Source organism: Daucus carota, chromosome 2, assembly GCF_001625215.2.
Source record: "Daucus carota subsp. sativus chromosome 2, DH1 v3.0, whole genome shotgun sequence".
In the NCBI taxonomy this organism is placed as follows: domain Eukaryota; kingdom Viridiplantae; phylum Streptophyta; class Magnoliopsida; order Apiales; family Apiaceae; genus Daucus; species Daucus carota.
This window is the reverse complement of record NC_030382.2, coordinates 48,031,543-48,175,135: the sequence shown is the minus strand read 5'-3', so window position 1 is coordinate 48,175,135 and position 143,593 is coordinate 48,031,543. Positions and strand designations below refer to the sequence as shown.

The 143,593-nt window shown below is 32.7% G+C and overlaps 16 protein-coding genes, 1 long non-coding RNA gene and 1 pseudogene across 23 annotated transcripts; 8 read left to right on the top strand and 10 right to left on the bottom strand.

Annotated features, from left to right (window-relative positions):
- Positions 1–6,002: 6,002 nt before the first annotated feature.
- LOC108208281 (acyl-acyl carrier protein thioesterase ATL3, chloroplastic) lies at positions 6,003–8,440 on the top strand. Its single transcript, XM_017378798.2, has 5 exons — positions 6,003–6,337; positions 7,162–7,262; positions 7,761–7,873; positions 7,946–8,044; positions 8,143–8,440. Exons 1-5 carry the CDS (start codon positions 6,111–6,113, stop codon positions 8,269–8,271), a joined length of 669 nt encoding a protein of 222 aa, XP_017234287.1. The 5' UTR covers positions 6,003–6,110; the 3' UTR covers positions 8,272–8,440.
- Positions 8,441–9,145: 705 nt separating this feature from the next.
- Positions 9,146–11,439, bottom strand: LOC108206722 (pentatricopeptide repeat-containing protein At1g08070, chloroplastic). The gene has a single exon (XM_017377110.2). It carries the CDS (start codon positions 11,140–11,142, stop codon positions 9,496–9,498), a length of 1,647 nt encoding a protein of 548 aa, XP_017232599.1. The 5' UTR covers positions 11,143–11,439; the 3' UTR covers positions 9,146–9,495.
- Positions 11,440–12,017: 578 nt separating this feature from the next.
- Positions 12,018–12,962, bottom strand: LOC135150547 (uncharacterized). The gene is made up of 2 exons (XM_064086913.1): positions 12,949–12,962; positions 12,018–12,846 (listed from the first exon to the last, which is right to left on the bottom strand). Exons 1-2 carry the CDS (start codon positions 12,960–12,962, stop codon positions 12,018–12,020), a joined length of 843 nt encoding a protein of 280 aa, XP_063942983.1.
- Positions 12,963–26,650: 13,688 nt separating this feature from the next.
- On the bottom strand, positions 26,651–28,938 carry LOC108207680 (zinc finger protein JAGGED). 2 transcript variants are annotated; one of them, XM_064086352.1, is made up of 5 exons: positions 28,618–28,938; positions 28,426–28,484; positions 27,886–28,020; positions 27,464–27,551; positions 26,651–27,323 (listed from the first exon to the last, which is right to left on the bottom strand). In XM_064086352.1, coding segments are annotated over exons 1-5 (735 nt in total). In that variant the 5' UTR covers positions 28,620–28,938; the 3' UTR covers positions 26,651–26,872. The 2 variants fall into 2 exon arrangements, with proteins under 2 accessions (XP_063942422.1, XP_063942423.1); XM_064086353.1 differs by having other exon boundaries at positions 26,651–27,320.
- Positions 28,939–37,576: 8,638 nt separating this feature from the next.
- Positions 37,577–40,524, top strand: LOC108206145 (uncharacterized). The gene is made up of 4 exons (XM_017376344.2): positions 37,577–37,852; positions 38,597–38,811; positions 38,894–38,957; positions 39,782–40,524. The coding sequence occupies exons 2-4, from the start codon at positions 38,633–38,635 to the stop codon at positions 40,085–40,087; spliced, it is 549 nt and encodes a 182-aa protein (XP_017231833.1). The 5' UTR covers positions 37,577–37,852; positions 38,597–38,632; the 3' UTR covers positions 40,088–40,524.
- Positions 40,525–42,954: 2,430 nt separating this feature from the next.
- LOC108208992 (ribulose bisphosphate carboxylase small subunit 1B, chloroplastic-like) lies at positions 42,955–44,790 on the bottom strand. The gene is made up of 3 exons (XM_017379665.2): positions 44,469–44,790; positions 43,577–43,711; positions 42,955–43,485 (listed from the first exon to the last, which is right to left on the bottom strand). Exons 1-3 carry the CDS (start codon positions 44,643–44,645, stop codon positions 43,258–43,260), a joined length of 540 nt encoding a protein of 179 aa, XP_017235154.1. The 5' UTR covers positions 44,646–44,790; the 3' UTR covers positions 42,955–43,257.
- A 4,341-nt stretch (positions 44,791–49,131) lies between these two features.
- On the bottom strand, positions 49,132–50,837 carry LOC108208531 (ribulose bisphosphate carboxylase small subunit 1B, chloroplastic-like). The gene is made up of 3 exons (XM_017379063.2): positions 50,475–50,837; positions 49,638–49,772; positions 49,132–49,546 (listed from the first exon to the last, which is right to left on the bottom strand). Exons 1-3 carry the CDS (start codon positions 50,649–50,651, stop codon positions 49,319–49,321), a joined length of 540 nt encoding a protein of 179 aa, XP_017234552.1. The 5' UTR covers positions 50,652–50,837; the 3' UTR covers positions 49,132–49,318.
- A 6,509-nt stretch (positions 50,838–57,346) lies between these two features.
- Positions 57,347–58,753, bottom strand: LOC108208530 (ribulose bisphosphate carboxylase small subunit 1B, chloroplastic-like). Of its 2 annotated transcripts, none has more exons than XM_017379062.2 (3): positions 58,446–58,753; positions 57,853–57,987; positions 57,347–57,761 (listed from the first exon to the last, which is right to left on the bottom strand). In XM_017379062.2, the coding sequence occupies exons 1-3, from the start codon at positions 58,620–58,622 to the stop codon at positions 57,534–57,536; spliced, it is 540 nt and encodes a 179-aa protein (XP_017234551.1). In that variant the 5' UTR covers positions 58,623–58,753; the 3' UTR covers positions 57,347–57,533. The 2 variants fall into 2 exon arrangements, with proteins under 2 accessions (XP_017234551.1, XP_063943957.1); XM_064087887.1 differs by having other exon boundaries at positions 57,860–57,987; positions 58,446–58,677.
- Positions 58,754–63,127: 4,374 nt separating this feature from the next.
- On the top strand, positions 63,128–66,217 carry LOC108206010 (uncharacterized). The gene is made up of 3 exons (XM_017376164.2): positions 63,128–63,319; positions 65,018–65,223; positions 65,761–66,217. Exons 1-3 carry the CDS (start codon positions 63,218–63,220, stop codon positions 66,023–66,025), a joined length of 573 nt encoding a protein of 190 aa, XP_017231653.1. The 5' UTR covers positions 63,128–63,217; the 3' UTR covers positions 66,026–66,217.
- A 3,686-nt stretch (positions 66,218–69,903) lies between these two features.
- On the bottom strand, positions 69,904–75,389 carry LOC108208193 (3-ketoacyl-CoA synthase 6). The gene has a single exon (XM_017378696.2). It carries the CDS (start codon positions 71,781–71,783, stop codon positions 70,188–70,190), a length of 1,596 nt encoding a protein of 531 aa, XP_017234185.1. The 5' UTR covers positions 71,784–75,389; the 3' UTR covers positions 69,904–70,187.
- Positions 75,390–75,660: 271 nt separating this feature from the next.
- On the top strand, positions 75,661–79,638 carry LOC108205750 (tetraketide alpha-pyrone reductase 2). Of its 2 annotated transcripts, none has more exons than XM_017375804.2 (7): positions 75,661–75,861; positions 76,029–76,729; positions 77,362–77,534; positions 78,020–78,208; positions 78,308–78,470; positions 78,932–79,121; positions 79,217–79,638. In XM_017375804.2, the coding sequence occupies exons 2-7, from the start codon at positions 76,624–76,626 to the stop codon at positions 79,356–79,358; spliced, it is 963 nt and encodes a 320-aa protein (XP_017231293.1). In that variant the 5' UTR covers positions 75,661–75,861; positions 76,029–76,623; the 3' UTR covers positions 79,359–79,638. The 2 variants fall into 2 exon arrangements, with proteins under 2 accessions (XP_017231293.1, XP_017231294.1); XM_017375805.2 differs by having other exon boundaries at positions 75,703–75,861; positions 76,646–76,729.
- Positions 79,639–80,949: 1,311 nt separating this feature from the next.
- On the top strand, positions 80,950–83,062 carry LOC108207679 (cell division cycle 20.1, cofactor of APC complex-like; annotated as a pseudogene).
- A 5,203-nt stretch (positions 83,063–88,265) lies between these two features.
- On the bottom strand, positions 88,266–90,761 carry LOC108209692 (ethylene-responsive transcription factor ERF118). 2 transcript variants are annotated; one of them, XM_017380738.2, is made up of 3 exons: positions 90,633–90,761; positions 90,107–90,298; positions 88,266–89,993 (listed from the first exon to the last, which is right to left on the bottom strand). In XM_017380738.2, exon 3 carries the CDS (start codon positions 89,781–89,783, stop codon positions 88,587–88,589), a length of 1,197 nt encoding a protein of 398 aa, XP_017236227.1. In that variant the 5' UTR covers positions 89,784–89,993; positions 90,107–90,298; positions 90,633–90,761; the 3' UTR covers positions 88,266–88,586. The 2 variants fall into 2 exon arrangements, with proteins under 2 accessions (XP_017236227.1, XP_017236228.1); XM_017380739.2 differs by having other exon boundaries at positions 90,107–90,295; positions 90,633–90,744.
- Positions 90,762–98,325: 7,564 nt separating this feature from the next.
- LOC108209777 (alpha-xylosidase 1) lies at positions 98,326–104,326 on the bottom strand. Its single transcript, XM_017380874.2, has 3 exons — positions 103,921–104,326; positions 102,508–103,193; positions 98,326–100,390 (listed from the first exon to the last, which is right to left on the bottom strand). The coding sequence occupies exons 1-3, from the start codon at positions 104,166–104,168 to the stop codon at positions 98,505–98,507; spliced, it is 2,820 nt and encodes a 939-aa protein (XP_017236363.1). The 5' UTR covers positions 104,169–104,326; the 3' UTR covers positions 98,326–98,504.
- A 7,038-nt stretch (positions 104,327–111,364) lies between these two features.
- Positions 111,365–116,424, top strand: LOC108206820 (ACD11 homolog protein). Its single transcript, XM_017377237.2, has 5 exons — positions 111,365–111,592; positions 111,741–111,978; positions 113,175–113,347; positions 115,663–115,808; positions 115,942–116,424. Exons 1-5 carry the CDS (start codon positions 111,543–111,545, stop codon positions 116,046–116,048), a joined length of 714 nt encoding a protein of 237 aa, XP_017232726.1. The 5' UTR covers positions 111,365–111,542; the 3' UTR covers positions 116,049–116,424.
- A 1,366-nt stretch (positions 116,425–117,790) lies between these two features.
- Positions 117,791–121,977, top strand: LOC108206029 (uncharacterized). 3 transcript variants are annotated; one of them, XM_064087885.1, is made up of 7 exons: positions 117,791–118,182; positions 119,080–119,171; positions 119,253–119,395; positions 119,498–119,623; positions 119,728–120,337; positions 120,438–120,654; positions 121,164–121,977. In XM_064087885.1, exons 1-7 carry the CDS (start codon positions 117,915–117,917, stop codon positions 121,697–121,699), a joined length of 1,992 nt encoding a protein of 663 aa, XP_063943955.1. In that variant the 5' UTR covers positions 117,791–117,914; the 3' UTR covers positions 121,700–121,977. The 3 variants fall into 3 exon arrangements, with proteins under 3 accessions (XP_063943955.1, XP_017231680.1, XP_063943956.1); XM_017376191.2 differs by having other exon boundaries at positions 117,792–118,182; positions 119,273–119,395; positions 119,498–120,337; XM_064087886.1 differs by lacking the exon at positions 117,791–118,182 and adding an exon at positions 118,393–118,619 and having other exon boundaries at positions 119,273–119,395; positions 119,498–120,337.
- Positions 121,978–122,850: 873 nt separating this feature from the next.
- On the top strand, positions 122,851–124,647 carry LOC108208377 (uncharacterized). Its single transcript, XM_017378908.2, has 3 exons — positions 122,851–123,367; positions 123,469–123,550; positions 124,362–124,647. The coding sequence occupies exons 1-3, from the start codon at positions 123,248–123,250 to the stop codon at positions 124,523–124,525; spliced, it is 366 nt and encodes a 121-aa protein (XP_017234397.1). The 5' UTR covers positions 122,851–123,247; the 3' UTR covers positions 124,526–124,647.
- Positions 124,648–129,055: 4,408 nt separating this feature from the next.
- Positions 129,056–130,932, bottom strand: LOC108208520 (uncharacterized). The gene is made up of 2 exons (XR_010288488.1): positions 130,154–130,932; positions 129,056–130,075 (listed from the first exon to the last, which is right to left on the bottom strand). It is a non-coding gene; the product is annotated as an uncharacterized LOC108208520 (long non-coding RNA).
- Positions 130,933–143,593: the final 12,661 nt, after the last annotated feature.

The following is a 143,593-nucleotide window of genomic DNA, read 5'->3' as shown; positions in this document are numbered from 1 at the left end:
AAATGCATTTATATCTCTTTCTGTTCTTTGGAACTTAATCAGCCTCTTGGCTTTCCTAGATAGTCATAAGGTTGAAAACCAACAATCTTTATCCCAGACTATAAAACCAAATTCAGAACACATCCCAACTTTCCTCCTGGTGTTATAAGGAACTTTTCAAACAAAAAGTCAATGAGGGAGAAACTGTACTTGTTGCAGCAAATAAGGATGTGAGGGATAGTGTACCCACAGCTCTACCTCTCAAGGAGAAAAGGTGTTTTCAAACATGAGGTAACTGTTGCTCATCTGTATTCTCTCAAAAGAATATAGAGCTGAAAAGGCAATAAAACAGTCTCTGGAATCATTCTCTCAACAGGATGAGTCCATTGAAATTCGCTCGTCAGCCAGAGCATCTTGTATTGAGTCAAGCACATCATCAGTAATCACTCTGATGAAGAGCCTAAACAAAAATCTTATGGACACAATACAAGAGAGTGCACAGTAAAGTTAAAGGTTTTGTTCCAGAAGCAACTTCTTCATTTACCATTTTACGGTAGATAAGATGGTTGATGCCTTTACAGGTGTAAGGAGGAAACGAGGATCTCAATTGCCAAATCTTCAGGATTCTCGTCTCCCTCCCCAGATAAGAACAGATCTGGATCCAATCGGAATGGATTTCCTATTTATAGGAGATGGGCAACTCTCTGACTATGAGTCAAATTATTGATGAGTCAGTTGAGGATCGGGGATTTACGAAACCCCATTGCACCGCCAGTGACCTCTCTTGAAGGGGCTATGGTGATTTTCTCATGCAGGTACAGAAGACCATACTTTGAGTGCTGAGAGAAGCACTGTGAGCCAAACACTGAGAGTTAAACACTTGGTGAGATTCTGAGAAGGACCAGTGAGATATCAGAATGAGAAATATGTGAGCATGAGTGAGTGCAAACACATAGGATTTTGAGAAGAGTGAAACACTTGTGAGGTACATATAATAATAATTGGTATTGAAAGCTCACAAGTTGTTGAAAGAATTGACGGAAGCAACTACGGTTCATTCCATTTCACGTTGTGAACTTATGGTTGATGATTCTTTTGAATCAAGTGTCTTCACAGACATTGAGGAGGACTTAGGCCTTTGCCATAATTAAGCCTTTGTCTAACCTCCCAGAGCAAACAACTCTGGATCCTTAATTGGATAAGCCACTTAGTGGTTGGCAACTTGTGGACCATGATTCGGATTTATCTGATGAGTCTGCAGGGACTGGGAATTACGAACTCCCATTGCACCACCGGTGACCCCCTTTAAGGGTGGCTAAGGTGATTTTCTTGCAGGTACTTAGCATTTTGGAAGCTCAGTATTTGTGTGGAGGGATACACTTACAGAACTCGTGAGTGACACCCTTACCCAAAAACCGAGAGAAAATTGAGTGTTGAGTGATACACCTGCAGAACATTTTAGTGAGACACCCACTAATTACCAAATTTATACCTACAGACATAGTGGATGTTGTTACTGGAATGTCAGTTTTTATTCCTTACTTTTCCGTTTGGAACCTATTCTTTCAGCATAGGCACCAACCCAATCAAAGTAAACCCTTCTTCTGAACTCTTTCTTCGACCCCAGCTTTAGCGTTGTTTAGTTCTCTACGGGGATATTATCTTTTGGTACAGGATGTATTGGACACGTTCCTTGACCATATTTGATACCACATATCCTCGGAGGATTCCACAACTAAGGGGGAGAATATATTTAGGGGGAGAATATATGAAAGGGGGAAGAAAAAGTAAGTTAGCTTTCTTCTGTTGTCTACAACTAAGGGGGAGTAAACTACTCTTTAGCTGTGTACTACTGAGGGGGAGATTCTTCTTTCAACTAAGGAGGAGGATTGATCTTTCATCTAAGGGGAGACAACTACTTATCACTAAGGGGAACCTGATCAAGGTAACGGGAGGAGAAGTATAAGGTGATACATCTATTCTTCAGTAAGTGGTAGACATGAACTTATTCATTACCACTGAAGAATTCAATGAAGCTGCTGATTGTTCTTTGCATAATAGAATGTTTTGAATTTTCTTCAAGACAGACTATGAGGATAATCTGGCAGGTAAGCAAGAGCCAGAGAAATAAAGGTGATATGCACATCTGTTATTTCTATTCATGAAATCTGGAAATGTATTATATGATCCAGAAACTTTGTAGCATTATTTACTAGTCCGGGACTTTACTTTTTCTAGTGTTAGTTGAGTTATCCTCCAAAGGATTTGCTTGTTATGATTAACAAACAAATAGGGGGAGATTGTAAGTCTAAATGTAAAGACAACCCTATCTGTTACATAGGGATGATAACTCAACAATAGAACAGGACAAGTAAATAACACTACGCCTGCACCGGAATCGGAAGATACGAAGACAAAGGTTGAAGAAGCCATCTACAGTCTTGAAGGAATAAGTTCACTGGAAGAAGTTCATTAATATGTTCATGCCTCAGTGAAGAATAAAGATTGAAGTATTCAAGATTGTGGAAGCAATGAAGATGTTGTCCAAGTACTCGAAAGATTTCAGTGCAACCCCTGAAGCAAGATATTTCTATATATCTTGGTTGGTTATTTATAATCAACAAACTGAAGCATAAACTAACCCGGAACCGACTGATCAATGTTTGTTGACAAAGAAGGTACAATGTTTAACTTCAGTGTTAGTCGCTTGTGAACCAGACCAGTGCACTAAGCGTCAGCACGTACGGAGCTTTGCAAAGTATTTATCGATCGAAGAATTGATCCAGTCATATCAAGTCATTTGTTCCAAAGTCAAGCCAAGCAAAGCCAAATGCCTAGCCTCTGCAAGCTATGCCAAAGTGACCTATCTTTTATATGTGTGCACTTATATATTTGTATATGTACAAATATATTTATATATATGTATATATGTATATTTAATTAAATATAATATATATAATATATATGTATATATGTTTTTAAACATATGTATATGTATATTTATATGTATGTATATTTAAATAAATATATATGTATATAATATATGTATTTATATTTTACATAAGCATTTATATAATTAAGTGTATATATATATTATATTATGTGCATAAATATATGTATATTTAGAGAGAGTTATATATATCTTTATATATATATTTATATTTATATTTACACATAGTTATATGTATATTATATATATTTAAATATATGAGAATATATTTAAATATATGTGTATATATATGTTACTATATGTTTATATAAATATTATATATATGTATATATTTATATATACTTTTCTTTATATATATTTATGTTTATATTTATATTTATAAATAACTATATATATATCTCTATATATATTTATATATATATATTTACATTTACATATAATTATATATTATATATATTTAAATATATGAGAATATATTTAAATATATGTACATATATTATTATATGTTCATATAAATAATATATATATGTGTGTATATATTTATATATACTTTTATTTATTAATATAATAACAACATAATATATTATATTATATATATTATGCATGCATGTGATGATGTCAGGTGTCAAGGGCACCCTAGGGTTTGCATGTGTCCATGGAGCTAGGGTTTCACTCTCTTTAAGCTCCTGCGTACACTGAAGCCATGCAACGTCCCTGAAGGAGAGACAACAGGGGAATTGATCACTGTATAGCGCAAGTTCAACATGATGGATTTGTTTCTAAGTGGTTACACTCTGAGAGGACCAACTGTATGTGGCGCAAGGTTTGACTGGCGCCATGTTTGACCCTCCTAGGTCATGGCGCAAGTTGCTTGGATTTTTCTAAGTCCCTTACTCATCCACTGTGGAAGAACAACAATGAAGAAGCGCAACATTTGACCCGGTCAAATGTTGCGCCTCTACTCATCTCCCTTGGGCCAACCATTACAACTTGGAATTCTTCCAAGAACACCTCACAGGGACACACTGTACTGGCGCCAACTTTGACCATGGCGCCAAGTTTGACCACAGTAGCATATGTATACATTTGGGGCGCAACTTTCATATATATATATATATATATATGTATATGAAAGTGGCGCCACCTCTTTGTACATTCTAGAGTTAGATTTATTTTGTTAAATCAAATCCGTCCAGGACGAACTCAAGTCGTCCAGGACGAACTCGTTAACCATGGTTAGTTTATGAAAGCCTATAAATATGTGATTGTGGTTCTCACAATTAACATCATCCTTCGGGATGGATGGCCAAGTGCTATGCACAAACTCTCTTAAATATATACACACCCTAGACTAGTTTTGTACCATAAATATTTGTAGTGGATAGGGCTTGTAATATTTAGAGGAGTGGTCATTGTAGCCAACCTTCGGGTTTGGATTTATAGCACCTTCGAGGTTTTTATCAATATACAGATATACCTTGGAAAATATTGTGTGTTGGTTTAATATTTTCATATCCTCATAAACCGACCCAATAAATATCCGGAACACGAAACCCATTACAGGACTGCAATTTATTTATCCGCAAGATTCGAAAGAATTTTAAATTGTAGTGAGTATCGTATTCAACCCCCCCTTCTACGATACTTTGGACCTAACAATACATCACTCAACTTGGGGTAAGTTTCAGTATAAAATTTGGGTGTCATGATAACTACCATAATGAATCTTAATTTTCTTTTATTCTCAGAGGGGAGAAGCTAATGAAAGTTACTTCTTTCATGTAAAAATTGAATATTAAGGAGTTATCATAAAATATGAAATGTTGTTGTGTTTAAATTTATTTCTTTGAAACTAGATCTAACTTTCTCTCTAACATGATTATACTTTATCAACTATATATATATATATATATATATATATATATATATAATATACTTATATACAGTATTACATATATCACTATAACAATAATTATGAATATGTATTTTATAATATTTTCTAAAAATATAATATTTAAATATTTGTTTCTCATCTTAATTAATTTTTGGTTTACTATAAATTCAAGAAATATTAATATATAACTTTTATTATCTAGTTAGTTATATGTTTATATTGAAATGTTTGCAAATATAGATATGTATTTGAATGTTTAATTTAATTAATAATAATATATTAAATATCGATTAAAACTGTATAGGAATAGGCCAATAAGCCCATATGTAATGTTTGGTTTTTGAAAATAATTTTAATTAATTTTTATGATATTAGTGAAAATATCTCTTATAATTAATATCAAAAGTATAATATTATTATATATCGTATCATACCTACTTTTTATCGAGATAAACTAAACGTATATAACATAGACTAATGTCGAGAACTCTCATTTTTCAAAAATAAATATAAATTTATATATTATTTAGAAAAAAATTAAATCATTTATAATTTTAAATAAGAAAATATATACATCCTTAGATCATCATAGTCTGCTTGATCATATATTTTATTATTTGTTTTACTTTTCCGAAATCAACTTGTTATTCAAAATATATTTGTTATGTTATTATTTTATAATTCGTATATTACTTTCAAAATTTATTATCCAACTTTTTATGTAATAAAAAAATTGTTTGACATATATCTAACATTCTGAAAATTAACAATTAATATGATTTCCAATTTTAATATGTTGAACTCAATTTTATCAATAGATTCTAATTTTAAAGGAATAATACCTTGATGTTATTTTATCATTTTTATTTTAAAATTATCATGATGCACGTGCAAGGACCTGTTCGAAGGGACTTCAACTGAAATCAAAATTTTTGCAAGTCGGATACCTAACTTTTTCAGGAAAATCCTGTGAAAGATTATTATATTACCTAGCTTCTGTTCAATTTTTGTTTGAAACAAACAAAGATGCATGCAATTCGAAAAGAGTGTGTTAAAGTGAAACTGTGTAGCGATAGAAGCTCCGCGAGAACATATACAGACAAAAATAAGAATGAGGATTGAGTAGTTACATTTACATAAGCAGTACTGCTGGCATGCACACAAATGTGCATTAATATGAGCATAACCGTGACGCCCCAACTATCTATTTAAGCACTGCACTGCAATTTCCTTCTGTTCACAAAGGGAAAAAACAAACAAAAAACATAAGCAGTAGCTAGAAGAACAATGTCACAAGTCCAAGCTCTGATCTCTGCATCGCCTGTAAGAATCACTAGTGGTATTTCTTCCTGTTCATATTCGAAAATTTCGATGATTCGTCCTCTCTGGCGACCGGCTATACGACTACAGGCGGTGACGCAGCCAAGGCCACTCCGTTGTCAGCCACAGCATGTGGACGGTGTTGCTGTGGCCGTGGCTGCACTCGATCGTGTTAAAGATCAGGACAATAGCGGGTACGATATTATATTATTGGTTTATTTGTTTTGATTTTGTAATCGAATTTGATATGTATGTTTTGCTCACCCCCAATTTTTACTTGATTGCTCCATATATTTCGGTTACATTTTCTGTTGGAGTGTTGCTCCGGTTGTGCCAACTAATTTTGTACTCGCATGCTTCAACACAATTTAATACGCCATGGGACCCCTACTATATATTGTACTATTGGTAAAGCATTAAAATCAAATTTATATTTATAATGGGATCATCATAAATTATGTTTAAATTTTTTGTGAAAAATACTTAATGCACAAAATTTCATATAAAATCTTTGACATGTGTTAAGTTTTGATTGGAATGATCTCTTGTATTTACATAAATAGCATCAATTAAACCATTCTACCTCAATTGTTGTATATGCAAAATTTTGTATTCAATTTTGTGCATGTAGCACTCCTCATATTTTATACCGCTTGCGAGTCTCTATGATGTTGGGGGTACTGAGAAACAATTTTCCAGAATAGACAGCTTGTTTATGGAATAAAAGAAGCTGAAAGTAAAACCAAGCAGATAACAAAGATGATTGCTTACAATTTGCAACCATATGATACTAATTGCAAATTTTTTTAACATAATACAAATTTAATTGCCACCGGTTACCACTTGATTAACTCCAAGGTGTTCTGAATTCCTTGGCATTATAAGAATAATGTATAATTATGTTATACAGAACATGTGTTTCTCACGGATTATGTTCTGTTTTGAACCTCAGCCTGTACAACATATCTTATATGTGATTTACAATAAGGGAATTAATGAATTTTGACGGGATTGGCAGAATGAGTTGGTTCTATGAGATTAAAATGAAGGTTCGGGACTATGAGCTGGACCAGTATGGAGTTGTGCACCATTCCATTTATGCTTGTTATTGCCAGCACGGTGAGTATCTTGGTACTCACTTTCCTGGTAAAATATTAGCAAAGAAAGGATCTACATTCCCTATTATCTGCACAATTTATGTGTAGAACTCTTATTTCATGTTATGTGACACGTTTTATTACTTCATATTTTGTGAAATATCTGTAACTCACCAAGTAACTTCTGGTTTTTGTCTATGTTAGCTCACAAGTATCCATAATTTTGTAACAAGAGATTGAGGTTAAAACTCAATACTGCTAGTGTTGTAATATATGCAATTGATGATTTTCGATATATACAAGTCTCACTACTAATTGTGCTACATAAAATTGTGTAATGTGCACCACGATTCTAAACTTATACTGCCACTATCTGTTTATCTATGGACTATTGTTGCAACATCATATACCAGTATATCTTTGAAGGAGCTTGCTAGTTTTTATGTTCTCAACTTCTTGATGCCTTCTCTGTTATTATTATAGCAACCATGTTTTTTTTTTGGATAAATTGGAAATGCAGCTCGTCATGAGCTTCTGGAGGCGATGGGAGTGAATGCTGATGAGGTTGCTAGAAGTGGTCTCGGATCATGCACACTGTCTGAAGTTTCTTTGAAATTTCTGGCACCCTTGCGAGTATGTTTTCGAGCTCTTTCACATCTTTAATTACCGTATTCTAGTATAAGTAACTTGTGTTTGTAAAAACAGAGTGGAGACAGATATGTAGTGAAGGTTAGGGTGTCCAAGTATACAGCTGTTCGAGTCTTCTTTGAGCACTTTGTGTACAAGATAACTGATCAAGGAGAGGTTGGTTTCTTTTTTTCATTGTTCCATTCCAATTGTATGCTAGAAAAACAAGTTAAATATAGAAAGTATGCGATCTTGATTCATATATGATTGTGCAGCTGCAACCAATTGCTGAGCAAATGACAACTGGGGTTTGGCTCGACACCAAAAACCGCCCAATCCGCATTCCTGCTGAGGCAAAGTCCAAATTCGTTCGCTTCATTAGTGAGGGACCAAGGGGAAATTAACCCAAATGTAGTTCATTTCTTTGATTTATCATCTGCTCATGAACAGAGATTCTTAAATTTTAAGGATATTGTAATCTAAATTATATGGATCATGACTTGGTCAAGGTTTTTTTTTCAAGGTAGGATACAAACTAGTTATTACAATGCAACACAATTATCTTGCTGAAGTTGTCTAGTTTGTTTCTAGTTCTAATCAATCCTCTTTTAACCATAACCTTTTAGCATTTTATGAATTCATGAGCTAGTCAGATTCAACACATAACGAACACATCAGTCCACTATAATGCTGTTCCTGACCGACCCACTGTTTACAGAGCAGCCCCTTTAAATTGAAATAGCTAGACTAAATGCCTCAGAAATTGACCAGAATTTGAGTAGGTCACTCATCTTTCACTGTTTTGCTACACTTTCTGTAAAATTTGAGAGTTATAGGCTTATAGCAACTGTATTCCTGTAATCTTATGTCAGTACAAAGATTATCACTGTTTTCTCTATACTAGTATTTGCCTACCCTCATAGCTGAAGATAGTCAGCTTTAATTATCTTCAGAGAGTTGACACGTTGTTAATTAACTGACCATCATTGTCAACATAATTATCTCTGTTAAATAATGACAAGGTGTTAAAACATGAGGTAAACTAGAGATTGTTTTATTATTTATAGGGCCAGGAGGAATCGCCATCATACACTCTTTTTATCAGGAACAACAATAGATTAACGAAAGAACATCTTTTCCCTGTCATAACCCCAATACTAATCGTGCTAAGTGTAAGTGGCATTTATGCGTTAAAGATCACCAAAATAACAACACCATAAGTAATTTGCATAAGAAGACAGAAAGCTATAGATTGCAAAACCTTAATGCACGTATGGATCTTGTAACGACAATATCACGATGTTAATCATTGAATTTCCAAGGTTCTAAGTAATATGAAAATCTGACTCTACAATCTTGATGCATTTCCTAGAAGATCAGAAAACAGTCAAAAGATAGAATATGATCTATTCGTGCAACACTAACGCCATCTACAGAGCACTTGAAAAGAGCCATTTGAAAGATGATAATAAAATAACCCAATTCACAAAATCTAAACAAGGAAGCTTAATTTGCTGAAACTATATCACATGTCTTTCTCTCTCTATATCATCCCTTCTTTACTTCAATTAAGCAGGCATCTCCATCTGTATCTAAACAACAGAAAATCCTGGTATTAATTGTTCATGTTAATGAGAGGCTAGGAGCATCATTCCTTCATTGGGTTCTTCCCAAAGTGTATTGTCTTTTGGAACATAACCACAAGACTTTAGCTGTTTCATTAATCCTCTCAGGGCTTCGTATAGTTCTTCAGTCTTTGGATGCCTCTCGTCATAGGAATAGAACTCAACCACTTCTTGATCAAGCTCTATCAAGCTGCATCCTGGCACTTTTTTGTGCTTGGTATTTCTCATTGCAATTTTTGACCTTGCCACATCTTCCCATCTCCGCGCATCACTATATACATTAGCGAGCATTACATAGTTTGATGGGTTTTCTGGTTCAATCTCAATTAATTGTTCAAGTGCCAATTCAGCCAATTCGACGTTTTTGTAAATCCGACAAGCCCCAAGTAAGGCGGTCCAGACAACACTATCTGCTTGAAGTGGCATATTAATTATAAAATTCACAGCCTGCTCTAGAAGACCAGCTCGGCCTAAAAGATCAACCATACAACCACAATGCTCAATCTGAGGTAAAACCGAGTATCTATTGATCATCAAATGGTAATAATGAAGCCCAATTTCAACTTCACCCAAATGAGAACAAGCACACAAAATGCCTACGAAAGTGATTCCATCAGGCCTTACTCCCGCATTCTCCATCTCATCAAAATATCCCAAGGCATCTGCCCCATGACCGTGCACTGCTAATCCATTAATCAAGGTATTGTAAGAGACCAAATCTTTTGTACTCATTTTACGAAACACATTAACTGCACTCTCTATCATTCCACATTTTGCATACATGTCAATGAGACCATTTCCAACATAAACATTCTCCTTATACTCACTGCTTTCCACATATGCATGCACCCATTTACCCATATCAAGAGCTCCTAATCTCGAACAAGCAGACAACACAATCACAAGAGTCGCGTCATTAGGACTCACATGGGACTCTCTCAGCATCCTTTTAAAGGCACCAAGAACTTCAGTTAAACGTCCATTATGAGCATAACTACCAATCAATCCATTCCAAGAGAAAACATTTTTCTCAGGCATCTCCTCAAATAATTTTTCAGTTCCCTGAACGTCTGCATTGTTTGCATAGCCATTCAACAAGGTATTCCAAGACATCAGGTCCTTATTAGGCATCAAATCGAAAAGCTCCCTAGCCGCTACCATGTCGCCACATTTAATATACCCCGAAACCATAGTGTTCCACAAAACAATATCCCTATCAGGCGCCAAATCAAATAGACGCCTCGCTGAAACTATATCACCATACAAAAGAAATGCATTAACCATAGAAGTCCAAGCAACAACATTCCTCCCAACCATTTCACTAAATGCTTTATAAGCTAAACCAATTTCACCCCCACTCGAATACATATCAACCAATGTCGTCCCCACGTATGAATTCATTCCAAACCCAATCTTCAATACAAAACAATGCACTTGCCTGCCTTCGCGCAATGCTAACAACTTAGCACAAGATTTCAGAACCATAGGAAATGTAAAACAAGTGTGCTTTGCATTCACCCTATTCATTTGATTAAAGAAACCCAAAACCTCTCCATACATATCATTCTGAACATAACCTTTAAACATTGTGTTCCAAAGTGCTGAACTTGGGGCAGGCATCTGATCAAACAGTTGGCGTGCATAGGACATGGTTCCCAGTTCAGAGCATTTTCCGATGAATTTTGGTACAATGTAGTCATTGAATTGGATGCCCCTGATGACCAATTGGACCTGGACCCGTCTGAGCTGATTAAGGTTCTTACATGACTGTAAGAGTGAGAAAAACTTGTCTTCAAGAAGTCGGAGAGCTGGCTTCGGAAATATATCTAGAAAAATAATTTTGACAATGTTGATTACTAGCTGAAAAATAAACAGTGTGCTTTGATTTTAAGCGGCTTTACGGTTTATGCAGTGGTGTAAAATGTAAATGGATCAGATATTCGATCCCAATTCGATCCGTGGTTAAATAAATGGATGTGAATATTTATTAAAAATTTCTGATAGGCTAATAATCCGATTTGATAATAATACCGTCCGATAAATAAAGGATATAGATATGTTCAAATCCGATCTGATCCACACTTAGTTATATTATATATTATATTATAATGTATTATATTATACTAATATATTACATACAAAATAAAAATTTCTAAAAATATAAGACAAAATTGTAAATCATCTTTTCTTATAAACGATTAGTCGCACCTATGTTTATAAGTTGCATTTTTGTTAATAAATAATAACATGAAATTGCTGATTTTACTTCACTGCTTTTATAATTTATTTTTGTGCTTGTTTAGTTAAAGTTCATGAATTAATTTAATACATTGTCCAATGGTGCAACAATATATTTTTAGTGGATCGGATCTCCGATCAGATTATCCATGATCCGAATGGAACGGATATGGATTGATTTCTAAAATATCCGAATCTCGATCTGATCCGATCTTAATCCGATAAAATTAAATAGATTAGAATTTTTTTTTTTTTTTTTTTTTTGCCAACAGAGGAAAGAACATTCATTAAATCAAATCATTTTTGAGAACATGAATAATTTCTGGGTAGGCTTCATTTGCCTTCCAGACGCGGTCAGCCACAGAATAACTACAGCTAGCTAGAGTGTGAGCTAAGTTATTCGCAGATCGCTTAACAAACCTAAGGATTACACCTTTGTCTTTCGCATACCTCAACAACTCTCTGCATTCCTGAACTAAAGAACCAAAGTATGAGATCATTGCGGCTTCACTTCGAATTGCTTGGACTGCAACTAAACAGTCTGTTTCAACCACTACATTTTCCATCTCTTTAGCTTTGATCCAACTCAAAGCTTCGCGGATGCCCATAATCTCAGCACAATCTGGAGAGATAGTACCCTCATTACACTTCGACCGAGCTTCCAATAACTCCCCCTTATAATTTCTTGCAGCAAACGCATAGCTATAACGATTAAAAGAAACAAACACTGCAGCATCAGTATTTACCTTAGTCTGATTTTCTGTTGGCAAGGTCCATCGCTCATCCCCATCGTTCTGGTTTAACATGCTCCAAGAACGATCGAAAAATTTATCTTGAGCTTCCATCCATTGACTAAGGGCCACTCTAGCTGAATTTGCAGCTTCTTGCGCTTTTAAACATTTCTGATTCCATATTAAGTCGTTCCTGCATTTCCAAATGGTCCAGCAAAGCATAGCTCCTCTTTGTCTTTTATCTGCATCCCACCCATTGAATACATTTAAGACCCATTCCTGAAACGAGGTATAAACAGCCTCGTCGAGGCCAACTCCTGCTACCTGCCAGCATGATTTAGCAAAAGAGCACTCCAGGAAAATGTGGCTTGTAGTCTCTATTTCGCTGTTGCACAACGAGCAGATCACGTTAATGCTGACCTTCTTTAAATAGATTAGAATATAAATTTAGCTGGATCCGATCCAAATCAACTCCGTTTACATAAACCTAGGTTGTTTCATGGTCGCAAACAATGAGTTTGAAAAAAAATTATTTTATTTTGAATTTTGAATTTCAAATAATATTATTTTAAAATTTTATTTTATATTAGTATTTGAATGCTAGATTCAAATGATTTCTATTTCAAATTCTCACTTTTAATGTACTAGATTTCAAGTGAAATTCAATTTTAATTTTTTTTCTGAATCTAAATATGTCATTTGATCAAATCTAGCCAAATGAAATCTTACTTTTCAAATAAGGGAGTTTCAATTTTGAATTGGAGATTTTTCCAGTTTATAGATATAACGATATTTGAAAATTATTTCAAATTTAAATACTGACTGATCAATATTATAATATTTATTTTTTTTAGAATTATAATATAACTCTGATCCATCAATTTAAATGATAATATTAATTTTTATTATATTAAATTATTAAAATTAAATAATTTATTTAGAAAGGAAACTTGTACAAAATTCTGATTTTGATTTGTTCTGTTAAATTGTAAGTTAAATTTGTTATCTAAACGAGTATTATTTAACTTTAAAAAATTGATTTCGATTTGTTTTGTTAAATTGTAAGTTAATTTGTTATCTAAACAAGTATTATTTAACTTTAAAAAATTAAAAACTGACTTGAGCTCGTTTACTTTTACTAATACTTAGGGGCTGTTTGGCAACACCTTTTAAGCCAGCTTCTGGGTTTATAAGTTAGAAGCACTTATTTCATACCGTTTGTATAAAAAATCAAGAAGCACTTATAAAAAGCTAGGAATGCTAGCTTTTGTCTCAGGGCTTCTACTTATTTACCAAACACTTTAATCACTTATAAGTCTTAACTTGCTTCTAACTTCTACTCCACTTATTTATTTTAAGCAAGAAGCACTTATTTTAAGCCCACCCAAACGGCCCCTTAGACAAACAGGCTCTGCACCTGTATACAGTTAAACCGTTAAACATGCTTAAATATCAATTACTGTGATGTTTTAGACATGTTGCAAATACAAAGAACGTATCATGCATGTATGGGCCGGAAAAATGGCAAAGGCCATCAGATATATGTAACCCAGACAAGTGAGCAAAGTACGTGAATATACATGACATTCTGGTGATTCTGCAATTACTGATTTGAATTTGAATACTTCTGCATTTGCCCTACCGTTTTCCCTTCATTACTACTAATCCATGTTCTAGATTACTTTACTGAGCTATAACCTAGCTACTGTTGAAGACATTGTTCCTTAGCTCCAACTATAGATTACAAGTTTACAACTCATGTTCTTGGTAATCTGTTGGGGGGACGCAAGTAAATAACTCTAGGAAATTCAGCTTCTCAGGCTCTACTAAATTTGACTCTTTAGATTGATTTACACGTAGTAAATTGACATTCACACTCAAACCTTAAGGCTTCAGCAGTACTCAATACACCCTTCCAACTTCTGCAATCTGCGAAAAACTTCTACCTTCAAAGGCTTTGTAAAATTGACTACAACCTCATCCTCAGACTTTCAAAACTCAATTGCAATTTATATGTCAGCCACCTAATTAAATAACTCAAGACACTTGAGCAAAAACTACACGCTGGAGTCCGAATTCCAGTACTATAGTTGTTGACATTGACGACCCAAGGGCAAGTCCAATGTTAATGTTCAAATAGATTAGTTTGGTTGCCAGTTACGGGGGTACTCTTCCTCGATGAAAATATAACAGAAACTGAAATTACCTAGCTGGAAATTTTTGCAGCCAATGGTTTTAGTTTATATATGTTTGCAAACATGATTGTTGAGCTAGACAATAGGCAAGCCAATGGTTTGTGATTTCCTTTTATCCTATTGCCCATGTTTTAATTAACCTGTTTTTCAGCTAAATGATAATATTACCAATTGGTAATAATAATTATTAATAAATAATAACACTGAAGACGACGATACTTTAGATAGAAATGAAGCATCGATCCTTGCTCATATTGTCCCCTCCCAGATCCCACCAACAAGTCGCATCCTAGCTGCGGTAGTATATTTTCATGCCACAAAATACGGGATAAGACACAGGCATATATATAACATAATTAAGTAGAAGGGGTTATAGAATTTAAAATCAAAAATGTATATATACAATTAAATAATTATTATGCTAATTGTTGTAACTATAACCTAGAAGAAGGTAGACCCCAAATAAACAGTTTTAAGAAAAGGCCGATAACCGGAGCACATATATATAACTAATAACCAAACGTTTATATACAAGAAAGAGTTATTAAGAAGAGTTACACTAACCTAGAATAACACAAACAGATAAATAATAAAATTGTACTGATACAACAAACAGATATAGTGAAATATTCCATGTACGGTACACAATTAATAGATTAGCTTGTAAAATTGTGTAACATCTACTGTATGACCTATTTATAAGATGAACATGGGGCTTTAAGCAACTGATAAAAGAGTATTGGTACTTCTGGGCATTAATTACTTACTCCGTTTCAAATTATATGTCCATTTTCAAAAAATCACATATTTAAAAAAAATAATTTTTAGAAGAAAAAGTTATATTAAATCATTATTATATTATTATTATATATATACATATATATGTGTGTCATATTCCAATACAAACTAAAAATTAAAATTATAAAAGTTCTAAATCACATCAAAATATAGTATGTTATGTACATTGACCGTGTGTATGAGTGTAGATGTACATATATTCTTTAATATCTTATGATTTATCTTATATATTTTTGTAAATTAGAACTAATGATATACAGGAACTTAAACTTTCAATTTTAAAGACATCAAATGTTAAAATTTATTATACAATCTTAGGGCTGTGAACAACTTAGAGTGAGAGATACGACCAACAATTTTTGTACAAAAAAAGTTGTTTGGTTTTAATAATATTAATGTTAAAAAATATATAGTATATTGATTTTTCTTTAAAAATTTTATTACTAAAACAATATATTTATGAGGGTTTTTGTTTTCCGTACTAAATTTGGTCCAAAATTTCTATGGTAATTTTTACCTCGTAAATGGGTTTTTTCGTACGTTGAAGTGGCATACGAGTTGTGAGATGAAGCTGATGTTGCTGTTAGTCTCCATATCTTGACATTGTTTTTGCTAAATATAATTTTGTAATCTAGACATTGCCTTTGCAGGGAGATGCATTTAAACTTTAATTTAAAATGCACGATATATGAAGATGTGATGATTTATCCTAAATCACAAAAGATTAATATCAAATTAATAATTAATACAACAGTTCATGAAGATCACAGGTAAAGCTTTTGTAAACTCAATTGATTTATCATGAAACCACACTAATAGAAAAGCGGGCATTTCTGACCAAAATTTTCGACCGACCAAAGTGGTCGGAAAAAAAAGCGGGCATTTGTGACCGACTTACCGACCAAACGAGATCGGTCGGAAATGCCGCTTTTCTTGTTGTGTCTTTTGCTTCACAAAATGATTTACCATATTCTTCCAAACCTCTTGAAATTTATATTAAAAAAATCTAAAGGATATATGGGTGAAATCCGATCGTCTCTCCCAACCCTAACTTGGAGTGAGACATCTTTGATCGTGTTACAAACATAATAACATGTTAATTACTTGGCATAGCTAGGTTACAATTTTGTGAAATAATTTTAGAGAAAAGGGGTTGTGTGACAAGTGGTAGGAAGTAGCACAATAATTAGCTAGAGAAGAAGTAATATGAGGTACTGCAAAAGATCATATCAACGTTACACAGTTAAAGTGCATACAATGGAAAATACATGTGACAATAACGTGACGAGTACATGTAATGTGCAGTATGCATCTGATACTGATTGACCAAGTAAAATCAATTATTTCCCAGATTTATATATCATCCGGCTTCCTATGAATAGTAAAATGCAGCTAATACATTTTATCTAAATTTACATCAAGCATCAATCGAATCGTTTGACGATAATAATAAAACGGAATTTCTAGTGTGCCCATCAATTGATGACATACACTGGCAATCATTTTACTGTGTGGTGAATTCTTATTGGCTCCTATTCCATTAATAATGGTAGCTCTACATGCACAAAAATCTTTACCAATCAAAATTTTTAATCTTGTATCTAAGTAAAAATCATTATTAGCATGTGTTCATGAGCATACACTGGGAAAACTCATAATAAAAGCAAATCTAACATATAAAAGTCGATCAATCTGCAGTTGGTTGCAAAACTTGTGGTTAAAATGTACACGTAGAGTGCTGACACTGACTGTTTGTATTAAATTGAAGTTTCCTGCAGTAATCAGAACATGAGTAAACTTCCTCCGATCCCGTCCGTTTGAAAGTACGGTTCTGGGTGCAAAAATTAATTTGACTCAACACAACTGTTTTTCTCTTTATGTCGTGCAACTGCGGCAAGCAAAGTTTAGCTAATCACAGTAACAGTTTTCCCCTATATATCGCACATTAATATCATTTTCAAAGTACTACTAATGCCTCTACCCAGACCATGTACTTGCTATTATTGCTTGTATAGTTGTATGGTCTTGATAATCCTTGTATCAGACCCTCCCCAGCCAGCCCTTGATATAAAACATTGTTTGTAACTGAAGAGTACTGGTTGGATCCACTTCACTTAGTTAAGCTTCGAATGTAAAAACACTGTTCCTGGAATTTAATCAATTAAATTCTTAATTGTTTTTTTATATGTCCTAGCTCCTTCCTTTCTGTTTTCAACAGTATACACTGTGAAAAATAGTGGATTACTTGGTACCCCAAGTATTCGACTGTGTCAGGCATGCATCTTGCTTTGTTTGTGTGTGTCACAGGTTTATACTAGCTAAGATCGGTCTATATGACTCATGATTGATTGAGAACAACTTTAGTCCTGAGTCGGATAAAACTTATCTCTGGAGTCCTCAATGTTTAAGGACCCCAAATGTTTTAAATTTATTTTATATAAATATATGAAATATATACTAGCTTAAGATTCATGATTGATTGACAACGGTCTTAACATATTACAATGGATAATAGTTGTCTTTAAGAGTTAAAACTCTATATTTAAACACCCAAAAACTCAAAATGTTTATATATAAATACATGAATATATGAAGAGTATACATCCTCAAAAATCTTGACCAGGGTATCTCAACTCTGATCTGGCCGGACTTGAAGAGCTTCAGTCAGATTGTTAATTAGATTGGTGTGTTGTAATCAACGCAGTTTTGATCTGCATTTTAAATAATTCGAGCTACATATACTGATTATTATTGCATTAATCAGCAAAGGAAGTTACCCTGACATAAAAGAAACATCGTAATTTTATTGAGAAATCGATTTGAATTCACTCGCGGATTAATTAAATAATTTATTATTTGCACAACATATTTCTTATACATTTGCACAACATATAATGTTAGTTATTCATCCATTTACATCACAACTTGCACCCAGCTTGTACGGATGCCTTTAATATTGATAGTATTGAACTACGTAATACCCCAAATTACATCGTACTCCGTATTAGAATGTGTAACAGTATAAAATTCATTTTTTTTTCTCTCGCCAAGTGTAAGCTAGCCTCGGAATAGTTAAAAAGTGTAATTTCGTTCATCGAATACAGGTTCCAATGTTATGCGCCATTGGACTTGTGACTTCTTCGACTAATAAGCCGACTTGCTTCTACGAGTCGTTCGGGTGGAAAAGCAAGCCAGCTTATTTTGAATTTTCTAAATAAATTATTTCTGATATAAATCAAAAAGGTTAATTTGTAAACCAGCAACACACCCCAAAAAGAATGCGTTGGAAGAACACGGGTGGCGTTGTCAGCCATCAATCATATCTATTTATCTATAAGTATTAATTTGAACCGATTTAGTTATTAAAAATTTATCATCTGCAACATATGTAACATATATAAGAACCCGGGTGTACACATAAATACTATCAAACAAACTGACTCATGAATAAAAATTACCGAACTATCATTTATAATTTATTTTTCACTTTATATAAAAATAATTTACTTTAAACCAAGTCAAACCATCATTTGCCAACTCGGTAATAATTCAACATTTCTTGTAATCAAAACAATAACACCGCCCACCCTGTACGTTAAAATATCACCCACCCATCTCATCAGTGATTCATAAATTAAAAATATATCATTTTAATTTTTACTCACATAAAAATTTATACCTTTTTATTTAATCATTTATCAAAATTAACCGTTTACTTTTTTACTACAAAACCAGTTCGAGTACTTTCATAATTGTGTCTATAGTATCTATCAACATAATTTGGGAATTCCTAAAGCAACATAGTAATGTTGTTAAAAATATATATATAGCTATAAATATATAATTTATAAATTTCAAAATTATTTGGATTAATACTGAAGAAATATAAAAGTACTCGAAGTGGTTTTGTAGTAAAAAAAAACGGTAGATTTTTTTTATAGATGCCTAATTAAAGAGATATAAATAGTGATGGGTAAATAAAATAATATATATTTGATTTATAGACGCTTAAATGAGTCTTCGATAGAATGGAGGAGTAAGTGAGATATTTTAACGCAATGAGTGGTCAGTTTGATAAAAACCCGAATAGTAACACATCTTAAACATGAAATAAGCATCGGCTGAATTTAACCAATTTCTGTCTAGTGCTAGCCGGTTATGATAATCGATTATTTTTAACAGATTTCATTGTAGTGTTGATGATATTAACCGCGAAAAGAATAAGCAGAACTATTAGAGCAACTCAAAGCCTGTAAATATATAATAAACTGAAGTGACTTCAACAATAATGATGTTTATTTATATTCAATATTATCATTAATTATAATATTGAATTGAAAATATTAGTAATAGATAATTTAAAAAAGATGGGAAAGAGTTAAGAAAATGTGAAATTGAATATATTAACCTTTTGTACCATATTTATTATAGTTCCGGCAATCATATACCCTGTGGATGCTCTAAAATAACACAATGGTGTATAACTATAAGTAACATAACGCTGGCTAGCTGCGCGCTTTTCAGTTTTCAGAGAAACTTTCTCTAGAGACAACAGTAACCCCCTTGCTAGCATCTGATCAGTTGTTAAAGACATGGAATCTGAGGGAGTGTTGAGTTGTAGTTAGCCAGACCCCAATTTATGTCATCTCTCAAACACAATCCTCCTTAACGAAGTATAGGTTACATGTAGAATAATACTTTTATCTTAATTTCTAAGTATTTCAGATCAGATTTGTTTCATACCAAGGTCTGGTTCCTAAACATGGTTACTGATTGATGTAAAACTAGATTATTTAGGGATGGCTATATAAAGACGTGATTAATTAGTTGGATTAAGATTTGGTTTAATTTGAATTTCCATTATTTGTGTATCTTGTGTCATATTCTAATCTTTTGAGCGTATGATGATGTTGTTATCTTCTTTGGATCTTCAACATCAGAAAATATTACTTGATAGCCATAAGGGTTACTATTCCATCTTATCTATTTAAAACCAAAAAAGGCGACAGCAGCTTTAAACACTGCTGCACATCAGCAATATCTGGGTAGACGAACAATTAACAGGCTCTATCAATACTCTTTTAAAATTCTACTAATCTACTTAAAACTCGTTTAAAGGTAATCATGTGCATGCTCATTAAATAGATTTTTTTTCTTCCCTTTACAAATCATGTAATCAGTTCCGGAGGAGTTTTGTAAGAGAAGGAACTCGGCACCTGGTCATGGCTCATCTTAATTAATTAAATATTTCCCAAACTTTCTGGTGCTAAGGAATCCAGGAAATACATGGGGTTTTGAATCAACGTCTATATTATGATGTTGTATACTTGTATGTGGGATTTGAGTATCTCCAATCTTCCAAAACCTTTATGACACATATAATATAATAAGTATTAATCCCACCCCGTATAAAACTCTTGTTTATATTTATAGTAAACCATTTAGTATATTGGCTTCGCTTAACAAAATCTCACCTCATATATTATCTTATTAAAATAATATATTTTATTTATAATAATTTATGATAATAATTACTTATCATTTTTAGATATATCCAGCTAATAGTATAACGGCCAGTATCATTAAATAAAATGTTATGTAATGTCTTCAGAGTTATGTAATGTCTTCAGATTTAGCGATTCGCTTTTAACTAACAACGTTAGAGATACTTTTATATACTTGTGAGTTTTAGGAACTATATTATAATATCATATACTTGTGAGTTTTAGGAACTATATTATAATATCATATGTGATATTGTATACTTGTATAAAGTTTTTGATAAATATGCTTTGATTGAAAAATTAATTTACTAATTATAATTAATTTATTCATTATTATATCTAACGACTCTATTGAATATTCTAATGTTTTCACCTCGGTGAATTTTTTAAACAGTGTACGATATCAATTCAGAAGCCCCCCGCGATTAATTCAAATCCAAAATTTCTAAACAGACGACTAATTAATATATTCCGGATAATAAAAAATAGTTTCATAATCTAAAAAAAACAGTTTTGATAAATACGAACGAATAAAATCCTCACAAATATAATATATATATATACATACATACATACATACATACATACATACATACATACATACATACATACATACATACATACATACATACATACATACATACATACATATATATATATATATATATATATGTGTGTGTGTGGGCTTACTCTACTAGAAATTAAATTAGACTAGAAACTAGAAATTAGTCTCTGACAAATTTTTTATCACTCTTTTTAATTGCAAATATCACTCGTTTGTACATCACAAATCACTATTTTCAACACAAGAAATCTCAGAAATATAGATATATAAATATACATATATACAACATATATCTACATCATCTTCACTCATACTACATCGATGAACCTCCGGGCATCATTATCAACCCATTACACTGCTACCGCCGTCACCTATAACCACGATTGACCTACCACCGCTTGTCATCATAACTTGCCATTACTAGTGATTATTTACCACCACCACACAACTCATCTCGTCATTTTTTTACCATCATAGACTTTCTACAGCTATAATTGATCATCAATAATCGATCAACAATAGCAAACATAAGTAAATTTTCTCAATTATCAACATTAAAAATTGTTAATAATTGACGGCATAAAACAGTGATTAATAGCGTATAAACGAGTGATATCTGTAGTTATAAACTGCGATGATGTGAGTGGTTTCTAGTTTCTAGAATAACATTGGTTTCTATTTGATCACTTGCCTATATTATATATATATATATATATATATATATATATATATATATAAGCTGGCAGTCCATAATAATTTAAATTTGATTAATACTAACAAATAAAATTCTACAACAAAAGAAATAATATCTAAATAAGATAGAAGCTCATAGGTCTTAATAGATGAAAATGAAGGTAGCTTTACATCACACAATCCCGCATTTTCATCTTCCCATGTACCTGTTAAGAGAAGAAGGCATGAATCAAACACCTAATACAGAATGGAAACATTTACAAAACATGAGCCATGTACAATATTTTATTGATATAATAAAATAATAATAATTTTGAAATAAGCGCGTTGAAGCAACGCTTAAGAATTTAAGATATTTTAAAATCATTGTGTCAATATATAATAATTAATATCTGAATAATAAATTATAATATATTATTTTGATGGTAAGAAGTTTAGCGGATCATTTACGGTTTTTTTTTGGTTGAGAATTTAAGTTACTATTTCGAGATACGGATAATTTTTTTTTTTCTCTGGTCCAAACTATTCTTTTGGCTATTTTACCTTCAAAAAATAATTTTTTAAATTTGTTTTGAAATATTAAAAAACATACGATTTTGAAAAAATGCCAAGTGATAATTTGTTTGAGAATATTTGAAATATTTAATCACGTGATTTTCAAAAGTGCGAAAAATATTTATATGGACCATTAACAGAAATTCAAATACGAGTATTACAACCATGACATTGTGATACGAAAACATTGACAAGTCACTTCCGTGATAATGTGATTAATCATGATATGTTTCTTCACTCTTGGAAGAGTTTTTCTCATTTTAATAATTTGTTTAAATTACGTGAGTGCACATAATTTAATTTATGATTTGACTAGATACCGTACTCCTTATCCCATATATTACGGGCATCAGGTGCTCTATGCTGTGGATATATTACAAGCCTTAGGTGCCTCTATGCTGTGGATATATTACGGGCATTAGGTAATATTTAAATACCTCTTATTTGGTAAATGTTTTCGATCGTTACGAGGTGTTTGAGTCGTCATATTTGAGTTATGTTTATTTTTACTATGTGACACATATAATTAGGGATTCAGGACTATGTGATGGAAAGTAATTCACATTTTTCATTTATTAAGACTTAGATAATTCTAACTTATATAGAATTTATTGCTTTCTTGAAGAATTTTATTTGTTTGTATTTATCAGATTTAAGTAATTTTAATAATTATCAAACTCGTTTTTGTTGTTTGGAGTATGTTTAAAATTTTATTTATGAGTTTTAGATTTGTAGGAGATCCCTCGTCTTAATCTATGACTGTTGGGGTGTCGAGATTGTGAAAATAGATTTAATGTTATCTAAATTGAGTAATTTTATTCAAATATTTTAATAACATATGAAAAGATAATATTTAATTTATGTGCTTGGATAACCTTTCGTATTTATAAATTATTAGATATAAAAATTTAATATAAATAACAAATTATTATTTTTAGTGTGATCCTAAATATATTTGTGTAAAAGTCAAATTTTAAGAGAAAAATGATTTAGTAACAGAAGTTAGGAACTCAACTCGCCCAATTGAGAAGTTAGCTCATAAATTTTTTATACAATATGAAATAAGTTGAGCCAAATCTTGCAAAAAGGTCTTGACAAACAAGCATTAATTATGTCTAATGCCATATTTCAACTTTATACCCAATTTCATTTTTAGCTTTCAACAAATTATCCTTGCATAATGTATAATATGAAGATGCGTGAACAGCATCAATTTAAAACATAATTAAGCTATATATCATATCCTATGTGTTATTAAATTGTGAACAGAATTAAGATGAGGTTGTGGAGTGTGGAAGGCGAAAACTGCAAATCGGACGGACAGACGAGAGCGGAGACTCATATATAACAGTGAAATGTGAATGATAAAAACCTGGGAGAAAATTTTTAGTGTGTGTATATTAGCTGGTAGGCTTGTAGTCCAGCTTCACCTATATTTTTGATTGTCTGTACCTGCTAGGGCTATGTTTATAGGGTTAGGGTTACAATGTTTAGCTTCATTTTTCTCTCTCCTTGCACATATACACAGTATCAATTGCATGTGCTGTGTGTTCCGGTGGTTACATGTATATGTAATTTTTCTCACAAATAAAAAGAAGTAGGCTGACTAAGGAAGGATTTTCAGTTAAGTGCTTTTAGATGGAGTTGTAGTGCAATTTTCATTTATGGCATATTTGAAAATTCGGCAAAATTGAATTTGATCCATTAATTTACATCATGTGGGAGTATGTTTTTTTGTTGTATAATATTTTATTGTTTTTTTTGAGAGTGTTTACTATTATTTTTATAATTTAAATTTGTGTTTGGTTCTAATAATAATTATAGTAAAGTTGTAACATGTGAAGAAAGTATTCAGCCTCCAAATATTGTGAAGAATTTTGACTTTTATTTTAAAAAATTATATTTATTTTATATATAGATATTTCAATAATTAGTCAACTAAGGTATATATATACGTTTAAAAAGATATTATTTAAACTAATTTAAATATGGATATGGTTTTTATTAACCTTGGTTTCTATTATCCAATAATTGTATGGACAGCACGATTGCCCCAGCTGATTCAGATGAAATGTTATTAAACAAATTTCAGGAAAAGGTTAAATGTTAGTATCTTTGACTTTAATCATTGTTGTCATTGTTTATATATATTTTCTTTATCCTGGAATTATTTACTTTTAGAAATTAATTAAAATAGGATTTTTTTAATAATTTATAATATAAAATTAGTTAAACACGAATAATTATAAGTCATAATTGACCAGACAGACCCTTACAGAAAGTAAATGGACGTCTCGGACATGTCCAACTGTGGGATTGTCACAGGCAAACAAAACCAAAATATTAAAATTAAATAGCCAGAACTGTGACCTTATAAAGATAAAGACACACCAAGGTTCGGTCAGTCACCGTCTTCATTAAGCGTTAATCGGTGAAAAATTTGTTTCTTCTCAAAATCATATCTCAAAAGCACAAACTTTTTGCCCCTGTAGGTCAATCAGATCTATATCTGTGTCCAAAATACAAGGTTCAACAAAGGTTCGAAAATACTAGAGCATTAAGTCGTTGACAGGTTTTATTCTAGTGAATACGATACCATATTAAAATATAGAAAGTGTTAGCATTGGTCGCATTCTACCTATATATATATACTTTTCTTTTTTTTGACATTAACCGAAGAATACATTAAAATACTGAAAATCAGCTCGGACGAACCCCCAACTGTCAAGTACAACTTGATTGTGAAATAAAAAACAAGCTAAACAAATAGGCGTTTTGTTTTCAGGTCGCTTTACACATAGAATATTCAAATTCTTTGATCTAAGAAGTCTTATAACGAAATTTCGAACAATCCAATCAACATCAATTATGAAACTAGCAGCATCACGATTGATCTTCATATAAGTACCATATGTAACCCAATGTTCATACTTATGAATTACATCAATTGATACTGGAGTAACAAAAACCCTTAAAACGTGAACAAATTTTCATTGTGAAAAGTGAGTTTTTGTGATATTCACCACCGTCCCAAATTTGATGCAAGTCTTGTAGATCATCCAAAATACCATACAAATCCATCTCAGAAAAATTATTGGACCCCATAATAAACCAGGCAAAAGCATCAAAGCACAAACCATTGACATCCCAAAAAAATGAGCACGAATAACAACCTTGATCACAATATTATAATTGTTAATATTATTCTTGATTGCAATTCATCATAATGATTCTTATTACAAAAATTGTAATTCTTATGTTATTATTGTAAAAAGTCCTGATACAAATTTATAGATGATGGATAGCCAATATAATGTAATATTATACTATAAAATTGTTCTAAATTATAAGTGATCATGTTTTTATTACAATAAAGAAGATTTACAAAGATTTGGATACAGATATGTATATAGAATTATAGATCCTAATTTTAAGATGATATGCCTGTAATAAAACTTAAAAGTATGTTCACACAAGAGAACCTTTATATTTATATGTTTATTTCAAAAATTATGGCGAGACTGGTGGAAAACTGATTGATCATCAGGTCCACACATGCAAAAGGGGCAAGGTACACTCCAAATGTAAAGAGGGGGTTGAGGAGTTGCAGTTGAAATTCAAGTCTTTGTCCTAGCATAATACATGATTTATCTGGTTCCCAATTCACATGGAGTTTAGTTTGCTAGTACAATTATACATACAAATACGTACAGTACAAGGGGTAGCAATAGAAAACAATGAAGTTGATGATGAGATAGGGTCATAACTCATAAGCCCTAGGGTGTAGTGCATGCTAGCATCAATTAAAGCCAAACCTGATGGTGGCAGCTGAGTGTGAGTTAGTGTATGCACACCAAAAAGCTGTAGCCAAAACCAAAATCTATAGTAAAACCAAAACCATCTCACTCATTTCTTGCATTGCCACGACCCCACTCTTGTACGTTAGGATTCCAAGAAATCTAGCCAGTATAGCGCAATTGCCATGCCCATATCAACTTCACAAATATTCTTAATATGTTTCTAGTAACACATGATTCTACATAATCAATTACAATCCATATTGATAACGATTGATCGTTAACGAATTAGCATTACGTGATCCTACCTTGCTATCTCTTCTCCCTCCTCCACATTATTATTACTACTATTGCTAGTAGTACTGTCAAGATAATTATTATTATTATCATTTTGGAGGATTGTCGACGTGTTTCTCCCACCACCGCTTCCTAGCATAAATCCACTTCCTATCGGAGCTCCCATGCATGTGTAGTTGTTTACCGCCGTTTCACGTGTGGCTGCAGTGTTACTATTGTAGCATGGTATCTGAGCGCTTGGGAGCACCGCATGGCCTACAAAGTAGTCATTGATGGGTGGCGGAGCAAGGCGCGGCGAGGGAGGGTACATGTATGACTCCGGCGGTGGTATGTTGGTGGATGATGAAGAGCCACCATAGTATCTTGCAGGGGGGTAACCGGCGCCTCTCAAGGGATCACTTGTCTGATGATGATGGTGATTATACCCTCCATGTGACAATATTGGTAGTTGACCACTGCTGATTAATTATATATGAATACCAAACTTATAATCTTCATGAAGAGTTAATTAAGAGAACCCTATTTCAAAATTCTTAAAAAAATCAAAAATGAAATAATTGTACCACTCTGTACTGTGATGAATTGATGAAGAACATACCCTAGTCTGTGATGAGGCGTGGGTGGTATTAGGTTATCATTACCAAAGACCAGTTGACGAGCCCGGTTCAGTGTTTCTGTCTCCCTTTCTGCACTCCATAACACATTGAAAATTAAAGAGCAGCAGGGGTAGTATATATCCAAGAAGCCAAGCTTTCAATACAAATTAAAGAATTCAAAATCACTGTGTTTGGCATCCAGGAAACCAAGATTGACATGACAAAATCTAGCATATACATAGCTACCTAGTTTTTAATCTACGGCTAATGTTTCATTAACACCAATCCGGAATAACTATATTTATGTGTAGCTTGTAGCAGCAATTAGAACTTATAAGGCCGGAGTAAAAAAGAGAGGCAGGCTAGAGTTATTGCAAGGAATACAGATTTATAAAATAGATAATGTATTAGCTGCTAGCCTTGCCTTGTCGGTGGCGATTCATGTGTCCCCCGAGAGCTTGAGATTTGCTAAACTTGAGAGAGCAAAATCTGCACTCGTATACCTTCCCCTCTTCATCACTTTCCCTACCGTGTTTCTTCTTCCCTCCTGCTGCTGCTCCTACACACAGGCACACAGTAACATATACAGACATTTTATGTGCCTTTTTTTCATAGAGACGCCCACTGGGCACTGGCAAAAAATCAAAATATATATTCTCAGAGAAGAACAGACTTGACAAAAATCAGTCAAAATATAGAATAGAAGTGGCTTTTACCACTTTGTAGGGTTTTGTATCTGGATCAGATCAGAAATTAACTTTTACTTCGACCTCCATCAAATGTTAGAGCTTTATTTTTGACAATCTAGACATTAAATCCAACCAATTTGTCGTCCAAAAGAAGTTTAATTATGAAAAAAGTTGAATAAGAGAGCTGTTAAATTGCACTGTTTTTTAACAAGTTAGCTAAGCAATTTAGTCTTAATTAACAAGGAGATGAAGAGGTGACTTCAGAATGTCTTTACCAGGAAAATCCTCGCCAGGCAAGTTGTTAAGGTCCAACGGATTTCCTTCTACTGGTCTCCTAAAACACATTAAGAAAAACTATAAGTAAAAAGAGAAGACAATCATAGGTTTAGATAAATAGATGAAAGCAAAATCAAATAGGTTTATAATTGATGAAGTTAGAGGACAAGAAGATGTGGGGTGAGACCTACATGGTACAGCTGAAAGAGAGGGAGAGGGTAAAAATAAAGATCTCTGCGATTGAATTGAAAGAGATCGAACAATTATTTCAGATGGTATAGATTTATGAGTAAAGTTGAGAAGGAGACTCTGAGACTTGAGTTTGAGAGATGGAGCAGTAGAGTGATGGTGAAGAAAGGAGGTGCTTCAAAGTTCTTTATCAGTCATTCTGCCACCTCCTCTTGAGACATCTCTCTCAGGCTCTCTTATTAATACTCTCTTTCTCCAAGCATATTGAAAAGAAATTGAGAGAGAAGGATATGGTTCTAGTGACTAGGAAAAAAATGGGAACGTTGTGGATTTGTATGGGAGAAATGGAGAAATAATTGGGACAGGGGTAGAAATGGTAGTAAGCCCATGTTCAAGGGGAATTGGATGATAAAAGCTAAGAACAATTTTTTAAGCAATAATTTTGATCTTGCTATATATATGAATTTACCCTGTTAAGAAAATAGAATATATCCTGCTACCAGGCTCTTGTTTTGCTGGATCTACTACCGGAAGGCATGGTATGATCGAACACTCCTATAAAGCAGCAAAGTCGACTACGATATCAATTACTTCATCACTTCATGACTTAATTGTTGTAATGGATTCTCATTTAATCACCCACTTCCCTTTCATTTTTTGTGGTCGATCATCAAATAATTTGTTACCTCCTGCACTCTAGGTTAGCTTAAAAAGCTCATTAGTTGAAATTCAGAGGTATAGTATAAAATGTCCACATAATTTCTTATATAGTTACAGCATTTCTAATTATTGGTGATATTGCTCATCAAGAGAATTATATCCTGACAAAATTATTATGAAATAATTTTAAAATTTAAACAATTTAATTTATGAAACAACTAACTTTATAATATTTTTATCATATTTTAGTTATCAAACAAATAAGTAATTCATATTTACATAAAATGAGAAGTATCAAATTACCAAAATTTGGTCAGCATCATATAATTTTTTTATTTATTAATTATAATTATTATACTATTATCAAAAGACTTCCATGTTAATCACGATTTTGTAATGTAATGACTATCCCGCCAACAAAATTATTTCGTTTTAATTTTTAAAAATCAAGCAATTTTATATAATTTTTATTGTTTTAGTTATCAAATAAATAAGTAGTACATATTAATATTAAGGATTTTTCGTAAATACCCAAGCCTTTTTTTGAAAGGAAGTAAATACCCAAGCCTAATAGTTTTTTGCAAGAATATTATAATCTTTTTAAAAATTTTGTAAAAAAACGATGGCTCCCCTTGCCTGGTGTACAATCATAGAGTATCCTGAACTTATGCCATGTGTGAATGAAGTGTTGTTGTCAGTTAACACCGTGTATGATACTTTTATCAGTCCCTTTTTCAAATGTCAAGCTTGTGTTGGTTGCTACTTGGCTCCCCACTTTATTTGTTAGGTGCGTAATTTCTTCCGTGGGTGGTAAGTCCTCACTTTACGAGCTAGTCAATCTATCAGCTAATCTTATCAGATTAGTTCTTATTTATTAACACTATGAGCTTAATTTTTGTGGCTGTAATTTAGTCATAATTATTCAAGAAATGGTGGTGATTTTCTATTTTTTATTTTGTGTGATCACCAGGTGCAGAGACGAATCAGAGTACAGTAGTCCGCGACAATTGTTCTCATAATAGAGCAAGATTCCTGAGTTAGGTTAGGTCAGTCAAAAGACTGAAAACCACTGTAGGTACTTCAAATTAAAGCATTTAAAAAAAAATCAATTGCATGTATCAGAATAATTTGAAGTAAAAAAAATGTTTAAATGGGAGCTCTTACAAATTAATTATTAATTTGTGTAATGTGTAGTCGTGGACACAAAACACTAAATTTATTAAGAAGTATAAGAGTTAATCAAAAGAATTGAATATATAAAAATTAGTTTTTAACATTTGTTCTTGGACAAGTCACATGAAAAATTGAAAATTATTTGGATTTGTATATGTACAGTGTATTAGTTGATTTCAACTTTTAGTAACTTATGTTATAAAGATATATAAATATATTTCAAATTTTTGCGAGAAACTTGAATAATAAAATAATTGAAATGTCCAACTGATGTTTGTCGCGCATCTATGTTCATGGACTATATATTAGTGATAAGATATCTTTTTTTAATGTTACTTCAAATTTGTTATGATTTTAAGAATAATATTAATATTAAAAAAATTAATATGCATTAATATTTAAACCACATGTAGTATTGTGATTGTGTTAGTCACTGTATGTAATTTAATTTGAAATGAAAAAAATTGATTTGAAATAAATTTTGTTAAAAGAAAAGAATTGAAACAAAAAAAAAAGATAAAATTTGGAAAGAATGTCCGCGATGAAACATTCCACATTTCAGGATCGTTTGGTTTAAAATAAACGAATTACGTGAGAAGTTAGAAAGTATTGAATAACCTTTTCTCTATATTGACAACTTAATAAATATAAAATTTATTTGTATAAAAATAAATGTATTATAAATCGTGTCTTTCAAAGTGATTCTAGACCTTTTGTGAAGTCAAATTTAGGGGTAAAGTAACAAATCACTAAATTCGACTTGTGATTTTATAAATCAAGATTATAACTAAGAGCATGTTTATCTAGATTTAAAATTCGGAAATTTAAATCATTTTCGATTTTGAACTGAAAAATGTATGTTTGTTTAATTAATAAGAAGTCGGTTGGAAATTAGAAGTAAGCAAGAAATTGATTTAAAAAAAGTAGTTGGTTGGATGTACTTTTTTATAAACTTATTTTATTGTTATGATTTTCTTAATGAAAGTCAATTTGAACATTAAAATAAATAATCAATCAATTTTTTGTTAAATTATCATCTAATAACTCATAAGTCATTCAATAGTATAAAATTATTCAAACAGATAATTTAAATTTGAATCTAACAATATTAAATCATTACAAGTCACTAGTCATAATTTTAGAAAATTATAATTTTAGTGACATTAAATCATTATAGAAATAGTAGGATCCTTTTCACAAATTCCACTGCAGGAGTTGGGCATGAGCCAGATTCTGATATTATTGTCCGATTTGGGCGAGTTGCTCTTAGAAAAGCTCACACACAAGGGAGATAATAAAGTTTTGTCTATCACAGTGGTGAAAACAGAGAAACGTGAAGTGGGTAGACGGCCCAGTGCACATAGTTAATTTCAATTGATCTTTAAAATTTGCCCAATAATTGTTCAATAGGGAAGACGACTAAAGCCCATCAAGCTGATTTCACTATCATTGATTTAAGTATCAGCCCAATTTTGATTCAATAGCTAGTTCTTTTTTTTATTGTCCATTGTCGTTTCATATAGCCCAGAGTCCCAGACCCCAGTTGTAGACTTTTAATTCTGTTCTAAAAGTTGGTGATTAATCACGATTAATCACCGATTAATCCTTGTTTCTAGTACCTCGCTTGTCTTCAATTTTCTCTCTCGAATATGCACATAGATAAATATTGATAGATGGAGTATATCCCAGCAGGTCCCATTTTTTTCAAATTGATGTTTTGAGAATCAATCATCAATATACTTATATAAAGGAGAAGCGTGGGGCGTGTAGGTGGCGCCTCTCAGATCGCTCCGTTCTATTTTTCTAATTTTTTGGAATTTTCGGATGAAAAATATCAAAAATTAGAACTACTTTTTTTAGTTTTGGGTATATTAGAAGCAAGTTTCAGAATCTGATTTTGTTTTAGATTATATATGGAATATAATAGCTTGAAAGTTTTAATCTGATTTTGTTTCAGATTATTTAATTATGGGAAAGACAAATTATTTATGGAATATAGTAGCTTGAAAATTTTAATCTGATTAATCTGATTTTGTTTTAGATTATTTGTGGAATATAATAGCTTGAAAGTTTTAATCTGATTTTGTTTCAGATTATTTAATTATGGGAAAGACAAATTATTTATGGAATATAGTAGCTTGAAAATTTTAATCTGATTTTGTTCAGATTATTTAATTATGGGAAAGAGTAGCAAACAAATCTCTCTGCACCTATAAATACCCGTATAGAACGTAGGATTTTGGATCATCTAAACACAACCTCCTCTCACAATACCACGAGTTCTCTTACTCGAATTTTAAAAGAGAAGCGATAGGCGTGCAGATGGCGCCTCTCATATTGCTCCGTTCTATTTTTCGAATTTTAAAAGAGAAGCGATAGGCGTGCAGGTGGCGCCTCTCACAACGCTCCGTTATATTTTTCTAATTTTCTGAAATTTTTGGATGAAAAATATCAAAAATTAGAACTCTCTTTCTCTTGCTTGATTTCTAACTCGGAGGTACAGTTCTTCTGCAACGATAAGTGAAGGTTGTTTATACAATATTAAAAAAACAAAGGTTGTTGCAAGCAAAGTTAGTTATAGATCGTTATATTGGAGTCGACAAATCCAAACACGGGAAAAGAATATAGTCTTGACATGATATTGATGGTTGATATCAACATGATAAACTATTAGTGATGTATGTTTGTTGGTTATTCTTTTATAATATTTGTTTTGTTCATTAGACATGTTTGTTATTGTTAATTTTTATATGATTTACTTTGTATACAGGAAAAAATTATTCGTGCATTATCTGTTTGCTCCGTTCAAATAACTTTTAAGAGGGTAGTTATAGACGGCTATCTCAAAGATTTAAGTTAGATGTTTTTGTGCACAATCAATCCAAAAAAATTGGAGGAAGGTGACAATGCAAGAACATGATTACTTTTTTTAAAAAATAAATAAATTAAGATTCGTCATGCTTTAAATTGTTAATTAATTGTATAAATTTATTTTCATTTTTTCACCTTGAATTATAATCCAATTTTGCAATTTTATATATTAGTATTGGTATTACAACTAGATTTTTATAATATAAATTTATTTCATCCTACAAATATTAACTTTGAAATATTAATATACTTATTATAGACAACCACACAATTATTTTATTCTACAAATATTAATATTAAATTATTAATATAATTTTTATAGACCGCCGCAACGCGCGGTTTCTCAACTAGTATGCTTATATGAAGGAGAAGCGAGGGGCGTCTAGGTGGCGCCTCTCACATTGCTCAGTTCTATTTTTCTAATTTTCTGGAATTTTCGGATGAAAAATATCAAAAATTAAAACTACTTTTTTTAGTTTCGGATATATTAGAAGCAAGTTTCAGAATCTGATTTTGTTTCAGATTATTTATGGAATATAGCAACTTGAAAAATTTAATCTGATTTTGTTTCAGATTATTTAATTATGGGAAAGAGTAGCACACAAGTCTCTATGCACCTATAAATACCCATATAAATTGTTGTAGTTTTGGATCATCTAAACACAACCTCCTCTCTCATTACCACAACCCTACCTCTCTCTGGTGATAGTTCTCTTACTCGATTTCTAACTCGGTGGTGCCGTTCTTCTGCAACGACAAGTGAAGGCTGTTTATATATACGGTATTAAAAAAAATAAAAGTTGTTGCAACGATAATTTTTATATGATTTACTTTGTACACAGGAAAATATTATTCACGAATTATCTGTTTGCTCCGTTCAAGCAACTTTCAAGTGAAAACTGTTCATACAGTATTAAAAAATAAAAGTTGTTAGAAGCAGGGGTAGTTATAGACCGCTATCTCACGGATTTAGGTTAGATTTTTTTGTGCACAATCAATCCAAAAAAAATTGGAGGAAGGTGACAATGTAAGAACATGATTTCTTTTAAAAAAAACACAAATAAAATTAAGATTCGTCGTGCTTTAAATTGTTAATTATGTGTAGAAATTTATTTTCATTTTTTCACCATGAATCATTGTCCAATTTTGCAATTGTATATATTAGTATTGGTATTACATCAAGATTCTTATACTATAAAATTTATTTTATCCACAAATATCAATTTTTAATCATTAATATACTTTTTATAAACAGCCAAAAATTATTGCATTCTACAAATATTAATATTAAATCATTAATATAATTTTTATAGGCCGCCGCAACGCGCGGCTTCTCAACTAGTTATATATAGGGAAAAAAATCCGGGCAAATCTGGGAGTTCGCGACTGTGGATTAGCACGGAAAAGAGTGAGAACTGAGATTTTTTTTTTTAAAACAGTTTTTCTAGTGTGTGTCTAAGCACTAAAATTCATAAGTTTGGTTGATTTTGATTGGCTCCCATTTTTTCTTTATAACAGTGGATCCTCTCCAAATTCACCAACCACACTAATTAAAATCCACCAAACTTATAAAATTTAGAGGGGTGTATTGGATTGAGATTTTAAAGCATTTTTTTGCATTCATGAAATCCGAGGGTATTCGATTGGGATTGTTTGAAATCCATTAAAATCTTGAGGTATTCAATTGGGATTTTAAACTATGCTACAAAATCTAGTGGTATTCAATTGGGATTTTAAATTATGCTTTAAAATCCGATGGTATTCAATTGGGATTGTTTAAAATCCATTAAAATCTGATGGTATTCAAATGCTGATGGATTTTTTTTCATTTCATAAAATGATGGATTTTGTGGCATTCTTCAGTGTATTTTAAGTTTTTTGAAATCCCACCAAATTCAATGGGATTTCGAAGCATTGTACCTAAATCCTATCAACTCTGCGACATTTCATCAAGAATCCGCAAAAAATCAAAATCCCATACAATCCATTAAAATCCATAGACTAAAAACAATGCATTAAAATCTCAATCGAATACACCCCGTTAGTGCTTAACTAGACAAATTTTTTTTTAAAATGGAAGGCGGGGCAGCTCTTCCGAACCTCAAATGTTCCTAGCTATTCCATTCCTAACCGCGTTTACTTTTCCTCCGTTCAAATTGATAAAACATATAACCAGAAAAATTAGAAATTCTGGTTGACACTAATTTGCCTGTCTAATAAATAGACATATGTCGTGTTCAAAGATGATCAGGTCACTCTGACCAGGGAAAAAAAGTGGTAATACCGTTGCATATATATGTAACTTGGATAAGCGTTGTTTTGGATCATTTAGTGAAAAACAAAAATCGATTAAGAAGTTAATGTACATCGTCACGTTCTGATAGATGAAAGAAAGATGATAAAACTGTGATTTTAATGTTCATGACCAGACCAGATAGACGAAAGAATAATGAATGTTGTGTACGCGTGTAAAGTAGGGTGTGTTTGGATGATTGGTGGGAATGAGAATGGGGAATGGGAATGAGGAGTATGAGAATGGAGGTTATGGGAAATGGTGGGTGTGGAGGTATTGATTTACCCTTTAAGATGGAATGAGGTTCCCATTCCAAGCAAATATTTTACTAATCCAAACATAATGTATGGGAATGTATGGGTATTAGGTTCCGATTCTCGTTAACCGGGCTTATTAACCATCAACCAAACGCCTCTTTATGTTTTCAGATAACATGATGTAGTGAGTCTGTTACGTGACATAATATTTTCGGAAAGTATTATTAAGTGTTCTCGCTTTATTTTTGGAATCCATTTATTTCATTAAAAAAATAATTTTGGAATTTTTTTTATATCTTTAAGCATTTTCAATCGAATAGCGTTTTCCTCATTTTCCATATGTTTATGTTTACTGTTTCTTCCTCCAATGTGATTATTTATGTTTACTATTTACGAGCATTTTGAGACTCACATAAAATATTGTTACATATCTATTTTAAAATTTATTTTTTTTGAATTAATCATCAAATTTTTATTCATAAAAAAATTTAAAAAAATATATAAAATTATACTTTATAAAAATTTAAAGTACATGTTAAAAAATAATGTAAAAAAATCCGCGGGACAAAGGGACATAACAGGGTCATACTTTCAATTATGTCATGCCAAATTCTTACAAAAAAAGTTATATGTCACGATAAATCTAATTTTGCTGTATATGTACTATCAATTATATTATGTTGTAAGTTGGGATGTTCATGATCCTAAGTACTAAACGTTATTTTTCGCTAAATTAATTACATAATCTAAACGGAGGAGCTGGTCAGCTATTATGTTGAAACGTTCAGAATTTGAAAGTTTCAATAATAATCTAAAAATAGGAGTAGGATGGGTGCGAAAACCAATGAGATTTCTGGCATGAAGCACCGCCAGCGTGAGAATTTTTTTTATTATATTTTCTTACAAAATTACAGAAATATTACAACTTGCATGCCTCTTTTTCTAGCAGCCTTGCTCCAGTTCATGTCCCCTCTATATATCTGTCTGAACCTGCTTTATTGTTTTCTTTTCTTCCTTGTCTATCCTCCGACCATTTTTTCTCCCTTTTATTTTCCTCCTTTCATATACTAAGGGGTCATTTGTTAAATCTGAACGGTAAATTCTGAACAGTTAATTTTCTGGATGATTGATAATCTGGATGCTGGATGAATGTTATCATTTGATAACTAAATTTTTTAGTTTCTGAATGAAATGCTTGTTTATTTTACATTTATATTATAATGATACACTATTCATGAATTCATTTAAAATGAATATATATAATAATATCTTGTATGTTTATTCCTATATTCTAATATAATAATTGTTTTTAATTTTTAAACCTAATTTAGGTAATAAATAATGGTATGGAAAAAAAATGATACATATGAATATTATTTTTTTTCACACAACAAAATATATTTCGAAATATATCTTTGATTAATTCTTAAAAAATATTTGACCAAATCGATTTTTAAAATTTGATTAGCGGTATGATTTTTTTAATAGTATATTACACTGTAAATACGACTAACATATTAAAATTTATTAGAATGTTAATAAACTTTTACTTTTTCATTTAATTAAACATTTTAACTAGTCTCCTTGTTTTTAAATTAATTTGTTATACGTACCTCTTAATTTTTATTTTTAATTAATAAAAAAATAAGAATGGGTAGTTGATAGTTTTTAATATAGAACTCTCGAAGGGGTAGTAAAAAGCATCAGTATTCTACTCAAAAAAAAAACATTAGTATAAGTATACTGTATAATCATCCCCTGGACCATCCAACTTCCTTTTTATGCCTCAGTCGTCCAGACAAATTTTTTCTGTCGTCCAGAATTTTTTTTGTGTCGTCCAGCTGTGTCAATTTAACAAACGGTGTGAACAAGAGGTATGGTTCAGATTGGTGTGATTCAGTTGTTAACAAATGAGGCCTAACACACCTATTTATATATCATTTTGATCGGAGCTTTACTCCGCTGTAGAGCTTGTGCGCTTAGGTAAGCTCCTTTCTTCCTCTTTTGTTGTCTTTATTGCCTTATCATTTTTAACCAATTTTTTTCATTAGCAGTTAAGGTTTTTTTTTTTTTTTTTTGAACTTTCAGTTTCTTGTTCAGACTAAGTTTAGATCCTCGTTTGTCTGTTTCTAGGTAAATTTATACGCTTAAGTTGTAGATCCGACAAGTTATGCAATTTTTCTTAGCTCATCAGACCTAAAAACTGTGTTAGTGTTCTTAATCAATTTGGTTAGTTGTTTGTGGTAACTTAATTATAATCAGTTTTAGATTTACATATAATTTTAACTTTTTTTGTTGGTAGTGATCATCTCCATATGACATGAGTAAAAAAGCATGTGTTTTCACAGCAGATCTGCGTAATTCTGTGGCAGTCCTTTTTTGTATTTTGCTAATTTTAGACTTATGCGGTTATGCCTAAGCTGCTGTTGTTAGGTCATATGCACAAACCAACAATTGGTTTTTAATTTTATGTAACAAGTCAAAAATTATACTATAATTTTATTAGTCTCGGCCTGCAAGTTGAATGCCTTGTTTTTTATGTGTATTTGACCGGATTATAGAATCTGCTATACTTATCTGATGATTCAGATCTGGCACAAGAAAACAAAAGTTAGATATATTTTGTACTCGAAATAAAGTTGTGCTTTTGTTGTTAAATTGGAGTTATAAAGATTCGTTGAGGAGCTCGTGTCTAATATTCTCTTTCGGTGCTTCAAATTTGAACAGGCAACGTTCTGATTTGGGTATTAGGCTTACAATAATATGAATCACTTCGCCATTCAACAAAACTCGTTTGCTGCTCGAGAAGAAATGAGGAGCTCCATAACTGTTGTTTCCATTTCGGATAAGAGGGATACTTTGGTGTGTCCTAAACCGAGGAGACTTGGTCTCATTAACACCATAGCCAACGAGCAGATCAGACCTCTGAGATGGCATATGAGGTATATTTGCTGAAGTGTACATAGAAGTCTGCTTGCCTGTTTTGAATAAGTTATAGAAGTTAAAATTTTGTTCTCTTTACAGCTATCAGTCAGAGCTATGTGATTCAAAAGCAGGATCTGAACTCTTAGACATAATCATGTCTAAGGTATGTTTATCCTCCTTCCTGTTATTATCATCCCGATTATATACTATATCTAGCCTTGATTTGTTTTCATGGTTATGATATCCTGGTTTATGTAAATTATTATTTCGCTGTGTAAATCATACATGAAGAATTTATTGCTATAGTTCTCAGTAACAGAGAGTGTGCAAATGTTTTGCAATAAGTTTCCATGTCTGTCATGTAACTCTTGCCGACACAATTTTTCATATTTATATGATGCATTATATAGTTTCATGTGATGAAAGAAGTATGATAGAATCCCCCTACTCTCATGCAAGAATAGCGCGCACAACAAGACGCACTCGGTTTACCTGGTGATATCTGGCATGTATAATAGTTTTAAATAGTTTCATGAGATGATAAAGTATGACAGAATCCCCCTATAACACTTGCGCAAGAAATGCTTGCACAACAAGCACTTGATCACCTGGTGTTGGGTCTAGGGTCTAGTAGGGCTAGTCCGTGCCAGGGGTTTAACTCCGCGTAAAAAATAGCAGAGATAAGAATTGCCCCACACAGACTCTTGCAACCAGCCTACATGTCCACATAGAAACTTGCCGTTAGCTGCCTTTAGTGTGACGTATTATAAACAATGATTTCTTTTAGAATTTGTTGATTATCAATAGACATTCATGCTGATTAACGGAAGTCTTGCAGTTAGTTAAAGCTATGATGGCTTGTACCTGTTCGCATATGATCTTGTCATTATTTACTCTCCGTACATCGAGAAAGACAAGTCTGGTTTTTCTTTGTTTTGGCACAATAGACTACCGTAGTTTAAGTTTCATTATGACCTTACTTTGCAGGGTGTATATGCCGTGGAACAAGCATGCAGTCAAGCTGCCTCGTCGCCCCCTTTTTTCTGTGGGTCGCCGCCTAGTAGAGTTTCTAACCCTCTAATTCAAGATTCTCATTTTGGGGACGCAAAGGTCACTCCTCTATCCCCCAGATCAATCCCCATACCGGTTGGGATGTCATCCTCCCCGCTGTCATCTGCAAGGAAAGTAGCCTGTGCAAGGGAAAATTTTGGTAACAAACCGGCTGTGAGAATTGAGGGGTTTGATTGTCTGGACAGGGATAGACGAAACTGCAGCATCACTGCAATGGCCTAAACTCGAAACTATACATCCAAACGAGTACATAGTAAATTAAGATGGAAAAGAGGCAAGTGGCTGAGAGATCTTAAAACATCACATTTTCAGGAGTCCAGGAGAATTAATGTCCTTTTGGCAGTGTAAATATGTTTATTGTAGTCTGTATGTAAATGTGTTTCTAAGTAACTAGAGTAAGTATCAAATAATTGAGAGGTCTTTAGGTAGTTGCTTTTGTTGGGAGTTTAAGGGTAACCCTCGTGTAATGTAAGTATGTGTAGAGGGGAATTTTCCGATTAATATCATTTCTGGGGAGTTAAAATTGTACTTCCCAGCTTTCTAAAGAGAAGTTGTAGAAGATCAAGTCAGGTGTTAGAGTAAGCTTCTGTAATCATCCACCTTGTAAGTATATAATGCCATATATATTAATGTAACCTTGCAGTTTCCATTTGCATTTAGCTTTGATGGGAATGGGATTGTTGGAACACTGTTGCTGCTCTGCTCTTCTTGATAAGAGGTCTGCAGACTTGGGAGCATTTGTTGTTTCCAAGGCTGCTTTTGTTGTGCTTTGAATTTACAACGAAAATGTTGTGAATGAATGAACAGGAAGGAGAATCTGTTACTGTATTTCATCTAGAAAGAGTATCATAAACACAAATGAGGAAAATAGATGTAAATACGTAGCCGAATATGGCAAAATTAAAATTTCTTTTTCTGAATCGCGTTCAGCAACCTGACATTATATTGCATGCTGAAGTCTTTAATCGCGTTCAGCAACCTGACATTATGTTGCATGTTCAAGTCTTTTAGAAGGTTTAATTACTTTTTCTGAATCGCTTTCAGCAACATGACATTATGTTGCATGCTAAGTCTTTTAGAAGAGATATTAAATCCTAGTCGGAGCAAAAATATTGTAATTAATCAGCTACAAGTCCCTCCTAAATCCTAAATCTGTCTGAGCACATGGATTTTATATGAATTGATGGCTCGTGAGTCGTGACATACTTTTAAACAAGAAGCGATTCAATTAAATTCTCTTGATATTACATATCTCATTATCGGTACTTAAAACACTATTTCTTCCTTCCAAATTAGTTGAGTTAAGTATGTATGAATTGTCTGGTTCAGTAGTTTAATTTTTAATAATTTTATTTAATGAAAATTTTATGCTTAAATTTTTATCTTTTTTTTGCAAAAATAAAAATTTATTTTGATCGAGGTCTTAATATCAATTTTAGTTATGGAGTTATATGCTCAAAGGATTTTAAATTGTGCTTTCAAAACAATAACAAAATTATTTTTGAGTGCTCATGATTGGCCCACTAGTATCTAAATTTATATATTAATCACAAGAAAAATGCTAAATTATTCAATTAAAATCATCTCACACATTTTTTGACAAAAAAATTTGAGGTAGTGTACCATCGGGCAATTTTGTGCAAAGCCACAATAGGCCTTATTTCTGGCTTATATATAAACATATATAGTTATATTCTGTAATCTGAGCAGAGAGCAGTTATAATCGAACATTGTTTAATTATTAAAGAAAAACCCTTTATGACTATTCTATTTATACCGTTCATTCAAAATAGTTAAATTTAGGCCTGACTCCTGAGCATACGACAATTTAATCATCCGTTTCTTACAAATAACTATCGTAAATACTCCATAAAATAATTACCAAGTAGCGTAGACGGTAGATCATCGACTCTTCGCTGCGTCCTGTATCCTGTTTGATTATTCATTTGTTGCTTGGTGTCTTTCGACGATGTCGAGAACACAGCAAGAGCGTGACACACATAAAGTTGCAAGCTGGAGGTGTTGCTCTCTGGACTCTGGAGTACTTACACAGTCATGACTCACGACTAGCTCTTTGTTCTGCAAGGTGAAAATTCTAGAATTAAGAGTGGTCATATTTAATAATGAAAAGATGTTTATGTTGGAAAAAGCCAAGTCTCCGAAAACGCCAGAGCAGAGTCACGTGAAGACATGGTCATCGAAACTTGCGACCTTCACACCTCACAATACACATCAAGTCCCTAGAGTCCAGACCGCCCCTTCTAGTCCAAATCAACCTCATCAGCTCCCCTTATATATACTCGCCCATACTCTTTTATCCTTATTATGCACATCACAATTCACACACACACACTTTGTAGTCTAGTGGTGCATTATGCAGAGGCAGAGGAGTTTGAGTGCAAGTGAGGCTCCCACGGCCAAGAAGAAGGCTAAAAAGATGAGAAAAGAGGAGGCGGCGGCGGATTTGGGTGGGGAGAGGTTGGATTATATGGCGGTGGCGGCGATGGACATTGTGTTGACGGAGTGGGAGGAGCGGTGCAGCGCATGGTCATGGATGCTTGGGGATGACCACATGATGGCTTCTTGGTGTCCTCTTTGGGATGTTCAGTTGATGGGCAATGCTTATCAGGATTACTTGTTTGATGAGGTTGTTTGGGATGATGATATTTGGAATATCAAACACATCAACAACATTCCCAACTAATTAACTCAACTAACTATCTAGAGCTTGCCAACTAGTTTGAGAGATATAGTACTAAGTACCCAGTGTTTGCATATATGTTGCCCCAAAATTTTGTTTGCGTCAATCAGTATAGGTTTCTTGCTAGCATTAGCAGATGTTGCAATTTTGTTGAAGCTTATCAGCTTTGTTGGAATCCAGATCATTAGCGGCAACTATAATACTACATGTTTTTGTATATACAGTTGAGAGATAGTCCTTTTGTTCACCTAAAGACTAAAGCTCCTTGTAGATGGTTTCTTGTTATTTTAATGGAGTGCTTGTAGCTCAATAACTGCATGGAGAATCAGAGTTCCGCAAGCATGTCATGATACGAAAATATGTGACACAAATATTTAGAAGACGCAGGGAAAACAAACAACTAGATATATATAATCACCAACAATCGCTACATAATAATCCTTCATATTTCAAATTTCCTGTGCTGGAGATAAAATGTATGACACAAATATTTAGAGGTGCAGGAAAAACAAGTAGATATAAATAATCACCAACAATCGCTACATATAATCCTCGTAGTTAAAATTTCCTTGTGTTGGAGATATTGTGGGTGTTATTGAGAAACATAAAACTGAAAGGAATGAAATGAAATTGCAAGAGGTTTATATATGAGCCGAACAAGATAGATAAATATATGAAATCAGCAGATTGATCAGCATTCAGGCTGGTGAGCAATGAAACTGATGCACTGGACTTGGCGAACGTTGTCGAATCCGATGATACGGACGTAGGCCTGGGGGTACTCCTTGACGCACTCATCAAGCTCCTTCAACACCTGCGATGAGTCGGTGCACCCGAACATGGGAAGCTTCCACATAACCCAGTATCGTCCGTCATAGTATCCGGGGGATTTGTTGTGCTCACGGTACACGAAACCGTGCTACATTTTGGTTTAACACACAATTGTCATCAGCAATGTCAAGAAACATGTAACAGAGAACATGAAAAATGTGTAGGAAGAAAGTGGTTACCTCCAACTCGAATTCCAGACAAGGAACCCATCCGGAACGGAGAAGGTAGTCGACCTCCTTTGCCAATTGTTCGGTGGTGAGAGGAGGAAGGTACGAGAGTGTCTCGAACTTCTTCATGTTAATTGGTGGCCATACCTGCGCTTGCACCATTCACATATGTTAGCTAACTAATTTCTTATTCACTCTCACACCATGGTGTGTTCTCAGTGATATACTTTGTGAATGTCATATTTACTCGATTAGAAACCGACAGATTGTAGTATATTTTTTGACAAAAAGTGTTGGATTGCAAAATTTGAAGAACGTGATCATGTCTTTAAAAGAATATACATTTCAGAGTCACTGTTTAATGAGACTAAGAGAGGGGTTACTGAGAGCAAGCTAAGGTGAAAATCATACAAAAAACTTGGACATGATTAGGTTCTCACACATCTCTATTTTGAATTAAAATCTACTTCACTTGAGGGGCGACATGATTAGGCTTTCACACATTGACACACACATGTTTTCTGCGAATCTTGGACTCTCAAACTCCTGTTACTATGGTAAAATATAGAAGTTATCCCCCAGGATTGCCAGGGAGTGACATTTCTCTTGAGCTAAAGTATCTAATTGTTTGACTTGACAACAAAATTTCTCAGATCAGATCGGGAGGAAAATACAAGCAAAACCATCTTTTATTTGAAGTGTTGACATAATATTTGTAAATTATTTACATATTCAAGGAAAATTCCAAAGTTATGCTCACTCTAAAGTTACCTAGGACTACTTTATCTGACTTAAAATTGTGCTACTTTGAAAGCAATAACTCACTAAGAAATGTTCTGCCATGTTATACTGGTTCCTCATTAGCACATAATATATCTGAGTATTAAGTAGTATAGATATATACCTTCATGCATTGAACTCTTCCTCCGTTGCTGGTAATAGAGGTAATGTCATTCTCAAGCTTTCGGGTGACGGGGAATGATGCGATGGACTTGAGGCCGGTGAAAGGCGCGACCATGTTAGCCTGAGCAGGGGATGCACGGGTAACCGGTGCTACTGATGATATCATTGAAGAAGCCATGAGTACTAATACTCTCTTCTTGTTCTTTTACTTTCTTCTCTTGTGTTTGAGAGGCTTGCTTCTGTTCCTTCACCTATCCAATATATAGGCATTTCATCTCATTATCGTTTAACCTGCTGATCCAATGGTTCCCAATTCACCTCCTAAAGTTCAGAATTTTTCTGACCATTGAATTACAGTGAAGTTGACAAGGCAACATGGTAGCCACACAGTGTGAGCAATTTGGATTGGTTGCCTTATCATTAAACACTCTTATTGAGTTGACACGTGGCATGAGAGCGGTTGCCTTATCTCTTCTGATCAAGGAATGAGGACTTGCTTTCTTTAGCAGTAGCTAGCCATTTCTTGGCCCTTCATTGCTTAGCTCTTTGGAAATTGCTTATTTGGGCTTTGTACTTTGAAATTTAAATAAGTGACTACTGACTTCTTCAATTGCAGTTGCATCACTTTCCCCCTTCCTCTTATTATTCAAGTTACATATCATATGCAAAAAAACAAATAAAAAAAAATTGAGCATGACGAATTTTTTTTATAATTATGTCCGTTAGATGCATATATCATCCAACGATCCAAAATCAGTATGTTATATAAGTACTCCCTGATGTACACATGCCAGGAACCAAAACCCTTAAAATACATGGATCATTCTTTCGCACTTGAGTGTAATGTGTGGATAGATTGCATTTGGAATTTGCCATTATCGAGCTCAAATTGCAAGATATATGCTGCATTTAAGTGGCCCATAGTCCTTCCAGTTCCAGAGTCTGAAGTATATTTTAGTAAAGAAACTATCGCATAGTTCAAACAGTGTTCATGGTTGAACCAAAATGGGGTAATCCTATATTAAGACTGTCATTTGTCTTGTATAAATGCGTTTGATTTGCGTTTGATTTAGGCCAAATTTGTTGCACCACGAAAAAAGGGTGTAGTGGTGATAATTTTTGAGCTTCAATCCTGGTTTCTTTATAGTTTTAAGACCATTTACTTGTGAACCATTTACTTGTGATGTTAGACTTTTTAAAAAGTAAGCTTAACCTTGTCTATAATTGAACCCATACCTTAATTTAGGACTTAGCAAAAAACCGATTTAAAATCAAAACGAATCGAAATTTGGAAAAACTCAAAAAAACCAATTAGAAACCGAAAAATTAAAAATTGATCTGATTTAAACGGTTTGGTTCCGGTTATACCTCCCAACCGAACCAATAAAAACCAAACGGAACCGGTTATTAAAATAATAATAAATAATATATGTAATATGTAATAAATATAATAAATCTATTCTAACACTTACAGAAACATCCGTCTATGTTAATATTTGATGTTCAGTGAATATCTCATGCTGACTGGCCACTGCCAATCTGTATTTCCTATTTTCCCTGTCACATTTTCTCAATCTTCATGAAGCATGTGTTAAAAAAGCCAATCAGCCGGAAGTTCTGATTCGTATTCTGTATGAAAATTCTGACTAAGACTAGTTTTATATTACTGGCAAGAGTGTTTTAAATAAAATACGGTTACTTTTGTTAAATTTTAATATTATATTAATTATTATGTCTAGATTACGTGCATTAATTTGTCTCGTTTGTGTACTATTTTTCATTCTTATATTTGTCGATTTTGTAATCGAAACCGAGCCGACTATTAACCGAATCGAAGTTTCTTAAACCGAAACCGAAACCGACCCCGATTGACGGTTGCGGTTTTCAATTTTAAAAATCAAAGATATATGATTGCGGTTTTCTTGCTCAACTCAAGTGGAGTCATGTTCAGTCCTCTGCCCTGGATTCACGTACACGCAGTTTTTATGAAAAAATTTTATTTGGACTATGATTAGTTTAGACATTGGATGGTTACCTTGTGGCCCAACAACAACTACTCTGGACTGGTGGTTGGGCGTAATTGAAATTTGAAAACATGGGCTCAGGATAATAGTAGGGGAAACAGTATGATTTTGGTCAAGAAAATAGAGCCCATTAACAAAATGACTTTGGCCTGTTAGTCAATGACAATATGACATGAATCAAAATAATCTAGAATTAAAATTTGCACAATAAATACTTTTTATTGGTTCACTGTTATTTTTAAGAGCTCAAATAAAAAAATATCTGAAAAAAAACAAATATCTGGAAGAAAAAAAAAACTTTGACTAAGCTAGGGTTTCTTCCCTAGTTCCGCCAGCAGAATTCATCTCTACGAGTGTTGTTTATTCAGTTATGTATTAAGGGGATCTTGCTCAAAATTCTATTTACAGAACCCTGGTCAAAAGATGAAGTCACATGTGAAATGGCGGAAGTGTGTTATAGAGTATGAGCTGTAAGCAAAAAAATCCCACGTGTAAAAAAAGTTACGATACGAGATCATCAGGTAAATATAGCATAACTACTGGTACTTCTCAACCCCAATTTCTAAACTATACCATTAAATTTGCAAGTTATCTTCATCCGAGAAAGATCATATATTTCGTTATTTAATTTTTTTTTATAAAATAATATAATTTATCTAGTAAATGACTTTACATAGGAAGATAAATGGATGATTGGAGATTGATTAATCTATCTATAAAATTAAAAGTGAAAAAAATATGAAGCTTGAAATTGTGATCAAAGATGCCCTTAGAAACAATAATGGGGGCAGGGAAAGGCTCATCTCTCGTTCATCTTCTTGTAATAATACTATGCTTGGTCGCTTTTGGCTTCTCCATCGCCGCTGAACGTCGCCGTAGCACTGTAACTCCTCTCTCTCTCTCTCTCTCCCTCTCCCTCTCCCTCTGACCCTCTCCCTTCCTTCCTCTCATCTGATTAATAAATTGCGGGGGTGTATTCGATTGAGATTTTAATGGATTGTTTTTAGTCTATGGATTTTAATGGATTGCATGTGATTTTGATTTTGTGCGGATTCTTGATGAAATGTCGCAGAGTTGATAGGATTTAAGCACAATGCTTCAAAATCCCATTGATTTTGGTGGGATTTCATAAAACTTAAAATACATCGAACAATGCCACAAAATCCACCATTTTATGAAATGAAAAAAAATCCGACAACATTTGAATACCATCAGATTTTAATGGATTTTAAACAATCCGAATTGAATACCACCGGATTTTAAAGCATAATTTAAAATCCCAATTGAATACCACCAGATTTTGTAGCATAATTCAAAATCCCAATTGAATACCCCAAGATTTTAATGCATTTCAAATAATCTCAATCGAATACCCTCGGATTTCATGAATGCAAAAAAATGATTTAAAATCCCAATCCAATACACCCCTCTTGATAACTGTGAGTTGATGTTTGTAATTAGATCAGCTTTAGATATTTAATTCATAAATGTTTTGTTGCTGCTTTCTACTTCATCTCAGTTCAGCTAGCTTTTTTGTGTTACAGAGTTCTGATTTTTGAATCATTTATATACATACATTTATAACTTTGAAATTAGGGTTCTTAGTTATGATCTCTTTAGATATTTATCCAATTATATCCAATTTGAGTGGTTGATTTCTAGTTGTGTAATTTGTTTAAGCTTCTTAATGTGAATTTACAGCTTTGCAATAATTTATGTTTCTTTGATATAATAGAATAGACGGTAGTTAAGAATAAGAATATATGCTGCTCATTAAGTATTAGAGTATACTAGTCTATGTGTATCATTTTATTGTGTTTTGTCAAGCCTAAATTATTCAATAAATCTCCCTTCCTCTTTCATCTGCATATAATCTGAATACTAGAAATTTTGAATCTTAGAATCTAATTTTATAAACTATTTTGCATTCGCTTCTGAATTTTATCTGTTAACCAATTTGTTACTGAGTTTGGATGTTATCTGAGTTATTTGGATCTTATTGGTGTTCGACATTTATATAGTTACACATGTTTTCCATACCTTCCCTTATCGCAGCTGTCAATCTTTAATCTCCTCATCTTTATACCTTTATGTAATGCCCCATTTTGTTGGAAGAATTACGTTTAGGGAGAATGAAATGAAATTTGTACTAGTTTGGCACACAAAAAAAAACTAATATCTCAATCTTACCAATATAGGGATAAATGATCATTCCTATATTTTACTCATTATATTGTGAAACTCATAATAAAGTCTGCACTTTCTAGTTCTTCATCACTCTTCACTCTTGTATACTTCTCGTTTACCTTTGATTTTGTTCATGTTTTTCCCGTTCATTCCTTCCAACCAGATGGTGCATAAGTACACTTTATTATTATCTGAAATGTCGCTAGCAGATGTCCATTTCTATTACAGAGAATTTGCTTTCACATTGTTGGACGTGAAAGGTTTTGTAGTGATACAAGAGAACATGTACCAAGGCAGATATTACGGAAGCAATGAACTGTTTCTATATGTTATCATATAATTTGTTGGTGTAAAAAGACCGTAGTGGTTAATTACTGCATGGAGAATCGGAGATATATAAAAAAGTACATCACGACATGAAAGCATATGATGCAAGTATTTAGAAGGTGCAGGGAAAACAAACAAGTAGATATATATAATCACCAACAATCGCTACATATAATCCTCTATAGTTCCAATTTCCTTGTGTTGGAGATACAAGTAAGAAATTTAAAACGGAAAGAAATGAAATGAGATTGCAAGAAGTTTATATATGAGCCGAACAAGATTGATAAATATATGAAATCAACAGACAGATTGATCAGCATTCTGGCTGGTGAGCAATGAAACTGATGCACTGGACTTGGCGAACGTTGTCGAATCCGATGATACGGACGTACGCCTGGGGGTACTCCTTGACGCACTCATCAAGCTCCTTCAACACCTGCGATGAGTCGGTGCACCCGAACATGGGAAGCTTCCACATAACCCAGTATCGTCCGTCATAGTATCCGGGAGATTTGTTGTGCTCACGGTACACGAAACCGTGCTGCATATTGGTTTAACACACAATTGTCATCAGCAATGTCAAGAAACATGTAACAGAGAACATGAAAAATGTGTAGGAAGAAAGTGCTTACCTCCAACTCGAATTCCAGACAAGGAACCCATCCGGAACGGAGAAGGTAGTCGACCTCCTTTGCCAATTGTTCGGTGGTGAGAGGAGGAAGGTATGAGAGTGTCTCGAACTTCTTCATGTTAATTGGTGGCCATACCTGCACTTGCACCATTCACATATGTTACCTAACTAATTTATCATTCACTTTCAGAACCAAGGTGTGTTCTCCTTGATATATTTTGTGAATGTCATATTTACTCAATTACAAACCGACAGATTGTATATTTGTCTAGAAACAGTGTTGGATTGCAAAATTTGAAGAACGTGATCATGTCTTCATAAGAATATACATTTCCGACTATTTAATGAGACTGAGGGGGGTTACTAAGAGCAAGCTAAGGTGGAAATTATACAAAAAAACTAGAAATTTCCTCTACTGGGTAGTTCAATTTCATTATTGAATTAAATTCTACTTCACTTGAGGGGCGACATGGTTACTATGGTAAAATATAGAGGACATCCCGCAGGCTACAATGCCAGGGGGTGACATTTCTCTTGAGCTAAAGTCTCTAATTGTTTGACTTGAGAACAAAATTTCTCAGATCAGCTCAGGAGGAAAATACAAGCAAAACAATCTTTTAATCGAGGTGTTGACATAATTTTTGTATATTATTGACATATTCAAGGAAAATTCTGAAGTTACTCACTCTAAAGTTACCTAGGACTGCTTTATCTGACTTAGAATTGTGCTACTTTGAGAGCAAATGAGCAATAACTAACTAAGAAATGTTCTGCCATGTTATACTGGTTCCTCATTAGCACATAATATATCTGAGTATTAAGTAGTATAGATATATACCTTCATGCATTGAACTCTTCCTCCGTTGCTGGTAATAGAGGTAATGTCATTCTCAAGCTTTCGGGTGACGGGGAATGATGCGATGGACTTGAGGCCGGTGAAAGGCGCGACCATGTTAGCCTGAGCAGGGGATGCACGGGTAACCGGTGCTACTGATGATATCATTGAAGAAGCCATGAGTACTAATACTCTCTTCTTGTTCTTTTACTTTCTTCTCTTGTGTTTGAGAGGCTTGCTTCTGTTCCTTCACCTATCCAATATATAGGCATTTCATCTCATTATCGTTTAACCTGCTGATCCAATGGTTCCCAATTCACCTCCTAAAGTTCAGAATTTTTCTGACCATTGAATTACAGTGAAGTTGACAAGGCAACATGGTAGCCACACAGTGTGAGCAATTTGGATTGGTTGCCTTATCATTAAACACTCTTATTGAGTTGACACGTGGCATGAGAGCGGTTGCCTTATCTCTTCTGATCAAGGAATGAGGACTTGCTTTCTTTAGCAGTAGCTAGCCATTTCTTGGCCCTTCATTGCTTAGCTCTTTGGAAATTGCTTATTTGGGCTTTGTACTTTGAAATTTAAATAAGTGACTACTGACTTCTTCAATTGCAGTTGCATCACTTTCCCCCTTCCTCTTATTATTCAAGTTTCATATCATATGCAGAAAAATAAAACATTCTGACATGAGGAATTTTTGTTATAATCATGCCGTTGGATGCATTTATCATCCAACAAAATCATACACATGCCAGGAACTAGAATCCTTAAAATATACGGATTGTTCTTTCCCTTAGTTCACACTTGAGTGTAATGTATGGATAGATTGCATTCGGAATTTGCTCCATTATTTTGCTCAAATTGCAAGATATATGCTGCATTTAAGTGGCCCATAGTCCTTCCAGTTCTAGAGTTTGTAGTACTCCCTCCGTCCCACCCATTTCTTATCGAATGGGTTGGGCACGGAGGTTAAAAAATATGTATAAAGTAGTGGAAAAGAGGGAGAAAAGTAGGTAAAGTGGTGGATCCATCGATTTTTAATGTATAAAAAGAAGATAGTGGAGTTAAAGTAATGTGAAAAGGAAAGAAAAATGTAGAAGTGGTGGGACTCATTGACTATTTTTGGTAAGTTTTGAAATGTATAGAATTGGGTGGGACATCCAAAAGAGGAAAGTGTAAAGAAATGGATGGGACTGAAGGAGTACGGCTTAGTAAAGAAACTATATCACATAGTTCAAACAGTGTTCGTGGTCCAAAATGTAGTAATCCCATATTAAGGGGCCGTTTGGGTGAGTTTAAAATAAGTGATTCTTGATTGAAATAAAAAAGTGGAGTAGAAGTTAAAACCAAGTTAAGACTTATAAGTGCTTAAAGTGTTTGGGAAAGAAACGGAAGCCTTAAAACAAAAGTTAGCATTCCTAGCTTTTTATAAATGCTTCTTGACTTTTACAAACAATACGAATAAGTGCTTCTGACTTATAAACCACTTTTAAGCCGGAAACAAACACCCCCTAAGACAGTCATTTTGTCTTAAGGCGTTTATAACGGTATAAACACCCCCTAAGACTGTCATTTAGGCCAAATTTGTTTCACCACGAAATACTCCATCCGTCCTATTTTCGTTGTCACATTTGGTTTTGTGCAGGTCAAATTGACCAAAATTTGACTGAAATTTATTAATATTTTATCAATTGAAAAAAAAAAATATGTTATCGGAAATAACTTTTAATCTACTTTAAGATATAATTTTTATTTTTTCAAAATATTGAAAGAGTAGTAATTAATCTTTGGTCAAAAGTTAGTCAATTTGACCAACAAAAATAACAATGTGACAAGTAAAAAGGGACGAAGAAAGGAGGATGTAGTGGTGATAATTTTGAGCTTCAATCCTGGTTTCCTAATAATTTTAAGAACAATAACTTGTGATGTTAGACTTTAACAAGTAACCCAGACTATAATTCCAACAGTGTCTCAAATAATGAGTCCCATAACCCAAATAATGAGTTATGTACTTAGAGCAAGTCCAACAGTGTCCTAGTTTGAACCCAAAATGTAATATAAAAAATTATGTCCTAGTAGTCTAGGACATATTATACTAACTTCAACTCCAACAATGTGCCTTATTTTCACTATATGTTTAATATTTTATTATTAAAAGTTCTCTTTCATCATTAAAACATAATATAAAATAGAGAGAGAAAGAGAGTGTTGGTAAGAATTTATTATAAAATATGAGATAAGGCAAGGAGAGAGAGTGCCTCAAAAATAGGGCTTGAATGGGTTGTCCTAGTGATATAGGGCATCACTAGGACATTGTTGGATCAAGTTTTTTCATCAAATGCCCTATATTATGACTTAGGACACTAAATAGGGCAGCTGTTGGACTTGCTCTTATCTTCCGTCCTCTGCCCTGGATTCACGTACATACAGTTTTTATGAATAAAAATCAATTAACCTATGATTCATTTTGACGTTGGACGGTTAACTTATGGCCCAACTACTCTGGGCTAGTGGTTGGGCGTAATTGAAATTTAAATACATGGGCTTAGGGAAGATAGTAGGGGAAACAAAATGATTTTGGTCAAGAAAATAGAGCCCATTAAGAAAATGACTTTGGCCTGTTAGTCAATGACAGGAATCGTATCTGGAATTAAAATTTGCATAATAAATATGTTATTGCTTCACTGTTATTTCCCAGAGATCAAATAAAAAAATCTGAAAAAAATAAAAATAAATCTTTATGACTGAACTAAGGTTTCTTCCCTAGTTCCGCCGGCAGAGTTGATCTCTAGGAGGGGTCTTTATTCAATTATGTATTAAGGGGATTTTGCTCAAAATTCTATTTACAGAACCTAAAATATGTGCAAGACACTAGAAAATGTGGTGTTTTTAGATTTTAGGATTCTTCTGCACGTTGTGTCTATAAGTTACTCCCTCCGTCCCTTTTTATCTGTCCATTTTGAGAAAAAAAAACACATACCAAGGAATAATTAATTGTATAAACTTTTTTATTAAATACCTCTAATTAATATCTTGAAAATGGTGGAATACCCCTACTTTATGTCTTGAAAACATGAATTCAACTAAGTTTTAAATAAGTCAAGTCTTGAAAATTGAAATTATGGAGATATATTTGAAAAACTATCATTAAATTAGTTTTAAAAGTATAAATGGACAGATAAATAGGGACAAATTTTTACTTCCAAAGTGGAGAGATAAAGAGGGACAAAGGGAGTAATTAAGATCGGCATATTTATTAAAATACTCCTTGCGATTCTCGGTATAAATTGTACTCCCTCCGTTTCAAAATAGATGTCCACTTTCAAAAAATCACACAGTTTAAGAAAAGTGGTTGTTCACAAATTAATTCTATTAAATGACCATAACATGTGGAGTGAGATTGATGTAGGAAATATAAATACGAGATATGTGGAGTATAATTGACTTTGGAAATATGATTTTGCATTGAAAGTTGAAGTGGACAAGTAATTTGAAACATAACTTTTTTTACAAAGTGGACATGTAAATTAAAACGGAGGGAGTATTTTGTTGACATTTTCTCATCATGATATCTATTGTTTCTTGTGGGAATAAATGTCTCATCAATTTCGGATTAAATACGGGAAGCAGTGTCCTAAAAGTCTGCGATTAGTTAGGGATTAATCGCTATTCAGACAAAAAACTTCTCGATTAATCGTTAATCGGGTAAAAAACTGTTTTTTTAAAAAGTCGGTAAAAATCGGTTAAAAGTTGGTAAAATCGGTCAAAAGTCGGCAAAATTGGTCAAAATTTGGTCCAATATTTAAAAAATTAATTTTTATTTTTTATTAAAAACTATTAGTTCAAATTTATAAAAAATTCAAAAAAATATGAAAATTATTCAATTACAGTTTTAACGATTATGAAAAATTGTACTTGGAAATATAATTATGTATAAAGATACAATTTTTTATTAAATTATGTCGTGGAATTATGTAAAATACTTACAAATATATATTTTTGTTTGTGCTAATATATATACATGTGTGTGTATTTGTTTGAGGTAGGCTGTAAATCGATATGGATTATACGGTGTCTAGACTTAAATCCGGCTCGAAAATATGATAAATGTCTCATATCCGTTTGGAAACGATCCAAATCTGGCGGAAAAATTAAGCCCGTATAATATATGATCCCGGATATGAGCACAGTTATACCCGCTCAGATTCGGTCTCATGTAATTATTCATAATATGATCCTGCCCAAATACCCGAATATGAATCAAGGTTCATATTCGATTCGAACTAATGTACATATTATATTTTAAATACATCACATTTGTAATTAAATAGTCATCATTTTATAAAATTTTAATATCTTATTTAAGTTTATATCTTCGTAAAATATGATTTATTTAATGTGATAATGCTAAATATCTTCAAATATATATATATACCAACATATAATTATAAGTTTTAATTTAAATTATTATAATTTATAATAGTATGTTTACTTAGATTAAATAATAATTATTTGAATAATTGAAATAATAATGATATTTAATATTAGTGGATCATATCAGGCTCATATTTAACGGATCATAAACTACCCGATTAAAAAGTAGAAAATACGATATTGGATCATATTCGGTTTAGATCTGGATCTCAAATATCCGGGATCGGTTTATATCCGAATAAAATAATCTCAGACCCAAATCTGGGCAAACTAAAAATAATATGATCCGATACTTGAGGAGATGGGTACTCATTATCGCCCAGATCATTTTAAAGTCCTAGTTTGAGGTATAAAAATATTTGCTATTTTGATTATATAAAATTATAAATTTATAATATATTAAAAAAATATTAAATTGACTCCGATTATTGGACCGATTAATCTCCGATTATCTGATTAATCCATGATTTTCCACTGACTAACTCCGATTCACGGAGTGTTCGATAAGATAGCACTAAGATCGTCTCAGCTGAGCAACCGATGGACACAAATCATGCAAGCTGGGATATCAAAACCCTAGTCAAAAGATGAAGTCACATGTGAAATGGCGGGAGTATGTTATATGAGCTGTAACTGTAACTCTGTAAGCAGCAAAACCCACGTGTAAACACAGTTAAAGCATCTCCAATGGGGGTGCCAACTAAAGTTGCTTAAAATGACACATCATCAAAAGTATTACTCCCTCCATTCCAAATTAGATGACTCTGTTGACTTTGAGCACACAATTTAAGGTTAATTAACCGCATAGATACGTAAATCATTTTTAAAATTTTATTTTTGCAAATAAAAATTAAAATATGAAATTTTCATTTATAAAAGAAAAAATAAAAAAATAAATTTCGGAAGTAGACGGTCAATGCACCTAAAGTTACGTGAACAAAGTCAACGGGGACATCTAATTTGGGATGGAGGTAGTATTATTTTATCTTCTCTCTCTTTATTTGTAAAAATTTGCTCCAATGGTTGGCAACCAAAGTTGCCACATAATTGTACAATATAATTTTTTTTATATAAACCAAACAAAATACAAATATAAGTATAAAAAGATAGGGAACTATATGCTTTAGGGTGATATATACACTTCTTTTCATTTTAGGAGGGTGCCAAAAATTGACAACTTTACTTGACACCCCTTCCATTCCAATGGAGAGTCAACAAGAGTGTCATGCCACGTCATGCCACATGGCACTTTGACACTCTTTTTGGCACCCCATTAGAGTTGCTCTTACATACGAGACCATCAGGTAAAATACATGACTCTAGTACTTCTAAACTCCAATTTCTAAATTATACCATTAAATTTACAAGAACGTATGATTTACCTTCATGCAAGTAAGATAATATGCTTCGTTATTTAAGAAATTTATTAAATTTTCTAATTTAAATATTAAAAATACGTTAAAGGTAGATAAATGGAGGGAAGCAGTACAATAATTGCGCAAAAGCAAACATTCCGAAGTTGACTGGAGTGCGAAAGTGTGGTCGCGAGTATCATTCAAGCTCTGTTAAATTTGAAAAAGAAGGCTAAAAAGATGAGAAAAGAAGAGGCGACGGTGGATTTGGGAGGGGAGGTTGGATTATCAAACACATTAACAACATTCCCAACTAATTAACTCAACTAACTAAGAAGATCCAGAGCTTGCCACCTAGAGCTTGTTTGTCTGGGCTTAAAGCCCGGACTTTAAGTTATCTCTGACTTTAAGCTGAAAAATGTCTGTTTGTGTAATAAGTCAGAAGTCGGCTTAAAATCAGAAATAAGCTAGAAGCTGATTTAAAGCCAGAAGTTAATTTGAGATACTTTTTTCAGTGGCTAATTTTATTGAATTTTTTTTTTGAAAAAAATTACTCCTAAGTTATAAATTACTCATAAATCACTTTTATTGTTGTTATTGTATTTTTAATAACTCATAAGTCATTAATACGTCAAAATTACCAAACAGACATTTTAAACTCTCAGCTTATCAAATAAATCACGTTAAGTAATAAGTCACGATAAATCATAAGCCATAAGCTCAGACAAACGGGTTCCCAGTTAGAGAGATATAGTACTAATAAGTAAAGTACACAATGTTTGTATATATGCTTACTTTAAGATTTTGATTGCGTCCATCTGTATAGGTTTCTTGTAGCATTAGCAGATGTTGCAATTTTGTTGAAGCTTATCAGCTTTGTTGGAATTCTAATACATGTTTTGCCGTTTTGGTATATGCAGTTATGAAAGTATTCGTTTTGTTCATCTAAAGACTAAAGCTCCTTGTAGATGGTTTCTTGTTATTTTGATGCAGTGCACGCTTAATTACTGCATGGAGAATCGGAGATATATAAAAAAGTACATCACGACATGAAAGCATATGATGCAAGTATTTAGAAGGTGCAGGGAAAACAAACAAGTAGATATATATAATCACCAACAGTCGCTACATATAATCCTCTATAGTTCAAATTTCCTTGTGTTGGAGATACAAGTGAGAAATTTAAAACTGAAAGGAATGAAATGAAATTGCAAGAAGTTTATATATGAGCCGAACAAGATAGATAAATATATGAAATCAACAGACAGATTGATCAGCATTCTGGCTGGTGAGCAATGAAACTGATGCACTGGACTTGGCGAACGTTGTCGAATCCGATGATACGGACGTAGGCCTGGGGGTACTCCTTGACGCACTCATCAAGCTCCTTCAACACCTGCGATGAGTCGGTGCACCCGAACATGGGAAGCTTCCACATAACCCAGTATCGTCCGTCATAGTATCCGGGGGATTTGTTGTGCTCACGGTACACGAAACCGTGCTACATTTCGGTTTAACACACAATTGTCATCAGCAATGTCAAGAAACATGTAACAGAGAACATGAAAAATGTGTAGGAAGAAAGTGGTTACCTCCAACTCGAATTCCAGACAAGGAACCCATCCGGAACGGAGAAGGTAGTCGACCTCCTTTGCCAATTGTTCGGTGGTGAGAGGAGGAAGGTACGAGAGTGTCTCGAACTTCTTCATGTTAATTGGTGGCCATACCTGCGCTTGCACCATTCACATATGTTAGCTAACTAATTTCTTATTCACTTTCAGAACCAAGGTGTGTTCTCCTTGATACTTTTTTTAGAAACAGTATTGCATTGCAAAATTTGAAGAACGTGACCATGTCTTTATAAGAATATACATTACCGACTATTTAGTGAGACTGTGAGTGGGGTTACTGTCTCACTGAGAGCAAGCTAATTAAGGTACAATTCAATTTCATTATTGAATTAAAATCTACTTCACTTCAGGGGCGAATGCTTAGGTCCTCACACATTGACACACACATGATTTCTGTGAATCATAATTTTTGTAAATTATTCACATATCCAAGGAAAATTCCAAAGCTATGCTACTTTGAGAGCAATAAGTAATTAAGAATGTTCTGTCATGTTATACTAGATCCGCATGAGCACATACTATATATATGAGTATTAAGTAGTATAGATATATACCTTCATGCATTGAACTCTTCCTCCATTGCTGGTAATAGAGGTAATGTCATTCTCGAGCTTTCGGGTGACGGGGAATGATGCGATGGACTTGAGGCCGGTGAAAGGCGCGACCATGCTAGCCTGAGCAGGGGAGGCACGGGTGACCGGTGCTACTGATGATATCATTGAAGAAGCCATGACTACGAATACTCTCTTCTTGTTCTTCTACTAATATATAGGCATTTCATCACTATCGTTTAACTTGCTGATCCAATGGTTCCAAATTCACCTCCTAAAGATCAGATTTTTTCTGACCACACAGTGTGAGCAATTTGGATTGGTTGCCTTATCATTAAACACTCTTATCGAGGTGACACGTGGCATGAGAGAGGTTGCCTTATCTCTTCTGATCAAGGGAATGAGGACTTGCTTTCTTCAGTGGTAGCTAGCCATTTCTTGGCCCTTCATTGCTTAGCTCTTTGGAAAACGCTTATTTGGACTTTGTACTTTGAAATTCAAATCAGTGACTAGTGACTGATGACTTCCACAATTGCAGTTGCATCACTTTCCCCCTTCCTCTTATTATTCAAGTTACATATCATACGAAGAAAAACACTAAACATTACAAAAAAAAATTATAATTCTGCTCGTTAGATACATATATAATATATCGTCCAACTGTCCAAAACCAGTATATTATATAATCCTTCCTAAAAATCAGTATATTATATAAGTAATTCTTAACGTATGTCAGGAACCCTAAAATATATGGATTATTCTTTCCCTTCACACTTGAGTGTAATGTATGGATAGATTGCATTTGGAATTTGCTCCATTATTGAGCTTAAATTGCAAGATATATGCTGCATTAAAGTGGCCCAAAGTCCTTCTAGTTCCAGAGTTTGAAGTACATATTAGTAGTAGTAAAGAAGCTGTATCACATAGTTCAAACAGTGTTCACGGTTTAACCAAAATGTAGTGCTCCTATATTAAGACTGTCATTTGTCTTAAAGGCGTTTATACCGGTAGTAAATGCGTTTGATTTAGGCCAGATTTGTTGCACCAGGAAAAACGATGTAGTGGTGATAAATTTTGAGCTTCAATCCTGTTTTCCTAATAACTAGCTTTTTAACCCGTGCAAAGCACGGGTTGTTTTAAATTATTTTTTCAATATATCTCATATTTTTTTGTTCATCTTTTTCAAATTAAGATTATTTGTGTTATAAACGTAATTTAAATGTAATATTTGTTTGTATTTGAAGTAATATCATGTGTATGTTAGGTTGTTCCTGCCTCCGGCTTCCTTTTCTAAGAGCATCTCCAAGAGCCTCTTCATTTAGGCTCCTAACTTGAGATTTGAGGAGGGAGAGGAAAAATGTTGTTCCAAGAGACTCTTAAATGACTCTTAAATCTTAAGAGCCTCTTGTTTCTCTCTCCTCTCTCCTCAAAGTTAAGAGCTACCGCATGACTCCTAACTTATTTTTTTACAATAAAAAAATCTTTCCATCCAATTCACCTCCATCTTTCACTCTCTTTTTTGTTGTAGTGGAGCCCAATATATGAATAAAATATGAAATAGAGAAGAGATGTAAAGAGTATTGTTGGAGTTCACACTCTTAACTTTGTTCTAAATTGCTAAGAGCCACATTTTTTATATTATATTTAGGAGCCAACAAGGAGGCTCTTGGAGATGCTCTAAGAAAGTTAGTTTCTACTTTTATTGACCCGTTTGTGTAAAAAGTTAAAAGCACATATAAGAAACCGAAAATTCCATCTTTTTATCGGGACTTCTACTTTCTTTCAAACACTTTAATAAACTTAAAGTCTAGACTTACTTCTCACTAATAGTCCACTTTTTTTTAAGTAAGAAGTCACTTCCTATGCTGATGTATATATGTACACATATCCTCACTATAATAATATTTATTAAAATATAATTACAAAAAATATACACTATTTAAATTTTTTATTATATAATTAAAATACCACTCACCTAAAATTATTGAAAATTTGTTTTAAAAAAATGAGGTTCTTGCCGAATTAGAGTCTTTGTCATATAGTTATATATTATTTATAATCATTCTAATATATATATATATGTATGTATGTATGTATGTATGTATATATATATGTATATATTAGAGTGTGTGTGTGTGTATATATATATATTATTAAATCATAATAATTAAATTCTAAAAATCAGCCGAATTAACGGAATAATCGATAATCGGACAGATTTTGATCCGATTTGGTAAAATCCGGTTAAATCGATGTCTAATTGGTAAGAGATTTGATTAATAGCTTGAAAATCAGCCAGGATATAAAAAATTACAAAATTTATGGGGAAAATTTAAAGTTTAAAAATGATTATATATTGTTTTAACATATATAATATTAAATTAATTTCAAATAATGATCATGTTTATTAAATCATAATTATAAATATTATATACTTATATGTATATTGGAGTTTTAATTATAAAGTAATTAATGTATATTAATGAAGATACATTAATGTCTAATAAATTTGTTAAAATAAAAAGTCAATAATAGCCTCACTATTTATGAATATATATGTATTGTGAGCAAGGGTAGTTTCGTCTCAACGAATTAAATTACTCACACTTGTTCTATTAGATATATAATATAATAGATTGGTAAGAGATTTGATTAATAGCTTGAAAATCAGCCAGGATATAAAAAATTACAAAATTTATGGGGAAAATTTAAAGTTTAAAAATGATTATATATTGTTTTAACATATATAATATTAAATTAATTTCAAATAATGATCATGTTTATTAAATCATAATTATAAATATTATATACTTATATGTATATTGGAGTTTTAATTATAAAGTAATTAATGTATATTAATGAAGAGACATTAATGTCTAATAAATTTGTTAAAATAAAAAGTCAATAATAGCCTCATTATTTATGAATATATATGTATTGTGAGCAAGGGTAGTTTCGTCTCAACGAATTAAATTACTCACACTTGTTCTATTAGATATATAATAGATTTTAAGAACAAATTACCTGAGATGTTAGACTTTAAAAAGTAAGCTTAACCCAGTCAATAATTGAAGCCATATATTCCTCCATCGGTCCCCTCAATTATTTAAATTGGAGGACACGACTCGACACGCATTTTAATATTTTCATAAAACATAATAATTTGATAAATTATTTTCATTTTTTTTATTTTAATAAATATTTAGTATCTAAATTTTTATAAAAAAATTAAAAATTCACAAAAAATTATGAAATATGTTTTTTTATGCATTTTAAAATGGTGTCGGGTAATAAAAAAAATTGTAAAGAAGTACTATGAGTTATTTTCAGGTAGAGTTGGCAATATGGTTGCAAAACCATTAAACCAATCCAAATCAAACCAAAATTGTGGATTTGGATCCATTTGAAATCACACTTAGAAAAATGGATTTGGTTTGGTTTTTAGTCTCACATTTCTCACAAAATATGGATCTAACCACATTTTGTCTCATTTTTAATATTTTTTATAACTCTCCACACACTATTATGTTCTTTTCCTTTTCTTTCTTTTGTTTTGCTAGTTACCACACATGCACATCTCATGATTCGAACTCATGATCTTACTTGGAGAAGCCAAAAGCTTGAACCACTACACCAACTCACACACTCAAACACACTATTGTTATATTTAGTATTCATTATATTGTCAATTTTTGTTCATTATATAATACTTATTTTTACTTACTAAACTAGTTACCCATAATTCAAACTAAAACCATAACCACATTTATTAATATATGGTTTGAAAATAATTTTGGTTCATTTATCCAAACCAAATCCATTTTATAAGAACCAAAACCAAACCAAAACCATATTTTGCCGTCTCTACGTTCAGGCGTCCCGCGTCTGCCCTCGATTCACGTACATACAATTTTATCATTCATGAATAAAAATTATCTGAACCCCGTACATGTCACATGTGGGCTTTGATTTATTTAGACATTGGACGGTTAACTTATGGCCTAACTACCCTGGACTACTAGGTGGGCGTAACTGAAATTTGAAAACATGGGCTTAGGAAAATATTAGGGGGAACAAAGTGATTTTTGTCAAGAAAAGAGAGCCCATGAACAAAATGACTTTGGCCTCAATTTCTCATCGTGATATTTCCTTTCTATTGTGGGAAAAATATCTCCTCATTTTCAGATTAAATACGGGAAGTGTTTGATAAAATAGCACTAAGCTTGGCTCAGCTAAGCAACCGATGGACACAAATCATGCAAGCTGGGATCAAAACCCTAGTCAAAAGATGAAGTCACATGTGAAATGGGGAAAGTATGATATATGAGCTGTAAGCAACAAATCCCACGTGTAAAAACAGTTACGATACGAGAACATCAAGTAAAAATAGCATGACTACTAGTACTTCCAAACCCTAATTTCTAAATTATACCGTTAAATTTACAAGCACGTATGATTTACCTTCATCCGAGTAAGATCATATATTTCGATGTTTAAGATAAATTATAAAATCATCTCATTTAAATATAAAAGATATATTAAAATTGTGCAAAAAGTGGGAATTAGTAAAATAATTACGCAAAAGCAAACATTCCGAAGTTGACTGGAGTGGCGAAAGTGTGGTCGCGAGTATCATTCACGCTCTGTTAAAGTAGCGTGGGAAGCATCTTACTCGGCCTCACTGCTTTTTTCACACTAACATCAACTTTCACATTCAAGAAGAGTGCAGGATTTAAGGTAATAAAGTGAAGTGAGTAGAGAGACTCAAAACAATAATGGGGGCAGGGAAAGGCTCATCTCTTGTTCATCTTCTTGTAATAATACTATGCTTGGTCGCTTTTGGCTTCTCCATCGCCGCTGAACGTCGTCGTAGCACTGTAACTGCTCTCTCTCTCTCTCCCTCCCTCCCTCTCTCCCTTCCTCTCATCTGATTAATAAATTTGGAAATTGTAAGTTGATGTTTGTAATTAGATCAGCTTTAGATATTTAATTCATAAATGTTTTGTTGTTGCTTTCTACTTCATCTCAGTTCAGCTAGCTTTTTTGTGTTACAGTCTTACAGAGTTCTGATTTTTGAATCATTTTTTTTATATACAAACATTTATAACTTTGAAATTAGGGTTCTTAGTTATGATCTCTTTGGAAATTTATCCAATTATATCCAATTAGAGTGGTTGGTTGCTTTGGGTAGTTTGTTTAAGCTTTTTAATGTGAATGTACAGCTTTGCAATATCAGAATTTTAAATAATAATTTATGTTCATTGATATAATAGAAAAGACAATAGCCGTTAAGAATATATGCTGCTCATAGTTATACTAGTCTGTGTATAATTTTATTGTGTTTTGTTAAGCCTGAATTATTCAATATAATCTCCCTCCCTCTTTCATCTGCATATAATCTGAATACTAGAAGTTTGGATCTTAGAAATCTGATTTTACAAACTATTTTGCATTCGCTTCTAAATTTTAATCTGTTAACCATAAAAAATTTGTTACTGAGTTTGGATGTTATATGAGTTATTTGGATCTTAATGGTGTTCGCCATTTATATAGTTAGACATGTTTTCCATACTAGTCATAAGAAATGTATAATAATTGTTTCTAACGCACATGATATGTTTTTTGTGTGTGTGTTCTGCTACGAATCTAGGTGCCATATATTTTCTGTGTGTGTGTTCTGCTATGAATTTTCTTTTAGTAATAATCCCCTTATTGCAGCTGTCAATCTTTAATCTCCTCATCTTTATACCTTTATGTAATGCCCCATTTGGTTGGAAGAATTACATTTAGGGGAGAATGAAATGAAATTTGTACTAGTTTGGCATACAAATATAAACTAATATCCCAATCCTACCAATATAGGGATATTAAATGATCACTCCTATATTTTTCTCATCATCTTGTGAAACTCAAAATAAATTCTGCACTTTCTAGTTCTTCATCACTCTTCACTCTTGTATACTTCTCGTTTACCATTTCCGTCCATACCTTCCAATCAGATGGAGCATAAGTACAATTAGTCTTTCAAAGTTTTATTATTATCTGAAATGTCGCTAGCAGATGTTTGTTTCTATTGCAGAGAATTTGCTTTCACATTGTTGAACATGAAAGGTGTTGTATTGATACAAGAGAACATGTGTATGAGCCTAGGTAGATGTTACGGAAGCACTGAACTGTTTTTATTTGCTATCATATAATTTGCTCATATATGAAAACCGTAATGGTACTAAGCTTGTCTAGGTATGAATGAGTAGAAATCATTATTATTGTCATTTGCTTTAAAACTATATTTTTTGAAATAAAAATGTTATTGAAACTGTCATCTTGTTCTCTCCTCTTTATTTGCTTGCTTTGTCCATGTATGCACGTTGGTGTTTAGGTGAAAATCAACATCCTTGCATTCTTATTGACCACTGTTGACTAAACTATTCATTGCTGTTGTTTGTGCTGGTTTACTTTAAGTTTGAGGTTGTATCTTTATAGCTATCCAACCAACATCTACTTTTTTTTTTGCCGGACAAGTGTGGCTCTTTTATGTTGATCTTATACCTCATGTTCTTTTTTCTGTTTTACAGGGTACCGTACATAAAGATGAGCATACGAATGCTACATATTGTGTTTACAGCTCAGATGTTGCAACAGGATACGGGGTAGGAGCATTCCTGTTTTTACTCTCAGGTGAATCTTTGCTTATGGGGGTTACCAAATGCATGTGTTTTGGTATACCTTTAACACCTGGAAGTGATCGTGCTTGGACAATCATCTATTTTATCTCATCATGGTAAGACAATTAATGGCCTTCTCCTACTGTCAGTGCCCTCTCATCTACAGTACTCTTGTTTTTGCTATGCCTTCCTGTGTCCAACAAATTTGTTATGTTACATAATTTCTTGTTAGTCGAAATTGAAAAAGTATTACTTTTGTATGTGCCTCGCCAGATTGCATCCTCTCTGCTAGTGGTGTTTGACATTCAATTGCTATTACCCTAGTCCCTATACATGGTTTAATCATTAGCCATCATGTCGTATATAAAGTAGAAATCAGGTAATAAAGTATCAGTTAACCATTGTATCATACATAGATTAGGTGTCAGGTGATGAATTTTATTACATGTTTTTTATTTTATATAAAATATAATGGTTTATGGTCACTGATTATCAACACCTGTAGTCAGATTAACATGATATTCATAATCACAGAGGTCGTTGAACACTAAATTTGATGAAACAGTAGATAACTGGATATAACACAGAATCTGTATATTTCAATGATGTAAAACTTTGATGCTAAGAAGTGTGATCGGCATGTGCGCTTGCAGGATGACTTTTTTGGTAGCAGAAGCATGTTTAGTTGCAGGAGCAAAGCAGAATGCTTATCATACTAAGTACAGGGATATGATTTATGCACAAAACATTTCTTGTGAAACACTGAGGAAGGGGGTTTTTGTTGCAGGAGCAATTTTCGTTGTTGCAACAATGGTTCTTAATGTATATTACTACGTGTACTTCACCAAGGCGACTAACCAGGGTGCTCGTAAAACAAACCGTACAAGTTCAACAGTCGGGTTAGCTGGTTACCCATAGTATTATGCTTGTAATAGATTACGGTTTGCATTTTATCTCTTGTCGAATTAGGCTCTGTTGTATTGAAGATTGGCAGCAGCAGCATACTACTAAAGTTTGTGATGTTCAGTGCCTCAGTGGCATGGTGGCAACAAATATTTTGGAACTCCTAGTAAAATATATTAGATCGGATCACCAAATATTCCTTCTTTCCTTATTTATCTTCAGGAACAATGCCAAAAGTACCTTCATATTCGTTAAGTTCCTTTTGGAATAATGCGCAGAGAGAACAAATCAAGACTAGAATAAATTGGTAGAGGTGAAGGTTAGATAAGTCATTCGAATAACTTTTGCGGACATCTTTATCAGGTCCTGACCAAGAAACCACCGGTTTTGCTTGGTGACCGGAAAATGCCCAGCTTGTTAATTTATCCACGGACTCATGTAGCCATCATAATTTAGCCGGAAGAATGGACTTATTTGAAGTGGCTCATTTTGTACCAGAAAAGTCTGTGTATGAGCAAAGATTAATTTATTTTCTCACCTTTTTTTACCTCGCTTTTTTCTTAAAGAATTGGAGGAAATTACATACGAATTCTCAGTTAAGTACGATGAACATGAATCATAAATTTAATTCCCGAAAAATTGTTAGCCAATTTATATACATACAACTAGCCATTCGTTATGAAATTTTAGTACCAACTTGAATGAGGATTTGGTCTTACCTTCTCAGAATTGAACAAGATACAGATTTGAACTTGCAGCAGCATGTGTTTTTGTGTTATGAACACATGGTACATTCTTGCATGACAAGCCTTTCTCTCTCCCTATCCAAACCACAATTAACAAACAATTAGTTCAGTTCAAGTTCGCTGCCTTGCAAATAATATGTGAAGATGCATATACAAACAAGTAAAACAACCCATGTCTCTTCTACAATTATAATACTGCAAGATACATCTGTAGTGAGCTAGCTAATTTCTTTATTTTAAGCTAGGACTTGGAGCAGGTAGATATAGGTGTAACACCATCGCTCACACACAAGACAAACAGAAAGTGTCGAGTTTGGTCCATATGTCGTTTCCAGGCCGAAAGCGAAATATGTACTCTTATCTGGTGGTGCTGTTAATAATCTCAGCCCTGTATATCAGTGACTACAAAGTAAGCGCAACACAGATATTAAAGGCAGTGGAAGAACAAATGGAACAGAGCCAGACCGTAAACAAGGTTTACTATAGTGAATCTCGACTCTTTAATAGAGTCTATGATCACAACAGAGGTCTCCAACACAACAAAAGAAGGGTACCCAGCGGCCCAGATCCTCTTCACAACAAGTAGATTCAATTTTACTTCCCTCCTTTATCATTGGTTTTCAAATATTTTCTTTTTTGTGCAAGACTGCAAACGCATAAAACAAAATCTATGCCGTATTAATCTTATGAACGAGAATGTGAGATGCACACAGATCTTACTACAGGTACTTTCCATGAATGCCCTAGACTTTGTTTGATCCATATAGAAGTAGGGTATTTGTTGTTTGAGGTATTCACATATCTTAGTAAACCCTGTCACTGCCGTTTGTTGTGAAGACTTCAATTTTTTTTTACAGTATACACATGCATAGTTTTAGTAGAGTACAATGTAAAGCAGAGTGCACCTACATGGTCCGCAGATTTTAAATTTTGTACACCGATAAAATATTAGAGGAAGAGAAGGCAATCAAATAATTGATCACGAGAAGTCTGATTCCCATAGTTTTTTTTTTTTGTATTTACTGCAAGCAGATAGATGATAATCTAATGAAATATATTATCAAATTGTTGGAGGATGATGTGCAACATTAATATCTTCTTTGACTTGTAGATCAATAGAATTTTCTAGCAAAAGAGTACATGTCTACAGCAGCAACTAATAAGCTATGCAGGCCTGCGAGCTACAGAAAATTTATTAATTAGTAACTGTATAGCAACAGATACTCCGTAACAAGTAGACAATCTTAGATCCTAAGCTCAAATTGGATTTTCCAAAGCTTCAAAACTAACACAGACACTAACACATTACAAGTTCAATGAAAACTGAAATACTAACACCGACAATATCGACCAACACAGACTATATTGCAAAAATAACAAAGATACAGGGCAGACGGCTTATAAGTTATAACAGACAATACCGGCTAGGTGTACTGTGTGGGGCTCGGATATAAAACAGAGTCGATATGAAGATGACTAGAAGCAATGAAGTAAGGACACTTTACTTGGATGGATTGAAGTGGAGAGAACTTCATAAGGGCCCAATTTAACTACTAAGGTTGTGTTCACTTAGAGTGAATGGAATGGAGGGAGAATGGAATGAATTTTGTTCTCTAAAATGGTGTTGATCAAAGAAAATGTATATAATTTTCATTCCTTCCATCATTCCAACTTTACTATTTTAACTATAACTCTAACCCACATGTTTTAGAAGAAATGCTCATTCCATTTCAACATCATGTTTCTTCAAAATCTTTCTCACAAAAAAATTAACTACATTCATATTTTGTCACCATTATCTCATACTTTCTTCTTTCTCCTTAAAACTTCTATATAATTTTTCATTCCATTCTTCCCTCATTCCATTCCATAAAGTGAACACAGCCTAAGTGCTTCAGCAGAAGCCATACTTACATTGGGGCACACCTAGAACTTGGATCATCATTATGGTCTGTAATGCTGGTCCAGTCCAGTACACTCAACATGTGAATGACAATGACCTACGAAAGAGTAAATTGAACTACTTGCCCTGTCAATTTATTCCAACTCTTTCACAAAATCCTAACAGAAGCCGCTTGTCAGATATTTTTTGTTTATCGTCTTCAAATGATAGTGACATCAAAACAACGTTAGATGTAATAACTAACTATCTAATATTAGCTTACAGTTACAAACTGGCACTGAGCTAGCAATTAATGGCCGTGAGGGGGGGAGGGGGTCAAGGTCTCAAAACGACAGCCAACTAAAATCTGACTCCCACTAAAAATTGTGAAATGTATAATATATAACCATACCATCTATAAAAGTTTATATAAGGGAAAGAAACAAGAGGGATGATACACATTATATACGTGTGATGTAAACACACAAGTACTTCGAAACTTGATACAAAATGATGAGGACATCAAACAACAGGATATGGCATTACTAGCTCTAACTAGTTAGAGTTCTGTGGCTTGATAGACGTAGAGCTTGACCTGTCAAACAATCAAACTCCCTCCATCCCGAGAATTAAGGCATACAATACTCATTAACAGCTATTTTCTAAACTGCTAAAACCCCATGTGGAGGAAGTAATGGAAAAATGTAAGGAAATGTAAAGGTGCAAGAGTAGGATACAGTAGACCTGCAGCAAGCAGAAGCAGGAAAATTAGGTTGCATATTTTGCATCTAACGACTAAGCTGAAGCTACTTCCGTAGGTTGTGTGCCAAGAATTATTAGAGGCTCCAAGCATATTTTAGTTAGCAGTAGTATTTCTTCTGTTGCATCGACTCCAGGTTACAGACCTGAAACATGCACATTGTTTGTTGCCCTCTTAAATCGCATGGAGTACTTAAAATATTTAAAAAGAGAGCTACGTACAGTGAATTTGTTCCAAAGACAGATAATACATAGCAGAAGTTGCATGTTACTAGCATACATCGACAACACAGAGAAAAGTATTAGGGTTTATACTTCAGACTGAAATCTGAATATATGATTACTTTCTGATTTTCATGAGAGATCATATTGTTTCTATAAGACATATATATCACTGGATTCTTATTCATGTTATTTATATTTCTCACTGAATAATGCAATGTATGTATATTCTTAGAAATTGAAATTATATTGTATTATATTCTAAATGAGTGCCAAACATATTGTACTAATGCGTACTTGTGTAGATTCTGTAATGCTTCATATATTATCAAACAGAATCAAGTCCATAGTACATACAATCATCGACCATACATCATGTTCAGCTAAAAGAAACACTTTATTATCACTGTTATCTATGTGTCATATTAGACACTTTTTTTTAAAACTCATTAATATTAATCTGAAACTCAAGATCGGGTAGCAACCGTTCCCCTATGGACCGATAATCCCAACTCAAACTACCAGATATATTCAGACATGGACAACCACTAATGTTAACCAGGCTTCACTATTTTGCCACTTGAGGAATACATGTTGGGTAGTTATCAATGCAATCAAGCCATGGTTCAGTTGGTGGAAATTTGACAGTTTCATTGCATTCCCAAACAGCGCTAAAACACTTGTATCCACTCCCAAACGCTATTTGCCAAATTCTATCGCCTTTATTCATCCTCCCCTTAGCTTCTATATAGCTCATCTCATACCACAACGATGAGGATGATGTATTCCCGAACCGGTGAAATGCCGACCTTGATGCCTCCACTTGCTCCTTTGATAGCTGAAGGGTATCCTGCACCCCGTCGATCACGGCTGGTCCTCCTGCATGGATACAGAAGTGCTTGAAGGCCTGTTTAAAGTCCGGGATATAGGGCTTCCACCTGAGGTGAAAAATCCTCCGAGCAATGAAGTTCAACATATAAAGAAATCTCTCAGATGCAGGAAGAACAAGAGGACCCAGGGATGTCAAATTCAGTTTTAAGGCCTCTCCAGCAACAGCCAGTAGGTCCTTTGACAGCCATATCCCTAAAACTCCCTCTGGATCTTCTTTCACATAAACACAATTATGGGACTTATCATCACCAGCTGTGTGGGTTCGAACTAGATGGAGAAGACGGTACTTGGCCCCTACGTTGCAGAAAGAGTTTCTAGTTGATAAGAAAATGGCTGCACCACCCATTCGAAACAAACAATTGGGAACAAGCATTGATCTCTCTTTTCCTCTGTAGAAAATTGTTGTCATGAGTTCTGCACTTACGACCACAGCATTGTAACTTGGATGAGCTTGCAGGAGCTGACGCACTAAATCTATTGATATCAGACTACCACTGCAGCCCATTCCCAATATATTAAAGCTCTTTATGCTGGCATTCATTTTGTACTTGTTAATCACCATAGCAGAGAGTGAAGGAGTTGAAAAGCAAATGCTGCAATTTACTACTAGTACATTTATGTCTCTGGGATTGAGTCCAGATTTTTGAAATAATGAGTCCATTGCTGAGAAAATTACCATCTCAGCTTCTTCCCTTAAAGCTTTCATTGTAGGGTTTGGAGGGTTTAAATGTATCGCCGGTGGCATACAAGTACGTTCACCAAGCCCAATCCGCTCTGAAACTCTTAGCAGAAAATCAAGATTTTTGTTTTCTGGCCCTGACATGATCAATTTTACACGTTCAACGTAATCTCTTATACTAAAACATAACTCTGCAGGAGCCTTGTAACAGGCGAAATCAACAAGGTATACTGTTTGAGGCTTAGACATATTGTAGAGGGTTGATATAAAAATAAAAAGAAATGAAGACCAAAGTATCTGGACGAGATCAAAATGAAGACAATTCCAAAAGGCCACTATCTCATGAGGACTTGATCTAAGTACTTCACTTAATATATAAACCAAGATTGTTATAAGGACCGAGGCAACAAAGTGGTTCACAAGAATCTGGTAACCTAGTTTTAGGTACTTGAGCTTTACACAACTTGAGAAATCAGGCATTGTTGTAGATATGTCTCTTGGTGTATAAAATCTAAATGCAAGATAGATAAAGAGAATTAAGATGTGCAAGTGTGATGGAAAGAGCCGGATATATAAAGACTGCCTACTGAACATGCGGTAATGAGTAAGGACTTTGGTAGGTACACAATGTTACATCCACTTCAGCATATAATTGTTGTTAATAATATATGTGACAGTGAATGGATTTGCTCACTCAGTAAATACGATCACTTCACGATTATGCAAAAACACCTCTCGTTTATTTTACACAACATGATGTCGAGCATAAAATATATAATTAATTCAAAACCTACAAAATTATTATATAATCCTAAGATAGGTTTCTACACATACATACATACCTATATATATATATAGTCTTACTCTGATACAAACCTCTTTATTCTACAAACTAAAAATCATCACTAAATTTCTAAGAGTATATCACTAAATTCTCCAACCCCATTTTCTCCTTCTCCTTCTCCGAGCAGCCTCTGCCTCCTCCCACTTCCGGCAGCTTCACCCCGCCACGCCGCCAAGTCTGCCGCTCCCTCCACCTCCATGCCGCCCGCCCCATCCATAACCACCACCTCCATGTCCACCTTCATTATTTATATCACCACCAAATCCAACCCACCTCCACCGCGCCTTCCACTCCACCTCTACCCCCGTCTCCACCTTCACCTCCGTCTCCACCTCCACCTCGGTCTTCCTCACCTCCAACACCATCTGCCCGACTTTATTGTAATTTCGTTTTTACATCTTTGCCAAAAACTGCTAAAGAGAGCTAAAAACTCCTTCCATGTCCACTACCTCCATCTCCACCATCACCTCCACTGTCTCCACCACTGCAACCACCACCTGAATCGAAAACTAGAACAGCTCTGGAGTTTTTCAACAGTTTCTAGAAGTTTTAACCAATTTATGTAACACAAATCACTAAATTCTAAAGAGAACATCACTAAATTAGACTGGTTTTTAGTTTGTATTTAAGGGGTCGTTTGCATTTGACCACTACCCTATATACATATATATATAGAGAGAGAGAAAAGTTTTATGGAGACTGATTTTTGTGGAGGTTTTAGAGACTTAATCACAGTCATTCATTTCTTACCCATCCAAGGGCTACAGATATTTGTCCTGCACATTCGTTTTCTCTCCCTATCATGTCCTGCACTTCTAAATCGGTGAACAACAAGCAGAACTTCTAAATCTTGCATAACATAAAATAATAATTTCTTAATATCGGTGTTCAATCACCGAAATCCTAAAAAATAAAAATAATAATTGCATATGTAGTTGGACATTGCTATGATTGGCACTAAACTCATTGTCATTGTCCGGCAACGAATTGAATTTGTTGCAAGACAAAATAACACTTAGATATATCACAAATATGCGGGACAAATTATTAATATTACATTACTAGAAATGCAGGACAAGAATAGTGTAAATTATAAAAATAGTTTTGAATTAAAACTAAAACAAGAAATGCAGGATAAAAATATTAATAATGCATTACTAGAAATGTAGGATAAGAATAATGTTAATAATTAATATTACATTACTAGAAATGTAGGACAAGAAATGCAGGACAAATTTTTTTTAATCATGTTCATTAATTGTCAGATTATTTTAACGGTAGATCTTGTAGTCTCTAAGGACTCCAAAGTTTTTTGTCTCCATCGAGTCCAACTCTCTATATATATACATATATATATATATAATATACATACATACATATATAACGATATGTAATCATCATATACAAATATGATATGTAATCTACATATATCGGTTATTGAGTATTACAAATTGATGGCTATGCTTAGACCTAAGAATTTATTTGTATATGTACCGAATATAGATTATATTATGTGTTAACAACCCTTTCTTTACCTAGTTCCACATGGTAGCAAGAGCCAAAATTCCTTGTACTTTTTTAATTTAACTACTTCCCTTCTATCCAATTTCCTAGCCTCACCAATTTCTCGAATCTCGGAAAAGGATCAATACTTAACGTAATGAAAATCACAATTTGCCGTTGCCTGGCCACTACATCTATATATTTATTTGGCAAGTGTTTCTATTCATATAGTGTTCTTGTTCAACGAGTATTCTTCACAAAGAATGTTAGACTAACATGTACTCTTTTCTTGATAAACATAATCTCTCATGTTGAATTTGGTCTAGTTCTCAATGTTTAAGATCAACCATACCAATCCCCTATGTTCGGCCCTTCTCACTGCTATACACAAAATTAAATAGAGTACAAATTTATTTGGTGGTTTCAACACCCATCAAAGTGGTCTAAAATTAATATGCAGATTGAATGAAATTAGCTGCAGCATTATATACTCTGCTCAGACCTAGTATTTATACTGCATAGTTCTAATGAAGCCAAGCACACCAATGGTTGAAATTAAATAGTCTAATATGACAAATTGGCAAACACACACAAAAAAGCTTTTGCAAATTAAATAAAATTTTCAAAAGTATATTTTTTTCAGGGGACCTCTAAAATTTATTTGCCGTCTAGTTTGTTATGCCGGATTGCAGGCAATTATATAGTACCATGATTCATACTATAGAGTATAATAGCATGAAGCATTAGGTGGCGTTAAATATTCAGGCAATTATGTAATGCACCATTTGTCACTTCATTTGTCCCTGAATCAACTTCCAGCAGATAATATCACAGTTATTAAGATGTGATCAGAGATTAACAGAGTGAGTTTTATGTAAATTTGGAAGAAGGTATGAACACTAAGTTAAACTATAAGATGATTTTAGTCTTTCAGGTTTTTGAATAACTGTTTTTACATTTGTGACCAAGGAATCATTAAGCCTCTTGAGTCATTCTGATCATTTGATTATACGGCTAGCGCCTTCTTGAGTGGTTGTGCTGGTTCCATCTTTGGAAAATATATTAAATTGCAATGAATCAACTACCAACCAATTATTGATACCCTTCACTTACAATAGTCCAGTCCAGTCCACATGTGATGAAAAGAGAAACTTCAAAAGATTGAGTTGCCCTATTTTTGTCTAATCAGCCTTTTCTAACTGGTATACAAAATTCTACTTAAAACTCCACTTGTCAAAATTAATGGAGAGATGTGAATGCCCGTTGGATGTAATCTTGAACATACTTTTGAAATAATGCTTTGAATTTTAAATTTAGATTTATTAAATAATTGGTTGTTGTTGATCATATCTTTTAGTTAATTGAGATTAGGATTAGATTTGAATTAATTTTGAATAGTAGCAGTTTTTTAGGAGTCTTTCAGTTATGTTTCTGGCTTATATAAAGTCCATGATTTATATGTAGCCCATCCAGATGATTATAATATTATATATGTTTTTCACGTTATAGCTTTCTTCTCTTGTTATCCTTAAATACGCAGAAATAAACCTACACATACTGAAGTAAAAACTTTAATTTAAGGCCATAACTTGTAGGCAGTGCGATCTCAAAGCCACTGCTAAATTAAACAAAAAAGGCAGGTCCAAAGTTTTATATGTCATGTGAAAAATAATTATTATATACTAAATTTCTGAATATTAGGATAGTTTTAGGTAATCCTGTTTTCTTAAAACATGATTAGATAATAAATCTATAAACTTATAAACTAGGCCAGAAACCAATACAGGGTAGGTGTGTGCATAAAGCATTTCACATGCAATTTGTACAAAATTTAATTGATACTGAACTGGTGATTGCTAAACAACAAAAGTTGACATCTTTCCCCACCAACCTTATCCTGAGATGCACAGCTTCATTCATAGTTTGTCCTCATATTAAAATGTGCAATCACTTTGTTTATAAACCATAGTCATTCTAGACCTCCATTTTATTTTATTATATACAAAAAATATTATATATACATGATGCATCTCTTTTATACATGTGCCACGCAGGGTGGAGTGGGGAGCAACTGAGCTACTCAGAGATTGAAGAGAGTTATTTACATTGCATCATTTCTTACTTTGAGAAAGATGTTTCATTGAGATTCAAAATTTAATATTGTAGAATAATAGATTGTGCACAGATTTTTAAGCTTGCTTGACTGTTATTGAGCTTTGCTTTTGTGCCTTAATAATCTGTCAGGTCTGGGAGCTACAGTATGGACAAGAAGTTTTTAAATTTGCATGGTGTGGAAGTTCCAATTTATTGGGGCTTAGATGTTAGGTAGTTTGATACTTGCATCAATTGTGATTTACTTAATTCTTGTGTTTTATTTGAATCTTATGGTTTTTTCTTATCAGATTGTTAATCCTAACATCTTCCTAGTCGATTTACTTAATTTATTTGAAATTTCTTTTTTTGCTAATGTATTTTTTAACTTTTTTTTGCAGGTACACACAATATATACCAAATAAAAGTTTCCTACAATTCCTATTTGATTTAGTTAATTTTTTAATTTTCTGTTTTTGCTAATTTATTTTTTAAGTTTTATTTCCTACAATGCATGTTTCTACAAAAATCAAATTTCTCCAAAATCCTTATATTAAAGCAGAATGTCCAGCCAACTACTCGTTACTCATGTGACTTAACACCTACTATGCAATGCAGACAACATTCTTGTTTTTCAATTTAAAGCAGGCAGACTCATCTAAATTAAACCATTACCTAATATCAATGCAGACAACATTGGTATTTTTAAATTCAAAGCAGGCAAACTTATCTGTCTTAAACCAAAATTCATATGAAATGCAGACGGCATTAGTAAACTATAATTCAAAGTAAGCAGGCAAACTCATCCAAATTATACCAAACTGAAAACTGGGTACATGCTTTTCCAATCCAAGTTTTTTTTTTCTAAAAGGAGTATAAGCTGCATGACCTATTTTTTTACTACCTAAAAGAATTTGGGAACACGACTCAGTATAAATAGAGCAATAAATTGATGTTGCTAAACATATAGCGTAAGCCAAGGAAAAAAATATAAAGATGCCAGAATACTGTGTAACAGGGGGTACTGGTTTCATAGCAGCTTACCTGGTAAAGTCGTTGTTGGAGAAGGGCCATGTGGTAAGAACCACTGTAAGAGATCCAGGTATTCCCAGTCTTCCTCTGTAATTTAGTTGATCCTTAAAACTTTTCAAGCACAAATCTTTTTGCCTCGACAAAAGGACCATCAAATTTGTGTGATTATATGTAAAAGATGAATACTGCTAGTCTTTGTACTTCCTGCAACATATGAACTGTTATATTGCAATAAAATCGTTGGAAGATGCAATTTGCAGACCATTACTACTGAATATCTCTTTTAACTCTTTAGTCTTTGGAATTTGGATGCCTCCTCAACAATCAAGATGGTGTAAATTTGTTTTTAGTTTTCACCCACAGGAGTCATGCGTAGGCATCATAGATCCTCAATTTAGACTTACTATTATATTCTGATATGTTTCTAATTATAGGGAAAGCATGGGAACCCGATCCTCTAATTTTATACTACAGATGTTGCATAAAGAAAAAGGCATGACTTACCATTTAGGCATTTACAATCTAGAATTTGGAAATTTTCATATCCAAAGAGTGGAAACTAGAAAGTGAAGATACTGATAACTAAATATAACTAAAAGCATAAATTTCCAGGAAGTTATTCTGGAAACTTAGCAATAGGACTACTCTTGATATTATACAGTGTTCCTGAGAAGTCATGTTCTACTACGTTCTTCTTAACAGATGATATAAACAAGGTGAGCTACCTTTGGGAGCTTAATGGAGCCAAGGAGAGATTAAAAGTCGTGAAAGCTGATTTAATGGTGGAAGGAAGCTTTGATCAGGCTGTAGACGGAGTCGATGGAGTCTTTCACACTGCATCTCCGGTGCTTGTTCCATATGACAGCAACATTCAGGCAAAGTTACTAGACCAGCACTATACATAAACAAAGAACTTTATGAATTAATAATTTCATATGAAGCAAAAAAACCTAATAAATAGTTATAATTAAAATACATATTTATTGTGGGTGTTTATATCAAAATGACCACTCATTGCACTCAAATGTCTCACTTAACTCACCAATCTCAACAGGAACTCACTTAAAAAAACTTAATACATCATATATATCATTCCGTTAAATTTGTCAAAAAAATTAAGGAAAAAGTGACCATATTGATACTTTGTGCTTTCAACTAGTCGCTATTTTTTATGTTTTTGGTGTCAAATAATTATCCTACAATTGCCATATCAGCATATGACCTCCATTCCATCACATTTTCTGTTATTTTTTGAGAAATTTAATCAAGTAATATATATAAAGGGAGCTCATTGCATTCAAACAATACATAAACTGGTCTGGTTGAGGGCAAAGATGATTATCTTTGACCAATATTTCAGGCAACTCTAATTGATCCATGCATAAAGGGAACCGCTAATGTACTGGGGTCATGCAAGAAATCAAGCAGTGTGAAAAGAGTTGTTCTCACCTCGTCATGCTCTTCCATCAGATACGGCGATGATGTGCAGCATATTTCTCCTTTGAATGAATCACATTGGAGTGATACTGAATACTGTCAACGTCACAACGTAATTACTGTCCAGTTATCTTATATAAATTCTTGAAAGACATTCAGCTAAAATTTATTCTCCATCACTGCTTAAAGTGTAGTTCTTCTTTGTTTGCAGCTATGGTACGCATATGCTAAGACTATAGCAGAGAAAGATGCATGGAGGATAGCGGAGGAAAGTGGCATTGACTTGGTAGTTGTCAACCCCTCTTTTGTTGTTGGCGCTTTGCTTTCTCCCCAGCCAACCAGTACACTGCACGTGATACATAGTATCATCAAAGGTTATATGATTATTGTTTAGTAGTTACAAGATATATGTAGACATAATTATCATATCCAAAACATGCTTTCAGTACTTATTTTGCCTCAAAAATAATACACTGTCCAGCTACATGGAATAACATACTAATAAAGAGAGTGTGACACTATAATATATATAGCAAATTAGAATATCGATTACCTATACGAAGATCCATATACCAAATATGAAAACTACCAAAAGGAAGACAGACTGAAGCAGTATGAGAGATCCCATACCACGATCGTTAACTTAAGGGTGAAAACTCTTTTTTTAACTGAATTCTAGGCTTCTTGATAAAAATTAGTATGACGTCTTCACATAAACTATTATTTATATTTTATTTTTTAAAAAAAGGATAAGCGAACCGTAAGATATGGAAATACAATGCACTTGTTATGCCATGGCCAAACAATATTTTTAAATCTTTAGCTCTTTTTTTAGGTCAAATGGAAGAATACCCAAACACAACAATAGGATTCGTCCACATAGATGATGTTGTAGCTGCACATATATTGGCAATGGAGGAAACAAAAGCATCAGGGAGGTTGATATGTTCCAGCTCAGTAGCTCACTGGTCTGACATCATTCAGATGCTCAAAGCCAAGTACCCGTCCTACCCATATATAGAAAAGTATGTCAAATTATATGAACTTTTATTTCACTATTGCATCTCGAAAATAGGTGACCATAAATTCCTAGGCATTGAATATATCTGTGTTATGTTAGGTGTAGCAGTAGAGTTGGAGACAACAACCCGCACAGCATGGATTGCAGCAAAATTATCCAATTGGGGCTCCCTCCACTAAAAACACTCGATCAAATGTTTGATGACTGCATCAAAAGTTTTAAAGATAAAGGTTTTCTGTGAGATCTACAATATCCTCCTCGTATCTCCCTGGCAACATACTTTAGATGTGTCAATTAGTGAGAAGTTTTCAAGATAAATGTCTTCCATGAGATCTACAATATCATATTCGTAGCTGGCCCCGTCCAAATACTCTAGATGTCTTATGAATGCTTACTCATATCTCTAGACTCCTTTATTTTCTTCTTATATCTTCTATATATCCTGCTGAAAGAATAAATAATGCAAGGCTCTTGTAATACAGCTTGACCTGATGAAATACTGGCATACTGCTTTTTCTTTATGGTGACTCAGTAGTTACCAAAATTCACTTGCTATATGTTTTAATGTTTGAGCACAATGCAATTTCCCAACCGAGGTCATCATCTAAACTTATGAGCATAGCAGAATCAGATGATTTATAATCATCATCATATTCCTTCATGTTCAGTGCTCACCCTAATTTGAATAACATCCACAGTAAAGAACTAGTGTCATATGTAATCACCATCTAAAATTAGTAACTCTGAGGTACAAACCAAATGGACCCGGTATATCTTGTTTGTAGTCGATATAACTACTAATTTGCAAACTAAATGGAGTACAACAGACGGAGTCACACAAAAAGTGTCGCAACTGAATTTCAATGTATTTGGAATCCTAAAGTTCAAATTTGATGTCATCTTACTCGCGTGAACTAACGACTTATAGATACTTCATACTTCTAGGTTTCATCTCTTTCTGAACTCGAATAAAAGCATATAACATTCTGAAACCTAGATTTCTATAAGCACTGCTTGAACAACTTGAGATTATATATCAAAAGGTTATATTTAATGTGTACGAAGGAGGCTAAATAGTTCACATCAAGTCATTGATAGTTCATACATTCATATAAACACACAAACATATTTGCATCCCAGCTGTTTGATATTGTGCAGACGCAATAATATAATTGTTCATAACATGATATTGAAAAAAAATCGTAATTGCGATTAGAAAAAAGTTAAAAATAAATTGCACAATTGCTCAGCACTTGTAATTGTAGAGTATTGATCAAGTTATTACAGAAAAGTAGGTGAGTTAGTAACTTACATTATGAAAAACATGCAACCCAGCAACTGAAAATAGCGTATCAATCGGTGGTCCTAAACTGAGTACCAAGATATCAAGTTCACGCGGTGCAATATCGAGTGCCTGGAGAAATTTGTTGTCGACTGAATGGGCCGTACATCTTCCGCCCAGGCCCAAACTTTGGCCCTGATTATCTGTATCTTTATATTATATTATATTTATATAATAAAGGAGGTTCTTGGGAGAGTGACGTGGCACCTCTCAAAACTCTCCATCCAATTTTCCTGTTTCCTGAGCACTCCTATCATTTTTCAGTTTTTGTTTGCAATTAATCTTTTATTTTCCGGCTTATTAATTCTTATTTCTTATCAGTTACAGAACTCTTTCTTTTCTCAGCTTATCAATTATTATCAGTTACGCTGCTTTTGATTTCCATATTACTTTACTTTGTGGTGATATTTGTTTTGCAGGATCTTTGGTTTTGTTTTCTTGTGTGATTTTTTTTTGATATTTGTATCTATTACCTGTTGTCGCTAACGCAATGGATGCAGAATCAGTACATTCCTCTTCTTCCAGCAAGGCTCATTCTCGATGTCCTCTTCAAGAACAGTTCTTCAACAGCCAAAATCTCGAGAAGATGTATGTACAATTCCTTATCTTTATCAATTTCTATCCGTGTATTTAAATTTTTATTTGTGTTTTAGTAGGGTTTTGAAGTTAAGTTTGTCTACGATTTTGATTTTTCGGTTTTTTATTGTTGATGATTAGGATAAAGTCTTAGATTTGTGGAGAATGTTTGTTATATGCACTTGTGGATGATTATTCTGATGGTTTTGTTATTGGTTGGGATCTGCAGTTGGATATGTTTATACCGAATAGGTCGGTTATGGATTTTGATTATGCGCATTATATGCTGACAGAGGCAGGGAAAGGTAAGGGAAATCCAGCTGTGAGTTAAAAGAAAAAGCCTCCAACGCGGCAACACCAGTGGAGACTGTTCTAAGTAACTGCTCCTCAACAGCGGTTCACCAACCTAAGCCCAAGACCCGTCGTTACATTCCACAGTTCTAGCTTAATAAAGGTATATGGAATATTGAGGTTGTTTTCACACCATTATTCTTGTAGTGTAATTGTGCTCCGTGGAGTTATTAATTGTTATATATTGCTCTCGTAACATGAGTTCTCCTGAAAACAAAAAAAGAGCCTAAGTATTTTTGCTTCTCTTATAGTGGAAGTTTATTCTCTTATTTCATAACCTTAATATATATGTACCGTATCAGTTATTAAACACAGAAGAACTATCTGTTGCCTTGGTAAAAGTTCTCAGGTCACAAAATTCCATATTCAACTAATGCAACGTGCTCTGGTGCTTTTTTATGTTATACGTTTCTTTATTGTAGTTTTAGTTAATAGTTGCTCTTGGAAACACAGTGTATCTGTTGGATGCTTCTAATGGTGTTACATCCGAATTAGTTACATTTGGCGAGGAACTTGGTCCGTTGACAAGTGTTAAGAATTCAACTACCAATCGACAGGTTAGTTTCTTTTGGAGTTTTTTGTTCAATCTCGGAGTTGATATTATAACGAATTACATAGTCTGATAGTTGAATTGTATATGGGATCAATCCACAGCTAAGGACATTGCGAGAATACCACAGTTCCTAGGTAGAAACACTTGATTGGAAAAAATCAAATACTAACTACCGGAGGAATGGATGGTCAGATTGTTAACAACGATGTAAGAATTAGTGATCATATTAGTGAGACCTAGAGTGGACACCATCAGGAGGTTTGTGGACTAACATGGTCATCCTCTGGCCAGCAGTTAGCCGATGGAGGAAATGATAATCTCCTTCACATATGGGATAGATCCACCACTTCTTCAAATTCTTGAACACAGTGGCTTTACGGTCTCAAAGATCATACAGCTGTGGTGAAAGCTCTAGCTTGGTGTTCGTTTCAGGCAAATCTGCTTGCATCTGGAGGAGGTGGTGGTGATAGGTGCACCAGATTTTTGAACACCCACACTGGTGCTTGCTTGAATACATTTCACACAGGCTCACATGCCTGTTCACTTCTATGCAATAAGAATGAGCGTGAGATGCTTAGTTCTCATGATTTTACCTAGAATCGACTTACTTTTTGATAGTAATTATCAATGGTCTAGATTGCAGAATTTACTGGCCATATATCCAGGATACTCTTCAAGTCTAAGGTACATATCTGACTACATGATTTTATATTGTTTTACGATGACAGATATAATATCCTCTTTGTCTTGTGGAACAAACTCAAAGAATCTGCATATAGTGAATAAATGTAAACTGTAAACTGATGATAGTAAAAATATAAAAGTGCGGAGTCAATTATAGATTACAGAAAGTGTGAATCAAAATGCATAAACAAAATAATCTTTAGCTTGAGGAGACCATGTCTAAGAAAGCTTGATGCATGCAGATATTGGTTGAATGACCCGATTAGTAATGAAAAGCCTGCCATTGAGTTCAAAAAAAAAAAAAGAAGATGTGTTATAAAATAAATCAGGAATGGCTTGGTTGACATAAGAAAAATCACTTGTGAAATATATACATGAGTGGAGCAGGCAAATGAAAAGGTGTCATGCAGCAATTTTTGAGAATTCTAATTTATACTGTTTTTCCATGGTAGCTCGTAATCAAACATGTGAACTGGTAGCTGCGCCAGAATTGGCTGAAGCAATTGGCATCAGGGAGGCGTTGAGTTGGGAGTTGGGTCAAGACGAAGATCATGCAACCAGTTGTTAGTGAGACAAATTGCTCATCGATAGTACAGGACATCAGTTGCTATTTTGTCAATCTATTCTATCTCGGTAAAGTGGTGGAAGAGTGCAAACCTCTGCTTATTGAATGAACAATCGTCATGTGGCGTTGAATGTCTGTCCGGAACTCCATCGTGTCTTGAACAATGATTTTAAATTTTAATAAAATTTCATTTTTCTTTTGGGAAACTAATATTTGCACCCTTGTACTCCTTATAACTAAAATGTTTACTTATATTTTTAATAACAAACACAAACCAAAAAGCATTAGAAATTATAAATCATACAGGTCTTTTAAAATATTTTGTACTCCATAATTCTCTCAATTTTTCTCACTCGCGCGGAGCGCGTTTTTTCCCCTAGTGTTGTATATAAATAAAAAAATTACTCTATGAGAATTAAAGCTCTCGGGTATATGAAATTGTTAATATATAAAAGTAACAGACCAAATTAAATATAACTGATATCTTTTGACAACTAATTTCAATTTATTTCTTTACTTATGATACCAAGCAATTATATATATCATTTAATTAAAATATATATCCCAACCCGGACTGATTTACCCCAAAATTTATAAGGGAATTATCTTGTATATTGTTTTTTCAATCTTATTTTCAAAAATACTACCTTCTCCAATCTTATTTTCAAATCTCTAAAATATTTTCAAAAATACTATCTTTTTGAAAATATTTTCCAAAAATACGGTGGTTGCATATGCAACTATATATGCAACTGAATTCCTGATTTCGAGTTCCAGTTTTCAAATGTCATTTTCGACCTCATATTTGGAATCCATATATATATATACATATGGTTGTATTCAGTTGCATATGGTTGCATTCAGTTGATTCTATTGCAATCTAATGGCCCCTGGCGGGGCACACCATACATCCGTTGCAACTTACCGTTTTCAGTTGCATTTAGTTGCATATGAGGTTGCATTTAGTTGCATATGAGTTTGCATTCAGTTGATTCCATTGCAATCTAATGGCCCCGCCAGGGGCACCCATACTTCAGTTGGAACTTACAGTTTTCAGTTGCATTTAGTTGCATATGAGGTTGCATTTAGTTGCATATGAGGTTGCATTCAGTTGATTCTATTGCAATCTAATGACCCCGCCAGAGGCACCCATACTTCAGTTGGAACTTACAGTTTTCAATTGCATTTAGTTGCATATGATGTTGGAATCGATATATATATATATATATATATATATATATATATATATATATATATATATATATATCGATTCCAATGATAAGGTCGAAAATGACATTTGAAAACTGCAACTTGAAATCAGGAATTCAGTTGCATATGCAACCACAGTATTTTTGAAAATATTTTAGAGAAGGTAGTATTTTTGAAAATAAGATTGGATAAAATAGTATTTTTGAAAATAAGATTGAAATCGTGGTTATGAATAAAAAAAACCCAAACTTATACCCTACAACATATGCTTTACATGTTGAATTTATGAAAATTACCTTGTTTCGCTTGTAAAATACATTAGTTTGCAAACAATTTCGGAAATAAATTATATTATATTTAATAGAAACTTTAGATGCTTAAGTTTAAAGGGAAATTTTATTAGAAAAGAAAAGGTTGTCTGTATTTAACTGATCAACAATACGAGCAAACTAAATTTTTAAATAAAAAAAAAACTATCAACCATATGCAGTTGGCTGTTTTTAAAATTTTGATTCATATTTTCTGGATTCTACCTTTTCTAAAATTGGAGATATACGTGCCTGCTTAATTTTATTCTATGATTATTGTTTATTCTATTTCTACAGCATTCATGAATTAAACAAAGAAAAGTCAATATAAATTAGATATCGAAGATCCAATGGATTCTACTTTCTGGTATATAATTAAAAACATGAAGCCTCCAAAACTCTTGAGGACCACAGTGATATAGTAAATCCAACACCTAATGAGACCACTTGTCTAATAATTGAGTTATTGAAATAATAATTTTATGGTTGACTAACCAAAGTTTTGAACATGAAGATTAGAAGTTCTGGGACAGAACATCACAATTGTGTGGACAAACACTTGTCTGTTTTATTCTTGCTTTTTCATTTAGTATTGTTATTGGATTGAATAGCATCTATAGTCCAAACACAAATCTTGATTCTCCTACTTTTCTTCAAATCTAAGCTTCCTAGAAATATAAATCAAGGAGCCCACAGCATCCACACAGGGCCACAAGGCCCACATATCAATACATTTTGTTTCATTTTAAAAGTAATTGATACTAGTTTTTTTCTTTACCTTCTTTGTTTTTTCTCTTCTGTTATTTTCTTGGTTTCTTCATATCTCGGCCGCCCACTAAACAAATCTTCTTAGTAAATTTTAGAAGTGTGTCAAATCCATTAATAGTCCAAGTTAACATTCTCCTCTAGATGACATCGATGAAATAATTTTAGATATAGAGGCCGTTTGGGTGAGCTTAAAATAAGTGCTTATTACTTAAAATAAATAAGTGGAGTAGAAGTTAGAAGCAAGATAAGACTTATAAGTGATTAAAGTGTTTGGGAAATAAGTAGAAGCCCTGAAACAAAAGCTAGCATTCCTAACTTTTTTTAAGTGCTTCTTGACTTCTTACACAAACGATACGAAATAAGTGCTTCTAACTTATAAGTCGAGAAGTCCAGCTTATAAGGGGGGCCAAACACCCACATAGTAAGTGAAACAACACTCCTAGCAACTTGATCTTTTTTACCCCATGCAATGTACTAAAAATTGTATTACAAAAAGGGTTTATTACAATAAGGGTTTCTATATACTCAAGGTAATGATACAAGTAGAAAATATATTCGGACAACTAAGCATGTCAATATCAATGTATTTGATCGTATTAAAAATCCAAAATATATTTGTTTGGACATTAATAATTTTACGACCGTTGGTTTCTTGGAAAACTTCTTGCAGAACATTTTTATGATTCAGAAATAATGACGATGATAAGCTCTACTCAACAACGTAAATGGAGATTTAAAAAAGGGAATTTTCAATATGTACATGCTAGTAATTATTTTTTGCTTGGATAAAAGATTTTTATTGATGATGATTTTTGTGCATACAAAGATCATCATCATTATTCATAAAATTGGAGTCAATAAAAATTCTCATCTATCTAAAAATTATTAATGTGAATTTATAAGAATATTCGTTTAAAAATGAGAGATAAAATATTTTGTTAATTACGGAAGTTGTTATCATAATTTTGTCACGTCTTTCCGGTGAATTAACCACAATGGAGTTGGTTGAGAGTTATAATCAACGCTAGCACAACGTTTAAGTGGCCTAAATATGATCTTGAGTTTCAGCAGTTTTTGTTGTGACACGGCTTTATACATTAGATTAAATCAATTTACTTGTTTTCAATGATAATAGTAACTGGCTGTAAATTCACGTCTTCGATTACAATAAACATAGGACTATCCGCGCCTTTTGACAGTGAACGCCTTTTGACACTGCAGGCATAACCACGTTCAGAAAGGTAAAATCAATGTAAAAAGGAAGAACATACTACAAGCAACAAGTTGAAATGATGCTTAACAATATTAATAGAAGAAAATGTTATGGGCGGTCACGAGGCATTGGTTAGGTCGAGGATGATAATGAATTTCGATGACTCATTCCTCTTATTATTTTTATATTAAAATATGGACCATTTATCTCTTAAATTATGATATAGGGGACACATGTCTATAAAATCACATGATAAATTAGGTGATAACAGTTCGTGGAATTGTGGCCAATGGGGTCCAAAAATTGAAAATGTGTTTTCCTTATGCCCTCCTTTACTCTCATAGTTATAATTGTTTTATACTCCTCCACTCTCCGAGTAAATATAGTAGTACTCTGCTATAATTAAAGAACCGGCACGGCGGCACGTATTTTTAATATTTTTAGAACATATATTTTTTTTGAAAAAAATTTAATTTTTAAAATTTCGTTCAGAAAAATATGATCTTAAAAATAAGTTTTAACATATTATAGAAATATTTAAATACGTACTGAAGAGTGAAAAAATATATATATAATTGAATGGAATGCAAAGAGAAATAGTACAGAAAAGTTCTAAGACCTTGTCCAAACTTTTTGCGCTTTTCATGAATTATATATTTTTAATTAATAACCTCCTGAATTTGTAAACTTATTTTTCCACACATACACGTTCTTTACTCTATATATTTCAATCAAGTCCTTAGGAAGATGCGATGGAAATACATGATATTTGACAAAATCAATAAGTTCAGTTAGTATAGTAAAAAGATACTATAGTAGTTTAATGTGAAACATTATTTTTTTTACTACAAGTTTTGACATCAACTTAAATTTGCATACACTTGTTCCATTATCCTGCTTTTCCTCTCTCTTTCCTTGTCCTTGCTTACGATTCCCCAATTTTGTTGGCAAACAAATAAAGTGGGAAAGAGATAAGAAATGAGAGTAACATAGTGTAAATTACAAACAACCTCGAAAGTGCCCGAGTGTGAAGGAGAGATAGACACTTTGGTAGTATATACACAAGCCACGAGTGCTTGAAAATTCCACCGTAAAGGCTGTGCATGTAGGTATTCTTCCAAACATATCTTCATTCCCATTGAAAAGAACGGTTGGAAATTCAGGCACATGGATGGTGTCCACTTGTCTCTAGGAAAATTGGGTCTTTTTTTAATTATCTTAAATTTATTCTTTCAGTGTAGCAAGTAGAGGTGGTTGTCACTGGTGGATTCATGGGTAACTCCATAAATTCCTTTAACACTTGTCACCAAGAACGTAGATACCAGTAGTAAATGATAAAATTCAACTGCGATATTAAAGCGATCAGCATAAAAACTTGAATGCAACAGTGTTTCAATAGCATTTATTCCTGCAATTTTAAGTAACCATCAAAGGGATCACCAGAAAACCTTGAATGCAACAGTTTATAAGTAGTAGCAATTATTCCTGCAATTTAAGTAACAGCTCTTATTAGGCAATTTAAGTGGATATATAAATGGTGATTACGGCTAGAAATTAAAGGGGGGAAAGAGTACACTGCTAATAAGAACAATTGAACATCCAATTAGAAATAAGAAAGATTCAAGACTTCATAAACATCAAACACTCAAGTTGCTTCCCCACGGAGGAGAAGATGAAACCCCTTGGAACGGCTCTAATAGCTCACAGAAAACCCGAAGGATTATCCAACTCCCTAAACATGAAATACTCTGAGGTAGTCTTAGTCTTAGACAAATAAATAAATAATATAATAAAACTAAACACTCGCAAAACCATTTTCAAGAACACCGTGATGTTCTTGAGAGTTTAAACTCTTGCTATGATAAAAACTATAGTAATATAATCCTACTAGCTGCAAAACTTATAGGCATGCTATATTGAAAGACTGTTGATCGTTCATCCTTGATTGTTCATTCATCCGGGGTGCTTCGTTCTTCGTTGGTTGTACGTCCATGATCTCATTGAGCCAAGCCAGTTCATCACTTTCAAACTCATCGAAATCACAGTCAGGCAGCTCGCTCGGATCAGCATCATCAAGTCCAAGAATCTGGATATCATCAAGATCACCAAACTCCAGGGGCTGCACAAAATCATCCAGGAAGAAGGCATCAAGATCCAATCCAAAGTCCAGTTCTTGCCCGATCTCTGCTTCAAGCTTCAGCCCTTGAGCAATTTGAGAGTCCAGCTCGACACCAACATCGACTCCAGCACCATTAGCCTGAGGAATAACCGCCATCTCAGTGTCAAGTCCTTGCTCAATCTGAGGAATAAACTCCATACCAAAGTCCAGTCCTTGCTCATTCTGAGAACTACCAAGCTCCAATCCCAAGTCCAGTCCTTTCCCAATTTCAGCCAAAGATAAAGTCTCAGTTGCAGGGCAGGTGTTATTATTAATGATGTCTTCAACAGTTTTCTTAACTGATGATGATGATTCCAACTCGAGTACAGAAGATGGAGAAGCACGAGATATCACACTCCCAGATTCCTCAGAGGCAGCAGGTTGATTCTTAATCTGCTGCAAAGCATGTGAATTAGAGTTTCCAGAAGTTCTTCCGGAGGAGGCGGCTGCAAGCATAGAATCAAATTCTATCTTCTTCAAGTCATAAGCCCGGGCAGCTTCTTCAGCAGTGTTGTAAGTACCCAGCCAAACCCTTTTCGACTGAAAAGGATCTCGGATTTCAGCAGCCCATTTGCCCCACTTTCGCTGTCTAACCCCTCTGAATTTAGAGCTAGCTCGGGCTTGACTTGGGGGGGCTCTAGTCACAACCCTTTTCTTCTTCGCAACCTTTTCGCCATTATTGCTACCTTGACAAGAGCTCTCCTCAACCGGTTGAGGACAATCAGCCATCGGAATCAGGACCTCCCTCACGATTCGCTTAGGCCCATAACGACTATTCTTCACATCATTGCCTCCCTCATCATCAGATGAATCCGTCATATCAGGATCATGACAGATTATGCGAACTTTCCTCATCATCATCTTAGATTCCTCCACAGAAACCGGCTTGTTCCTCGATTTCTTTCCAGAGTTATGATTCAGTCTATGAAACTCCGGCATTTCAACACCCCCCTTAAACCCCTCTCAACAAATAGCCCACCAAGAAACGATAGTTGTAAACAATAACAAAATGCAATAAAGTAACAAAACACTCAAAATGAAAACCAAAACTCAACGTTGACTCAAGTATGAGGCCCTCTTAAGAACAACAAAAGATAGCAAAACTTCTTTATATGAAAACCCCCAAAAAATTCTACTCCAGAACAAGTCCTGCAAAAAAATACATAAACCCCATATCAGCTTGAGCCCCCAAAACATCCACAAACATACATACAAACACATAGAACAAAAAATCCAGAAAACAAGAAAGATAAAGACTGTACCTTTTGGGCCTCAAACGCATCGAAACAGTCGGGAAAAAGAAGTGGATCCACTGCTGGAAAAGGCAGCAGAGTTGTTGTAGCATACACAGAGAGAAAAACACCAGAGAAAATGAAATACAGAGCTTCAACTGAGCCCCAATCGCAGCCAATTTAGACCCTGCCGACATAAATCTTCTCAAAAACCCCTCTCTTCTTCACAATCAAAACAAAATTTTATCAGAACAAACACCAAAACACACACAGAACTCTTGTATTTATATAAACACACACAAAACCCCTCAAAACCCTTCAAGATAAAACGGATCAGAAATCAATGGTTGCTATTTCACTGTAAATAATATCACAAACATCACTTACTGCTACAATATATAGATACAAAAATTGTATGCATCGACAGATTAAAAATACTGTAACAGCAAATAAAAAACAACCATTCAAAGATAATCAACGCAGATCTCTATAGAACAACCAACAACAACAATTAAAAAAAACATCATTAAAAAATCCTTAAAATAAATGTCCATACCTCAGTACTTGTCCCCACTCTCTCTCCTCACCAAAACTCTCTGCTCTTTGTTTCTCTCTCTAGACTGAACTCCTTTTTCCAAGCAGTCAAAACGCATAGGTAGTTATTATATACACCTGCGTGTATACGTGAGTGTATATATAGATGGTACAAAATAATGTTAAGTTTTTAAAAATGTAAAATATTGTTTATTAAGGAAATGAATAAAAATATTCCGAGCTTTAGAAAATCAAACTAGATTTTCCTATTTGAAAATAAACTATACTCTTTTTACTACCTCCGTCCCTATTTATTTGTCCACTTTGGAAGTAAAAATTTGTCCCTATTTATCTGTCCATTTATACTTTCAAAACTAATTTAATGATAGTTTTTCAAATATATCTCCATAATTTCAATTTTCAAGGCTTGACTTATTTAAAACTTGGTTGAATTCATGTTTTCAAGACATAAAGTAGGGGTATTTCACCATTTTCAAGATATTAATTAGAGGTATTTAATGAAAAAGTTTATACAATCAATTATTCTTTGGTATGTGTTTTTTTTTCCAAAATGGACAGATAAAAAGGGACGGAGGGAGTAATATTTACCAGGAATAAAATATACCGTGATGAGCTGTAATGAACTAACAAAAGTAAATGTGTATGTGCATATTGATGGCATGAGCATCACAGTCTCTTTTTCATGCATATCATGCCAATTTCAGATACCGAGAAAATAGCTTTTTGACGCGCGTGATACTCTTGGGTTGATTTTATCTGAAAAGTTGAGACTGTGGAAAGCACGCGCTAGGGGGTCACGTGCGATACATTGTGTTATGTGTGCAGCGACTCGCAAACGTATTGATGTAGATATTTTTGTGTGGAGGACAGCTAGCAGTAGTGTATTTCTGCAAGGCGGTAGGGTAGTCCGGATATTTCTAATCTGCATCATACCATCCACATTTATCTCCATTTCGGTTTTTAGATGAGGAATAATTAAGTGAAAACTTTTATATATTTAACATAATTATGTATAAATGATTAAAAGTAAGATATATTTAAAAACTGTTTGGCAACATGCATTTCATTTGAAATGACAGGATTTGAATTTGAGTTGTCATTTTAAATTCTCAGATTTATACTAATATTTAAATGTGTGCATTTCACATGAAATGCAGATCCAAATTCTCAAACAAGTTATTTGATCAAATCTAAATTTTCAAATGAAATTCAATAAGTTCAAATGGAAGAAAAAAATCTGTTGATAAATGAATCCCAATTTGTTGACTATTACTTATCAAATCTTGCTCTACAATCTGGTTTGATTTTGTAGTCCAAATAATCCCGTACCATGACGTATCTGGAATAGTAGTAATTAGTGAAACAAAAATACTTGTACAAACCATCGACGTAACTCCGTCCCCAACGGCCCAAAGATGAAAATCTTTGTAATATTCGGAACCATTCATGAACATTACAGCAAAAATGATTAAAATATTTATAGCTCCTACGTAAATAAGAAGTTGCGCAGCAGCTACAAAATGGGAGTTTGATAATATACAATAAGGATGTACAAACAAGAACCAATCCTAATGAAAAGGCAGAATAAATTGGATTGGGGAGTAATACCACTCCCAGACCTCCTAATATAAGACCCGATCCCGGCATAAGATTTTTATAGTATATGGATATGTCAATATAACCTCTAATATTTGCATCGAATGTTTTATATTTATAAAGGGAAAATAGATTTTTTTGTCACCGAACTTATTATGTTTTTAGAAACTTGTCACTCAACTAATTATTTTTTCCTTTTGATCACTGATGTTAGGTTCGGAAATTTTTTTCCCACTAAAGTTAGGTTCGGATTTGATTATTACCATTATATTAATTCTTTGTAATATTATTAAAATATATGATAACGTGTAATATTTTGATGATTTGATATATGTCTATTTTTATATATAGTACTTTTATGTACCCAAGATCGTTTATCTTCGGTGATAAGAGTTAAACACGCATTTTACGGTTTCTAAAAGTGTACTCTCATAAATTATTTTATTTTTTCTTCCGAATAAAAATCTAGTGTTTGAATTTTTATATGCAAAAAGAAAATCTCATAAATCATTGAAAATTAATTTTTCCTCTCTATTTATTTATCTTTATCTTAAAAATTATAATAAGGTAGAGTTATTAAGAATTATGAGGATAAATTTAAGAGATATCTTACGCTGAACTAGGTGATTGAAACTTTAATAGTGAAAGATGATGCATCGTATCACTCAATTAGACTTTATTTTATCATGGTGAGCATAAATTATTTGAATTCATTGGTTCCATACTGATGATTTAATGAATTTCTGGAATTCTAATTACGATTTTTCCTGATTTTAATATTATATCACCTCATTTTATGTTATTATTGCTATATACAAAGTTATAAACGTACATCATATTATCAAAAAATTATATACTATCACTATGTATTAATGATGCTACAAAAAATTATCGCAATGCTAATAATCATATCCGAACTTAAGTTAGTGACTAAAAACAAATCCAAACCTAACATCAGTGACCAAAAGGAAAAAAAATTTAGTTGAGTGGTAAGTTTCTACAAACATAATAAGTTCGGTGACAAAAAAATCTATTTTCTCATTTATAAATTTATGTATGAGGTGAGTGACACTAATATCATACTCCTCTCCGGAGAGCCGCAGGTCTTTCAAAGTAACGAGGAAAATTGGGTGAAATTGTGGGGTTTATCGATAATTAATTAATAGATTTTAAAAAGCAGGTGGTTGAAATTTATATACGGGTCTTTTCATTGTATGCCCAATAGGTACATGCTATTCTCTCAGTCCTTTTTAAGTTGTCATTTCAATTTTTTACGGGTAATTTAAGGTTATTAAAAAATAAACTTCTATTTAGGTGGGAGATTTTGATTGGTGAATTTTTGTGCATCGAGGGGACACCATTATCAATGGGGTGGAAACCAATTAAAATGATTTGTCTAGTGTGTGCATGGGACACATGATAAGTACGAGAATTAATGAATTAGAATGTTTTTAATTGGTCTTGTTGTTGTAAATGCAGGGCCCACCATTATTTAAGAGGGTAAACCAATCAAAATAAATAAGAGGAATTAATCAAAATTTTGTGTTTAATGTACGGGTACACCATAGGAAAATCAGTCATAAAATTTATTATTTCGGGAAAACTTTGAAATGTATAAAGTTGAGCGGAACATCTAGTCTTAGATAAGAAAAATGTATAGAAATCAAAGAAACGAGATAGTAATATTAATAAAATTGATTATATAATACTATTTCTATATGCAACAATTGACATATTAATTTGTTATTCTTTTCGTGTTGGTAATAATATCTTAGTCATACAAGTTAATTATTAAATTTTATCTAAAAATTACCAATGTAATATAACTGTATCATTAAAAGTATATTTAGCTCATTTTAAAATATAGTTTAAAAAATTTAAAATAATTGAAATAAATTTTTATTATTTGACAAAAGTTGAACATATGTAAAAAGTTTTCATTATTGATAATCCAAACAATAATCATATATATATATATAACAAATTTCTACCTTTTTAGAAATATCAAACATTACTTGTCTTTACTAATTGGAAGTTGGATCACTTTAATAAACATCGAAATGCTATTATTTATTTGTTTTATAATTATTCCATAAAAATTTTATTATCAGCATTCTATTAACCAGTAAAAATGTAAAGCATACTCTCTTAACATAAGTACAGTAAAAAAGAGAGCAGTTTAGGGCAGTGAGGTGAGCTCGAATAGGCGTGAAAAACAAGAAAAGAACGCGTCCACTAGGCAAAGTCTTGTTCCCTCTCTTGACTGTATCCACCCATAATCTGCTCCGTACACCTTTTTTTAATACACACAACATAGCTATGTATCAGATTCTTTAAACGGCAAAAGTATAGCTACACCTACTACTAGGGTACTACTGTATCTAGCATAGTAGGATCTCAAACATAGTCACGTGACCTGCATCCTCCCGTGCATGTTTATGTTTATTTATATTAAGAATACGCGCATGACATGCAACATAACCATAAAACATCATTCTTACATGATGCATGTACATGTAAGAAATGAGATTAAAAAATATATGTTGACTAATTGGAGTGGAGGAGAGTGTGATATAATAAGAGAGGCAAGTGCAATACGCAAGTTGAGAAATGAGTGGTCCATATTAAACATACATCGCTTCTGTTTCTCGCAATAGCCGCCTACGTGGCCCCCACCCACCTCCTCCCGCCTTTTTTCTTCCCGCCAAACACACTAAGGAACGTTGTGGCGGTTCTAACACGTCAGGCTACATAGTAACTGGAACAATATCATGACTTAAATCAATGATCATGTCACATCTCGTAGATTTTTGGATACAATGTACTGTACTATATTAGTGTAACCCTACCCATTCTGTTATGCTCCATAATTAGCCTATATTTCATGATGATCTTTTGAGAAAATCTATACTCCCTCCGTCTCTAAATACTTTTCCTATTTGTACTTTTCACGTTTGCCAACACACATTTTTGATCGTAAATATCTTTCATTTCGTAGTAGCATTAAATATAAAAACTTCACCGTATTAAAGTACTCGTGAATACGAATCTAACAAGATCACTCATGACTATATTTAGTTTTGTAGATTAGATATAAATAAGTAATTTATCTCATGTTATGAACAATACCGACATCAGAAACAGGAAAAGGGAGTATTATCTTCTGTCATTTATTTTATATAATATATTTATAAAATATTACTCTCATTATTATAAATACTCTAACTACTACTCCCTCCGTCCCCCTGAGTAGTATACATTGGGGGACGAGGACGGAGTACGGACTTTAATGCTCCTGTAAAATGTACTCCCTCTGTCTCTCTCATTTCTTTACAGTTACTATTTTGAGATGTCCCTCTCATTTCTTTACGTTACTATAAATAGTAAGTTTTTCTCATCATTACACCCACTATCTTCCCCTACTATCTCATATTTAACAATACTCCCTCCGTCCCTATTTATCTGTCCACTTTGGAAGTAAAAATTTGTCCCTATATATCTGTCCATTTATACTTTCAAAACTAATTTAATGATAGTTTTTCAAATATATCTCCATAATTTCAATTTTCAAGGCTTGACTTATTTAAAACTTGGTTGAATTCATGTTTTCAAGACATAAAGTAGGGGTATTCCACCATTTTCAAGATATTAATTAGAGTTATTTAATGGAAAAGTTTACACAATCAAGTATTCCTTGGTATGTGTTTTTTTTTCCAAAATGGACAGATAAAAAGGGACGGAGGGAGTAAAAACTACTATTACACCCACTACTTTCCTCCACTATCTCAAATTTATTATTAAATATTAATAGGTCCCACCACTTTACCCACTTTTCATCTAACTTTACTCATTTTTCATACATTGTCTTGGTCTCCGTGTCCCCCTCCAATGTAAACAATTGAGGGGGACGGAGGGAGTAGTTGTGTAATTTATTTTTAAAAATTTCTTTTTCTGAATTAAAATTTGAATGTTATATTTTTATTCAGAAAAAGAAAATCTCAAAAATAAGTTACGGAATTATGTTTTATAAGAGCATTGAAATGCGTGTCGAGCAGTTGAAAAGAAACGTATACAATTAAATGGGACAGAGGAAGTAATATTTAATGATATTAAACACAAGTACACTCAAAACTTCCTCGGCCATCTTTATTTTAAACTAATATAAAACATTATTAAATCCAATTTTTACTCCAGTGTCTACAATAATTGTTAAATATAAATTGATTTTTTTATTTGATCGATTTTTCATCTAATCTTACTTATTTTTTAAATTTTTTTTAGTTTCATAATAAATCCATTATATATAATTAAATGAGGGTGAGGAAGTATATTTTTTGTTTGTAAAAATATATTTTATAATAATATATGTTTCATGATCTTTTCAATAAAAATATATACTTAATTATCAATTGGCCAGACATATCGAAATGCTTTAAGAATCCCATACATACGATGGATCATGGATGGCATGTTAGTTTCCATTTGAACAGAGAGCATCAGTGATTCCGTTTAAACAGTGAGTATCAGTGAGATAAAGAGTAAGAATACTGAACAAACTAACGTGTGCCCATATTTTGCAGCGTCAGACTGATAGCTAAACAGTCAGCATGAGCACAAAATGTACCAACAGTCCAATTTATGAAGTTTCATGGTTGAATAAGATGTTTCAATCAGGAAAGGAGGAACATCTCTCTTTTTCTTTAAGGGTTTGTTAGACACATACTAAGCGCGGAATTTGATATGTTTGAGAAATTTTGATTGGTATAATTGGTGTATTTGCAGGGTGATCCACCATTATTAAAATATGAGAGCCAATCAAAATCTCTTAAATTTATCAAATTCCGCGCGCTTAGCATGTGCACATGGGCACACACTAGAAAAACATCCTTGCATTTTATACAATGACATTGATGCATCTGAACCAATGTATATATATAAGTTAATTATTTTCTCCGAACCCTGTACATCAGACCAGTCAAGCCACACTGTTAGTACAAAATAACATAATTTAATACTTAGCAATTTCCATTTTGTAAATTTGGCAAGTCACAGCAGAAGTAGCATGTGGACTAATAAATTAATCAGCAACCGCGACAGTGCATAAATGCAATATCGTATCCCAAGTTTGTTATATTAGTAGGATTGGTGAACTGATCATTTTAAAAATTATCTGCAAATTTTAGATTAACATTTTAATTGATTCTCTCCACGCTCGCCCTTGCACGATCTTCTTGCTAAAACATGGTACAGTATACAATTACAGTAATATAGATTGTAACAAACTTGGGATACTCTTGCTAGAATGCGGCATTATTAAAGTTAATCAACAGCTGTTGAATAGATTCTGAGTCAATCACTGTAATAAGCTGTAATCTGAATTCTGAACAAGTATCATAATTGTTGACTTTCAGTTTACATAGTAGTATTCCATATCCTCTGATTAGAGCTTACTTTTAAAGTTCAAATTAAATTTTCTCCCGTCAAAATTTTTTTTTTGATTTTTTCTTATCGACTGTTTGACTGAATTTGTTTTTTTTTTTTTTTTTTTTTGCTAAATCTGAATTTGTTTTTAAAAAATAAAGACTTATTTTTAGAGCAGATATATCTCATGTAAACGGTACTTTATGTTGCCTTTAAGGCCAGATCCACGGCAGCAGAGAGAAAATTTTCAAGATCACGAAGCTTGCAAAAGCTCAAAATGTCAAGTATTATTGAAGTTGGTGTAATTTGAAGGTATGAGGCATTTGTCAGTAGTTACCTGACAATAATTGCAGAAAGTCTAATATTTCAATATCTGCTCCCACTGCTACATAATTTTAGCAAGAGTATTAAGTTTCAGACATCAAATATGGACCAAGGACTTATTCAAACCAGAGAACATGGGCTTGAACTAAACCATTTTATTCATGACGGACCTACATCAGAACCTCATGCTTTCAAGTGCAGTAACATGTTCACACCATAACCATTTCACAAGCCTTGAGTTGTAATTTGTAGTACTAAGCAACAACAGGATCGGTTCCAGTTTGTTCCAAGGCTTTAAAAACTTTTATATAAGCTTAGAAAGAGGCCCATGTTCTTACATTACAGTGAAAATATTACACTGTTGAATGACTCAATACTCAAAAGTGATTGAATAGAATTCATAATCTCAATGCTCTTCTGATTCTTGTGAATGGAAAATAAAGAAGGATGTGCACAACTTTAGCCTATCTCCTCTCCATTAGACACTTTGATTAGATATTTGAAATAAGAAAAATAATAAGGTAAATAAGGCTTAGCCTCTGATTCCCATACTCCATGACATAGCAAACTTTTTCCCAACTGACAATTTCAACCCTCTAACTTCAAGCATCATACTCTTCTTCATGTCATCATTCACATCTTCTTCTAAACTATCAGGAAACTTATGTTCTGTTGCAGTGAACTCCACGTTAGAAGTATCAACAGCTGCAATTCCATCGACTTCGACCTCAAGTTCAGCTCCAATGCCGTTTAATCCCAAGACAGTAACTTTCTCGACATACCAGCCCTTCTCCAATGCGAACTTGCTCTCTTGAACACCTGACCACACCTTCACCTTTCCTTTGCTTACAGTTGCGTAAAAATCAACATACGTAGAGTAACCATTTCCAAGTTTCATCTCCGGAAGTTCATCATCGTCGAGGTACAGGTTTCCTTTGGCTTCTCCATCACTAGCACCTAAAGGAAAGGTCACTACGAGGCTAAAAGGTGTCATTCGTGCTTCTTTAGATCTTAGTCCGCCTTGCTGCATTGGGAGAATAGTGTTCTGATACAGATGAACATTGATAACATGCAAGGGAGCATCAAGGGCGCGATAATGGCCTTCTTTGACAACAATTACTTGTGTCATGTCAAACAAACTATACCAAGTACCTGGAGCAAAAAGAGCATGGACCTTTGTCTTGGCCTTGTCTAGAACCGGAGATACCATTAGACTCTTTCCTAACAAGAACTGTGTACTCAAGCCATATGACCTTGTAAAATTGGGAAAAGAGAAGAAGAGAGGCCTAGCAATGGGAGCACCACTAATATGTGCTTCATACGCCAATGTGTATAGGTATGGAAGGAGCTTATACCTCATTCCTAAAGCATTCCTAGCAGAAACAGCCACAGACTTCCACTGATAAAGCTCCTGTCTTGGGGAATAGAAATTTGCATGATCTCTAGAGAAAGGATAGAAAGCACCAAGTTCAATCCAGCGGTTGCAGAGCTCTTCAGTGGGAGCTGGATAGAATCCACATATATCTGAGCCAACCATTGGAACCCCAAAGATCCCAAAATTCAACATGGTAGAAATTGAGTACTTGAGGTCATTCCAAGTGCCCTTGTTATCACCAGTCCAATGAGCAGCATACTTGCCTGAACCAACAAAAGTGGAACGTGATAATATAAATGGACGCTTGCCCTGAAGTCCTTGAAGTGCCTTGTGAGTGGCAACAGACTGAGAGAAACCATATAGACTATGTGCATCATACTCCAAGACTCCGTTGTAGTGAGTTGCACTGGTTGCTATGGTCTTGTAACCTATTGGAACCTGCAATCCAGAAGCATTAATTTTGTAAGGGGGATCATCCCATTTTGTGTTTGTAATGTTCTTGCAGTCCAAGCAGCAGATCCAACCAGGTCCAGTTCCATTGGGACATATTCTTCCCACCGGTATAGTGCACAAACCATTACAGAAATTTGAAGCTTCATTCATGTCAATCCACAAGCCATCAACTGGTACAAGTTCATGAAACCGTTTAACTTCATCAGCCCACCATGAAACTGTTTTGGGGTTCAGATAATCAGGAAAGTTGACAGCTCCAGGCCAAACTTGAGCGAGGAAAGGTTTGCCATGATATTTGATGAATACATCATTAGCCAGACCTCTCTGGTAGACACCATAACTAGAATTAACACCAATTCCAGGATCAATGATAACAATATACTTCATCCCTTGTTTATGAATTTTATCAAGGAAGGCCAATAGCTTTGGCCGAGGGTAGTTCTTTGCGTTGAGGGTGAAGTCTTTGTGCCCATCCATATGATCGTCATCATTCCAGATGACATCAAGAGGAATTTTGGCCTTCTTGTAGCTCTCAACAACGTCTTCAACTACAGACAAGTTGTGGTAACCCCATCTGCATTGGTGAAATCCTGTAGAATGGAGAAGTGAAAGAGGCCTGAGTCAATTTTATACTGTTTTAGTGTTCATGAGTACGTGCAACCAGAAATATACAAAAGAGAATATATTAATTATTGTAATACTTTAAGTTGATCTGCTTTGTTATTGTTTTATATCTTTGCAGTTCCGGAAAAAGCCGAAAGTTAGATGCAGTGCCGCCATTATGACACCATTCAAGAAGAAGTGGAAACCAAAATAGTAGATTCATTAACTTTTTACGACCTGATACTTGGCAGTCTAAAATTTATAGGTGCATGTACATCCAGAAATTCTAGAATATCAAAACCATTTTCAAATAACACACTGGAAGTTGGGAATGTAGAATATAAAACTGATTTTATTAATTCTTGTTTTTCTAAAAAGAGATTACATGCTATATTTAAAACAAACGTATTTGACTTCTAACAGTACTCTACTACTCCAAATAAATCTCCTAAAACAAGATAGACTCAAATAGACTCCGTACGTTCTACAAATTCTCTAGGACTCCAACAAACATCCAACTGCTTCAATCTAAAATTAATCCTCAAAATAAATAACTAAACAAATAATAATAATAAATAAATTTAAGATTATTCCAACCGGGAATAAAGATTGAGGATGAAAACATTATTAAGAAAACATGTTTCCATGACTATTGATTATATCTCTAATTATAAATTAAGTGATGAGCAGGACTGATCCCAGAAGTCACGACGCACCCTTCCACGAACAGTATATACATATTTCATTCTAATATAATTTTGCAAATCTCGGTAAGAAAAGAAATTTATTCCTGCTGATGTTTTAGATATGGAGGTCTCGACATTGACATAGTTAGTTCATACAGCAGGAGTCATTGCAATTATTTTAGATGTACACACAACATAAGGTCCACATTACTGGTAAGAAGTGTTTCTTGTTTCTTGTTTCTTTAAAGGGGAGGGATGGCAGTACCTACACATTCATTATTCATATTTATATGGCTGGAAGCCCACACTAGTCACCGACAAACTGAAATTGACCACTTATATATAGTCATATGGCCGGCCAAAATACAAGGTAGTGTTCATATAGAGAGAGCAACTGAGTGAGGATGTCAAATTTCTGCTGTTTAAACGACATATTAAACTACTCGGCAAGATTCACTATATAATTGTAAATTTATATTAGAAGATTGTGTTAGCAGACTGATGGTTGTATCATGTATGAGTACAAGTAAACTAGTAATGAGACAACAACAGCATTTCATGGAACATACAGGTTCAAAGCTACATAGTATATAAAATTATATAGTCCATTATTTCTTGTTTTTGGGTGGGTGGATCCTTCACAACCCCATGTTTCATTCCTTTATCTTTTCCGCATTTCCTTGGGTCAATGGGCCCATGTCCACCCCCTCTTCTAGAAAAAATCAATAGATTGATTGATGGAGTATCTTTGGTTTTTTAATGTTGTTGATTAGAAAATTGATAAATCAAAAAAGGAGTTGTGAAAACATCTTTGTTGTTGTCCTTACAGGATCATTTGAACATTAAAAAATTGAAGGTAAAGAAAGAGGATCTCCAGTACAATAGTTGTTTTTCGAGATTGAGAAAGAAACATGGGAGCTACTGAGCATAAATTTGTTCAGACAAATCAGAAATCTTACATCTACAAGTTTTTACAATATAACACCAGATTTTTCTTTATTCCAACCTAGTGTTAACCCCAGCTACAAGCAGGGGCAATAGTAAGGTTTTCGTACATTTTATCCCCGCATGACATACCCATATATCCATTTATTATCTAAACTGAGATTTGGTTTGGTTACAAACTACGTAGCAAAGGAGCATTTCTTACCAATACATCTAAGTTGTGATTTCCAAATTTCACAAGCACTTGCGTAAACATGACAGCACAGATTCTACTACACTGAACATGACATAAATGTTACTTGCAGAAACAACTGACCTACATTGGACTTTAACAACACTTTGTACCTTATAAATTTTTAATAAGATTAGGTGAAACCACTACCATTAAACTCACATTTTAGCCTCGAATAATTATGTGTAAATACGCTAAAAAGAACAAGAAATAAATCGAGATTATGAGTTGCGAACGTTACCAAGCGACCAGTAAGGCATGGGAGCAGGGCGTCCTACAAACTCGGTATACTGATCGACAACAGCAAGTGGCGTGGGTCCCGAGAAGAAGTAAAAGTCCAAAACACCCCCAATCACTTTATACGTCAACGAGCTTCCCCTATACACCACATCCATCCCATTACTATTCAGCAACAGCACTGCATGGGCATTTACGTCACCCCCCACATTTCTCAGGTCCATATAAACCGGGTGTGACCCGTACAGGTCAGCATTCAAATTAATAGCCGAGATGTCCGTTGTGTAAAGAGTGTAGGGGTCGTTTGGGAAGAGTTTAATGCCGTGGGGCTGTGTGTTTTCTCCCAGACCATACAGTGAAGCATCTTTTGGCAACTTGGTTGATATTTCTATGTACTGGTCCTTAAAAACCAGGTTGCCAAACGGGTCGGATCCATCGGATGTGGAGTTAAAAAGGGTTTGACCGTTTGACTTTCTTTTGACCGCGAAACCAAACGGGTCCGTGGTGTAACTAAATATTAGGCCACTGCTGGAGTATTCTGACACTGTTATGGGCTCATTTGTTGATTTACTAGTAATGCTTTGCTTTAATGTGGGTGGTTGAGCTCTGGGTATGAGATTGTATGGAATTTCCCATCTCTCCTTTTCTGCATCTGTTATATGGACCCTCAAACGCCCATCAGTCTCATGCCTGCAAAAAAAATCATAAAGCATTTAGCAGTCACAGTTTGCAGAACATACATTCAATTTTTGTTTAAAGACTTTCCACACTACTATATTTCGTATGAATCTTACTAGGATTTGTCCAAAGTGTTATACTGTGATGTGATTTGTAATACTGTTGGTTTGGACATTGTACTATTTTCACCGGTGATGTGTAGTAATACCGTGATATAAATATTGTAATATGGGTTTGTTGTGTGTGTACATGGACATATTAAGTGCTAAATCATATTCCCTCCCTCGGGAGTATACGGTGGGGACGCGAAAGCGGCACGGACTTTAATACTCCTGTAAAATGTAGTTGTGCAATTTTTTTTTATTTTTTTTTTCTGAATTAAAATTTGGATGTTAAATTTTTATTCAGAAAAGGAAAATCTCAAAAATAAGTTACAAAACTATATCTTATAAGAGTATTGAGATGCGTGTCAAGCAGTTGAAAAGAAACGTATAAAATCAAATAGGACAGATGGAGTATATATTTCGCTTATTTTGATTGTGGTGTTTTTTTTACGTAAGGGTTCACTATTATCAAAAAATATAAACTAATTGAAATAAGTTAAATTGATAAAATTTAGTGATTACCACATGCTCATTGACGACACATTTGTAATTTTAAGACAAGGTAATTAGCGGAACTAAAAATGTATAGTGCAACATGACACATATTTACTTAACAGAGGTTCAAGAAAACTTACTTGACATAGAGCTGTAGAAGGGGAATGTCGGGGCCATATATGTTGTTCTTCTGCTTGACTTGGAGGTGGCCAACAAGGCCACCGTCGGGAGATTCTGCGACGGAGACAAGACGGTAGCCTTTTCCGATCTTTGTGGGAATGGTTGGGGTTGAAGCAGAGCTATTTGTATAGCATACAAACAATGCCGCTACAAGAAGTAGGGTTTTTAGCAGAGAAGGGGAAGATAATAATGGTGGAAAGGAGAACATGATGGAAGAATGAGGGAGCTGAGTGTTTAGAGAGTGAGAATACAAAGGGAGTGACTATTTGGGAGTGAGATTGGAAGGCAATATATAAGGGAAGAAGAGACAACCACTTTATCTCGTTTCAGGAAAGTTTATTATTGGGTGTGTAATGTGTTCAAGATAAAAGGCCTTGTTTACCTAAAGTTGTAAATATAGAGAAAATGTGATCATTTTTGAAAATTAAGTAACGAAAAGAAAGATGGTGACAGTTTTAGGTGGTCAGGGACCCCGAAAATTTGAACAACTCGTAAATTATGCAGATATGGTGCTCATCACATAATCCCTTGTTTATATAGAGCATTGTTAGGCCCGTATTTTTTATAAAATAAGTCACTTCTTTTAGAAAAGGTACTCATTTAAAAAAAAAAGCTAAATACAAATAATGTATTTATAAAAGATAAGATGAATCAAATGGGATCTTTCATAGATATTGAACATGTGAACTTCATTCGGGAAGAAAAATTTATGTTACCCTGCGCCATTGCAGTTTACAACTGTTTACACTTTGAATTGAAAATTTTGAATATGAAGCAACGGCCTAAGAACATTGATGGGAGCAAGATGGAAGCATGTGATATTATAAGTTTGGAAAATGATCTAGGTATGAGTTGCAGTCCATGTGACAAAGTGATCGCTATGTTCCATGGAGCCAGGGTCCCTTCCCCATCACTGCCCTTTGTTTCCGGTCTGCTGTTATAGTGGTATGTAAGAGCATGACTCATATAGTACAATAATATTAAAAATGGATGCAATTTCTTCTCCTTTTTCGACCATATGCTTAATGCTTTTGCTCTCACCCTCTCATGGAGTTGCGGATACTCTGTTTGTTATGCAATAAATACGCAATTATAAGATTTTGTACTCATAGTTAATGAGTCCAAAATTCAAGGGAACCTAAATCGTGGCGGAATCTATACGGAGATTGACATGCATGATGCTGAACTGAAATTAAATTTTTCAGTTTACCTTCGCGATCAACTGTGAAGTTTCTGACGATTGACATGAAAACATACACCTCCGTGGTTTCATTTATAACTCATACATGAATGAGAGCTTATGAAACACTTGGGAGATATACAGCCCTGTTTCGACCCTGTTTCTAACTTATGATTGCCAAAACCATGTTCTATGATATTTCGATTGATTGAACTTATAACATTTGAGCAACACACCTGTTTAATAGGTATAATTCACAAAGATAATCAGACAGAATTATCAAAAAGATTAGAAAAGATCAGACATATCAAAATGTCGATTATAACATTATTGAATTTTAAAAAAGTATAAAATACATAACCCTGACCCCTGTGATCCGATCCTGCTCAGGACACGTACTATTAAGTATTAATCTATGTTTATGAAGAATCGTGTATTCTGCATTATGCATGATTATAATCACCAACATAATAAGCTATTGATTCTAAAAACATGCCACCGTCAACACGCAGGTAGATTTTATCTTAAAAAATCCTCACTCATAAAACAATATCAGATTGTTGCTTATTGATATATCTTTGTTCACTGTTAATTTTCACCAATCCCTGGAGAGATTTTGGTAAAGCCCGTATTTTATTTTTTTTTTTTTTTGGACAGATGGTAAAGCCCGTATTGATCTTAATTAATCTTGATAATTTCTTGTTTAGTTTAGAGTAGAACTAAAATTTCATGTTTTTAGTAGAACAAGACACACGTTAATTAATTCGTGTTTTCTTACTTATATCTAATCAAAATACAACTACAATTTATTCTTACGCTCAACAATAATAATTTAGTATAAGTATAAATATATGGTTCCCATTCAGTAGAACCAATTTTTAGCGTGAGAAAATATATTGCACAACAATATGATATTAAAAAAATGAAAATTCTCCAGAATAATTGTTTTATACCTTTTAAAAAGTATATCATAATGATTCTCATTTTTCTCATAAACAAAGCGTCTGCTTTTCTTGATCGGTTCTGTAAATAAGTGTAAGTGCTTTTAAGAAGTTGAAAATATTACTTCTCTCAGAGCTTCTACTTCTTTTTCAAATATCTTATTAACTTATTTACTTGTCACATCTAATCTACTTCTTTATTTTAAACAAGAAGTGATTTTGATTTATTAAATTTCTAAAAACCAGATATACTCTCTCTGTTTTTTTAAATTTGACCTTTTATTTTTGACATACATAATTAGGTGGTTTGACTTTTTTGTAAATAAAAATGTTAATTAGAAAAAAATAATTTGAAAATAATATTTTTAATTACCCGACTAAATTATTTAAAATATATGTCCAAAATTAATATGCCAAATAAAAAATAAGAGAGTGCTAAATCAATATACTTATATAAAGGAGAAGCGAGGGGCGTGTCGTGTAGGTGGCGCTTCTCACATCTCTCCATTCTATTTTTCTAATTTTATGAGATTTTGGATGAAAAATATCAAAAATTAGAACTACCTTTTTTAATTTCGGTTATATTAGAAGCAAGTTTCAGAATCTGATTTTGATTCAAATTATTTATGCAATATAGTAGTTTGAAAGTTTTAATTTGATTTTGTTTCAAATTATTTAATTATGGGAAAGAGTAGCACACAAGTCTCTCTGCACCTATAAATACCCCTATAGATTGTAGGGTTTTGGGTCATCTAAACACATCCTCCTTACTCTCAATACCAAAATCCTGCATATCTCTGGTGATAGTTCTCTTGCTTGATTTCTAACTCGGTGGTGCCGTTCTCCTGCAACGATAAGTGAAGGATGTTTATATAGTATTAAAAAAATAAAGGCTGTTGCAAGTAAAGGTAGTTATAGATCGCTATGTGGGAGTCGACAAATTCAAAAACCGGAAAAGAATATAATCTTGACATGATATTGATGGATAATATCAATAAATTAACTATTATTGATGTATGTTTGTTGGTTATTTTTTTTATAATATTTGTTTTGTTCATCGGACATGTTTGTTGTTGTTAATTTCTATATGATTTATTTTGTATACAAGAAAATATGGTGGAGAAGCGAGAGGCGTGTAAGTGGCGTCTCTCACATCGCTCCGTTCTATTTTTCAAATTTTCTGGAATTTTTGGATGAAAAATATAAAAAATTAGAACTATCTTTTTTAGTTTCAGGTATATTAGAAGCAAGTTTCAGAATCTGATTTTGTTTCAGATTATTTATGGAATATAGTAGCTTGAAATTTTTAATCTGATTTTGTTTCAGATTATTTAATAATAAGAAAGAGTAGTACTTAGTACACAAGTCTCTCTGCACCTATAAATACCCCTATAGATAATAAGGTTTTGCATCATCTAAATACAACATCCTCTCTCCCAATACTACAACCTCACAGATTTAAGTTAGATTTTTTTTGTGCACAATCAATCCAAAAAAATTGGCGGGAGGTGACAATGTAAAGACATGATTACTTTTCAAAAAGAAAAAACACAAATAAAATTTCGTCATGTTTTTAAATTGTTAATTACGTATATAAATTTATTTTCATTTTTTCACCATGAATTATAGTCTAATTTTACAATTTTATATGTTAGTATTGGTATTACATCAAGTATTTTATCCCACAAATATTAATTTTGAAACGTGAATATAGTTTTTATAGACAATCACAAAATTATTTTATTATGTAAATATTAATTATTAATATAATTTTTATAAGCCGCCGCAACGCGCGGCTTCTCAACCAGTAGAAAGAAAATGAAGTTCGAAAGGGACAGTTATATTGCATATGGACCACGTGAAATTAATTTCAGCGTTATTGTGATTGGTCCATTTTGTAGACCATGGTCCGGTTCATAGTTAGAGCAAGTCCAATGGTGATGATAAAACAGATGTAGCTATTGTTATAGGGGCCGTTTGGGCAAGATTAAAATAAGTGACTTCTTGCTTAAACTAGAGAAGTAGAGCAGAAGTGAGAAGTAAATAATTGAATAAAGTGTTTGGAAAAGAAGCAGAAGCTGTGAGAGAGAAGATAAGATTTTCAGCTTCTTAAAAGTGCTTCTATTTCTTTACACAAACGGGTCAAGAAAAGCAGAAGCCAGAAGCAGAAACTGCTTCTGGTAAACAAACAGCCCCATAATTTGAAATCAAAAAGTGATTTTTGATGCTAAAATAGAACTTATGGTCCAATGCTAAATGCAAAATAGAACCAAACATTTCCAAATAAAGCTATATTCTAATTACATAATCTTAAAGTACATAATTTTATTTGTCACTATTATTTTATTAATGCATTTTGTCACTTGCATGCTTATGTGACAATTATAGCACCATCTATACTTGGTTTTATATTTAGAACCAAGTATAGCATTTTGCTATTTTACACATTCAAGTTTAGCAACCCGTTGGAGTTGAGTTTTTTGCTTGGGTGCTATATTATAGCAATAACACCTTCTTTAACACCATCATTGGACTTGATCTTAGAGCAAGTTCAAGAGTGTCCTGATTTAAGTCTCAAATTTCGCACGGGTTAAATGCTAGTATAATATAAAATATCATATTCTAGTAATTTAGGACATATTTTACTAAGTTGAACTCCAACAATGTGCCTTATTCTCACAGTATGTTTAATATTTTATTATTAAAAATTATATTTCATCATTAAAGGATAATATAAAAGTAGAGAGAGAAAGAGAGTGTTGATGAGAATTTATAATAAAATATAGAATAGGGCAAGGAGAGATGTGCCCAAAACTAAGGGCTTGGAGAGGTTGTCCTGGTGACATAAGGCATCATTAAGACATTGTTGGATCAAATTTTTTCATCAATTGTCCTAAATTATAACTTAAGATATAATATAGGGTATCTCTTGACTCGCTCTTGACCTGGAATTTCCACCACGCATGGCGGCAGCTTTTTACAGGCACGCCTTTATTATTTGGTCATGGAAATACATGTTAACACAATTTTATTAAAATTATCTTCGTTCCTTTTATAATTTTTATTTGATCTTATTTTAAATTTTTTAACAGAAATTAAATATCGAAAAATATTTTCATACATTATTTCTAATTATCCTTTATTAATGTAAGATATAAATTATTATTTTATATACCGATCCAAAAGATCAGCTATGTCAGTAGTTCAGAAAGTCGTGAGATCTTGTGGAATCTTTGAGGTAAATGATTTCAGCCTTTCAGGACATGCTGAGCAAGGAGTGCATCCTATTGTCAATTTTATTACAGCTTATATTTGGGATCTTATACGCAGGGGTAGTCGGGGCGGATCTAGGAAGAGGCACGCGGGGACACGTGTCCCTCTTAAAATATTTTTTGACATTTTTTCACCATTCTAAATTTTGCAAAATTATAAATGTGCCTCCAAAAAATTTAAGAATATATAGGTGTTTTCCAAAAATCTGCTTCATGCCCCCCTAACATTTGTGTGCTAGATCCGCCCTGGGGTAGTTACTAGTTACATGGAAATTAAGTAAAATTGTTGTTTAACAAAGAAAAATAAGAAAAATGAATAAAGCTAGAAGATCAACTAATTTTTGTTATATGAATGAGTATAATAGAAGGAAGTAACAGATATAACTAAAATTTTGTATTATGAGATTTCACTATTTTTAAAATGTATTATATAATTGAAAAATTGTCTCATCATAAATAATTATAAAAATGAATTGTACCCGGGGAGTAACGATAGCTTGTCGAAAGTAAAGAAGAAAATCCAAGAAGAATAAGTTCCAAAGAAAACAATCTAGGACCAGGTTTAAGGAAATAGTAAGATTAAATTATTATATTTTAATTTAATGTTAATAATCCACTTTTTCTTACTGGTGTTATAATATCTTGGTAGGTAATTTTTGGGGTTAATTGTAAGTTAGGTCAATTATTTCATTGTAAATATCAAGCGAGTCATTGTCAAATTTTTTGAGTATATGTTATCTTTCTTTATACTTTGTTTTTCCTAACTAAACATATATTCTTTTTCCTTTTTTAATTGAATTTAACATCTACTTGTGTAATTTTTTATTTTATTATTATTTATCATCACATTGTCCTGTGCAGAAATTCACGTCAAATTTCATTCAAACTCATGTCGTATAATTTAATAAAAACAGAGCTAACTTCATCAAATTTATTGAAATATAATTTAATTTGAAATGAGTGATTTATCAGTGGATACATTTATCAAACGAAACAAGTGGCATAATTGAGAAATAATCCGTATTTTTTGTAATAGAATTAATTATTAAAATCACCATCATAATATAATATAAATGGATCACTCCATTTACGGGAATGAGTTAGTTGGATCAAGTATGCCATCATCGGTAAATGTATTCAGATTTTTGACCGAATATGTGATGGATGAGTTATGACGTTAACATGAGCTATATTAGATATTAAATAAATAAATATAAAAAATAAAAATACTTTGACAATAAAAATAAAAACACGTTGACATAAAACTCTTCAATTAATACAATGATAATTGCTGTGTGTTAAAAAAAACTACTCGTATCAATCATTATTCATGTATAAATTTTATGTCTTTATTGGTGGAATATCTAATTAATCACCGTTAATGATATATTTGTTATATTCTATATCAAATATTTAAATTAACTTAATAATCATGTTCTTTTTACTTCTTACAGAAAACGGTGGTTATGTGTTTTGTAATATCTCGTTGCAAGTTGGCCTATAATGTTAAACGGGCTCATTTTGAACACATGGGTTCTACGCGGATCGCAATCAAAAGATAAAGTTTAAATTGAAGGATAAGGTCCATTATTATTATTATTATTTTTTAAAATAAGGTCCATTTCTAATGAAACCTATTAACATGAAATATTAGAAATTCTTATATACTGGTATGTGTTTAACATATTAAATCTTTTTGAAAAATATACTCAAATATTACAATAAAAATAAAGAAGCATTTTCTAAAATTCATATTAAATAATATAAAATTATATTAAGAAGATAATCTGTATTAATTATTTTGTAAAAATATACATTATCTTATTTCTAAAAAGTAGAATAAACCCTCGTACTAAGCAAGACGCACATGACATCCTGAAAAGAAAAAGGAACAAGTCACAGGAACACGGTTTGAGAATTGAGATTCGTCTGCTTTACAACTCTGGAAAAGCCAAAACAGAAACGCAACTTCTAAATAAAGGTCGGTTGACCTTGGACACGAACCCTCTTCAATCTTCAGACACGCATGTAAAATAAAACTATGGCACTTATAAAATAAACTTATAAAGCACATGTAACGGTCGGTATAATCCTTGTATGGAAATTGAGAAGTAAACATAAGAGAGGTAATAAAAGTATTGGTCGAAGAAATCTCCGAGAAAATAGCAAGCGAAACACAATTAACAACAATGGCCTTCCGTTCCATCTTCAACAAAGCTAACCAACAATTTCGAGAAAAGTATGGCCCTTCAACACATTCCATTACTCGATCATCACACCTTTTTTTTTCCTCATTTTTTTTTGGTTTTGTAGTTAATTATTATTTATTAATTTGATTCTTGATTGTTTTTCAATATGATACTAACATGTTGTTGATGATTATAAAGCATCTTGTTCTCCTCCGCAATGAGTGACGACGAGGCATTCGAGGACACCGGGACGGGAACACCTCTGTCGAAGATCGCCTGTTCTTTCGAAGAGTTGTCGGAGATTGTCAAGTCTAGTTTGGATTCTGATTATGATCTCCGATTGAAACCTTTTTGTGAAGCCTGCACTCTTGTTTCTATACTCTTTGGTTGCCTCGGTATCGCTTTTAAATTTGCTGAGATGGAGTATACTGCTAAGGTTTTTTTTTCCTTCTTTCTTTATCTGCAATTTCACATATTTTGATGTCATCTTGAAGATTTCTACGATAAAATTTGTTTCGATTTGCTATGCATGATCTGTGTGATATAAATTTTTAACTGAGAAATAGATATATGTATGTGTAGGATCTGGATCACACGAAAAGTTTCTAATAGTTTCTTTATGTGAAAACATGAGAACCACTAAGTTTTTTTGTCATTGGGGATTTGGGGTAGTTCTGGTTGAGCCTTGATGGTTTTAGCAGTCTCATCAGTTCTTGTACATGACAAAATTTCATCAAAAATTAGAGTTCATAAACTAGGTAGGATTCCCCTCATTTATGAGAATTGAGAAGGATTAAAACATTGAACTGAACCTACTTCAATGTGTTATCTGTTATCCGATTTCTTTGAAATTTTACCGTAGCCTGATCCAACATGTATAATTGTAAAGCCTACTAGGAAATTAGATATTGTAGTTGAAGTTTTGTGAATGGTCTGACTGGATTCTGTATATAACAATACTAGTTATACACTTTTTGTGCACTTTTATAGTTCAATGCCACAACAAACTAAGATTGAGTTAAAATTAGTCCAGGAGCCTGGTAAAATTAATTGTTTAGTGTATCCATAATCCTTTGAATCATTAGACTTTGGAGAAAATTATTGGAATTTGATGACACTACGAGATTCTTCCTTGATTGAAAGGTATGAAATAGCATATATATAATTTGTCAAAAGGTCATGCTCAGACAAATTAAACTCTGTATTTATTGTTATGAAGTCAGTGGATTGTATGTAGTTGTATATATCCAAACTTTGATGAGGGTAGTAAGGTAATCTCAGAAATACAAGCTATTTATTGTTATACACAACCAACGGCTTCAAAAGTACAAACATTGTTTGAAGGAACTAAACTTGTAGGGGCATTCATAAGTAAGTGTTCATAAATATTGCAATTGAAATAATTATGAATGTAAAATGAATGATTTCGAAGGAAGTCATTTGCACCAGGATGGCAAAGTAATAAACATGTTCACAAATTTTTAGGCGAGGCAAATAGATATGTCCATGTTTTCTTAACAATATGTGTCTACACATGGCTGCTTTCTATATTCTTGTCTTTGGCCATGCCATTTACAATTATCTGTTAATTTAAGTGAAAATCATCCTGACACATGTGGTTGACACTTGCAGGTACGTGGTCTTACGGAGGCAGCAAGCACATATGACACTTTAAATAGAATACTTGACCAAGATATGCAAAACGAGACTGTGAAATCACCCGGAAGCCTATCACGTAATCTACGCAGAGTTAGGCAGGGCCTTGATCTTATTAGAGCTTTATTTCTCAACTTTTTGTCATCAGGGTATGTCTCCTCCTATACCTAAATTTTTTTATTTAATGTTTTAGAAAATTATCACGATACCCCGACTTTTTGATGATTGAGTTCAAGTTTAGTTTGTTTGAATAACTGAGTTCGAGTGGAGCTAATAAGTTGACACTAAATTTTTTGGTCTGAACTTAAACTCGGATCCTTACGTAACGAGTTACATCTAGTTTGATGTTCACATGTATTTCAGTTGAGCTAAAGATTTGTTGAATTCGACACAAACCTAAAAGTATAATTGCTTTAAAAATTTGTTTGAACTTGAATTTTTGGTGAATGTAAGCCACGTCGATCTTAGCTAGTTAAGTTAAATTTGAGTTCATGGAACCAGCTCGAGTCGAATTTCAACCCTTATTATGAAGACTGTTTGATTAGAATTTACAAATAGGTAGATGTGTCCACATCTGTTATGAATCAAATGTCCACATATAAGAATTTATAGGTAAAAGCTAAACTGGGTGTAATGTTTTTTTGTTGAAGTTTTAGTACATGATACACGTAATTTGAGTTTATCTTTTTCTATTGAAAAGGAGAAAGAGGCCTCAAATGACCTCCTCCAAAAAAATATCGAGAACTCTTACTTATTGTGAAGGAATACTAAGTATGGCATATAGTTAGAGCCATGCCTTTGCATATAGTAGACTGAATATTGGATTAATCATTGTCACATTATACTTTGGACAATCGATGATTGAGGTTGAAGAGAACAATTTAAACATATAACTGACACAGGGCATATAGGGCAAGTCTGAGAGACGCATGTAGCTTCTTGCCTCGTCTGCATTTTTTTGTTTGAGAAAGTTGAAAAAATTTAATCGTCCAGGTTATGTTTGTTCATGGGATCAATACATCTTAAGACAATTTACCAATTTGTTCTAAATTTACACTAGCAGTAATGCTCAAATATCCCATGAACTCAAGTTTATTCAATTTTTAGGGCTTCTATGGCTTATAGTACGGGAAATAAGAGCCCCTCCCCGATTTAGTCCAGTTATCTATCATAAAGATTGTAGTATGTCGGAGCTATACATACTCTGTGCGGGTGGTTAACCCCCTGAAATAAACATATCTATAGAAAAATAGTTCCTTTGTTTCACTGCAAGTGATAAAAATTTGCCAGTCACATTCTTTTGTGGTCCAAGATGTTTGCACAGGCTAAATTGTGGATTATAAGAACCAGGAAACTATGGCTTGCTCCATTTAGCTGAAACAAACGGATTTGAGTAGGAAATGAATGGAAAAAATTGTTATTGAAATTTATAGTAGAACAGGAACTAAAGAGGAAAGAGAAACAGAAGTGGATTTAAATGTTCTATGATTAGGTTTTTGAAGGACACAAGTAGGAGGAAGAAATGAAAACTTATTGCTTGAATGTTATGATTAAGCTCTAATATTAATTTTTAAATGGAATGGAGAAGAGAATTTTGATTATAATAAAATGCACACATGATGGTACAAACTTTTCATCCTATTCTCAACTATTCCATCCAACCAAAGGGAGCATAAGTAGAAAACCTTTTTGTGGATACTGGACCATGTCAATCTAATGTAGGGTCAGTTGGCCTGTTGTATGGAAGAAGATATTCCATCCATGGAAGAGGAACCGCCATATAAGATTGTGAATCTCAACGGCAACCCTTAAATAGTCTAGTAAAATATTTTACTTCGTATATACTAATACTGTAACACATGATAGATAAGCCGTCTCTGTGTAATCTGCGCTTTGAATTTTCTTTATAATATAAAATAATGTGGGGTGCCATTGTAAGAATGAACCTTGGTAGCTTAGTGGTTCAGCAGGCGACAGAGTGTGATCGACTGTTCGATTTGGTCTATCCTTATAGCCAACAAAGCACATAGCAAGAAGGTCTGTCATGTTTCCAGCCAATGTAGCTGGATGTTGGAATGATCTGTAAGAGATCTAGTCATCTAGGTACTTGCTGCAGTATATTGGACCAAATCGAATAGGGTCATTTTGATTAAAAATGTTACTCTGGCTGGTTTATATCTGTCAGTTTTTCTTCTTAAATTTTTTCATTGATTAGACTAACTTTTCAAAACGAAACAATAATATTAGATGGTCTAGTTATAATAAAAAGCATAATGTCTTTCACCAACTACAGATGCAGCAAGTAAATCATTCCCCACTTGGCCACCCCCAAAAAACCAATTAATACCAGAACAAATTATCCTGCTCGTTGTCCTTTTATCTGTCTACACATTTATGAAACATTGATACTGGATTATCTGTCTTCTATTTATCAGCTATACATCTGACACTGTTTATACTTCAGTGATCGTTCTCTAAAAGAAGCGGCTACGACAGCTTATGGAGATGTGTGTGCACCATATCACACGTGGGCAGTTAGGACAGCTGTTTATGCTGGCATGTGCGCGCTTCCAACAAGACAACAACTTTTGCTAAAGCTAAATGAAACAGGTTAGTTCACCTGTGGTTTTGTAGGTATATATATATTATTAGTTGCGGAGGTTCTTTCAGTTACAATTGATTCTTCTTTGTCAGTTGAAACTATTTGTCTATCTGTCTTCATTGTGTTCCTTCTTTAATGCAGAAGAGACAGCAGAGAAAGAAATGAAGAGGTATATAACAGCAGCTGCACCAATCATACAATATATTGATAAGTTATACGTAAAAAGGAATATTAGCTTAGATTGGTGACTGTTTCTGTGGCCAAGATATCCATTTTTGCGCAAGCCTCTAATTTGGCAGCTCAGATGTTATGGACGTCACTCGTCTTTGCTGTTTTGATTTGGCCTTCAAATTTATGAACAGCAGAGGAGCTGGAAATAGTTTCTAGGCAATTTGGAGAACAAAGAGCTTACTTGTATATGTATATCGAATATTCAACTAAATTATCTAGAAGATAATGGGGGTTATCGGTGTGGTTGCATGAGTCGATATTGCAGGTTCATATCAGTGTATTAATAGTTGATACTTGATATGTAATCTGATTACTTGGAGCACCCGTTAATCCCATGTTTCAGCTTCTAGGTAATCCTTCCATTTTTTAAACAATGCAAGACTTCTGTGTTTACTTCTACTTGTTTGGGATGGGTTATCAACAAAGCTAAATGATTCCTTTTAAATCTCAACATACAGGGCAGCCAAAACAGTTACAGCTCACACAGAACTATATAAATGCTATATTCTGACGATCCCTACATTTATATTTCAAATTTTCGGCACCATTAAGATTATTGTTATCAATTAAATTTTATTTATATAATAATATAATAGTAACTAAGGACCTTATTCGACGCTGCTTTATAGGATAAAAAATTAGGAATTTGAGTAGAAACTAATATCAGATCAAAGGAACTAAGATCGCAGATATTTCAGGTTCTTAAAATGGGAGCAAAGTGACCCCTAAGTCGCACACTATGCTGGGAAGATATACTCAGCAAAAACTAGTGTGCAATTGCATACATGTATGACTGTGCTGGGGAGAATTCCATAGAACACTTTTCAATTATATAAAAATTTAACATATCCTATCTGAAATACACATACTCTCTCGGTACCCATCTTGTTTGACTTTTTGTAGTCAAATTGACCTTGACTAATAATTATCTTACATGATCTTGAAAATTGAAAAAAATACATTTTAAAGTAGAACAAATGTAGATTCCAGTAATATATTTTTCATAATTTTTTCTAATTATTTTAAATATGTAAATTTTAATCAAAATTTAGTCAATTTGACCACAAAAAATCAAGATAGATAAATTGGGACGAACGGAGTATTATGTAAATTTTAAAAATATACTCCCTCCATCTCATTTTAAGTATCCTGTTTGACTTTTGAATGGTCAAATTGATCAAATTTTGAATGAGATTTACACATATAATATAATTCTTAAAAATAAAAAAAATCATGTTATTATAAAGTACATACAATATACTATAAAATGTATTTTTTGATTTTTTAAAATAACAACGAATTTGTTTTTTATGATTGGTCAAAAATTGGTCAATTTGACCGTTGAAAATCAAAACTGGACACTTAAAATGGGATGAACAAAGTAGTAAAAAACTTGTATATTTGAAAGTATCATATGAATTTTTAGAGTTTTTCGATTGAATCGTGATAAATCTTTTCTTTTTTTGGTATCCGACCAAATTTTCGGATCTACAATTCTTTTTATTCAGAAAATTCAGATTTTTACAATTCTTTTTATTCAGAAAATTGAGAATTTTCTTTTTGTATTCACTGTTCCCTTTTAAACAATACTGCAACTCTGCAACAACGATGAGTTATTTAGCAAAAGAAATAAAGGATAATGCAAAGTTGACAATCCAAGATGCGTGGTACGTGTAACGCTGATCCTCACAAACAAATCCCCACCGTCAATCTCGTATTAACAAACGAAAGCCTATAATATTTCCTCGTATATTTAAATCTTTCTTTCATTTTGTCTGTTCCCTCGCTACACTCCATAAACAAACTTAAACTTAAACCCTCTCTCTCATTCTGCATTTATACACACATATACACACAGCTGCAAACTAGGGTTTGGAGCTTCAATGGAAGCGCCGGCGTATGTAAAATGGAAAGAGGCGTTTGTTCTGAGTGAAAGAGGAACAAAAGAGGTGCGTTATTACTTGAAACGCAAAGATGGGGGCTCAGATCTTGTTGTTGTGGGGAAAAAGAAACAGAGCTTGATTCCGTTGCCGTACCGTTATAGAGTTTGTAATGAAGCTTTGTTGTCTCCGGCTTATAAGGCGGCTTCTTCTGTGTTGAACCTCAAGTCTCGAAACCAGGTTGTTCGTTGGTTGGATTCTATTGTTTCAGGTGATTTTTCTGATTTCTTCTGGGTTTTTTTTTGTGTATTTGTGGTTTAGTATTGTGACATTTTGTGTTTTTTCTTGTTTCTGTGTTTTTGGTGTTTTTTATTTTGAATGTTCGTGTGTTGTGTAAAGATTTGTTCTTTGTTTGTGTAGTTTTGGTTTTGACTTTATAGATTGTTCGAGGTTTTTTAAGCGAGGGTTTCTTGGAATATTGTAATGTATATGGTTTGGACTTGTTTGTGCTTCCTAGTTCTTGGAACAAAAAATTGTACTGATGTATATGATTAAATGAAAACTTATGTTCTCTCCAGGCGAGATGTTTTAATTTGGGGAGCCTCAGAGAGAAATTTTAATGTTTGCACCCTGCAAGTTTACCCACAGGTTCAATATGAAAGACTGGAATGGATAACACATATTTCCCAGTTCCCACAGACTTTGAAGGTCCTTTCAGAGCAAGTTTTCATCTGAATCTGATATTATGCCAATTTGAGTAAAGTTAACATCCTGATTTTTTATGACACTTTTGTAAATGAAACTAGCAATGACCGGGCTGCAGGATTCCAGAATGAAATTCCAAGCGTTTGTTGAGAGCCTTAGATTTCCTTTGAACTCAATCTAGGATAAGATATGCACTGTGCGGTTGGGACACTTGCTGGGTTTTCCAAAAGTTTCTCAGAATCGACTATTAAACTTTCCCATGTATCCAAACAAATATGATTTTTTTTTTTGAGTCTTTGAGTCTTTTTCATTGGAAAATTGGTTTGAGTTTTGTCTTTTTGACTGCACATCTATATTGCTATACTTCTCTTCAACTTGTGGTTGTGTGTTGTTTACATAGAGGACCTGTTTTGAGTTCTGCAACTTAATGCGTTAGTAATTATCTGTTTATTTGTGGCTCCAGCTGCATCCTCACACCATCTTCAGCCTCCACGATCTGGTTCTGGTTGTTTGGAGGTTAACAATGACTGCCGGTTGAGTTCAGACAAGATAGAGGTATGTCTTGACTCTCACTTGTCTTTCTGCAATTATGTATCACATTTAGGCTCTGGCTCCGAGTTTGATTTTAAGATACAGATTTTGTTTTTTCTGTTCAGGGTGGTCGCTTGTGGAAGCTGGGCAAGCATAATACTGAATTCTTATTGCCTGGTTCTGTATCAACTTGCAAGGACAAAAGGAAGCGATATCAATCATTTCAACTTCGTGGTGTTGAAATTTCGGTAAATTTATTACTCTATGACATATATCTAGATTTGTCAAGTTCACTCTATATATAAGTTCTACTGTTAAATTGACACTCACGTGCTTGCTTTTGCTTGCAGATTCATAACTTTGTGTATGTATCGGCTAAAGAAAATAAACCACGCATTGCCTACTTGGATGATATGTATGAGGACTCCGGAGGGAATAAAATGGCTGTGGTACGGTGGTTTCACAAAATTGATGAGGTCTGTATTGCTTTACCTGAGATTTATGACAGAGAGATTTTCTTTTCTCTTTGTTTTCAACATCTCAATATTGAGTGCATTGATGGATTGGCATCTGTTCTCAGCCCCCAGCACTACCAGATATTTTTAAGAGAGGCTAGGCACACTCAGTTCAAACCCTTTGTTTGCGACAAGCAAGTTGACAAGAACGATGTCAAACCAATTGATATCACTCAAGTTAAAGGCTACACTGAGCAAAAAATATTTGAATGCATGTTCACTTCATCTGCATCAAAGAATGTCAAGAATCACTATCCTGCCAAAGATGGTCTGAATTTGGATGTGGAGTGTGGCAATGCAGTTGGTAATAAACCTAAGAAGAGGCTTCGGATATCCTATAACTCTTCCAAGGTTATACGGCCAGGCAACAATTTGCAGGCACCACTGACAAATCCCACGGTTCCGAAATTGGCAGACGGTTCAATTATTTGTAGAAGTGGAAATCAAATCAACCCGTCAAAAGAGTCCATATCTGTTGTCTCTTTACCCAACAAAGGCGTAGTTATGAAGACAGCACAGGTTTTAACTATTGGTGCTCAAGTTGAAGTGCTTTGTCAGGATAGTGGTGTTAGAGGATGCTGGTTTAGGGCTTTGATTATCAAGAAAAATAAAGACAAAGTGAAAGTAAGGTATCTAGATATCAAGGATGCTGCAGATGAAGTGCATAATTTAGAGGTAAATATTAGTTCAACTGTGGGAAGTTTATTAAGAAGCTTTTTCTTTCAATTGTTTCACATTATAATCAGTTCTGATTTGACATTATTTGATTGTAAAGGAATGGATTTTATCATCACGGGTTGCACTACCTGATGAATGGTGCTTACGGATTAATGGGCGGGCAACTGTCAGGCCAGCACCAGTGTTTAATAAAGTCCAGGATGCTTTGGTTGTGAAAGACGGAAGCGTTGTGGATGTGTGGTGGCATGATGGTTGGTGGGAAGGCATCATAATTCGAAAAGAGGCTGAGGACAATATCTGTGTTTATTTTCCAGGTTTGTTATGCATTCAATTTGTTGAACAAAATACAATACTATCTTTAATTTGGAGGTGATCTGTTGAAAGCACTTTTATTGAGTAATGAATTTGTTTAATCTTCTAGTCTTCTGTAGAAAGTTTCTCAGATTGGAGATGCTAAGCACTTGCTACTTAGCAGTTAGCACCATGAATTTGAAATCTGCAACTTTTGTGTATTTAGCTAGTGAACAAGCTTACCTTGAACTTTGCATATCCTATATAGATCAGAGTACAAGATTGTTGTTTAACACTATTTAAGAACTTCTGTCAATGTCTTACACTAGGTTGATCTATTTCCAGTTACTTGTATTGAAGACTCTCTTTGAAAGAATTGCAGGCTGATGAAAAAGTTTTATAATAATAAAGATGATAGATACCCTTCTCTATTTCAACAGGGACCAGGAGAATGTATTATTCAGTCGAGTATCACCTGCTTTTAGTGTTGTTATGCAACTGAAATTTTGTATAATCTTTTTGCCTGTTGCAGCGGAAAAACGTGATTCAATATTTTGTCAGAATGATATCAGACCTTCTCAAGAATGGTTAGGAACTGGATGGAAACATATAGACGACAGACCAGATCTCCTGGCTTCAGTTTTGTCCAACCTCAGTAGGAAGCAAGATACTGTTAAGTCCAGTGACAGAAGATCTTCACCTTGCGAATTTGTAGCATTTGATGACAAAGTGCAGTTTGGTTTTGATCAGGGAGATACTTCATCAAATGGCTATAAAGTGGATGATGAATTTGGAGTGCGAGACATTGTAAAAGATGATGTACTGGCCAATTTAAGATGGATGTCTTCAAGGAAGAGAAAACGCAGTAGTAGGATTTCTTCTAAGAAGCCATGTCAAAGTGGGACTAAGAATAAAGGTAGCATCAGAACTTTTGGAACTCGCACCTGGGAAAAGTTTTTCATTTCCTCATCGGTTAAAGTTGATCAAGAGAATTGCAAGTACACCAGGGAACCTGCCTTCAGTTCTTCAATTGTGTCTCCTCTATCAAACATGGTTTTGTCACAATGAAGGTTTCACTATTTGTCCATCGATGTACATCCGTAGGTTAGATGACTTTAGACACCGTTCTTAAACTGTCTAGTTTTTGGTAGTTTGCAAGTCTTTTCAGCTCCTTGCACACATTTTTGCAGCAATAGTTAGCATGCCGAGGGTGCAAATAATAATCTCCCTTGGTCACAAAGCACCCATTGTATTCTGGTCAATTTGTAAAAACTTGCTACTAAGGGCCTGATGCTGGGGAGTAAAACAACAGTGTTTCACACGAAACCGACTGTTTTGCATTTACAGTTTTTGAATTTCTTTAGTTTTTGCAATGCCTGCAAATTTTGGTTTAGTAGCTTTCTTTGTCAAAAAATCATACATATTAATTAATTACAGGTAGAAGGTTGATGCAACATGATACGGTTGGTAATAACATTGTCAGAATTTTTAGAACTTGCTATTAATTGGTTCAAGTATTATTATGCGCATCATTCTATCTCTAATAGGCAAGCGAAATATCAAGTGGCTAGATTTACACGTAATGCTCACTCCACGCACGGTTGTAAAATAATGAAAGGTATTGCTTGGGTGATTAGATTTCAATCTGTTAATGCATATAATATATTTTTGCAGCGAAATCTTGTGTTAATTCGTAATTTCGTATTAATTAATTTTCATTGCCGGAAACTAAACGATACAACTAAAATTATGCAGGAGAGGTTGAATGTACTTTGTTTTTATAATATCTATTGCTTTGTTTTTGGTACAAGTGGTTCTCTTGATGTCATGGAAGTTTTGACTTGCAGGCTTCAAGTCTCAAGGTTCTTTGAGAAGCTTTTGGCATTCAAAATGGTTTCAATTATTTAACTATTGTTCAAGTATAAGTTAGGTAGCCAGAGAGATAATCCTTTTGTCTTGCTTGTTACTACTCCCTCTGTCCCATTTTAACTGCTTTTGACTTTTTTACACGTATTTTAAGATGTTAAAAAAATCAAATCTAAACATAATTATTTTTTATAAAATTTATGCCAAATAAAAGTTTAGAACCTAAACTTTTATTTGATATAAGAATTGTATTATTTTATTGAGTGTAGGTATTGTTTTTTTACACCTCAATATACGTGTTAAAAAGTCAAACATCAGTTAAAATGGGACAGAGGGAGTACTATTTTATCATACTTACAACGACATATAACAAAGAACCTGAGAGTTTAGAGCCAGAGAAAGAGAAGTTTGGTCGACTAAGCAACTAGATTACTATAAAGAAAAGTCGTAAACAAAGAGTAGGTGGGTATTATGAGGCTGCGTTGTCTATGGGAATGAAGCAACTTTGTTAAAACATGACCCTTTCCAATTTTATCAAGATATTAAAATTGTCCCATCTCAACAAATTTTCACTTTCTATCGTATAGAGAGTTGAGATTGCTCTTTCTTTGCTGCTTATCTGTTTGCACATCCTTTTCATTTTTCTTGCTTGGGTGACACAAAGGTTCAGCTTGTTCCATAAGTTGAGACTTGAGAGTTGTTTTGTATATATGAAAGCTGAGTTTTGTGCCGGCATTCAGAGGACAGAGCATGGCTGTTCTGAAAGAAGTTAGCAATGCAGAAAAGGGTGGAATTGAGGTAGATAATTACAAGAATGGTCTGGTTCCTCGGATCACTCTAGCTTCTGTTGAATCCTTGACTTTACCTCTCGTAAGTCTGTCTACATATCAGATTATCTGTTTTTTCTTCTGTTGTTTGCGGTTTCTGGAGTTTAAGGGTCTGGACTTATAGAATTGTATGTGTGAGAACAGGTGCAGGAAGTTGTTCTTTTAGCGGATTTCGGATGCAAAGGGTGTCAAGAAAAGGTTGCCACCATGATGTCTCGAATGAATGGTGAGTTATTCTTTCCAGTCATGTTCTTGAAGTTTTCTGTATCAATGGCAAGAAACAAAAAGCTTACTGCTTATTTAATTCTCGGCCTTTGTTTAAAGATCTTAAGAGCAACTCCAAGGGGCTCTCTAAACAAGCTCCTAAGTCTAAAATTTAGGAGCAAATCAAAATTTAGTGCTCCAATGGGCTCCTAGATGCTCTTTAAAAATTTAGGAGCCTACTCTCTCTCCTTTCTTTTAAAGAGCATCTAGTAGCTCCTAACTTAATATTATATTATTTTTCCTTCAATTTTCTCTCTCTTTTAGTTAACTTTTTCCTCTCATTTATATAAAATAAATATAAAATGTGAATAAGGAGCCAAATATAAAGAGTAACATTGGAGTTCTCACGTTTTCCGGTGTATTAACTTACTAGGAGCCACATTTTATATTATTGTTTAGAGAATGATTTAGGAGTATCGTTGGAGATGCTCTAAGTCTTTTTTGTCCAATTTGCTTCTAAAACTGTAGCTCCATAGGGCTCATAAACAATTGATGCAGTCAGATATAGGTAGTTTCAGTATAATATTGGATTCGCCTTGATAAAGAGCCGCATAATAAAACAGAAACAATTTGGAGCACCCACAAATTGGGGCACTCAGCAAATTATGTAGCTTTAGATAGCTTTTAATGCTTTTAAATTGAGAAGTAATACAAGTTGATAATGCAAATTAACCCCACCAGTTATCCCACTTTGCAAATAGTACATATTTTCCAAGGGAGCCCTTGGATTCGGGTATAGAGTTACAATGCTGTTTTGTCATTCTAACTTATAGGCGAGACGGTGTCCATTGAGGTGAGCCTTTCGGAGAAGAAGGTGACTCTGACATGCATATATCCTAGAAGTGTCAAGGATCCAACACAAGTTGCTAAAATTCACAAAAGCCCTGTAAGCAAGTCGAGCTTGATCAAGCGCCTATTTCGTTCATCTTGTACCTGAGAACTCGAGGATGTTCTTTAACGTAATATCTTACTCTGCACTGATGTAAAATTGATAACTGGGATTGACGTATTCCCCTTTAATCTTGATAACATAGGGTGGAAAGTTTGATTTGCTGTGAATATATTTGTATATATGAAGAGGGCGTTTGGCTGAGCTTAAAAAAAGTGACTTATTGCTTAAAATAAAGAAGTTGATTAAAATTGAGAAGTTGGTTTGAACTTATAAGCTACTGTAAGAGGGGTGTATTGGATTGGGATTTTAAAGCATTTTTTTGCATTCATGAAATCCGAGGGTATTCGATTGAGATTGTTTGAAATCCATTAAAATCTTGAGGTATTCAATTGAGATTTTAAATTATGCTACAAAATCTGGTGGTATTCAATTGGGATTTCAAATTATGCTTTAAAATCCGATGGTATTCAATTGGGATTGTTTAAATCCATTAAAATCTGATGGTATTCAAATGCTGATGGATTTTTTTTCATTTCATAAAATGATGGATTTTGTGGCATTGTTCAGTGTATTTTAAGTTTTTTGAAATCCCACCAAATTCAATGGGATTTTGAAGCATTGTACCTAAATCCTATCAACTCTGTGACATTTCATCAAAAATCCGCACAAAATCAAAATCCCATACAATCCATTAAAATCCATAGACTAAAAACAATGCATTAAAATCCCAATCGAATACACCCACGTAAGTGTTTGGATACTGTAACTTATAATTTTTTTAAGTGTTTGGATAACTTAACTTATAAGTTGATATAGTTTTGGAATTTTATAATTTTATAATATAATAATTTGCCTCTTTTAAAATATAAATAATAATAATAAAAGATCTTTTATTGATAATACATGAAATATTTTACAAATATCAAACTTTGTCGGAACATTGAATCACAGAACAACGAATGTAAGCAAAAATGAAAATATTCTTTTCATTTGCAACAACACATGAGAGATGATACAAAATGCAAGGAAATCATAGTTTTTAACTTCTGTTTTTTTTTATCGAAAGTTTTTAACTTCAATATATTATTAGGCGGAACATATCAATTGATCCTTGCATCACTGGACATGGGTGGGTCACAAAGAAAAAAAGCAGAAGCCAAGTCTCCAAAAGAAGTTACTCCCTCTGTTTTTTAATATATGACGTTTGACTTTTTGGCACACACTTTTAAGTGCTTTGACCGGATAGTTAAAAGTATTATTTTTGAATTTTTCTTTTTCTGAATAAAAATATACAATCAAAATTTTAATTCACAAAAAAAATCAATCAAAAATAATGTTTTTTACTATCCGGTCAACCCACCTAAAGTTACGTGCTCAAGTCAAAAGTGTCATATAAAAAAAAAAGAGGGAGTATGTTTTCTAGCTTATTTATTGAGCTTCTTTCCGTTAATATAAGCGCTTCGTTTGATTTGCCAAACGGGAGTGAAAAAAGAAGAAGCAGACTTCTGGGCTTTTAAGCCCAGAAGTTATGCTCCCGAACGCCCACGAAGTATTTCATATGTAGTTGTATGATGTAAATGTAGGCCTACAAAATGTTGAACTACAGACAATGAAAGCCACTTTTTTTGTCAGGGGCAATCAAAGCCATTTGATCAAAAAACTTCAGAAATTTTTTAGTTTTGTTTTTGACATCGTTCAGAATTATTAAACAAAATCAATGGATACATGGTCTATGGTCTAGGTGTAATTAGCACGGATTGCGCTGAGTATATTTTTAATATTTTCTAGAGAGCTTCGGCAAGCACTTTAAAACTTTTTATACAATTTCATTAAGTATTTTAATTCTTTTGCTTTTGATAAAAATAAAATATAAATTTCATTCAGACATATTACACAGTTTCACGGGAACAATGACAGACATATTAGTACGAGATAGTACAGACACAAATGATCCAAAGATAATTTTAATCTTAATTTATTCAGGGAAATAAGTTTCAATACTCCATTATTTAGCATAAATATCGACACGTGCAATACATGTCATTTTCGCAATACGCACGTAGTAATTCTCCGTGGATGTATTTTGTCATACATAATAGCGAACATGATTGTTGAACTTTTTCTTGTTCAATACAACCTGGCAAAGGATTCACTTTGTAACAACATCTAAACAATGTCCCTGTCAAATCAATATAACAAACAATAAATTCATGAAATTCATAACTCTAATCTTTGGATGATTATAGTTATTATTTCAAACAATCGTACATCAAAATTTAAAATAACAATTATGCATAATATTTATAGATCTTTTGCATCAGTATTGAACAAAACTAATATGCAAAAGAAATGATGGGTAGATAATTACCTAAATTAAAATGGACATCCGCTTCTGCTGAAGATTCAACACTTAAAAATAACATGACAAGTATAAAACATGTGAAAACTTTGTTCATCTTCTCCGAATTTATAAACTAATCATCTACTCTATGCTTAAATAGTGTAAATGAGTAACTTATTAACATTAATTATAAAGATAGCGTCCTTAATAGGAGATCTTGATAAATACGAGTTTTTTCCTTCCATCAAAGAAATAATTAGTTTTATTCAATAAAAGATAATATTAGAACATATTGAGTACAATATTCATTTACGATCATGTATATTATTATAAAATTGAATATTATTAGATATTATAACTATGATCTAAAATTGAACTAGAATAATGAGTCTAAAATATGAATAAGACTTGTATTCGGATAATTGGTCAATCTAGAATAGAATTACGGTTTTGAAATTATTTGTATATTGATTGTGATACCTCATTCCTTTATATTCTTTTGAGAGTCACCCAACCTTCTTGTTCGTATTTAAAAAAAATCTTTCAATTTCCCACAAATTTTGTCTACAATGTTTTTTGTGATTATGTTTCAAAATTGTTCTCAAAATTACAAAATTTGTTTCCTATTTTCAATTTGAATTTTTAGCCGACATATGTTTTATTTAGGGGTGTATTCAACTGGGATTTTAATGCATTATTTTTAATATATGAATTTTAATAGATTTTTCTTATTTTGGTTTTGTGCGGATTGTTGATAAAATGTCACAGAGATAAGATTGTAAATTTTTTAGAATTTAAGCAAAATACTTCATCCCATGAGTTTTGGTTGGATTTTCAAAAACTATAAATGCATCGAAGAATTGCACAAATCCATCGTTTTATAACATCAAAAAAAATTTATCAACGTTTGAATACCATCAGATTTTAAACAGTCCCTTTAAATTAAAATATCATTGAATTTTTAAGCAAAATTTAAAATTCTGATTGTATAGCACTTAGATTTTGTAGCATATTTAAAATCTCAATTGTATACCCCAAGATTTTGATTCATTTTTTAAAAACCAAGTTGAATATCCTCAGATTTCTTGAATGAAAAAAAAATCTATTAAAATCTTAATTGGATACCCCCTTAATTTCTGATTCGTTACGAGTTCGTGACGGGTCATACCTTTTCACAAAGATCTTTTTGTATCGCGCAACTTTTGTGGTTTAAGTGTTTTTTTAAAAGTCCCGTCCAAAACCTCTCTAACTCTCTCTTTTTTCCTAGACGCCCGAGATTTTTTGTGAGACATTTCGACATGCTCTCTGATAAGAAGCTTTCTCTTTCGGTATTATATTACAGCACAAGTCATTAAAGTGAAAGTATTATAACAAAAAAACATGTAAACTAAATATTTATAAAAAAGATTATTAATATGATATATATACATATACGTAATATCTAATATAAAGATTAAAATATAAGTTGTATCTGTTTAAAATATATTTACACCAAAAGTATAACAAATATTTAAAAATAATAATAATACAATATAAATTATAAAGTTCTAATCGTGGTTCGAATCGGACCAAATCATTTGACATGACTTGGTTTTAACATATAATGATTTGGTTTATTTTTAATATTAAAAAAATCATTTATATTCATTTGATTCGAAAAAGATATGAATTCCGACCGGTACAATTGGAATTGTCATTAAAATTGAAGTAACAGTGCGATAAGCGCGTAAAGAGTTATACTAACTACCTATTTGCACCAGAAGCAAATAAATCCACGAATAGAGTACATCACAAGATGTAGAGTACATAATCAATTTTTGACAAGCTTCTGCTATAACATAAGAAATCAGAAGTTCATGACTGAGCAGTCTCAAACTTAACTAAGAATGGGAAAAATACGAGTAATGTGCTGCAAGGGGATGCTATCTGCAGTGTTCTTTTTCAGCTCTGGATGGTTGAACTCATTACAAGGTAAGACAATAAGTTGACTCTTGTCATGACCTGTCTGGTTCCAACTGATAAAGGCCAAGAAGGCACACATTTGCATCCAAACTGTATGTCTGTGAATGTGATGAGACCTGTTTTGCACTAAATCGGAGCAAAAGAAACACAGTCGGGTTACAATACTCAGAAAGATTCACTACCTTGTTAAGGACTTCATCTATAACAAAATCATACATCGCACCAGTCATCTTCCACAATCATAGCGTCAACAAAAATAATTTGATAACAACAAAAGTAATAATTTCTCATTAAAGATGAAGGTCTTTACAATAGCATAACATAAAAACATTATTACATATGTTCATAATTTAAAACTGCGTCAACATTATCCCGCGCAATTTTTCGTATAATCTCCCGCCATCACGAGTATTGTAGAATCAGCCAAAGCAGATCAAATTATGGCACAATAAAATGCAGTCATGTATCCGTCTGGAGGCTTGGTAACCTTAACATTGCACCCCACCTCATAGCTGTCGGCTTTATTAGATGTATGTGATTGGGTACTAAAATGTTGCTCGATACGGATGAGTAAATAAAGCCATACATAATTACTGCTATCTGATTCAAGATAAGCATTATTCCCAGATAGAGTGAAATTCAAATTCTGCATCTGGGTAAAGTTGATTGAAAATGTATCAAACTTGACTGACTCTAGTGTTATATTTTGATATAAAACACTAACATTAATATTTAAATCTACTGGCGCTGAATTATGATAATTAAAAATATTAAGTGCAAAGCTAGCATTATAGTATAGAAGTTCAGATTGAACCTCGAACTGATACAAAGTAACGTTTGAAGGTTCAACTTTAACCGGGTCATTTGTATGAGGATGAGGAGGATGAGAATGATGATAATGTCTGTACATAGTTAAACAGACAGGAACAATGATAATAGGTATTATAATCAGTAAAATAGCGCAAATCAGAGCAAAAAATCTGCGCTCTCTAATAATAAAACAGAACAGTCGTGTAAGTGCGCCATAAATCATTAGAATAGGAAGCAAAATAATGAAAATAGCAAAATAAAGAAATTGACGGTTAGGATTAATGTTACTTGTGTTGGGGGTAGTAGTATTAGTAGGAGGAGGAGGAGGAGGAGCGGGTGCATTATTCTCCGGATGAGAACTGATTTCAACAATCACGTTGTTTGGAGCCGCAGGAACTGATGCAACCTCTTGCGTCTCAGGAGGATTGTTGGTTTCCTCCGCCATTTCCTCAGCTCTATCAGTACTTGTTGCTCCAAAATAGCTGTAAATGATGATATGTTAACAACTTAATGCGTACATACATTTACACGGTGAAACTGAATCTAGTTCTATAGCATACCTGATTATGTAGAGCGTGCTGCTTCTCCAGATGTTATTCATAATATTCAACATCTATCTGTTGATATTATTACGTAGCTGATAGAAGTGATAGAAATGAACAGAAAAGTATGTATGTATATTCGCAGAGAAAAGTTTGTTACAGAACTAGAATATCTTGCATCTTTCTCCAGAAAATGAGTTACAATAGACTATATAGGCCTCACACCACAACCTGTTACTCTCACAGCTTACTAAATTTAGCTGATGTGTGCAGATGAGCTTGCAATACAGCTGGCTGACTGAACCTTCTCTCTAACAGTAGTCAGTCGATGCAGTGGGTATTCAGGCGAGGAGATTAGAAGAGGTTCTCCGGGCAAGGAGATTAGATACCTGGTCTATTTCTCAAACTTTAATCTGGTGTATGTTGCTGCAGATATTTTGGTTCAGTTTAGAAGTAATTTAGGGTGTTTCTCTGGGCGAGGAGATTATAAAGGTTCTCTGGCGAGGAAATTATGCGGTGCTCTGTAACTTGTGGCCCGTGTTTAGGAAGAGAAGCAAGCGCAGCAGCTTCTTTTGGTGACTTCTGACCCAGGAGTAGAAGCTGTACTTTGTAGCTTCTGATCATATATATGCTTCTCTTCTCCGCCATAATTATTCTCAAAAATCTTAACAAACATAAAACATGAACACAAGTTGAAGAAATAAACAAAACAAAACTCTGCCAGTTTTGCACAATATGATCCTGCAATGAAGCAAGCAAAGTTACAACGGATTTGAGCAAAAATAAAGGCATTGAAAACGAAAATACAACCACCACCTTCCACAGACGGTTGCCATCAATTCGTATAGTAACTAAACCTATTATTCATATTTGCGTCCAAATTTCTCCCGCCTTCTTTTGGAAGCAAATAAGCAATACTCCCTCTGTCCCATTTAATTGTATACGTTTCTTTTCAACTGCTCGACACGCATTTCAATGCTTTTATAAAACATAGTTCCGTAACTTATTTTTGAGATTTTCTTTTTCTGAATAAAAATATAACATCCAAACTTTAATTCAGAAAAAGAAAATTTTAAAAATAAATTACACAACTACACTTTACAGGAGTATTAAAGTCCGTGCCGCGTCCCCGTCCCCAATGTATACTACTCAGGGGGACGGAGGGAGTATATATAATTCGTGTTTCTATTGAACTGGTTTTAAGAAATTTTGTCAATCAATTTCGACTCTCAGCGACATATAGCTCTATACTCTGGTTAAGTCTTGACAGCAAGTGGCATATGCACGTCATTTTAACCTATTCTATTTATATGTTAAACACCATAAGTATTATAATAATTCTACATAATTGCTAAATGGATTAAAAATTGTTTAATGCATTAACTAAAATTAACACTTACTAGTTGATAACACGTGCCAAGCACGGGTTTAAATAAAATTTTAAAATTTGTTATTTATTGGAAGAATAATATCTTTTTTTAATTACATTGTCATATTTTATTATATTTACTTAAATAATTATTTTTAAATTATATTTAAATTATTGTTATTTAATATAAGACTTTCTATATATTAAAATTTGATCCTATTTTAAATTTATTTCATTACAATATGGGTCTTGTTCTATGGAGTCCACAAAATAAGAGTATTGGATTCCAAAATTATCCAAAAATAATCTACTCGTTTCAATTTTAATTTTTTAGTCTACAATATTTGTAAACATATGATAATTTGCAGGTTATGTTCTACAATATAATCGTTGCAATCAATATATAAAATAATTATTTTATAAATCACTAAACACTATATATGTTCTAAAATCATAAGTAGATTAATGATATTAATAATTTTAAATGTTGAAAGATTTTAATGATTAATTAATAATTATATTTAAAACTACTTAATGACGGTAAATTATATATAAAATTTAAATAATTAAAGATATTATTTATGACTAAACTAAAAGATTATGAGTGGTACTTACTACGGCTTAAATGCGGATTTTATGGAAATCAGCTCTAACAATATGTTTTATTTTTGTAAAATTAATATGTTGTTTCATGATTTTTAAATTGTGAAAATAATATCCAAGATCAACACATATAAGTTCATTTACAGCGTCTATAATCTGGAATTAAAATTGAAAATTTTTAAGTCACAATTATTTTATCCATCTAATAGGCAAGCATTATATATGATTGTAGTTGGAGTTTTTGTAGATCTAACAGTGGTGTTTTAATTGTTTGATAAACTAATATTGTAGTTGACAAAGTTAATTAACTTTTCAAAACTAATTTGATATAAAATATTTTGACTTATGTCTTGTGTTTTGGTTCTATGTTGCAATATGGACAATAGCTTCATTCTCTTTGAGTTTCTATTTGTCAAGTTAGTGTTATCACCGCTTATTCGTCTTTATCGCAATCTTCTGAAGAACACTGAATGATAATAATTATTATTATTAAAAAATATATGACCATTTTTTTTGGTACTTTGGTATCAATATTGCATCTTGTTTATTTTAATTCTGAAGTATGATAGAAATTTTATAGATTTGTTTCGTAAATTAAATTGTATGAGTTTTAAAAATTTAAACGAATAAGTTCGTTGATAATATTATTCTATTGGTAGGATATTATTTTATTATAAAATCTTTAATAGTATAATTGTTATTACTGCTGAATAAAAAAAATTATATGATGATAATCAAATTAAAGTTATTTTATAAAATAAATTATTTGAGTTTTAAAATTTAAAATGAGGTGCTTTGTTGACGGTAATTTTGTTGGGGTGATAATTATTATATTACAAAAATTCTGATCATACATGGAAGTATTCTCATAGTTATATGATAGTAATAATTATTAAAAATTATATGATAATAAACAAATTTTGGTACTTTGATATTTAGTATTTTGATGATATTGATTCTACTTATTGATAAAAACTATATATGGATATTATATTAATATCAAATATTATATTAATATCAATATGAACTCCTTATTTATTTGAACTCTGAAGCATGATAAAAGATTTACAGAGGTATTCCATTTATTAAATTATTTGAGTTTTAAGAAAATTAAAACAAATAATCTTTTTGGTGATATAATTTTATTAGTAAGATAATTGTTATAATACAAAATCCTAACAAATATAGGGGGTGTTTGTTTACGGCTTTTAAGCCCAGCTTCTGGGTTTATAAGTTAGAAGTACTTATTGGGTGTAAAAAGTCAAGAAGCACTTATTAAAGCTTCTAAATTATACTCCATTTTTTTCTTTTAAAGCAAGAAACACTTATTTTAAGCTCACCCAAACGGCCCGATAGAAGTTTTTTGATAATAGTAATAATTGTTAAATATAATATAATAGGATGATAGCCAAATTTTAATATGAATTTTGTAGAACTGTTTCATAATTTAAGTTGTTAGCGATTTAAATGTACGGATAGGATAAATGTTATATTACAAAATCGTAGACATTATAGAAGTCTTTTTACAGTAGTATAATAATATATAAAATCTTAACTAATATTGAATTTTTTAATAATAAAATCCGAATCAATATAGAAGTCTTTTCATATTTGTATAATAATAATTATAAAATCCTAAAAATGTATAAAATCCTAAAAATATGAAAAAAAATTCATAATTTTATAATGATTATTGTTATTAAATAAAAAATTTATATAACATTGTCCTAATCAGTATTGAAGTCTTTAATAATAAAATTCTAATCAATACAAAAGTCTTTCAATGTGCTAATAAATATTGAAGTCTTCAATAATAATATTCTATTCGAGAAGTTTTTTGATAATAGTATGATAATGATTATAAAATCCTAATAACCAAATTTTGGTACTTTTGGTACCGATGTTCCACTGAAATGTGGTTTCGCTTATTAACAAAGGGTATTGATTGATGTTCTTAGATTACTTTTTGTGCATTACGGCAGTACAATGTGGAAAGACAGTTCACGATGCATTTAACATTTTTAGTTGTATTTGCATTTAACCGCTAACTAAACATATTGTCATGAGTCATGACCAGATGAAATGTACACGTTAGGTAGCCAGAGAGATAATCCTTTTGTCTTGCTTGTTACTACTATTTTATCATACTTACAACGACATGTAACAAAGAACCTGATAGTTTAGAGCCAGAGAAAGAGAAGTTTGGGCGACTAAGCAACTAGATTACTATAAAGAGATTTCGTGAACAAAGAGTAGGTGGGTATTATGAGGCTGCGCTTTCTATGGGAATGAAGCAACTTTGTTAACTCATTACCCTTTATAATTTTATCAAGATAATAAAATTGTCCCATCTCAACAAATTTTCACTTTCTATCTCATAGAGAGTTGAGATTGCTCTTTCCTTCTGCTTATCTGTTGTGTATAGATGACAAAAAACAAAAAGCTTGATGCTTTAATATAAACTTTTGCTGTGGAATTTGGTCCTCGGCCTTTGTTTAAAAATCTTAAGTCTGTTTTTGTCCAATTTGCTTCGAAAACTGTAGCACCATAGGGCTCATGAACAACTGATGCAGTCAGATAGGTGGTTTCAGTATACTGGATTAGCCTTTTTTTTTTTGACAATGCAGGCTTATATGCCTTACAGCTTAGTATATGTTCAGTGTTCTAATAATTCTCGGGGTGAGCCAGAGTCGAACCCGGATAAGGAGCCGCATAATAAAACAGAAACAATTTGGAGCACCCAGAAATTGGGGCACTCAGCAATTATGTCGCTTACATAGCTTTTAATGACTTCTAGTGCTTTTTATAAATTGAGTAGTAATACAAGTTCATAATGCAAATTTACCCCACTAGTTGCTCCCATTCTCTGAGGGAGCCCTTGGATCTGGGTATATGTTTGGTTTAGTTTTTCCCACAAGTTGCATAAAGTTACAATGCTGTTTTGTCATTCTAACTTTATAGGCGAAACGGTGTCCATTGAGGTGAGCCTTTTGGAGAAGAAGGTGACTCTGACATGCATATATCCTACAAGTGTGAAGGATCCAACATAAGTTGCTAAAATTCAAAAAAGCCCTATAAACAAGTTGAGTTTGATCAAGCGACTATTTCGTTCCTCTTGTACCTGATGAGAACTCGATGATGTTCTTTAACGTGATATCTTACTCTGCAATGATGTAAAGTTGATAACTGGGAAAGGGGCTTGACGTCTTCCCCTCTGATCTTAATAAGTGATAACATAGGCTCGAAAGTTTGATTTCTGTGAATATAGTTGTATATGAAGTATTTCACACGTAGTTGTATATATGCTGTAATTGTAGCCCTACAACGTTGAACTACAGGTAATGAGAGCCATTTTTTTGTGAGGGGCAATCAAAGCCATTTGATAAAAAAACTTAAAAACTTTGTTAGTTTTGTTATTGACATGTCGTTCAGAATTATTAAACAAAATCAATTTTATACATGGTCTAAGTGTAATTAGCAAGGATTTCACCAAGTATTATATTTATTGTTTTTATGTTATTACTTTAGAGTTAAGTTCCATTAAGTACATAAAAAACATTAGTTGGAGTACAAATCATAATTTTTTAGTTCGATCCTATATAATATCTTTGATTATCCAAATTTTGATATAATCTATCATTTATAAGTTGTCTTGCACATAATTGTCAATTAATCATTAATATCTTTCAACTTTAACAAGTATTATCTTTCAACTTTAACAAGTATTAAGATTATTGTTCTGCTTATTAGTTATATGCAGAACATAGAGTCCTATGATTTATAAAAGTAATTATTCTACCATTTGATCACGATGTTTATGTTGCAGAACATAATGTGCAGGTTGTCAAATATTTACAAATATTATTGGACAAAAAAATTTGAAATTTAGATGACTAGATTACATTTTATCAAACTTTGTACTCAAATACTCTAATTTTTTTTGTACTCCATAGAACTTAACTCTATTACCTTAAGTTTATTTATATTTCTTGGGAGCTTTAAATATGTTTTATCTTAATATAAATTGTAAAATATGCCTACATCCTTTTTTAAATATCTTTCTTTTTAGTTAAATATCTCTTAATTCTTGTTTGTTTACTTTTTTAGAGTGGGTTGTTAATTTTTAAATAAATATTTAATTATCATTCTTAATTATGTGTGTATAAAAGTAACTGAGATTTTAGGAAATAACAGAGAAACATAAAAATTTATTATATATCAAACTAAATTATTGTATTTATTGTATTATTTACATTTTTTAATAAAATTAATATAAGTATTAATATTTTAAATTTAAATGTTTCAACATAAATTAGCTTACTATATTATTATACTAGGTCAAGCTAGCTTCTTTCTCTATCTCTTTCTTTTTTTTTTTTTTTAATTTTAGCCCTGTTTATAAAAAAAAGAAAAAAATATATTTTACATATATAGTAAAATTGATAGCGAATAGTTTAGTGGATGTTACGACTTATATAGTTATATTTATGGGGTGTGCATGTGATAAAAATCTCATTAGTTTAAAATTTGGTTAATTAAAAATGAAATTAAGAAAAAAAATCTACTGAAAACCGAACGAAATAAATTTGATTTTAGAATCCAATTGAAATAATATTTCACACATACAGTAAATGTGGGAATTTCAGTGAGATCAAATATGAAAAATTATTCTGGATCATAAATTTAGAATGAAATATATAATCCATCAACATTTATCGAATTTGAAAAAAAAATCAGAAAAGATGATTCTATCATCTTATTTTGATTTCTCAAAACAAGAGATACACGAATTAGGATCTTGATATATAGACACAAAAGGTGAGTAATAATTTCCAAAAATATTTGGAATGTTGATTGTGATTGGGGTAGGGCAAGGAATATTCTCTAGATGAGAACATATCGCAGGAACATGATATGTATTCACTTATTGCAACTGCTTGTGCGTCTCACGAGAATTTTTGGTTTCTTTCGCCATTTCCTCAAAGGGGGGTATGTGGTGGTCTTGGCCCTTCAAAATCTTCTCCAAGCCTTTATATATAAACAATTTATATGATTAAAATTTATAATTTGTAGTATTTAGTCCCCCAAACTCATGATTTTATAATATTTTGTCCTTAGAAAATTTTTAGTAAAATTTCGCCCCTCCCAAAAAAATATTTCTGATTCCGTCCCTGTATACTAGTATTTGTTCCGTCCCTGTATACTAGTATTTGTCGATCAAAAAGATCTATGAATGATGAAATGTTAACCACCGCAAGCGTGCATACACACGGTGAAACCGATTCCAATTTCGTAGGATATCTAATTATGCAGAAGATGTCGTTTTCTATGGATGTTATACACTTAGTCAGTTGATAGAATATGTGTTTATTTTGCGATTTATTAATTAACCATTGGTATACTTTCATGTCATATATTTTTGATTTTCGTATTTCGTGTATTTGAAGGTGGAATGAATTCATATCTGATCTTTTTAGAATCTGTGTACCTAATCTCAAATCTATATTCATTTTGTTTTGTTATGCATCGTGTACTTTTCGTGTAGTTTTTGTGCAGTTTTTCTTGTATATTTAATATAAACATATTAATAAAATTAATCAAAATATATTTTAAAATACATTTTTATGCATCGTTTTATGAAATATATATTAAATCTTTAAATTTACATACAATTGTGTATAAATTTGTATATGTGTATATATATATGAAAAAGTATAAACACATATATTTTAAATAAGAATATACTTTATTTAAAAATTTATTTATATTGTGTATATTCGTGTACTTTCGTGTATATAAAATAAAAACTCAGATCCGACGCTAAATTATGTGTACTTTCATGTTGGAGTACCAAATTTTAGACTTTAAACATTATATTTTCGTGCCATGTAACTGGATTATGACCGCGAATTTAAGGAATAAAATCAAAATATGATATAAAAGCAACTTATGCGGCGGAGATATAAGAAAACTAAAAACTTTGTAGGCCCGATTTTCTTATACAAATAGTGAAAAGAAAATAAAAATATATATATAACAAAATATGAAATTTTATATGTGTGTGTGGGGGAAAATATGTTTTTAAATATTGACTACAAAGGACTCTTGAATTAACTAAATGTTTTGGGAATTTATTAGCAAAATTGTTAAAGAATAATAATTGATATATATTATATTACTCCCTCTGTCCCATTTTAACTGATGTTTGACTTTTAAACACGTATATTGAGGTGTACAAAAACAATATCTACACTCAATAAAAAATTTCAATTCTCATATCAAATAAAAGTTTAGACTCTAAACTTTTATTTGATATAAATTTTATAAAAAATAATCATGTTTAGATGTAATTTTTTTAACATCTTAAAATACGTGTAAAAAAGTCAAAAGCAGTTAAAATGGGACGGGTGAGTAACTTTGATTGTTTGTTAGGACAAAGAATTGATTCACGTCAGAAGTGTTCATGGGTCTTTGAGCGAGGAAGAGAAGAGCTTGTGTGACCTAAAAAGTAATCTCTAACTTATAGCCGAGGTCTCGGAAGAGAAGCGCAACAGCTTATTTTGGTGACTTCTGACACAGGAGTAGAAGATGTACTTTGTAGCTTCTGATCATATGATGCTCTTCTTCTCCACGATAATTATTCTCAAAAAACTTAACAAACATGAAGATAAGTTGAAGAATAAAGTAGAAGAAAACTCTGCCAGTTTTGCACAATGTGGCCCTGGGACGAAGTACGAAACAAAGTTACAACAAAAAAAAATAAAGAAACATGGGTTGAGACTTGAGAGTAGCTCAAACGGTAAAAATATACTGAATACAAGTCAGTTTTCATTATCAAATCTCATAAAAATATTAATTTCTATATTATAATTTAAAATATATAAATATTTTAATTTGTTTTCATTATAAATATCATCAAAAATATTATTTTTATATTATAATTTAAAATATACAAATATTTTAATATTTTGAACCAACTATCTATTTCTTATAACAATTTTTTTTTTATCGATGTTCTTTTAACAACAACATAAATTCCCAAACATTGAGAAGCATAAGTACAACAAAGAGTGTAATGATCTCTAAGCCGAGGAGTATCTAGCAGAATATTCTGTAGATTGCTTAAGATGTGTATTTTAGATAAATTAACATCTAAGATATAGATTTTGTTCAACTTTAGAGCATTCACAATGGGTTCCCCTTCCCCATCCCCAAAATCATACTAAAAATAGTAAATCCCTAAAATTATCTTCAAATTTTATTTATCTTCTAAAAATTTTCTACATCCCAATACCCATCCTCATCTCTATATTCTTTTTAATTAATTCTTTCTCTCTCTTCTCTTTACAACATTATTTACAAACTATTATTTTTTAGTTTCTCACTCCTCTATCACATATTAAACTAGCATAAAAGCCCGTGCGAGGCACGGGGCTCTAGTTTTTGCTGTATTTTAAATAATATTCATATATCATTATATTGTTCTTGTACGGACCTTGAGTTTGTATTATGTTTTAACTAATATCCGTGTGTCATCATATTGTTTCGAGCGTAACTATTACGTTTTACTTTTTGACAAAATATGTAAACATGAAAAATGTAATATATGCAACCTAATAGCATTAATAGTAATAATAAGTATTATTCCCTCCATCCCATTTTATATGACCCTTATTCCTTTTTGTGACATCTCTAAAATAATGAACTTACTATACTTACGATTTTTAAACACTACTTATCACTATTACACACACTACTTCTCTATTTTATACTCTTTTATATTAAATAAACACTAACACTCACTACTTACCACCACTATCTCAAATATATTATTAAATTTTGATATATTCCACCACTTTACCCAATTTCCAACTAAATTTACTCTTTTTTACTACTTTTTTCTTAATCTCCGTGAAAGTCAAATAAGGTCACTTAAAATCAGACGAAGGGAGTATATTTTTTTTAAAAAAATATAGATCAAAAACTACATTTGAACTGATATTTCTATATTCAAATTCGTTAGGATATAGAGACCATTATCATATTATCTATGTTCAAAATTATATTCGAAATTAGTACTGAAATTTTAAATTTTAAATATATTATACCTCATTAAAAGTATCTGTAATTTATTGTTGAAATTATTAAATTATTTCAACTAATATACCATGATTCTGATGAAAACCTGTTTTTGATATGTGAATTACGATATCCTAAATCATGATAAATGAAGATGTGTGGTACATTTGCATAATTGTTAAAGTGATACTGATACATGATGGAGCAGATCATCAACACATTCTTTTTAGCATATGTTGCACACATTTTGTATAAATAAAAATTGAAACATATGTTGTACGTAATAAAGACACGTACCTTGTTTTATTATAAAAGCATCAATTGAACTACTAACCGTATAATTGCACCCCAAAAATTTCTGTTTTTATTTTTCATATCAATTATATAGTACTTCAATGTATTATATTTTTATTATTAATTTAAAAATATTAGATGAATATTACTTTTATATAGTATGTTATAACATTATCTCGTTATAAAATTTTAATTTTCTATAATTAGTTTTTTGAGCTTGTCTATTAAGACTTTTAATGATTTTTCATGTAATCGTTATAAAACAGATCTCAAACAAATGATTTTATGGAATTTCAAATAGCAAAAAGAGAGTAGATATGAGTTAGGCATCATGAAGTTCATAAAACCATAAAATATTTAGTTCAATTAGTCGTGTAGTTACTTTTTTAGCTTTGTGCAAACTCACATTTTTAATATTTTGATACTCGTATTTATTAGGAGTGGTCAATGTGGCATATCATGTTCAATTGTTAAAGATCAAGTTATATATTCGATATTTTGAATCATGAAAAAATTATTCTTGTTCTAGTCCCGTTTAATCAGATATTAGTTTCACCGTATCGCGTCAGATTATCCGGTTCAGAATTAATTGTATTTTATTTGTTTAATTTGTAAATGATTAATTTAACTGTAGTTTGAATCATTTTATTTAACTGGTATGTTATATATTGGATGATGGCATATTAAAAATTATAGTTTTAAGACTTTAATATATATAACTTATTTCTCTGTGTTATTTTATTTAACAAAGTAAAATTTATAACTCAAATCTTTTTAGTAGTTCTCGTAAACGCGTTTTATTATTATGTGGTTGACTTTTGATTAACAATATAAAATTTCCTTAAATTCATCTTCATATCACAAGTTATAGTATTTCAAATACATATATCATCAAAATTATATCATTTAGATATATTTTCCGACACCAAATTTGATGTATTGTCACTATTCTTATATCTATATATTTTTTTAAAAAAGATTTAGTTACACATCAAATTCTGAATTCATAAGTTTAAAATAAAAAAATATTCTACATAGGAATATTCTTTCAGTCACCTTATTTTGTGTTCTCCAAAATATTGTAACATCTTTATAAATTGCCTTTTATAATAAAAGAAATTAATATGACATAGCCCATGTTGAAAGCCCATCAATTTTTGCTTTCAAAGATGCTCGCTTAAACCTCAGTTTTTGTGCTTATTTCTCACATTCATGACTTAAAATTTCTATAATATTGTATCGGTGATCGTTTAAACTATTAAGTTTGATTTGAATTCGAATACGAATTATATCTATTTTTTGAAATCTGAATGATGGCACGAACCCGATTATTCATATTTTTTTTAATTTTAAATTTATGTATGTAAATAATTAATTTATAGATATTAATCTATCATGTAAACAATATATGAGACTTAACTGAAATAATAACTCATCTCAAATAAATAAGATATTGAAACGAATATAAATACCAAAGTTTTAAAGTATGTGATTAATGCTTTTGAATAATAAACTAAATGTTTGTGTAGTTCAAGTGGTTTGAGTGATTTATTTGTATCGGAGAGGTTCCGAGTTCGATCCTCATGAATAACATCTTTTTTTTTATATATATGAGAAGATGTTAGGTTCGGAGTTAGGCTCAGGTTTTATATATATGAGAAGATGTTAGGTTCGGAGTTAGGCTCAGGTTCGGAGCTAGGTAATTTATTTGCTCAGGAGGGAGGTTTGACACGAACCTGGGCTACTATATATATATAAGTAGATTTATATAAAATATGAAATGGGGGATGAATAGTAAGTCCCCAAATTTGGGGACTCATTTTGTTGCCCCTAAACTTTCCCCTATTATGGGGAACCGGATGGAGATGAAATTTTAACTAAAATTCATTATTTTTCTTAAAATATGGGGATAGGGGATATATGGGGAATGGGATGGGAATGCTCTTAGAGGTGTATTATAGATACTTAGCATCTAATATATATTTTGTTTAACTTTTTCTAATAATAATTATTACATTATATTAATTATATTAATTCATAGATGGATTTATTATATATTGTTGATTCTTTTTTCTCACAATCATTATGTTATATTATATACTTTTGTATTTTTTTTAAATTTTATTTTGTATCATATTGGGTGTAAACAAATGAATAGTAAGAAAAAATAAAAATTTCATCATTAGGATTCCAATGGTTTTCCGGGAATATAGAGGTGGCTTCCAAAATTACCCAAATCTCATTATTTTTGACTCTGTGAATTTTTTGAATACAAGATCGAAATCAAAAGATTTTTTTAAGTTCATAAATCGACGAGATATATTCTATAGAGAATTCGAGATGGGTTCAGAGATTATTATCTTCCGGCCCCTATCCTTCATGTCCTAATTTCACCCGATTCTCGTATATAATATTAATATTAATATAATATTAATATTATATAAAATACTAATAATAAATATATTATACTATATATATAAATTTAAATATATTCTATCATTTTATTCATTAAATTATTATTTCATAGTAAATTAAAACCACGTGGTTGGTCTCTATTATTTCTCATTTAAGATGAAGTTCTTTACAGTAGCATAACATGAAAGGGTTAATAATCAAGTGAGTCACCAAAGTGAAGTCGAAATATCAAGTTGGTCACTGAACTCAAAACCGTCTCAAATTGATCACTGAAGTCAATAAGAGGTATCTTTAAATATGAACTCATGGAGTAAAAATATTATTTATAGTGCTTTATATATTATTCTTGAATGTTACCACAACTAAGTACGAGGTTATGACTTCTAGTATTTACGATAATATAATAAGATTTTATCAAGTTTATTTATTATTTATTTTTTATTATATAGTTATTTTTTTTGCTTTAATTAAAAATAAATAGTAAACAAACTTGATAAAATTCTAAGTACATTATGATAAATATTATAAGTCATAACCTTGTACTTAGTTGTGGTAACATTCAAGAATAATGTGTAAAACTCTGTGAATAATATCTTTACTCCTTGAACTCGTATTTAGTGATACATGTATCTGACTTAAGTGACCAACTTGAGACCGTTTTGAGTTCGGTGACCAACTTGATATATCCAACCCACCTT

Excerpts from the sequence above, each read along its gene's own strand:
- LOC108205750 (XM_017375804.2), top strand. The coding sequence starts at position 76,624 with ATGCCAGAATACTGTGTAACAGGGGGTACTGGTTTCATAGCAGCTTAC. Across the intron at positions 77,535-78,019 it reads CATATGACAGCAACATTCAG|GCAACTCTAATTGATCCATG; the intron begins GCAAAGTTACTA and ends CCAATATTTCAG. Across the intron at positions 78,471-78,931 it reads GATACATAGTATCATCAAAG|GTCAAATGGAAGAATACCCA; the intron begins GTTATATGATTA and ends CTCTTTTTTTAG.
- LOC108206010 (XM_017376164.2), top strand. The coding sequence starts at position 63,218 with ATGGGGGCAGGGAAAGGCTCATCTCTTGTTCATCTTCTTGTAATAATA. Across the intron at positions 63,320-65,017 it reads CTGAACGTCGTCGTAGCACT|GGTACCGTACATAAAGATGA; the intron begins GTAACTGCTCTC and ends TCTGTTTTACAG. Across the intron at positions 65,224-65,760 it reads ATCTATTTTATCTCATCATG|GATGACTTTTTTGGTAGCAG; the intron begins GTAAGACAATTA and ends GTGCGCTTGCAG.
- LOC108206029 (XM_017376191.2), top strand. The coding sequence starts at position 117,915 with ATGGAAGCGCCGGCGTATGTAAAATGGAAAGAGGCGTTTGTTCTGAGT. Across the intron at positions 119,396-119,497 it reads TTCGTGGTGTTGAAATTTCG|ATTCATAACTTTGTGTATGT; the intron begins GTAAATTTATTA and ends TTTTGCTTGCAG. Across the intron at positions 120,655-121,163 it reads TATCTGTGTTTATTTTCCAG|CGGAAAAACGTGATTCAATA; the intron begins GTTTGTTATGCA and ends TGCCTGTTGCAG.
- LOC108208531 (XM_017379063.2), bottom strand. The coding sequence starts at position 50,651 with ATGGCTTCTTCAATGATATCATCAGTAGCACCGGTTACCCGTGCATCC. Across the intron at positions 49,773-50,474 it reads GAAGAGTTCAATGCATGAAG|GTATGGCCACCAATTAACAT; the intron begins GTATATATCTAT and ends GTGCAAGTGCAG. Across the intron at positions 49,547-49,637 it reads GTCTGGAATTCGAGTTGGAG|CACGGTTTCGTGTACCGTGA; the intron begins GTAAGCACTTTC and ends ACCAATATGCAG.
- LOC108207680 (XM_064086352.1), bottom strand. Across the intron at positions 28,021-28,425 it reads GCCTGGCGAGGATTTTCCTG|GAGCAGCAGCAGGAGGGAAG; the intron begins GTAAAGACATTC and ends GCCTGTGTGTAG. Across the intron at positions 27,552-27,885 it reads CATGAATCGCCACCGACAAG|AAAGGGAGACAGAAACACTG; the intron begins GCAAGGCTAGCA and ends TATGGAGTGCAG.
- LOC108206145 (XM_017376344.2), top strand. The coding sequence starts at position 38,633 with ATGAATCACTTCGCCATTCAACAAAACTCGTTTGCTGCTCGAGAAGAA. Across the intron at positions 38,812-38,893 it reads CCTCTGAGATGGCATATGAG|CTATCAGTCAGAGCTATGTG; the intron begins GTATATTTGCTG and ends TTCTCTTTACAG. Across the intron at positions 38,958-39,781 it reads TAGACATAATCATGTCTAAG|GGTGTATATGCCGTGGAACA; the intron begins GTATGTTTATCC and ends CTTACTTTGCAG.
- LOC108208530 (XM_017379062.2), bottom strand. The coding sequence starts at position 58,622 with ATGGCTTCTTCAATGATATCATCAGTAGCACCGGTCACCCGTGCCTCC. Across the intron at positions 57,988-58,445 it reads GAAGAGTTCAATGCATGAAG|GTATGGCCACCAATTAACAT; the intron begins GTATATATCTAT and ends GTGCAAGCGCAG. Across the intron at positions 57,762-57,852 it reads GTCTGGAATTCGAGTTGGAG|CACGGTTTCGTGTACCGTGA; the intron begins GTAACCACTTTC and ends ACCGAAATGTAG.
- LOC108208193 (XM_017378696.2), bottom strand. The coding sequence starts at position 71,783 with ATGTTCAGTAGGCAGTCTTTATATATCCGGCTCTTTCCATCACACTTG.
- LOC108208377 (XM_017378908.2), top strand. The coding sequence starts at position 123,248 with ATGGCTGTTCTGAAAGAAGTTAGCAATGCAGAAAAGGGTGGAATTGAG. Across the intron at positions 123,368-123,468 it reads AATCCTTGACTTTACCTCTC|GTGCAGGAAGTTGTTCTTTT; the intron begins GTAAGTCTGTCT and ends GTGTGAGAACAG. Across the intron at positions 123,551-124,361 it reads CATGATGTCTCGAATGAATG|GCGAGACGGTGTCCATTGAG; the intron begins GTGAGTTATTCT and ends TCTAACTTATAG.
- LOC108208992 (XM_017379665.2), bottom strand. The coding sequence starts at position 44,645 with ATGGCTTCTTCAATGATATCATCAGTAGCACCGGTTACCCGTGCATCC. Across the intron at positions 43,712-44,468 it reads GAAGAGTTCAATGCATGAAG|GTATGGCCACCAATTAACAT; the intron begins GTATATATCTAT and ends GTGCAAGCGCAG. Across the intron at positions 43,486-43,576 it reads GTCTGGAATTCGAGTTGGAG|CACGGTTTCGTGTACCGTGA; the intron begins GTAACCACTTTC and ends ACCAAAATGTAG.
- LOC108208281 (XM_017378798.2), top strand. The coding sequence starts at position 6,111 with ATGTCACAAGTCCAAGCTCTGATCTCTGCATCGCCTGTAAGAATCACT. Across the intron at positions 6,338-7,161 it reads AAAGATCAGGACAATAGCGG|AATGAGTTGGTTCTATGAGA; the intron begins GTACGATATTAT and ends CGGGATTGGCAG. Across the intron at positions 8,045-8,142 it reads AGATAACTGATCAAGGAGAG|CTGCAACCAATTGCTGAGCA; the intron begins GTTGGTTTCTTT and ends ATGATTGTGCAG.
- LOC108206820 (XM_017377237.2), top strand. The coding sequence starts at position 111,543 with ATGGCCTTCCGTTCCATCTTCAACAAAGCTAACCAACAATTTCGAGAA. Across the intron at positions 113,348-115,662 it reads CTCAACTTTTTGTCATCAGG|TGATCGTTCTCTAAAAGAAG; the intron begins GTATGTCTCCTC and ends TTTATACTTCAG. Across the intron at positions 115,809-115,941 it reads GCTAAAGCTAAATGAAACAG|AAGAGACAGCAGAGAAAGAA; the intron begins GTTAGTTCACCT and ends TCTTTAATGCAG.
- LOC108209777 (XM_017380874.2), bottom strand. The coding sequence starts at position 104,168 with ATGTTCTCCTTTCCACCATTATTATCTTCCCCTTCTCTGCTAAAAACC. Across the intron at positions 103,194-103,920 it reads CTTCTACAGCTCTATGTCAA|GCATGAGACTGATGGGCGTT; the intron begins GTAAGTTTTCTT and ends TTTTTTTTGCAG. Across the intron at positions 100,391-102,507 it reads CATGCCTTACTGGTCGCTTG|GATTTCACCAATGCAGATGG; the intron begins GTAACGTTCGCA and ends TCCATTCTACAG.
- LOC108206722 (XM_017377110.2), bottom strand. The coding sequence starts at position 11,142 with ATGTCCTATGCACGCCAACTGTTTGATCAGATGCCTGCCCCAAGTTCA.
- LOC108209692 (XM_017380738.2), bottom strand. The coding sequence starts at position 89,783 with ATGCCGGAGTTTCATAGACTGAATCATAACTCTGGAAAGAAATCGAGG.